The sequence below is a fragment of the Oryctolagus cuniculus genome, chromosome 13, assembly GCF_964237555.1.
Source record: "Oryctolagus cuniculus chromosome 13, mOryCun1.1, whole genome shotgun sequence".
Classification (NCBI taxonomy): domain Eukaryota; kingdom Metazoa; phylum Chordata; class Mammalia; order Lagomorpha; family Leporidae; genus Oryctolagus; species Oryctolagus cuniculus.
In genome coordinates, this window is record NC_091444.1 from 55,382,641 (window position 1) to 55,526,819 (window position 144,179).

At 45.1% G+C, this 144,179-nt stretch overlaps 2 protein-coding genes, 1 long non-coding RNA gene and 2 pseudogenes across 3 annotated transcripts; all 5 read left to right on the forward strand.

Annotated features, from left to right (window-relative positions):
- The first annotated feature begins 7,891 nt into the window (after positions 1-7,891).
- LOC103351035 (nidogen-1) lies at positions 7,892-58,260 on the forward strand. The gene is made up of 15 exons (XM_070054982.1): positions 7,892-8,709; positions 14,037-14,336; positions 14,982-15,120; positions 18,738-18,989; positions 20,677-20,877; positions 26,958-27,083; positions 29,662-29,811; positions 30,742-30,864; positions 41,049-41,279; positions 43,401-43,577; positions 49,124-49,295; positions 49,666-49,823; positions 51,251-51,374; positions 52,024-52,136; positions 53,031-58,260. The coding sequence occupies exons 1-15, from the start codon at positions 8,506-8,508 to the stop codon at positions 53,150-53,152; spliced, it is 2,592 nt and encodes an 863-aa protein (XP_069911083.1). The 5' UTR covers positions 7,892-8,505; the 3' UTR covers positions 53,153-58,260.
- A 933-nt stretch (positions 58,261-59,193) lies between these two features.
- Positions 59,194-83,976, forward strand: LOC103351034 (lysosomal-trafficking regulator-like). Its single transcript, XM_070054984.1, is given in 12 exon segments — positions 59,194-59,282; positions 60,003-60,084; positions 70,127-70,142; positions 72,692-73,763; positions 74,128-74,390; positions 74,393-74,953; positions 74,956-74,988; positions 74,991-75,120; positions 76,726-76,756; positions 76,758-77,738; positions 80,817-80,978; positions 83,841-83,976. Coding segments are annotated over 12 exon segments (3,447 nt in total). The 3' UTR covers positions 83,868-83,976.
- A 407-nt stretch (positions 83,977-84,383) lies between these two features.
- LOC138844896 (ubiquitin-conjugating enzyme E2 variant 1 pseudogene) lies at positions 84,384-87,057 on the forward strand (annotated as a pseudogene).
- Positions 87,058-87,072: 15 nt separating this feature from the next.
- LOC100350513 (tyrosine-protein kinase Yes pseudogene) lies at positions 87,073-89,017 on the forward strand (annotated as a pseudogene).
- A 40,155-nt stretch (positions 89,018-129,172) lies between these two features.
- On the forward strand, positions 129,173-135,894 carry LOC138844980 (uncharacterized). Its single transcript, XR_011381519.1, has 2 exons — positions 129,173-129,615; positions 133,402-135,894. It is a non-coding gene; the product is annotated as an uncharacterized lncRNA (long non-coding RNA).
- Positions 135,895-144,179: the final 8,285 nt, after the last annotated feature.

Consider the following 144,179-nt stretch of genomic DNA (forward strand, 5'->3'; position numbering starts at 1 on the left):
ATGGGAGCCATCTCCTTCTTGGCTGTCTTCTACTCGGTGTGTACTATCTTCAGGGCTTTCCATTACCTGAGGCAGCAATGTAACCGAGTCATGAAACCACTCGTAGTTATCTTGGCAGTTTGGTTGATTCCTTCTGCTTTTGATTTTGCCCACTGAACTAGTTCCAAGTGTTTGTTGGCCGCCCAAATCCTCATTGTGGCCACAAGGTCACACCTTTCCTCACCCACCTAGCCCCTTGGCCATCCCTGAACATTGGGATGCTTGAACATTTGTGCTCAGGAATTTTACACCTGCAGTCTCCACACCTGAACACATCCCTGCCTAGATCTCTGCTTGGGCTGCTCCTTGGCCAGGACTGGTACCTGGCTCACTCCCTCACTTCCCATGATTCTGCTCCAACAGATTTCCTTGGAGAGAACTTCCCTGACATTCTTAAATAAAACTGCACCTCTCATGCCCATCCACATTACTTTGTCAACTCACACCCCAATTAATTTGTATTCATAGCACTTTTCTTCAGTACCACCTGACATATTGTATAATTGCATGTTCATTCTTTTTTTTCCCCACCTTCCCTTCCCTGCTTCCCTAGCATGTAAACTCCAAGGGAACAGTGACTGAGTTTTGTTCTCAAGTGTGTCTCCAGTGCCTAGCACAGTGCCAGGTACATAGCACATGTTCATGAAATGTTAATTGATGACAGCATGATCAGTATTGTATAGGTTAGTAAGGTTGATTAAAGTAGCATACAGAGTCTATTGTTGAAATAAGATAATCAGCCAGCTCTGGCTCAATAGGCATATCCTCTGCCTTACGGCACCGGCACACCGGGTTCTAGTCCCGGTCGGGGCACCAGATTCTGTCCCAGTTGCCCCTCTTCCAGGCCAGCTCTCTGCTGTGGCCAGGGAGTGCAGTGGAGGATGGCCCAAGTCCTTGGGCCCTGCACCCGCATGGGAGACCAAAAGTACCTGGCTCCTGCCATCGGATCAGCGCGGTGCACTGGCTGCAGCACGCCAGCTGCAGCGGCCATTGGAGGGTGAACCAACGGCAAAGGAAGACCTTTCTCTCTGTCTCTCTCTCACTGTCCACGCTGCCTGTCAAAAAAAAAAAAAAAAAAAAAAAAAAAAAGGAAAAAAAAGAAAGAAAATCAAAAACAGGAGCAGAGAAGCCATCAGTGTAAATTCTTAAGATTAACCCCCAGAGGCTGGCATGGAGATGTAGTAGGCTAACCCTTGCCTGTGGCACCAGCATCCCATATGGGCATTGGTTCATGTTCCCGTTGCTCCTCTTCTGATCCAGCTCTCTGCTGTGGGCTGGAAAAGCAGTGGAAGATGGTTCAAGTACTTGGGCCCCTGTACCAGCATGGAGAAGAAGCTCCTAGCTCCTGGCTTTGGATAGCCCAGCTCTGGCTGTTGCGGCCATCTGGGGAGTGAACCAGCAGATGGAAAACCTTTCTCTCTGTCTCTGTAGCTCTACCTCTCAAATAAATAAATAAAATCCTTTAAAAAAGGTTAATCCCCTAGTAATTTCTTGTAATGTTGCCTTATCAAATAACAATTATAAAAATACTTTCACAAATGCTTTTGGAGTCAAAGAATAGAAGAAAATCAATGTTAAATTAAAAAATGAGAAAAAAACAGTGATTGGAAGTAAAATTAGGTAATGTGCAGATGCTTTAAAATCCTAACAACATGAAAGATAGTGTCTTTGTTGTTAGTAATAGTAGTAATAATTCTGGAGTTGAGGGAAACATTACCAAGTAAGTTTGCCCCCTAAAAAATACAAGCAGGAAATTCTGGCAAATATCATCTTAATTGAGTGATCCAAGTTAACTTCCCCAATATTGTGACACAGTGAAATCACGGGCTTCCTGATTGGGTGCACTGAGGAGGACTTCCTGCCAGACTGCATCATCTTCAACTAATCCCGAGAAGACAGTCAGCCAAACACACACTGAGAGACACTCTACAAAATAATCGGCCCATTCTTGCAACAAGTGTCCATGACGTGAAAGAGAAAGAAAGCCTGAGGAGTGAGTCTGGGTTACAGAAGATTGAAGAGACACACAACCATATGGAGCGCATGATCTGGGGTTGGATCCAGGCTCACGTACAGAAACTGTTATTACAAAGGAATTATTGGGATAACTGGTAAAATTTGAATATGGATTGTATACCTAGAGAAGCAAAATGAGGCAATCCATACAATGGGATATTTTTCAGCCTTATAAAAGGGGAATTCTGACACAAGCTACAACATGGATGAACCTCAAGAACATTCCATCAATGAAACAAGCTGGGTGCTAAAAGAGCAGGTGACTGAGGGAAGGATGAACGGGGAGTTGTTAGTGAATGGGGACTGAATTCTTGTTTTGGCAGAAGTGTGTTAGAGATGGATGGTGCTGATGGGTGGCCCACAAGATGAATGTACTTAATGCCACTGTATGTACCCTAAGAAATGGTAAATATTATGCATGCGCATTTTACTACAATAAAAAATATTTAATGACCAAAAAAAGAAAAAAAATTGGCAGTCATCACAATAATAACTGATTTTTGGCAAGATCATTAAAGGGGTTTAAAATTAGGGCGCCAATGTTTAACAAAGAACAGGCTATTTACATAGTCTCAAGTTATCTCCCCCCAATTAAGTTATTAATTATGAAAGAAAACACAGCAAGTTTAAAGTGGAGAAATCTAGGAGATGTGGCTGTACTGAGGAATTAAAATTAATGCCAGCAGTAGGATTTGCTGACATCATGTGCTTCCTGACATGTGCCACCAAAAAGGACACAGCATCACTTCCGTGGGACTGCTGCCAAACTGTGTGCCAAACTCTGACCTAATTGTAAAGGAAACATTGGACAAACCCAAATGGAGTGACAGCCTACAAAATAACCGGTCTGTCCTCTTAAAACACACTGCTGTCATGGAAGATAAAGAATGACTGAGGAACTCTTCTAAATCAAAGAAGACTAAAACCACATGAAAACTGAATGCATGTTTATTTTGCTGTTGAAGGATATTTGGTGAGTTCTGGGTAAGATCTGTAAATTAGATCATTGTATTCTATCAGTATTAATTTTCCTTGTTGTATTTCTGCTGTGTAAGAGTTTTTAAGATGCATACACTAAAGTATTCAGAGGGGAAGGAATTTTATGTTTGCAACTCACCCTCAAATGGCCTAGACAACATATGTATATTGGTATGCATTTATCTATGTTTGTGTGTGTGCATGTGTGGAGAAAGAGATATTAAGCAAATATGGTAATATTGTTAACATTTGGGAAAAACTGGATGAAGCATGTATGGAAACTTTCTGTGTTATTCTTGAAACTTTTGTGTAAGTCTCAAAATTACTGAATCAAGATTAAAAAATAAGACAGCAAAAAAGGCAAGTGGAACTTGGAAGTTTATGGTGAAGGTCTGCTGATAATGAACTGGGAAAATTCCAGAGGAAACAGGATGTAGAAACAGAAAGATTAAACTTCATCCTGAAACCTGGGCATCTTCCAAAGCAAACACACGAACAAAGTTAACTGTGCTTCCCCAAAGTATCTTTCATTCACATCTCCTTTGAAAAATGCAATAAATTGAGCACCAAATCCTGCTTGATGATCACTGTTTGTCAGGGTATGGCTATTCAATTTATGTCTCCTATATTTGAGGTCACAACTGAGCTTAGGTTTGAGTCATGAGTTAGGTGAATTCTCCTAGAATTGAAACACTGACACCTTTACCTCCACATAGCATCTGGAAAACACAAGAAGCTTCCAGGACCACATGTGGTCAGCTGCTAACCCTCACGTGACACTGAATTCTTCAAAGACATAACTGACGAGCTGTTTTCCTACTCAGTTGCCTGAGTTTTAGTCTGAATAACCAGGTAATCCTGTAGACATAGCCTGTGGCTTGAAAGTTACAATCTTGCCTCTTCAGGATGACAGCAAAGAATACAAATCTCAAAAGAGCAGCGTTTTACTTAAAAAAAAAAAAAAAAAAAACCATGGAAATAAGTTTCAGTTGCTACCGCAGATACCGAAGGATTATTAAAGTATTGTTGAGTTATTAGGTGGGTGACCCTTATAAAAAGGCATGCAGCATTGGGCTAAACCGAATTTAGAAAAACAAACAGAATACATCTTTATCCCAAAGAGCTTATATTTGGAAAACAATGCAGGAAAAAACTGGAGAAAAAGATCAAGTTATTAAACATGCTTAGAAAATGTCTAGAGCACAGTATGAAGTATTCTGTGAGGAAGACGATGAATACACACTATTTGGAACTATGAATTCTAAAGGAGTGACAGGGACACAACCCACACTGCCCTTGCAGTAGACAATAGCCTCACTGTCATGCCCCTTTAGGACCGGGTGGCGTGCAGTGAGGACAGGGCTATAAGTAGTAACTGACAGAGAATTTGCAGTATACACAAGGCTTATGCAGACCAGATGGTACTGACGGAAAAGGGAACATACACAGACAAAAATAGAGCATGGACGTTCTACGTAAACAATGGAGCAAATATCTCTTACAGGTGGGGACAGATGGGGAAACTGGTCCTTTCATAGAAAGGCAGGATGGGGTGGCAGAAAGAACTTAAGCTTTGGTGTCAGCTAAATTGGGATTCAAATCCTAGCTCCTTTTTTTTTTTTTTTGGACAGGTAGAGTTATAGACAGTGAGAGAGAGAGAGACAGAGAGAAAGGTCTTCCTTCCATTGGTTCACTCCCCAAATGGCCACTGCAGCCAGAGCTATGCTGATCTGAAGGAAGGAGCCAGGTGCTTCCTCCTGGTATCCCATGCGGGTGCAGGAGCCCAAGAACTTGGGCCATCCTCCACTGCACTCCTGGGCCACAGCAGAGAGCTGGACTGGAAGAAGAGCAACCGGGACTAGAACCCAGAACCCATATGGATGCTGGTGCCACAAGCCAAGGATTAACCAAGTGAGCCACAGCTCTGGCAAATCCTAGCTCTTCTACTACCTGTGTGAACCTGGTCAAGTTACCTAAACTCTGCAGCCCTCATTTCCCCCATCTACTAGGTGGCCACTAGCCTGTGCTCCTGTTGTTCGTATAAAGTTCAGTGCTCCTGCAAGCATCTAGCAGAAGCAAACACACAGCAAGTGGACTCTTGCTGCCCTTCATCAATCTACCAAAGCACGGCATTGTGTTGCTGTCTTGTTGTCTTCCCTAGGAGACTGCAAGCTTCTCACAAAAGCAATTGTCCTAATGGTCTCAATCTTTCAAAGATCTAAGCAGTGTCTGACTCTGGTAGATTGTCAGGAAGTAGGAACATACTACTGTACATTCAGATCATGATGGCTTAATAGTCACTTCGTGCCAGCTCTATGCTAGGAGCAGGTCATGAATCACCTTATCTAATCCTCCCAACAATCCTTTGCTTGTCTGCATGAACAATCTGTACACATGATGAGATTATTGAGGCTTAGAAACTGGCCCCCATGTAGACAACCAGCAAACGGGGAGTCTGCCCTCAGCCAGGCCAGACTCCAGGGCTTTGCTGAGCTGGCAAAGCAGAGAACTGCTCTCTTGCATTTGCCAGGAAAATTCCATGGACCAATAGGAGTTTCAGCAGCTGTCTGAGTACCAAAAAGGGAGAGAATGTGTGAGAGGGGCGAGAGCATGCAGGCACAGACAACACAGCTTCAGAGACAGCTCTGATGTGGCACAGAGGGTGGGGTGCAGGTTTTGAACAAGGGGAGTCAGACCGGTGGGCATGAAAGGGCCAGCTCAGCTCAGGTCTCCCACGTCCACAAGGCACAGGGGAGCTGTGGGGCCGCATTGAGTGCAGGTGAACCCAGAGAAGACACTCCATATGGAGCTGTCAGGATGGGCTGCAGCCAGGCGCAGACAGGGATGGGGTAGCAGCCAGGGCTGCCCCAGATGGCATGGGTTACAGTGAGGATTTGCTTCTGGGCAGGGGAGGGGACTCTGGAGTGTTGCAGTGCCTGGAGGGGGCAGCAAGAAAAGCCATCCCCTCTGACAACAGACTGCAGGCAGCAGTAGTCACTTTTTTTTTCTTTTGGCCAGGCAGAGTTAGACAGTGAGAGAGAGAGAGTTACAGACAGTGAGAGAGAGAGATGGAGAGAAAGGTCTTCCTGTGGGGAGCAACCCGGACTAGACTAAGTTACTCGAATTAAGACTTATTCTATGCATCTGCTCTCCCACAATATGGCGCTGGGAGGGGAGAAAACAGCTTCTACCCAGCTGCCTCCAGTTCAACCAATAAACAGCAGGACCTGCTCCTGATTGGAGGAGAGCAGCGTACTCGGCATGTGGGCAGCCGAGTTAGGATTGGCGGAGGAGGACTATAAAGGAGGAGAGAGACGGCATGCACGAGGAACATCTAAGGGGAACACCTGTGCAGTCCCCGAGAGAGCCGGCCGGCGGTGTGCCGCTCCCCTGCGGAAGTGGGGAAAGTGGCCAGGGGGAACCGCCCTTCCACGGAGGTGGAAGGGACAGTAGCCAACCCGGGAAGAACCAGCAGCCAACCCGGGGAGGGCCGAGCAGACGAAAGAACAGCGCAGGGTCCTGTGTCGTTCCTCCATGAAGAGGGGGAGCGACACTTCCTTCCATTGGGTCACTCCTCCAATGGCCGCCATGGCCGGTGCTGTGCCCATCCGTAGCCAGGAGCCAGGTACTTCCTCCCTGTCTGCCATGTGGGTGCAGGGACCCAAGCACTTGGGCCATCTTCCACTGCCCTCCAGGGCCACAGCTGAGAGCTGGACTGGAAGAGGAGCAACCGACACAGAATCCGGCGCCCCAAACGGGACTAGAACCCGGGGTGCTGGCGCAGCAGGGGAGGATTAGCCAAGTGAGCCACGGCTCCACTAGCATTAGTCACTTTTTAACAAGAAGGGGGAAAACTTAATGTAGTGGTTGAAAGTGGTGTCCCTGTGACACGTGGGTTACTTCAGGCTGCCAGCTGTGCAACTTAGCAAAATGATTAAACCTTTCTGGGTCTCTGTGCCTCTGTACCCAGGGGTGGTGCCTGCAGCCTGGCCTTATTGAAATGTTCTCTCTGATGGCTAAGGCATCTATAAGAAAGAGGAAAGATATTAGGAGTAGATCAAAAACCGCATGCTCAAGTAGTTCATTGGCTTTTTCTCATGTTTTCAGCTGGTGCCAGACTCAGGTCCACAGAGTGCTCTGCAGAATTTGCTGTTTACTGGGAGAATGATTACAAAGTAGGTTCCAGGTCTTTAATTGCAGCTGCTGACAGCAACAGGGTTGTCCTGTTAACAGGTCTAACATCAGACACGTGTCCCATGCCAGCTGTCCCAATGGATCTCCCTGGCCATCCAAGGCAGCTTTGCCTTTTCGTCCTCCAGGCACAAAACCTGGAGCCCAATTTTAACCTCAGTTGTTCTCCTAGCACAGGTCTGGCTCCTTCTTCCATCCCAATGCCTCTCTGACTCCTTTTCCACTTCCACCTCCTTCTTTCTCGTCCGTGCCCCTCCCACCCCTCACGGGTCTCTACAGACCTACACCTGTTTCTGCTTTCAACTTTGTGCCAAATGAATGATCAACCGATATTTAGGATACCACTTAAACCGCTTATCTCCCTTCCTGGAGACTTTTCAATAGCTCTTTTTCTGAGTGCTAGGGCGAGGTTGGATTCCTCCATTTGTCATTCCAGGCTTTCCTTGCACAATCCTTCCCCGGATTCTTTGCTGGGGGCGGTGCCTTGAACCCACCGCGTTTTCGCGATCCTTCTCCCCCTCCTGCTGGAAGGCCTGCTGTGCGTCCCACCACCAGTTTCCCTGACCTGCTGATTTTTCCCACTTGGGATCCCCACCCAGGCCAGCACGGAACTATCTAATGCACCCGTGACTTTGTCTCAAAGGGTGGGACCCTGCTTTATGTTTTGTTTTGGTTTTGTTTACTTGAACCTCCCCAACAGAGAGCGGAGGATCAGACACCCAAAAACTGTTGAACGGATGGATGGATGTGGGAAGGAACACGCTCCTGGCTGAGCCTCTTCTTCCCTCATTCGCAGCGCCCTAACCGGGTTTTGAATGTAGGCTAGCGAGCCCGACCCCCAGCGCCGCCGACGGACCTGCGGGGGCTCGGTTCCCGAATCCAGAGCACGTCCTCGTCGCCCGCTCTGGCCCGAGGACAGCGCTGCAGTCCCGCGCTTCGCTCCCTCTCCGGGAGGCGCCGCTCTGTGGGAACCGGGTGGGCTGCGGCGTCGCGCGCTCCGACGCCCACTCCCCCATCCCCGCCCTGGCCGGGGCTGGGGAGACTTGGGGGTCGCCCCTCGCCCTCCCCCTTGTGGCCATTGGGCCGCTCCGCGTTGCGCGGGTGCACGGGGCGGGGCGGGGCCCTCCCCATCTCCCCTCGGCTCCCCTCCCCTATTTCCCGGGGTGGGGACGTCGGGAGGCGGAGGCGTGGAGGGGCTGCGGCGGGGCGTCCGGTTACATCTGGGTCTTCCGCACCCGGCGGCCGCAGAGCGCTGAGTTTGCGGGCTCGCAGTTGGGCAGCATGCGGGCTGCGTGGATGCGGGCGCTGCTGCTGCAGCTGCTGCTGGCGGGGCCTGGGGGCTGCCTGAGCCGCCAGGAGCTCTTCCCGTTCGGGCCGGGGCAGGGGGACCTGGAGCTGGAGGACGGGGACGACCTCGTCTCCCCGGCCCTGGAGCTGAGCGGGGCGCTCCACTTCTACGACAGATCCGATATCGACTCGGTCTACGTGAGTGCGACCCGGGGCGGGCGGTGTAGGGTAGCTGGAGGGAGGCCGCGGGGGGCAGGTCGGCGTCGGAAGGAAGGCGGGGCTCGCCGGGGGCGCCCGCGGAGCTGGACGGACGTGGGCGTAGCGGGCGCGACCGCGGACCGCTGGCAGCCCGCGCACAGGACGCGGCGCTGGGTTTCCGCGCCCGCAAGGCTCCTGCCGAGGTCTCCGCAGCGCGCGGCCGTGTCATCGAGGGGCTCGCTCTCCGGGTCTGCTGGGCCCCGCGTGCGCCCTGCCGTGACTCTGGTTCCCGGGCGCCCAGGACCCCGGGCGGAGTTTCCTCCCCTGCAACTGTGGGCTGCATCGCCACCGGGAAGTCAGTCCCCGCCTCGCCTTTGTCCCGCGCATTTGGGGCCAGGACCCGGCCCAGCTCGAGTGGGACCGGTGCAGGCGGTCCGTAGAAGGGCCGGAGTTGGGGACTCCTGCGGTTCCAGGCCAGAACGGGCCGCGTGTGTGCTTGTGTATGGACTCGCGGATATGTCTTGGCAGTGATTCTGTTCTCCAGTTGGTCTGGACCCGGAGTCCAGAGTTCAGGGCGCCCTAGGATTCCCAGTTCCTGTGGCTGAGCCTGTCACTGTGGCGGGGGCGTGGCCAGATGTGTGAGGAGGGGGGTCAGGTTACCTTTAGCTCTCTGGAGCCTTGGTAGACCTGGTCGACCTGGAGGCGCTGTCACTTTGGTGGAATCTTTCACTACTGCTGGTCCCCCTGCAGCCACCATTTTGCTTTCTTATAAGGTCTACGTGCATTCCAGCAGTGGGAGGGGGGTGGGGCGTCCACACTGCCAGAGAGAAGGCTGTGCTCTCGGCCGGCCTGGCAGGCAACTCTTGAACAGGATTCACTGGAGCCCTCCACTTAGCACCCACAAAGAAAAGCCCTGGCCCCCCTTTGGACAGCCTGATGAAGCCTGAAGACCCTCTTTCACCTTAATGCTTTTGAATGTACAAAATAAAATCCACAAGATTGCCAAGGAAACCCAATCAAAATATTAAATGGTTCAGGCTTTGGCTTAGAAGTTAAAAGGTATTAGTTAGGACACCCATGTCCCATATGGGAGTGCCTGGAGTCAGTCCAGCTGGGTTCCTGACTCAGTCCTTCTGCTATGGCAGACCCTGGGTGGCAGCTGTGGTGGCTCAAGGAATTGTGTTCCTGCATTGAGTTCCTAGCTCCTGGCAGTGGTTGCTAACATTTGGAGAGTGAACCAGCTGATCGGAGTCTCTCTGTGTCTTAAAAAAAAAAAAACAAACAAACAACCAACAACACATATTTATAGAGTGCTAGGTATGCTTCCTGTCCACCACATTGAGTAACAGGGTGTAGCAGTGGGTCCAGCAGTGGATCCTGTAACTGTTGACCTTTGAAGATCATGAGGACTGAGCAATTCAGAAACCACTGCAGCAAGTGTAGTGTGATACTGAAATACCTGTGAGTTGTGTTAGCAACAAAACCAAGACTTGCTGCTAGATTGGTTTGTTGCCTACATCCATAACCAAAGGAAATGCTAAATGGTGAGTATTAAAACATTAAATTCCTGGGGCTGCTACTGCCACATAGCTGGTAAAGCCAATGCCAGTATTCCCTTTGGTCCTGGTTTGAGTCCTGGCTGCTCCAATTCAGATCCACTCCCTGCTAATGGACTGGGAAAAGCAGTGGAAGATGGCCCAAGTACTTGGGCCCCTACTGTTACTGGTGAATGGCAGGGTTCTTGTCTTCAGGCAAGAAAAAATTTAGGTGTGAGACAGAGTAGTGGAAAGTAAAGTAAAGTTTATTAGGGAAAAGGACATCTGTAAGAAGAACATCTGTTCTTGTCTTCAGGCAAGAAAAAATTTAGGTGTGAGACAGAGTAGTGGAAAGTAAAGTAAAGTTTATTAGGGAAAAGGACATCTGTAAGAAGGGATGGCCACCTCTCCAGACAGGACCTGGGAGAGAGTGCCCAGTTGCTTGGACTGGGGGGAGGAGCAGGTTACATGGTTGAGTGGAGAGATTACACCTGGGCAGTTAGGTGGGCGACTCAGCAAAGAGGCAGAAGGCTGAAAGAGCAGTCCAGTTGAGACTGGGGGTTTTTAAGGAGATGGGTCTTGCTTCCCCACCTCTGCTCCCCTTTGAACAAAGGGCTTTTTGTATGTAAATAGAAAAACTTCTGAGTTTCTTGCTGAAGTTATCAGACAGGGGGAAGTCTGGCTGGTGCTGGGCCCCTGTAGAGGAAGGGCAGGGAGGGCTTTTGAAGTGCAGATACTGGGCTGCACCTGGAAGGTTATCAGGCAGAAGGGGTGGGGACCCCCGCCTGGCACGTTATCAGGTAGGAGGGGGCAGGGGAGGATGCCAACACTGGGCTGCCCCTGAAGCTTTGAGATGCATGCATATGCTGGACATAGACGTCTTCTCTTTAGGCCTTTATGTCACACAGACACATAAGCTGATATCTGACTTCCTATCTAACATCTGCCACTTACTTGGGAGACCCAAATGAAGCTTCTTGTTTCCTTCTGGCTCAGCCCTGGCCCTTGTGGCCACTTGGGGAGTCGACCAGCAGATGGAAGATCTCTCCCTTTGTTGCTGAAAATCTAACTCTGATTTTCAAATAAAATAAATCTTTAACAAAAAATCCTTTCAGCATCTGGTTAACAGATCCATGAAATTCTTTTCTTGAACCACTATGGAGATCTTTGGACCCTTTGTTAAGATTAGTGAGTCACTGGATAAGGACTCCCCTGGGTGGAGATGTGCCCTGAGGTGGGGTAGTTTTCTGTTTGTTTTTGTTTGTGCTGGAAGCCATCTTCAAAGAAGGCTAACAATTGAGGGCTGCACTCCCAAGGGGGTGAAGAGCCATCTGCTGACAGCTCAGTGTCCACCCCTACCTGTAGCTGTGTAGATGCTGTTTTGAGCTGATGGAAACCCTCACATGACTCTGAGAGAGAAGGCGCATTGCTAGGGAGTATGGGTAAGCACTGGGTGGTCTGTGCAGTCCAGCTGTTGGGAGAATGAAAGGCACACCCAGCAAGAAAGAAAAGTTACTCGTGGAGTAGACCTGCCTGTGTCTGGTGTTTAATCCTCAAAACACCCCCTCCCATCTCTTTTCAGATAAATTCTCTCCATCGCACTATGGGATGCACAGGTGTGTACCACCAGTTAAATGCCAAAGCTTGGAGTTCAACCCCAGTCTGTGTCTGACTCCTAGCTCTTTCCAGCACTCAGGCTAACATGTGGTAATAGACATGCGAGTTGTTGGGAGGCAGAGTAGTGAGAGAAGACTTCACAGAGATAACATGTAAGACTTCACAGGCAGGTCCCTTTGAGTAGGCACAGAGGGAAAGAACCTCAGGAACAAATGCCTGAGGGTGGGAATAGGCATGGCATGTGCTGGGAAAGTGAGGAATCTGATCTGACAAGTGGAGAGTCACTGTTTTAGATCCTTGTGTTTCCAGGCTGCAGCCTTTTAAAGGACAGTATCGGGCACCATTTGCCAAATTGCTCCCATTTCATTGGGACATAGTTTTTCTCGTACTTCACAGATTCTCTAAGTATAAGGATCATTGGGTTGAAATTTTGTGTTGTCAATGGATTGCACAGTAACAAGAAAGGGGATGCATGTCAAGCGTCACTCATTAGCACAAACTCGAAGCAGGCCCAGGGTCCCCTCTGCTGTGGGGCTGTTTGCCACCATTCCTCAGTGGCTCATTTTCCCAAAGAAGTGTGGGTTTTCGCTGAGTAAGAGTAATAGCACCTTTTAGTAGGCAGTTATTACTGATTTCCAGAAGACTGTCCAAGTATGAAGAGAGCCAACTTTGGGGTCAAGCTCCCTGGGTTCAAAGCCCAGTGTCACTGCATTTACTAAGTGAGTTTGGGCAGATCGGCTGATTAACCTAATTCACCCTATCAGAAAAATAGGTATCTTGGCAGTCCCTAGTCCCCTAGGGTAATTCTGAGGATTAAATCTATTTTTAAAAAATATTTATTCATTTATGTGAAGGGCAGAATTAGAGGGGCAGAGGCAAGGGGAGAGAGAGAGAGAGAGGTCTTCCCTCTGTCTATTATTCAAATGGCTGCAATGGCCAGAGCTTGGCCAATCCAAAACCAGGAGCCAGGAGCCTCTTCTGGGCCTGCCATGAGGGTGCAGGGGTCCAAACACTTGGGACATCCTCCACTGCTTTGCCAGGCCATAGCAGAGAGCTGGATCGGAAGTGGAGCAGCCTGGACTCTAAAAAAACCCATATGGGATGCTGCCACTGCAGGCACCGGCCTCACCCACAACACCAAAGCACCAGCCCTGAGGATTAAATCTTAGTAAGACATCTGGAACATGGTAAATAGTTAATGAACATTAACTATTATTCTAACATATTAAACTATCCAAAATAATTAGTAAGACTATAGTGCCCCATTCATATTTATTTATTTTTAGATTTATCTTTTTATTTGAAGGGCAGGGACAGAGAGAGCGAGAACGGGAGAGAGACAGAGACAGACAGAGACAGTGACAGTGACAGCCAGAGAGGTCTTCCATCCTCTGGTTCATTCCCCAAATTTGCAATGGCCAGCCTGAAGCTAGGAGCCTGGACGCCATCCAGGTCTCCCATGTGGGTGCAGGGGCCCAAGTACCTGGGCCATCCTCTGCTGCTTTTCTTGGCTCATTATCAAAGAGTTGGATTGGAAGTGGAGTAGCAGGGAATTTAAGGGGCACCCATATGAGATCCCAGCATCACAGATGGCTGCTTCACCAGCTGAGCCACAGCGCCAGCCCAGATTTATTTCTTGATGCTTTGTTTTATCATCATCCTTGTTAGCCCTTTTCCTCATCTGGATTGTGGGTTCCTTGAAGGCAAGAACTGGATCCTACCTGTTTTTGTGCCCTAAGCACTTAACACAGTCCTGGTATGGAGTTACAATTTATTCCACTTAGAGAGTAAATGAATTCAGGCTGTTAGACTGACTTATGTTTCAATAATGCATGCAGTAAATGAAGCACTCTTGTTCCCATCTTCTTACTTGAGGTTAGGAGGGCGCACGCGAGGAAACCTGAGAGGTGAATCCCAAGACACTCACTTGAGGTCCAGCGACTGGCATGTGGCAGAGTCAGGCTCCCCTGCAGGTCTTGCCCGTGCTCCTTCAACCAGCCCCCCTTGCATAGAAAACAAAAGCTGGATTTGCAACGTAGGCTCTTGCTGTTCTCTGATTCTACTGTATTTCCCATATTGCGGGCATCTGTGGCAGCACCCTGCAAGTGGGTGCTCGGTCCGTCCGGGGAAGAAGTCCTTTCTGCCTTGCTTCTAACCATACTTGGTTTTGTACAGGTCACCACAAATGGCATCATTGCCATGAGCGAACCCCTGGCCAAGGAATCCCATCCCGGGCTCTTCCCACCGAGCTTTGGTGTGGTCACACCTTTCCTGGCGGACTTGGACACGACTGATGGCCTCAGGAAGGTTTATTATCGAGAAGACTTATCTCCCTCCATCATGCAGCTGGCAGCAGAATGTGTCCAGAGAGGGTTCCCAGAGGTCTCGTTCCAACCCAGCAGCGTGGTGGTTGTCACTTGGGAATCTGTGGCTGCTTACCAAGGGCCTAACCAGGACCCTATCCAAGAAGGCAAGGTAAGCACCTGCCCAGGTACGAGCTCCAGTCGTCTGACACATTGTGCTCTTTGTTCTTTTGGTTTGAAGTATCCTTATGCACCTTATGCCTGTGTTATTGATAAACATGAGACCCAAAGCAGAATCTAGCAGGCTGGCTATCACAGGTCTAAAACTTCTAAAAGCTTTTTAGCAAGGCTGTAGAAATCTGCTTCAGTGATGATCAGACAGAGTGCAGGGACTATGCTACCAGCTTCTGCTGCAGCTGTGTTGCTGGCTACACGGGGAATGGCAAGCAGTGTGTTGCAGAAGGTAATTTTCTTGTGTATGTTTGATCTGTAGAGGTGGAGCCATTAATGTAGAGAGAGACAGAGATGTTCCATCCTCTGGTTCCCATCCCAGAAGGCTGTGGGTCAGGTGTATACCAGTCTCCCCTTGTGTTTCTTTCCTTGGGCCCCTGAAATTGGAGGATGGATGTGGTAGACCATACCAGACCTGTTGTGAGGCTAACTCTAAGATGGATTCGGCTGGACGCTGACATTAGTTTTAAACTCTGCCCTCAAAAGGACCACATCCTAGGTGGGCTTTGGCCTAGTGGTTAAGATGTTCCTGGGTATACCTGCCTCCCATCTCGGGTTCAAGTCCTGCCTCTACTTCTGATTCCAGCTTCCTGCTAATATAAACCCCAGGGAGACAGCAGGTGATGTCTCAAGTACTTGGGTTCCTGCCACCCACATGGGAGACCCAGATGGTGTTCCCAACTCCATCCTCAGCCTGCAGCATTTGAAGCAGCAAGGCACTAGATAGAAGGTAACTCTGTCTCTCACTCTCTCCCCTTCACCATCTCTCTCCCCATCTCCCTATCTCCTCTCTCCCTCTCTCTCCTCCTTTCTCTCTTTTCCTCTCTCCCTTCTCTCCCTCCTCTCCCTACTCTCCCCTCTCCTCCTCTCTCCCTCTTCCTCTCTCCCTCTTCCTCTCTGTCTCCCTCCCCCTCTCCCTCCCTCCACTTCCCTCCCCCATCCACTCTTCGCCCTTTCCTCCTCCCCCCTCTCCTCCCTCTCCCTCCTTTTCCTCCCTCTCCCCCTCTTCCTCACTTCCCCCTCTCCTCGCTTTCCCCCCTTCCCCTTCTCCCCCTCCCTCTCCCTCCTCCTCCCCCCTCCTCCTCTCCCCCTCCTCCCACTTCCCCCCTCCCCCTCTCCCTCTGTCCCTCCCCTCCCCTCTGCTTCTGCCTTTCAAATAAAAAAAGATAATTGTGAAACACCAGATTTCATGTTCTCAGCAGGTCAGAAGAATCCTTTCTGTACAAGTATACAGGGCCTTGGTTATAGTTTCCTGTGGGAGGTCAGAACCACATACCAGAAGAAAAAACAAATGAAAAACCCCAAACCCCACTATATTGGACATTTGCCCCTTCATATGCAGAAAAGATGTCTGATGCATCACAAGTCACTTTTCCTGTGTGTTTAATGGGGGAACTTCCATTGCTTTGCAAAATGTAACTGAATAAAACTCCATTGGAGGAATGTTTCCTGATTTTGAGATTTCCCCTACCAGAGCTATAGTTAAGTTGTTATCATTTTAATTTGCTAAAAACAAAAACTTGTTTCCTTCTAGGTTACAATCAGATAAAGTGAGTATTTTTTAATACTTCCTTTTGTATTGAAAAAAAAATTTAGCATGCTTCTCATATCTGGGGGGATGTTTTCAACATGTTTAAAGTGTTTTCTGTTCCAAACCACATCACCCATGGGAACAGTGTGCCTTTGCATCTTTGTTTGAGGCTTGGCTTTCTCTACTTCTCCCACCCTGTGCAAACCTTCCAGAATCCACAGCGAAATCTTCTTCTCAAGGAGCAACCTATTACCTCTTTGCACGCCAAATAAAAGAGCTCAAAAGCTGAATAGTTTGTGTTTGGTGGTTACCTCAGATGCAATAAACTGTTCAACCACATATTTGGCATTGTATCTATACCCTTTAATTGTTCTGTGGTTTAAATATTTGTTGGATTCTTGATATTTAAAATTTTTTTTCCTAGTTCAAGGTTTGGTGGAAAATTTTTGTTTGGTTTCCCGAACTTGGTGTTCCTTCTTGTTTCTGCAGTGGTTCCCAGGATGCATTTTTGTGCTATTAACTTGCTAACTTCACAGCATTCCCAAGTGTAATGACACAATGTGCACACAAGGTCTCTGGGTTGAATGTATCCTGGCCTGTCAGCAGCTCCATAAACAGGGCTAAGTTTCTAGAAGATGGCAAAAGGTCAGCAAGACCTGAGTGACCCTCAGGTACAAGCGATCTGTCTAGGGTTATTCAATAAAATTTTCCAAGAACTTACTAAGTGAGGGAGACTTCCAAGAATAAGTGAGGTAGCTGGGTATGAAAATTATGCTGCTAGCATATTTGTAATCTAGGAAGATAAATAAGATACATGATCATCAACAGAATTAAATTCTACAGCAAACCTAAACAATCCAAGGTGACCTTTGTTTTACTGCTTTCTTTGCCTTTCGCTTTTTTGAGATGTAATTCACTTACCTTAATTTTTAAAAAAAAATTTATTTGAGAGACAAACAGAGAGAAAGAACCGTACATTTACACAAAATGCCCACAATGCCCACAATGGTTAGGGCTGAGCCAGACTGAAGCCAAGAGCTGGGAACTTAATCCAAGTCTCCCCCGTGGGTGGCAGGAACCCAATTGTTTGAACCATCACAGCTTTATCAGGAAGCAGTAGTCAAGAGCCAGAGTCAGACTCCGATATGGGAGGTGGCATCTTAACCAGTGTCGTGACTTTTTGAAGTATACAGTTAGGTGGGTTTTGATATATTCATCAGGTTATGTAACTACCACCTCCGAATCTCGATCATTTCATTTCATCACCCCAAAGGAAGCATTGTGCTCATTCGCAGTCACTCTTCATTCTCTCAAATTCCCCAGCCCCTGCCAACTTCTCATCTACTCTCTGGCACTACCTCTTTTCCTGTTCTAGACATTTCATGTAAATGGAATCCTGCCACATGTAATTTTGTGCATCTGGTTTCTTTCACTTGGCATATTGTTTTCAGAATTCATCTATGTTTTAGCATGTGTCAGTATTTCATTCTTTCTTCTAATGGAATAATTTCCCTATGGGTGGATATTCCATATTTTTTTATCCATTCATCAGTTGATGAGTACTTGGGTTAATTCCCTTTTGAGATATTATGAATAATGCTGCTAAGAGCATACGTGTACAAGTTTTTGTGTGGCTTTATGTGTTCCATTCTCTTGGGTGTATTCCTTGGAATTAGAATGGCTGGGTCATACAACAAGAGCAACTTAATTTCTCTAGGTCTTATTTTCTCCTGATTAGACAATAATCAGTATATTAAATTATAAGTAAACATTATAGAGATGCATGTGACAGAAAAGGACCATTCACCGTATTGCCTTGTGTTATTGCAGTAAGCAGTTTTCCCCAGGTACCTGCCAACATTATGAGTGTAATTTTTAAGCATGAATCCTATATAGATATGCTATGTGTCAGTTTATTGAGAAAGCTTTTTAAAAGTTTTTATTTATTTATTTTCAGTTTATTTGAAAGGAAGAGAGAAACAGATCTTTGATCTGCAGTTTTACTCCCTGCAAGACAACAGCAGCTGGGTGGGGACCACATGAGAGCCAGAAACCCAGAACTGCCTCCAGGTCTCCCACGGGCACAGACCCAAGCTCTCAAGCTATCATCACCACCTGCAGGGGTGTACATTAGCAGGAAGCTGGATCAGAAGCAGGGTAGCTGGGACCCGAACAGGCACTCCAGTATGGGATGCAGGTCTCAAACGGCGGCTTAGCCTGCTGCACCACAACATGCCTGGTCCTTAAGAAAGCTTTTAGAGTTGCCATACTAGGTCCGGTTACATCGTTCCCAGCTGTCTAAGCAGAACAGTCAGTGACAGAGGCCTGCCTGTGGCCTGTGATGTCCTCCCAGTCTGTCCTGGCTTGCACAAGACATGGTTTTGGGACTCAGCCCATCAATCCCAGCCCCGGAGGGAGAGCTTTGTAGAGCACGAGGTGTGTCTGTCACCATCAGGGCCATCCAGTCAGCCCTGCTGTTGAACAAGATGCGTGCTTCTGTCCCCTTTACCCTTAGCAGTGACCGATTCCACAGTCACTGGCATTCTAGATCCCTGGTGACGTGCTCTACTCCTCACTTCTCGCATGGCCCTGAAGTTCCAGTGGAGCCAGCTTTCGTGCCGTCTGTTACCAGGCACGTGGAAGAGTAGGAGTGCTGGGCTTTCCAAGGCTCGTGGCACACGGATCACGAGAACTCTCAGGAAGCACAGCTACTCCGGCTTGGCTCTCTCTCTCCATGTGTGGGTCCAGGTCCTACCAGACGTGTCACACTTCTTTGAAAGTGATCCCTGCCTGCTTTCATTTGTGCCTCAGGCTCCCCTCAGCGAGTCAATGGGAAGGTGAAAGGGAGGATCTTCGTGGGGACCAGCCAGGTGCCCGTGGTCTTTGAGAACACCGACCTGCACTCTTACGTGGTGATGAACCACGGGCGCTCCTACACAGCCATCAGCACCATTCCCGAGACCGTGGGGTACTCTCTGCTCCCTCTGGCCCCGATCGGAGGCATCATTGGATGGATGTTTGCCGTGGAGCAGGACGGATTCAAGAATGGGTTCAGCATCACTGGTAATTTATATCCAACATTAAAATCACACTGGGGGAGGGGAGGGGCCTGAGAATAAAAGGAAGCAATCGCTTGTCTGCAAAAGAATTACCGGTGCATCCTTATTGTCTAGAGAGACAGAATGGAAATATGAGCAGGTACAATTCACACCGATGTGTCATTGACATACACAAACTGAGGCTGCCTGAAATCGTGTTTTGGATCACGAAGTGATTTCACAGTTGAGATTTAGAAGAATCCAGCAAATCAAATCACTTCAGCTCATTCTCCCTCACAGCCCAGAGCGTAGGGCTTACAGCTCCCTCATTCCCTTTCTGCAGCCTGCCTCCTGTTCTAAACACCTCTGAGATGGACACATGGCATCCTCAGCATCTCTCAGGGAAGGGAACTAGAGTCTTAGGGACTCAGCATTGCCCGGGAGTTTCTTAGGGATGGTGCCCTGTCAAGGGAAACTCAGTCTTCCAGAGACATGTGGGCAGGTCCCATGGGGGGCATTCCCTTGGCTGTGCCTGGGCCAGGCCCCTTGTACTTGCTAGGAGCCATTCCTGGGAACAGCTGGAGTGGAGGAGCCTGCATCTTGCATCTGTGAATACGTATTTGAAAGAGGCCGAATCTGCCTGTAGGAATCACTCATTTAGGGCCCCGTGTTTTCTCTCCCTATTCCTCAGGCGTGTGTGTTCTGAGTGTTATAGCCCTATCTGCACTCTCAGGTGAGCAGGATGCTCTTTCCTTTGCTACAGGCCCACTCACAGCCCAGCTTCTTCCCTGCAGGGCTTTGCACACTGCTGTTGCCTTGACTGTGGCCTAACTTCTCTTGGTGACGCTTGGTAACGTGCATCGGCTTCAGCAGGTCCCAGGGAGAGGAAGCCTTCACACAGGCCCTGCAACAGCAAATCTTGGTGAATGACGCTGATCCTTCTAAATTCCCCCAGGACCTGCGGTCCCAGCTGGCTGTCTGCATGGGACTTGGGTGACTCTAAGCAGGGCCAGACAGTAAATATTTTAAGCTTTGTCTAAATATTTTAGGCCACATGGTGTCTGTTGCAACCACTCAACCCTGTCCTAGTACAGAGAAAGTCACCATAGATCCTATGTAAATGAAGAAATGTGGTTGTGTTCTGATAAAACTTTATTAATGAACCCTGACATTTAAATTTTGTAGGATTTTTACATGTCACAAAACAAAATAATTCTTTGAATTTTTTTTTAAACTGAAAAATAAAGGACTCTTTAAATTGAGAGGGTATACTGAAACAGGCAGTTGGCCAGGATTAGCACATTTCAGCATACTTTGTCTCTAATTTCCACAAGATAGATTGTGTCCCTTTTTAATCACCAGCAAACAGAGGCTCAGAGGGGTTCAGCAATTTATTCAAGATCACTCAGCCAGGATCTAGGAAAGCTCCAGTCCAACCCGGGTCCCCTGCTCTTTCCCACATGACCCCTGAGCCCCCATCTCAGATGCTGGTTTGTGGCTGGGAAGCAGTTCCTCTCCTCTGTGCCTGGCTCAGTTGGGCCGTGTGGATGTCCTCAGTGTCAGCAATCCCATGATCCATTGGCCAAACTGAAGCCTCCTCCAAGGAGGTCCCTGCATATTCCTGTCTTGGCAGCACCACCCTGTGAGCTGAGGGTGGGAAGGAGGGCGTGCTCACGCCACAGCCGAGTGACAGGGCCGATCTTGTTTTCCAGGGTGCGAGTTCACGCGCCAGGCGGAGGTGACCTTCTTGGGGTACCCAGGCAAGCTGGTCATTAAGCAGCAGTTCAGCGGCATTGATGAGCATGGACACCTGACCATCGACACAGAGCTGGAGGGCCGCGTGCCACAGATCCCATTCGGCTCCTCCGTGCACATTGAGCCCTACACTGAGCTCTACCACTACTCCAGCTCAGGTGAGCCCCAGGGCCACCCTCAGGGAGCAGCACTGCAGCCTCATAGGGCTGGAGCACTCTCCAGGGTTTTAGAGGGAAATGCACTGGACCTCACCGAGTTGCAATCATTTGCCCCTTAATTATAGACATAGCAGACGCTTGTTGTAGAGAACTTAGTGTGAAAAAGAAAGTAAGTGTAATTCAGAGCTGTAAAACCTGGGTGGAAATAATAGTTAATTGCATTTAAGTGTCTTTCCTTTCAGCCTTTTATGAGCAAAAACACACCTCAGTCTGCATCAAGCATCCCAACACATTCTATCAATTAAAGATAAAATAATATTACTACAATACGTACCTATATGTAGTTTCTACAAACTGTATTTATTCTCAATTTGGTATTGGTTTCAAATAATTTCAAGCTTCCAGAACAGTTGAAAACAGCCTAGCTGTCTACTAAGCTCCACTAATTCACATTTTGTCACATTTACTTTGTCAATTCTCACCCTATATATATATTCTCCTCCAGACGGTGATTTGAAAATCCTTGCTACATTGGCACTCATGGCTGTGACACCAACGCTGCCTGTCACCCTGGCCCTGGGACGCAATTCACCTGCAAGTGCTCCATTGGCTTCCGAGGAGACGGGCTAACTTGTTATGGCAGCGTTTGGTTCTGGCTCATGGGGGAGCTGGGAAGGTGGGCAGGGAGGAACCATCCAGATTCTATAAACCAGAGTGCTGGGGCGAGGAAGTGTGGTTGGGGTAAGTACAGCTAGGAGTGCCATGCCTGGATTGTTTGTGACCGGCACTCACTGTTTCCTCTGTAAAATTAGGGCATTGTCCCTGTCTTTCCTCTGATTTAATGCATCAGTGCTAAGCAGCAGAATAGAATTTCCACATACTTCACTCCATTGGAGCTGTGATTTACCCAAGCTCTGTTTGTGTTAAGTTCTTCACAAATACCATCTCGTCTAATTTTGCAATGAATCTATTGCTATAGATTCATTTGTTCCTTTTTTTTTCAAAAATATGTTTAATTTTGGTCAAATGCACATAACAGAATTTACCATCTCACCCACTTTAAAGTGTGCAGTTCAATGGTGCTACGTACTTTCACTTTATAGTGCAACCATCATCATCTTCCATCTCTAGCACTCTTTTCATCTGGGAAAATAGACTCTACCCATCCAACCATAACTCATGCTTCCCTCCCCCAACCCCTGGAATCCATCGTTCTACTACCTATAGCTATGAATTTGGCCACCCTACATTACATAACCTTCAGCATTTGTCTCTTTGTGTCTGGCTTGTTTCATGTAACATAATGTCATCAAGCCCTCCCCCCCGCCCATATTTTTGTGTGTCTTGGAATTTTCTTTGCTTTGTGAGGTTGAATGATATTCCATTATATGTATTTGCTTCATTTTGTTCATTCATCCATCCATCAATGGCCATGTGGGTGGTTTCCATCTTTTGATTGTTGCAAATATTACTGTTAGGAACATGGGCATGCAAATAATCTGTTAAAGTGTCTGCTTTCAGTTCTTTTAAATATTTACCCAGAAGTGGGGTTCCTGGATCAAAGGGTTTAATTTTTTTTTTGTGGAACCACCTTATTGTTTTCCAGACTACACCATATTATATTCCCACCACAGTGCACAAGGGTTCTAATTTCTCCATAACCTTGACATCTCTTGTTATTTTCTTTTTTTTTAAAGGAAGATTTATTTATTTATCTGAAAGTCAGAGTAAAAGAGAGAGAGGAAAAGACACAGATCGAGATCTTCCATGCACTGGTTTACTCCCCAGCTAGCCACAACAGCCAGGTCTGGGCTAGGCCAAAGCCAAGAGCCAGGAACTCCATCCTGGTCTCCCACATGGGTGGAGGGTCCAAGCACTTGGGCCATCTTCTGCTTCCTTCCCACGCGCATTATCAGAGAGCTGGATAGGAAGCAGAACAGCCAGGACCCCAGCCGGCTCTCTGATATGGGCTGCCGGCATCCATCAGAAGCAGCAGCTTCATCCGCTGCACCACAACCCCAGCCCCGCTTGCTAGTTTCTGGTTTTTGTTTTTGTTTTCATCTTACGGTGGCCACCCTAAGAGATGTAAGGTTGACTGCTCTTTTTACATATGGGAAAACTGAGGCTCATTAAAGTGAACCACTGAGTTATGTTTAAACTGAAGGCTCTGTTTGAAGCCCTGATATTACTCTGCTTTCTTCCTGCATTTATTTTTTATAATTTAATTTCAGATACTTCCATGGAGATGGGTTTCTCTTATGCTCATTATTACATTTTAATCCACTACCAAAGGGCAGTTAGTCCATTGCCAAGGGTGAGGATGTGAAGGCCTTCCTTCAACCAGCACTACCTTATCTGCAACAAAGGACTTGCTAATGAGCATTAGGAATGCTAGAAGTGGGTGTCCCTGCTGTAATGAGGAGTAAACCCATATGTTGTTTGTCGGAACGATGGATGGTGCTCTATACCCTTGCTTGAGTAAAGTGAAAGAACCGGGCAGACCCAGTAGCCTCAGAATTGGGGGATAATGTCCTGGTCTGCAATCCATCACCCCCAACTAATGGTGCATTTGAAGCGCTGATTGAACGTGAAAGGTCCTGACAGATCCTGCTGTCAGGGAATCATGCTGTCCCATAAGATGCTTACTGGGTTGCCTGAAATGTTGGAGGGTGGGGACTTGTGCTTACAGACAAAGGTTGTGTGCTTATTGACCAGGTTGCTGATAACTTTGTGCATGTGGTAGGAATTAGCCTGAGGCTCAGGGAAGAGACATTGTCCCTACTCACCTGTATCATCAGCTTCCCAGTATTTCTCCAGAGAGCCAGACAGTCTTCAATGGCTGAAGTGACTCAGACCAGTTTGGAGCAGCTTGACACAGTGTGTGTGTGTGTGTGTGTGTTTGTGTGTGTACACAAGTGGAACCTGCCCAGGCTGTGAAGATGGTGACAGACATCATTCTGGAGAGGGGCTGCTTCACTTAGACTTATCACCCCTGCTTCAACTTGATGGGTCACCTGAATACTGATAAAGTATGGAGATGCCCCAACCTGCCCCTGTTGAAACATGCCCTTTGGACTGATTCTGCTTTGGTCTCTGAGCATGCCAGTGTGAGAGTACTTCATAGAGGGAGTGCTTCATTTCAGAAAGCACAACTGGCCAGGCTTTTAGGTAATCTGTTGTTGTCATGGAAAATCCCTGGATGTCCTTTCCCAGGCACACAGGTGGTCGCATGTGGACTTGCTTTTGTCCTGGGGTTAGTGAATGTTCTGGTGTGTTAGCTCTGTGGAATGTGTGGATGTCCCAGTCAGCCTACTCATTGTTCTTGGCCACTGGTACGTGCCTCAAAGTGTTAATGCATTGAGACATGAGGCTTTTAATAGGAAGTTGCATTAAGCAGACCACTTCATGTGTTCTTTTGACTGGGAAAGTATCTTATAGGAGAATGAGGATGAGTCTTTTTTAATCATTGTGTGTAGCACTGCTATAAGAACACATGGCATCCAAGACAGGGATAGCTTTGGATAGACATCTTCTGGAGAATCCCCAGGGTAGTTTGGAGCTGATGCTGAGTCGAGTCCCAGAGCTCTCTGACTCTGTGGTACATGGTGGAATGGTTCCCATAGAACTGTCAGCTTGGAGTCTCTAGAGATGGTTTTGGTTAATTGAATCATTTCATTGAATAATTTTCCAGTTTGTAGAAGGCATTTAATGAGTCAATGATGAGAAGATCTTGGCCTTTGCATAAGGAGACAAATTGCAGGACTTAACAGTCATTGAAAATATGTGCAAAGTAGCCACTCTAGAAATAATAAAAAGGGAAGCAGTACTTACTTACAAGAATACTCGAGGGTTTTCCAGCTGAATTAGGGAGTGATTATGTGAAAGGAAAACTCTTTCTAGAAAAGCTGACCAGATGCTGGACAATAGGAATACTCATCCTCAAGCAGATACTATAGTATGTTGTAAGAAAGTTATCACTGGTCCACTAAAGAAAGGGTTAAGGTCTTGGCCCCCGTTTCTAGGAGAGAAGAGTTAAATCACACATGAGGAAGAATTTCCAAACTGCAAATACTGTGTGATATGAGTGGGGAGTTTCTAGGGTCTTGTTCCTAAAGAATGGTGTCAACCATGAGGTGGGTGTTTGGCCTGGCAGGTAAGTTACTGGTTGAGTGCCCACATCCCATATCAGGGTGTCTGGGTTCTGATTCCGGCTCTGGCTCCTGACTCCAGCTTCCCGCTAATGCAGACCCTGGGGTGTGGTGGTGATGGTCTGGTGCTCCGAGTAATTGAATTCCTGTCACCCACATTGGACATCTGGATTGAGTTTCTGTATCTTGGCTTCAACCTCATGCAGCCCTATGTGGGCATTTGGGAAGTTAGCCAGTGTATGGGTGCTCTGTCTGTCTTCCCATTGAATAAATAACAATTTTTAAAAAGGGTATCTGCCAGGATAACTTCTGTGCATTGGCCTTCATGGAGGTGGAGGTGGTGCTCAGGAGCCATCCACTCCCTCATCCCGTTGACCTTGAGCTCTGACTCACCCATGGTTGTTGATGTCAGACATACGAGTGCTATCACCTTAGAAGCTTTCTTGTAACCCTTGACTTGTCTTTCTGTCCAAGTTCCCAGGGCAGAGTGGAGCTTAGACATGTTTCCCTGGTGATGGTACTCTGTTCCTGATGGAAGCCTGCTGCTCAGAGCTTTTGGTTCTGGCAGTTGTGTCTAGGCCACCAAGCCCTGCAGTCTGTGCAACGTGTGTAGCCATCCGTGCGGGGACATCCTCTGAAGAGTTGCAGTGCAGACAGCGGGCACAGGAATGATCTTTCTTCTCCTGTGTTGTTGCTGTTCGTAGCTGGCAGATGGAGCTGGAAAGTCCACACTTGGTGGATGATCCCCTCATTCCCACCCTCATCTCTAGCTTGTGCCTGAGGCTGCTCTGTAAGGGCCAATAACTCAGATAACATTCAGAAATCCCATTGGTCTTTAAGTGGGGCAACTTATGTTGGTGACTGTAGTTAGAGAAAGGTAATATTTTCAAACAATCGCATATTTAAATATGCTCTCAAGTTTAGAAACCTTATTCGCTGTCTAGATACCATCTCCGTGTCCTTCCCACATTGTTTACCACACTGATGAGTGACTCATTTTCATGGACCCCAGCCTCAGCAGCGACCTCCAGGAGAGGAAGGGGAAAAAGCAACCTTTACTCAGAAAAAGGGCCTGGGGTTTACTCCCTAATGTGGGGCCTGTGCACACACGTGCATGCATGTGCACACACAAACACACACACACACATCTTTCTTTCCACTTCCTTTTGGACTGCAAAAATTTGTCTGAATATTGATCTATTGGAGCCATGGTGTAGTGGGTAAAACTGCTGCCTGTAGCACCAGCATCCCAGTTGGGCCTCAGTTCGAGTCCTGGCTGCTCCACTTCCAATCCAGCACCCTGCTAACATGCTTGGGAAAGCATTGGAGATGGCCCAAGTGCTTGGGCCGCAGCACCCACATGGGAGACCTGGAAGAAGCTCTGGACTCCTGGCTTCAGCCTGGCCAAGCCCTGGCCTTTGCAGTCATTTGGGGAATGAACCAGCAGATGGAAGACCTCTCTCTCTGCCTCTACCTTCCTCTGTAACTCTGCTTGTCAAATAAAAATAAAAATAAAAATAAATCTTTAAAAAATTAATCTATCTCAGGGTTTTTTTTTTTATTATTATTATTTGAGAGGTAGAGTTATAGACAGTATGAGAGATAGACACAGAGAAAAAGATCTTCCTTTCATTGGTTCACCCCCAAATGGCCGCTATGGCCAGTGCTGCACTGATCTGAAGCCAGGAGCCAGGAGCTTCCTCCTGGTCTCCCATGCGGGTGCAGGGCCCAAGCACTTGGGCCATCCTCCACTGCACTCCCGGGCCACAGCAGAATGCTGGACTGGAAGAGGAGCAGCCGGGACTAGAACCCAGAGTTCATATGGGATGCCGTTGCCCCAGGCGGAGGATTAACCAAGTGAGCCACGGCACCAGCCCCTGAAGAAGATTTTTTAACAAGCTTGCATTTGAAGAATTTTTTTCTTTTCTGCAGATGTTGATGAATGCGTAGAGCAGCCGTCAGTGTGTGGCAGCCACGCTCTCTGCAACAACCACCCAGGCACCTTCCGCTGCGAGTGTGTGGAGGGCTACCAGTTTTCCGACCAGGGAACGTGTGTGGGTAAGTTCCCCAAGTAACTGTCAAAACATCTGTTCCTGTGCAGGAGGTCACCCCCTAGGAAATAAAAGTTGTCCCAGGTGATGATCCTGCCTGAGACACAAGGGTCCCAATGTGCCATCAAGAAGGGCAGCTCACAAAGGCGAATCAGACTGAGCCCCACCCTCAGCAACCTGGGGAGCCACAGCTACCAGCAGTAGGCGGGGTCGTCTAGACCAGGAGCCCCATCAGCCCACCTGCTACAAGCTTTTGTCTTATCCTTGTTTCTTTTTTAAAAAACATTTATTTACTTGCAAGTCAGAGTTGCAGAGAGAGACAGAGAGAGAGATCGAGAGAGATCTTCTATGCACTGTTTCACTCCCCACATGATCACAACACCCGGGACTGGGCCATACCAAAGCCAGACCTACGTACCTAGGCCATCTTCCAGGGCCTTCCCGGGTGCATTACAGGGCAGCTAGATGAGAAGAGGAGCAGCCAGGGCTGGAACTGAGCTCTGATATGGGATGCTGGGCATTGCAGGTGGTGGCTTAACCTGCTGAGCCACAGCACCAGCCCTAACCTTCTTTCTTACAAACTTCTTGTGACTATTTCAGTATCCTTTCAGTCACTATCGCCGTTAGAGGTTTCTTCTTGTTATTCACAGCCTTGGGATTCATGTCGAGGGACCATCTTCTAGGCACTTTTGTGTTACCACCTGTCATAGAGTGAATTGTACCTGAGTTACATGCAGAATTCCATTTGAGACCATTGTATGTATGGATTTTGATTTACAACCATAACTCCTTAGCCTTCTTGAAGTAATTGGATGCTATTCATTGGGCTGATGTTGCTTTTGGCCAGTGATGATTTGGGAGATGGTGCTGCTCATAGGCCAACCGCAGGAACCAGGTTGTTTGTATTTTTCCTCTTTCTCTCTCTTTTTTTTTTTTTTCCAGCTTTGCTTTGCCTTGTTGGTTCTAAGAATTTTCAGTTCCAAGATTCTCAGAGATTTCCAGGTCTGGAGGGCCATGTGCTGAGTGGGCGTCTGCACTCCACATGCCTTCCCGATTGAAACCAGATTCCTCCTGTGCTGTGTCAGCAGGCATCTCCTGCCCCTTCTTGCTGCTTGCTGCACTCGGGAAACTTGCTCTTTGCTCTGTCTTAAAACCCAGGGGCCGAGGGGGCCGAGGGGGCCGAGGGGGCCGAGGTCGCCGAGGGGGCCGAGGTCCCAGGATGCGGCAGTGTCTCCCGGGCGGGAGGGAACAGGCCGTTCTCATACTTGGACTGTGACCCAAACATCTGTGCTCTCAGGGGGCCAGCTCCCTGTGCACAGAGTTGAGATTCCAGCTCTGTTGAAGTGACTTTCCTGTTTTGGGCTCCTTTTCTGTGCGTTTGGCCTCACTTCCTTCCCTGCTTCTTGAGGTGGAGGAGATTCCAGAGCTTACTTTTAACGGCAGCACTTACGTCCCATCTGGCTCAGCCTCGGTCAGCAGGCTCTTTGCTGCTGGAGCGGTGACGTGCACAGTCACAGAGATCCTGGGACAGGTGGGTGGGAGGCAGGTGACCTGGGTTTTTGAGGTTGTGTCTCCGTCACGGGGGAGCTGCTTTGCGGACTGCCATACTTGGGCATTTTCCATAAACCTGGGACTTCCTCTTTTCCTGCAAAGCATGTTTTTGTGGAGGGAAGACAGGCTTCAGCTTGCCCATAAGTCCCTGTAACGTGAAGGCACAGATGCCTCCGAGTGGGCCCAGCCCTGATCCTGGCCTGATGTATGGGGCATGGTCCAACTTCGAATTTCACTTACCCGTCACTTGGGTGTCTTTGTGCAGTGTGCAACACTGTGCCCCAGCCCTTATGTCATGGCGAGAAGAGGGCCGGGCTTAAGCAAAAGGCTGTGGTACACACAGCGCCCGGGCTTTGCCTCCCCAGTGCTCTGCTCTCCCTCCTCTGTGGGTCAGGAAAAGCCATGGAAAGCATTTAGTGCGGGCCTAGTTTTAGAATTTCGGGTAACTAGAGGCTGTGTGAAAGCGCCCGAGCTCCTGTGCCCTGCCCTTTTCTCCTCCTCGTGAGTAACTTCCTTGCCCGGAGTTGTCTTTCTTCCTTGTGAAGCCTCCTTCCTTGTCTTCTGCTGCCTCATTTCCCAGCCCCCACCTGCCCGCATGGGTCTCCCAGGGACCGTGTCAGGGGGACAGTAGCATCTCCAGGCTGGCCACCCCTTGTCTGATCATTCCAGGTCAGAGCACGGTTCTTTTCCAGGGTTCAAAAATGAAGGAACCAGGAAAGCAAAACCCCAACTGACCATTTTTGATTCCTGGCTTTGTCTCTTCTCTAAGACTTCCCCTTCCTTCATCCTGCAGTGCCCGTTAGTTGAATGGGGAGGGTCAGATTTGCAGGGAGCCTGCATGTTAGGAGCCTCGAGGGAAGTGGAGCTGCACATGTTGGAGAAGCCTGAAGAAGTACCTGGAGGTCTGGGATCTGAGCAGGTCCCTCTTTACAAAGCCCCACTGGACAAAACCATTGGTGTGGAGGCAGTTTGGAAGAGCAGTGGGCCCGCTCAGGGACCTGTTCTAACACTGTGCATCAACTTTTGTTCCGAAGCTATCATGGACCAGCGTCCCATCAATTACTGTGTGACTGGCCTCCATGACTGTGACATACCCCAGCGGGCGCAGTGTGTCTACACAGGAGGCTCCTCTTACACCTGTTCCTGCCTGCCGGGTTTCTCTGGGGATGGCCGAGCCTGCCAAGGTGCGTGGTTGCTGTGTAGCTGTTCCCTGGGTGGTACTTACTGTGTGCAAGTTACCAACTCACCCTCGAATGCAAGAGAGACTTATTCAGTCGACTGCATTGGGCAGATGGGCTGCTTGAATGATGCCTTTTCTTCTGGGGGGCTGTACTGGTTGGTGTAGACATTAAGCCTTCCCCCGACTACTGTTTTATTCTGTGTGACTTGCTCACCCAGCACAGTTAGACAGCTGTTCTCTGCTAGGAATGGAGGATGTTGTTTGAGTTTCACAAAAAGACAAACAGTGTTCACATGCACGGGGCTTAAAGTCCATCCTTTTATTTAATAAGATCTATATTTTATTCACTTGGCCTCCTCTAAGAGCAAAGTTCTCTTATTGAATAAATAAATGACTGCCAATTATTGGTTGTCAGGGTGCTCTTAAATGTAACTTCAGGTAAGACAACAAATGAACATAGTACATGGGTGTCTGGGTTTGTAGAATTACTTAGCAGTATACCATAAAAGTTTTCTGAAAGTTCCAGACTTCATTAGTAGACAATTTCTAATATACTTTCTCTTCATTATTGAACATGTGGATTCTCTCATCACTGAAATTTTGCTGTCAAGCACTAAATAATATGTCTCTAAACACTAAGCCATTTTTTAAGCTCATTAATGATGGCAAGGATCATTTTATAATGGAAAGGAATCCTTTCTTCCTTTTTGCAAGCTTGATTCTTCATGAAATTGTAAATGTCAATGTGTTTGTAAATGCACTGGATAGAATTGGGGATTTATTGTTTTGAAAATTCTTGTTCAGTAAGCTGTAAGTCACTGCTCCCCCGTCAAAAGCAAGTTCACATAGATTTGAGCAAGTGACTTAAATTCTTGTGCAAACTACTAATTCTGAAAGAGTCTCATCATCCCTGGGCCCGGTGGCTGTTTTACAGATGTGGATGAATGCCAGCCGAGCCGATGCCACCCTGATGCCTTCTGCTACAACACCCCAGGATCCTTCACGTGCCAGTGCAAACCTGGCTACCAGGGAGACGGCTTCCGTTGTATACCTGGAGGTACGGCGATGGGGTGTGTGGCATTGCTGGCTCATTGCTGTCTCCATGAGTACCAAGTACAAGGCTCTGGTAGAGAAGCGGAGGTACAGAGTAGGTGTGTTTGCACACAGCATCTAAGGTTCAAGAGGTGAATCCTCTGGTTTCTCTTCAGGTCGTATAAATCTTTTGCCTTTTACTAAAGGATGTAGAGGTGAACGATCAGAGAATGGGCTGGTGCTGCCCACATGGGCCCTACATGTGCTGGCAACCTGGGGGCTGATCATCCATATAACTTGAGCCAGCAGTGCAGGGTAAGACCTGGGCTGTGTGTCAGGTTCCCCAGAGAACCTCATGGTTCTGTCACACATGAAGACACATATGATTGCATATACATGCATGTGTGTGCATATGCATATATATGTGTGTATATATGTGAGCATAAAGAGATTCATGGTAAGATTAGCTCATATCGTTATGGAGGCTTACAGTTCCCAGTGTCTGCATTTAGCAAGCAGAAGACCCAAAAAAACTGATGGTTTCAAGAGGGCTCAGAACCAGGAGAGCTCACGGTGTAGTCCAGTCTGAAGCTGGCAGGCTTGAGAACCGGGAAAAGCTGATGTTTAAGAAAAAGGGAAAAGAAAGGATGGTCTAGAGGTGTCAAGAGGAATCCTGCCTTTCACTCAGGGCAAGGTCAGTGTTTTTGTTCTGCTCGGGCCTTCCACTGGTTGGATGAGGCCCACCGCACAAGGGAGGCCCATGGTACAAGGGAGGCCCATCTGCTCAACTGAGTCTGTCAAGTAAAATGTTCATCTCATCCCAGACACCCTCGGAGAAGCACCTAGAAGAATAGTTGACCAAACAGCTGGGCCCTCTGTAGCCATCTCAAGTTGACACATAGCCAGCACAGGTTCCTTTGTGTCCGGGGCGTGTGGGGTGTGGGGTGTGGGGTGTGGGGTGTGGGGATGTAGGCTGAGGCCTCCATAGGATGGTCTGCATTGATCTGTGTGGCTTCTCGGGTTGCTGCTGCTCTGAGACCCGAGCAGCATCTTGTTAGAGCGTGAGGATCATGACAGCTCCAGTCCACTACCTGGCCTGAGTCGGGGAACTCGGGAAGCACCCAGCCAGTGCTGTGGGATCAATGCACACCCCCAGCTGCCCTTTGTGAGGCTCCTGCTGTGTGCTCCTGACAGATGCTGTTTCACATAAGGCTCATAGCTGTCTTTTGAAGTAAGTACAATTACTCTCTCAAATCACAGAGGATGCTGAAATGGAAAAAGAGAAAGGTGTAACCAAGGTCACCCAGGGAGTCGCTGCCAGAACTGAGATTGAAATCCAGCCTGCTGGATTGAGTCCAAATCCACATTCAGACTTCTCAACCACACACAGTGTTCTGACATGAGATTGCAGATGTACTTGACACATCAGACTGGAGTTTGCCTGTTGTATTTATTTTTAATGACTGCTACTGTGCTGGTCAGATACATTCATGCCACTAAAAATGTTTTCAGTAAGAGATAAGTGGGATTTTCATCTCCCCACATTCTAAAGCGGTTAATTATTGCTTAGATGTCCATCCATATCACTGGTCAGTGATGGAGTCTGTGGCTGTGGTGGGGCTCACAGCTGTTAATAGTTGTTGAAGAAATAAGTGAGCACACCTGTTTCCATTCCACCAACAGTTCATGGAAGTATTTATCCACATTCTCCCTAGGTCTAGTTTTTAGGAGAAAATATCAGATTCAAGTCTGAACTTTGATATATCACACTGCATGTTGCTGATCTGCTTTGAACAAGAGTCAGCAAACTGCAGACCCTGAGCCAAATCTGGCCCATGGTTTGTTTTTGTAAATAAAGTTTTATTGGAACACAGCCATCTGTATAATGTATGGCTGCTTTCTTGTTACAGAGGCAGGGTTCGGCACTTGTCCCAGAGACTATGAAGCCTGCAAAGCTTACAAAGTCTGCATAGCCTCCTGGCTGGTTCCTGACAGAAGTGTGCTGACTCCTTGGCTTAGAGGGGCCAGATGGGGCCAGCCTTTTTGATCCTGAAACTATGGGTCATGACCACGGTATTGCTCATAGATTTTGATAGGCAGATTCCATAAAGACCAGTTCGTGATCATTTGAGTCAAGGCATTCCAGCAGCTATTAAAAATGACTAGCATTCATTATTTCCTTAGGCTTGCTTCACATCTCCAGTTCAAAGGGAAGCAGATGTTTCATTTTCTGAGTTTTGTTTTTTTTACCCTGACTCCTTGTCCCCTTGTTAAGGCTCTGTTGACTAAACAGAAACAAATCCAGACCTGTAGACTGGGTTATAAAGATGGGCCAAGGATAAATCCAACAAGAGCTGTTTGCCAGAATTGTTTATGTATTTGGTCGTGTCCCTTAAGAAATTCCTTATCTAGTTATAAACTCAAGAAATGGCTAAGAACGCTCATTGAGTGCAGTTTGCAATAGCAGAAAGTCTCAATGGCTGTCAGCAGGAGGAGTGCACAGAGGACTTAGGGCAGAATCCATGCCATGAAACAGCATCCAGCAGCTAGAACAAATGAACTCAAGTTAATGGATAAACCTCAAAACCATATGTTGTTGGGGGGCAGGGGCTACAAAAAGATCTGTACAGTATGATTCCATGTGTAGAAAGTACAAACCAGAATGAAAATAAACCTGTGCATAAACATGCAAAAGAAAACAAAAAATGCATGTATGAGAATGAGAACGAACTTCAGGATAGAGGTTATGTCTGTTAAAAGGGACAGTTGGGAGTGGGGTGGGCTATGTCTTAGTGTGTTTGGGCTGCTGTAACACCTTAGCCTGAGTAATTTATAAACCACAGGAATCTGTTCTCACAGTTCCAAGGCTGAGAAGTCCAAGATCAAGGTGCTGGCAAATTCAGTGCATGGTGAGGGCCCACTTCCAGGTCCACAGGTGGCCAGAGGGGCTCACGTGGCAGAACGGGTGAGAGTCTCTCTGAGGCCTCTTTCATAAGGGCACGAATTCCATTCATGAGGACTCTGCCTCCATGACCTAATCACCTCCCAAAGGCTCCAGCAGAAATGCATGGGGGACACAGATATTCAAACCGTAGCCCTGGGGCTACATTGGCATTATTTTTCAGCTGAATATAATGTACAGATTTTAATTATATTCTAAATGTTGTATGACTAAAATATTGTGTGAAATATTCCAGAGAGAAAAATAATGTGTAGTGTCATGTGGGCTCCTGGTGCTATACATAATGAAAGCCAGGGGTCCAACAGCACCTGTTGGTACCTACCCTGTAGAGAAGGCCCAGTTTCCAAAAAAACTGAATGGAAACTTAAAGGTCCCACCAAGATCCTGGCTGCTGCAGTGTTGACTGATGACAGAACAGAAGAAATAACACTTGGTTCCCCTCTCTCCTTCTGCACTCTTCCCCACAGCCCAGGTAGGGGTTGTGAAACCAGCTTAGTGGATCACACTCATCACTTCCTTCTGAATCGAGTGAATGAAAACAATAACCTAGAAAATACCAGCACATAGAGTATGTGCAGTAGGGTCGAGCGTTGTTTCATTAAACAATACTCATATGTATGCTGGTGCATGTGCATGGGTGACTACGTGTGTGTGTGTACTGAGATGCCAAGTAAAATGTGTTTCTTTTCCTGAGTCATGGTTAGTAAGCTTGAGAGCCACCATATTGGTTACCTATTGTTGTATAGCAAGTATAGGTTGAATATACCTAGTCCAGAAATATGAAATTATCCAAAACCCCAAATTTTTTGAGTGCCACTTTGTTAGCAAAATTTTAGACTTTTGGAGCATTTCAGATTTTCAAGTTAAGAATGCTTGACCAGTAGTTTAGACAAATATCCACAAGTTCAAAATCTGAAACAGTTCTGGTTCCAAACATTTCAGATAAGGAACACTCAGTCCATATCCCTAAACTAGCCACTTAAGACCATAAGCATTTATTATCTCACTGTTTCTGGAGGTCAGGAATTTAGGAGCTGCTCCCCCGGGCTGTCCTGGCTCAGAGCCTCCTATGAGGTCACTGTCAAGATGTTATACAGGCTGTGGCCTTCTCTGGTGGCAGAGAAACGTCCCCGCTGCAGGCCCCACGTGGTTGCTGGCTGTCCTCAGTGTGTCACAACATGGATCTCTTCAAGGCCTGAGAGCTGGCTTCTTCCCCAACAAGTGATGGCAGGGAGGGGGCTGGAGAGCTGAGCCCAAGAAGGAAGCCACAGTCTTTTATATCCTGCTCTGAGTAGGGACATCTGTCACTTCCGCTGATCCTCTTAGTGTCAAGCCAGACCTCTTAACAGTGTAGACGGAGCTACCCAAGGGTGTGAATTCCAGGAGGTGGGGAGAAAGGGGCCCACCTTGGAGGGTGACCAGCCCAGCTGCTGACCTGCCTGGACAACACCAGGAATGACTACTGCCTAGAGTTTTGTAACAAAGGGCGTTTGCTAGTGGTCTTCAAAAGTCCTGGCTGGAGGTGTAAGCCCTGTCATTAAGGGCAGGCTCCAAGCCTGTGGCTGCTCCCTCGCGTCTCTCAACCCCTGGCACCAGTGTGTTTCCCAGCATACTCCCAACAGTGCACACCACACATTGTAGAGAGAAGGCAAATGGAAGAGCTCAGAGAGCAGCACTGCAAGGCGAGAGGGAAGCGTGCAGGATAACACAACCTGGAGAGGCAACAGGGGATGATTCAGTACACAGGCTTTTGTTTCATAGCCTTCTGCGGCTTGTTTTATGGTTCATGTTTCAAGCAAACCCCAAGTGAAGAAGCCAGGATTTCCTAGTCCAAGCTGAAAGGGGCTCTGGAAATGCCGTAATTCATCTTTTCATTGTATAAACCAGGATTGGGAGGCCTGAATAATTTCTTAGCTTACCAAAAAGCTTGCTTGAATTCTTTATATAAAAAGGCTTTTTCATAGCAGTTTTTCTCAAAATATAGTCATATCCAGACCTTGAAGAAACAGTTAAGATCCCTGGAGTTTATGCAAGTTATTTTGATTATAGATAAAAAGCCCAGTATCAACTCTCTTTTCTTTTTCAAAAAGATTTATCTATTTATTTGAAAGGCAGAGTTACAGAGAAAGAGATCTTCATCTGTTGGTTCACTCCCCAGATAACCCACAATAGCTGGGGCTGAGCCAGGTTGAAGCTGAGGGCCAGGAGCTTTGTCAGGATCTCCCATGTGGGTGGCAGAGGCCTAAACACCTGGGCCATCTTTCATGGCTTCCCAGGCACATTATCAGGGAGCCGGATCAAAAGTGGAGCAGCCAGGACTTGAATACGATAATGGCATCATGGGCTGTGGTTTAACCGCTGACCCCTCAACTACTTTTCTAAGAGCAAAAGAGGTGTACACATTAAATGCAATTACAGATGATAAATTTCCAATCAGCAGTAATTTACTGGGTGGATTGCTGTTTGAGATGAAATTGTCACTCCTGCTCTTGGCTCCTGTCCTGGGCGGGCACCTTTCTGTCTTTGCTGGTGATTCCAATTAACCTGCGTAAGAAGCTGTGATACTGCTCACCCAAAAGATAAATCAAAGTGAATCTTCAGGCAGAGGTTTGACACAGCCATTAAAACAACAGTTTGTGGTGTGGGCAGGAGGGCAGCTCCATGGCACAGTAGGTTAATCCGCCTGCAGTGTCGGCATCCCATATGGGTGCCGGTTCTAGTCCTGGCTGTCCCTCTTCCAATCCAGCTTTCTGCTGTGCCCTGGTAAATCAATGGAGGATGGCCCAAGTGCTTGGGCCCCTTCACCCGCGTGGGAGAACTGGAAGAAGTTCCTGGCTCCTGGCTTCGGATCAGCACAGCTCTGGCCATTGCGGTCATCTGGGGAGTGAACCAACACAAGGAAGACCTCTCTGTCTCTCCCTCTCAGTGGCAGTAACTCTACCTCTCAAATAAATGAAATCTTAAACACTTTCGGTGCCTTTATCCTATACTGGAGTGCTTGAGTTTGAGTCTTGGCTCCACTTCGGATTCCAGCTTCCTGTTGCTGTACACCCTGGAAGGCAGCAGGTTGTGGTGCAAGTAATTGGATCCCTGCTACCCATCTGGGGGCCCCAGTGTGAGTTCCGGGCTCCTGGCTTCAGCCTGGCCCAGCTCCAGCTATGGCAGGCATTTGGGGAATGAGTGAGTGAATGGCAGATCTCTTTCTGTTTCTCTCCCTTTCAAGTAAAAATAATGAACGTTCTCCTCAGTTGTGCACCCCTGTGTTGCTGGCCTCTCATCTCACTCCTTGACTTTATAGTTTAATTCTTCATCAGAGGTATCTGAAATCGCTGCCTTCCATTTCTTTTCTCCCATTACTTTTTTTCCCTACAGTTTTCTTATAAAATAACACATAGGTACAGAAAACCATGCAGAACATGTGGGTAGTTCAGGGAGTTATTCTGAAGTGACCCCCTTGTCCCCAGCACCCAGATCAAGAGTTAGAACTCTGCCACCTGCCCCAGAACCCCTCCATGTGCTCAGTCCCCCCCCCACCTCCTCCCTCTCCTCGGGGCAGCACAAACCTGACTTCTGTACTAATCAGTGCCCTGCACTTCTTAGGATTTTTCTCACACTCTCGAACATTCCTTGACACTGCAGGCTGAGTGCTGCCCACGTGTCTATCACTGGCCCCCTCCATCCATCCTTTTCCTTGCATTGGGTCTACTCAAGGACACACACCTTTTGAGTCTTGTTTCCCAATTCTGGATTTGGCTGATCATGTACTCCTGGTATAGTTGAGCGTGCTCCTCTGTCCTCTACATGGCCTGCCCGTGCCCTCTCTGACCACGGCCTCCCCCTTCCCTCCCTTGCATCTCTTGAACTGCCCCATTTCCAGGTGAGCAGGCTCCTCATTGGTCCTTGTGGTTCTGCCACGCCTTCCCTTACTAGAATTCCTCTCTTACTTAAACCCCAGGGACCACCTGTCACACAGCCACACAGCTGATCTTACCATGCCCTGAGTGTCTCGGCTTCATTTCTCTGCTCCCCTAGCCTCCTGTTCAGACCACTGCCAGCCACTTCCCCTACTGTGCTCTCCTGCCCAGGGTCCTCATCTTTCCCATTAGCCTGTGACCTCGGGGACTCACCTGTGAGCGGGGCACCTGGCTGTCAACAGTAAATACTTTTATTTATTTATTTGACCGGTTAGGGTTATAGACAGTGAGAGAGAGAAAGAGACAAAGGTCCTTCCTTCTGCTGGCCAACTCTCCACATGGCCACTAGGGCCAGTGCACTGTGCCAATCTGAAGCCAGGAGCCAGGTGCTTCCTCCTGGTCTCCCATGTGGGTGTAGGGCCCCAGCACTTGGGGCATCTTCCACTGCCCTCCTGGGTCACAGTAGAGAGCTGGAATGGAAGAGGAGCAGCTGGGAATAGACCCCGGCACCCACATGGGATGCCAGTGCTGCAGGTGGAGGATCAACCAAGTGAGGCTTGGCGCCAGGCCCAACAGTAAATTCTTAACACAACAGAGAGGTGATTCAAGCTTCTTGGTGTGAAAAGTTTGCTGAACACAGTGATTCTTTAAAAAGGTTTATTTATTTGAAGAGAAGAGTTAGAGGGAGAGAGAGAAATGTTCTACCCACTTGTTCATTCCCTAAATGGCTGCTACAGCCGGGGATGGGCCAGGCTGAAGCCAGGAGTCAAATTCCGTCTCTGTCTCCCACTTGGGTGGCAGTGGTCCAAGCTCTCGGGCCTTCTGCCTCCTACCCAGGTGCAATAGCAGGGTGCTGGATTGGAAGTGGAGCAGTCAGGACTCATTGGGGATGCTGGTGTTTCAGTTAGAGGCTTAATGTCAGGGGCACCACCATGTCAGCCCCTACATACAGTGATTTCAAAGCCTACAGCAGCAGGGTTTTGGAAGGGGGCTGGGGGGGAGCACTCTGGGACACAGGGATGAAGAAAGCTCAACAGTGCACTTTCAAATGGTGACAAGAGAGATGGCACTCACAAGCTACAGGGCTAACTGCTTTTCCTGGTGTTGCATGCTTTTTTTTTTTTTTTTTAATACTTTTATTGGAGCTGGTGCTGTTGTGTAATAGATTAATCCTCTGCCTGCAATGCTGGCATCCCATATGGGCACTGTTTCTAGTCCTGGCTGCTCCTCTTCCAGTCTAGCTCTCTGCTATGGCCTGGGAAAGCAGTAGAAGATGGCCCAGGTGCTTAAGCCCCTGCACTGCATGGGAGTCCTGGAAGAAGCTCCTGGCTTCGGATCGGCGCAGCTCTAGCCATTGTGGCAGTTTGCAGAGTGAAGAAACAGAAGGAAGACCTTTCTCTCTGTGTCTTTCCTCTCACTGTCTATGACTCTACCTCTCAAATTAATAGATAAAATCTTTTAAAAAATACTTTTATTTATTTGAGAGAGTTATATAGGGAGAGGTATCTTCCATCCATTGGTTCACTCCCCAAATGGCCTCAATAACCAGAGCTGAAGTGATCAGAAGCCAGGTGCCAGAAGCTTCTTCTGGCTCTCCCACTTGGGTACAGGGGCCCAGGGTCTTGAGCCATCCTTCACTGCTTTCCCAGGCACATTAGCAGAGAGCTGGATTGGAAGTGGAACACCCGAGACTTGAACTGGCACCCATATGGGATGGTGGTACTGCAGGCTGGGGCTTTAACCTGCTGTGCCACAGTGCCAGCCCTTCCACGCCCTTTCTGCTTTCCACTCTTTGTGCTTTGCTCATTGCCAGCTCCCCTCCCCTCCCTGGATGTGCTGCTTCCTCCCCAATCCTGGAAGGCTGGGAGAAGCCTTGAAGAGCATTCTGCTACTAGAAGGATCTACTGTGTTTTCTACAAGTAGTAGTGTTTGTAACAAATCCCTGGGGACAGCAGGATCAAGACCATGTCAGGCTGCCAGTGTCTTCTTTATTTGTGAACCTCCACTCTTGGAAATGTGCTGTCCGGGAACATTTGGCAGCTCATGAGATGAGGCTGTGAGCTGCGGGTCTCAGTGCCAGCAGAGGCCAGGCGTCATCCGCCACACTGGCATTACTGCATGCAAGGATGTATGCTGTGGAGGTGCTTAGAGCAGGTGTAGCCCCTGGGAGCAGCACAGCTCTGATCGTGCAGGAAGATATTGGATAAACAGTGTCTCCCCATGAAAATTCCATTTTTTAAAAAAGACTTTATTTATTTGAAGAGGTAGAGTTGCAGAGTAGAAGAGAGAGGTCTTCCATCTGTTGGTTCACTCCAAAATTGGCTGGAGCCAGGACAGTGCGAAACCAGAACTTAGGAGCTTCTTCTGGGTCTCCCACAAGGGTACAGAGGCCCAAATACTTGTGCCATTTTCCACTGCCTTCCCAGGCCACAGGCAGAGAGCTGAATTGGAAGAGGAGCAGCCAGGACATGAACTGGCGCCTTGGGATGCTGGCACCACAGGCAGAGGCTTAGCCTTCCATGCTAAGCTTTCTGTGACACTTCCACTCTTAGGTAGCCCACAGGTCCTGCTGTTGCTTCAAGTCTTTTCTTCCCAGAGAGGCTCCACATTTCCTGACCACTCCTCCCCTCCCCCACTCCAGAGTGAATCCGAGACTGTAATAGCCATTATTTCACAGAACACAGAGACACAGCTTTAACCTGACGAGGGAGTGGGATGCAAATCTGAAGATCAAGAATGCGCTTTCTTCATAACTTCCCTCCCTCTCATTCTCTGGCCTTCACCTTGAGAAAAGTCATCCCAACTTCCTGCCACTGGTCAGATAAGTATCAGGTCTTCCTCCTGCAGCAGATCAGAGGCGATGAGTAAGAGGCAGCTTGCCAGAGTTATTTTATCAGCCAGAAGCAAGCCTAGGAAGTATGTCCATGTGAGTGTTACTCCAGCTCTCTGCCCCTCCATCCTCTGGGCCCTTGATGGAAAATCCTCCGTGGAGGCCTGGGGCCCTCAGCAGGAGGCTCCCCTGGGAGCCCCTGGGCTGCTCCCACTGCCTGCTGGCCAGGCTGAGGAACCATCCCAGGAATCCCACTGAGCTCATCACATCATCAGCTTTCCGTAAGCGTGCTTGAAATTCCATTTCCTGACTCAGAATTGAGGCTTCCTCCTCCTTTTTGTAAGTTCAAGATTACAGCACTTTACAAGTCCCACTGAAGAAATTCTAGATCCCTCAAGATTGTGTGTGTTGGCCAAATACCACATGAACACAAAACAGTCAGCCACATAAAATGGAAGAATCTGTACTCTCTTAAAAGTGTGGCTTGGTGACAGCACACACAGAGCTGGAGAAGACCCGGTGCCAGCTGGAGCGAGAACACATTCTTGGAGCGGGGGGGGGGGCAGCAGATGCACAGCGGCCCCGCCCACCATGGCTGTTTGTCCCCAAGTGTGATGAGCACGGACACTACTCGCCTACCCAGTGCCACGGCAGCACGGGCTACCGCTGGTGCGTGGATTGCGATGGCCATGAGGTGGAGGGCACGAGGACCAGACCCGGGATGAGGCCCCCATGTAAGTGGAGGGCGGGCTGTGCTTGGATTCATGCCCCAGCAGGGCCTCCGGGGCCGAATAAGCAGTGCCTGTCCCCTTCCCTGACCCCCTTCTACCCTCTGCCCCTCTCCATCTTCTCACCTTCCCCTCCCTCTCCACACACTGGCAATTTCTGTCAGTCCTCAGTGGGACCTGCTGCACCACCACTGTGATGTGGCAGGGAGCGGATGGTGCTCTGGTGAACATTGGTGGTCCCCCAGGTGAATGCTGGGATGCGCCACAGCAGGACAGGGTGGGGGTGGGGAGGCGAGCCCTTCCTTGGGTCTCTGCTTCCTCGGGGTAGGGGTAGCTGATTCTCACCCTTGCAGCACTCACCTCCTTCACAGTCAGGGCCCAGGGCCTTGAGGGGCTCTGGTGGATTTTCAAATCCGAGGCACAGACTGCCGCAAAGGTTGCTGTGCCTGCCTATAGCACTGGGAAGGCGCCATGCTGAGGGCTGGGGGCCCTGTCTGAGACCCCGCTGGGCTACGTGGCTGTGAATGAGGCTCCTCCAGCCTCAGCCTCAACAGCAGATAGGAACAAAATCATCCTAAGGTGCGCCTTCAGCTCTGAAATGCTGGTTCTGGCCCAGAAACTGGTCACTGTCACAGATGCCACAAGCAGACCTAACCAATCCTTGAGTCTCTGTTCTCAAATTACCTAATAATAATCATAGATGGACAACCTCCCCCACCCCCACATCAGCTGCTAAGAGACCGAGAAGTGGTTACTCACAGCCTTCACACAGCCAGTGTTAGCCGAGCGTCAGCGCTGTGGATACCCAGCGGACAGTCATAGTGCCAGCCCCTGAGGACGCTGAGGGACAGGCCTGCAGCCGGGGGCAGTGCAGGGCTTGTGCAGGGTGTTGGCTGGGGGGGGGGCGAGGGTACTTTCCAGAGCATGGAGCAGGGAGTGAGCCGCAGGCAGGGTGGAGGGAGTGAGGCTGTTGCTCCGGGCAGCAGAGCAGTGTCCGTGCTAAGCTGTGGACCTGGGTGTTGGTCCCGAAGACAGCAGGGAGCCCAGAAGGCTTTGGGAGGCTTTCGAGTGGTCATCAATGATGCAAAGCAGATTTTGGTTTTAGCGATATCACTGCTGGACAGCAGGAACCGGGATGCGGGCATAAGAGCCTCAGCCTCTCTTGCCAGCTTAGGATTAAGCCAGGTGAGGAATGGGAGGGGCCGACCCAGGGTGCTGGCAGTGAGACTGGAGCGGACTGATGGAACTCGAAGATTCTAGAGGTGCACTGGACTGGTTTATGTCACTAGTTAGGTGTAACAGGCAAGACAGACAAGGGAGAGAACTGGAAATGACCTTGGCGATGACCTGGTCCAGGTCTCACTTTTGAGAGACGAGGACACAGCCTAGAAAGGTGCACACACAATGAGAGAGTGACAGGGCCCAGTCCTAGGTTCCCCCAGGTCCCCCAGCACATGGTCAGTGCTCCTCCCCTGCAGCACCAGCTACCTGTGCACTCCTGGGACAGTGTCATCAGGTGAGTCAGGAAGTGGTGCCAGGGGCCAAGGTCAGCAGTTGGGAGGGCAAGGCTGAAGCTGAGGGAGAAGGAGTTCCCCACCATCCCTTAGTTCTTCAAAGCCCAGAAGGAACATGTTCCTGTTTGTCCCATGCACAGCAGTCCCAGCCCATGGCCGTGGGACAGGGCCCATAGTGCAGGCTCATTCTGCTGGGTTCCTGCAGCGACGCTTCCATTAGAAGGCGACTCCCCATGGCAGGAGATTCAGGCTGCTGCTGTTAGTGCTTGGTTCACCAGTGGCCAGCCCCAGTGTGCAAAGCAGAGCGTGAATAGCCAAGTGATCTCTGTTAAGAGGGAAGCTAAGCACTTTTTCCCCCACCTGACGCTGAATGTGAAGCCCCTGCCTACATTATCTCATCCACAAATGTCATTTGGCTGAGCATATCCTACTTCTGCTGCTTCCAGGTGGGAAATGAGTGTTGTGTGGCTATGGAGTTTGTTGGGCCATGAAGGTTATGTTACTGGATGTGTGGATGTGTGGGTGTTCACACACGGTGTGCATGTGTGTATGTGTGCATCTGTGTGTTCCTTGTGTGCACCGGCCTTGCTCATCCACCTCTACTGCAACCTAGGTCTGAGTACTGTGGCTCCACCGATTCATCAGAGACCCTTAGTACCTACTGCTGTGATCCCTCTGCCCCCTGGAACCCACCTACTCTTTGCCCAGACTGGGAAGATAGAAAACGTCCCACTGGATGGAAACACCATGAAGAAGATGGAAGCCAAGGCTTTACTGCATATGCCGGTGAGTGCTGGCTGATTGTACCTGGTGACAGCTCCTGCTCTGTGACCTGCAGAAATAAACAGGGGCCTGGGCTCAAACCCTGGAACGAGGCTTGCTCATCTTCATGGTCCTGGGTTCACTGTATTCCTGAGCTGCCTGGGAGGCTCAGAATGAATGGGAGCAGACTTAGGAAGGCCATGCAGTGATGCCTTGGTGGGGCCTCTGCAGAATTTGGTATCTCACCTGCATGCACCTGTTGTGTTTGACCTTCTGTTCCTGCTAAGTTGATCATGAGTCCATCTTTTCAAAGACATCTCGAGATCTCCTGTCTGCACTGTGGCAAGTAGCAAGCTTTGGCTTCGAGGCCTTTGAAAGCTGCAGAGATGCGTTTTGTGAATAGGACATTTGTGTGCATTATAGGTCAGTCACTTGTGAAGAGCACTCTGTTTATTAGGGACCCCTGACCTCTGCCAAGAAACCACACAGACCTGGGGGCTTTCACAGTGGACTTGGGGCCGAGTTGCCAAGAGTGGGAGGGGTGTAAGAGCCTCATGAGGAATGAAGCAGAGCCAGGGGCCCAAGTCATCAGCCCTTGTAAATGAAATTCCAGCAGATGGGTCCATTGTTCCTGAGTTGTCACACCAGGGCCTGCTGGAATCTTGGAACGATTCCATGTGTGCATCTTGCCTGTCTCAGGCCTTGCTTCCAGCTTCTCTTTTCTTCCTTGCTGCATGGATTTCCACATCACAGACGCCACACGCTACCATATCCCTTCTTTTGGGCCAGAGAAGAAACATCAGCACAAATGTATCCAAAATAAAAGAGGCTTCTCAAATGCCTCTTCCGAAGCACCCTTCATCAGATTCATGTCCTTGCCCTGCACAGAACCCTCAATGGGTCCCCAGTTGACTTTAGGAGAAAATCCAGTCCTTCCTGGATCTTGAAGACTGTAGGCAAGGTGGCTGTTGTGTTGTAGCAGTTAAGACACCATTTGGGAAACCTGCATCCCAGATCAGAGTGCCTGGTTTGAGTCTTGGCTACTCCACTTCCTATCCAGCTTCCTGCTAAGGTGCACCCTGAGAGGAAGCAGATGATAGCTCACATACTTTGGTCCCTATCTCCGATGTGGGAGACCCAGTTAAGATCTGGGCTGATGGCTTTGTGGGCATTGGAATGATGGATGGAAGACCTCTGTCTCTTTGAATTTCCAATAATATGAAAGTAAATAAATTTTTTTTTGACAGGCAGAGAGACATGGAGAGAGAAAGAGAAAGGTCCTCCTTTACCATTGGTTCACCCTCCAATGGCTGCCCTGGCCGGTGCACTGCCCTGATTGGAATCCAGGAGCCAGGTGCTTCTCCTGGTCTCCCATGTGGGTGCAGGGCCCAAGGACTTGGGCCATCCTCAACTGCACTCCTGGGTCACAGCAGAGAGCTGGCCTGGAAGAGGGGCAGTCGGGACAGAATCCGGCGGCCCGACCAGGACTAGAACCTGGGGTGCCAGCACTTAAGGCAGAGGGTTAGCCTATTGAGGTGCGGCGCCAGCCAATAAATATTTTTTTTAAAAAAACCCCTATAGGTGGCAGGCGCCGCGGCTCAGTAAGCTAATCCTCTGCCTTGCGGTGCCGGCAACCCAGGTTCTAGTCCCAGCCAGGGCACCAGATTCTGTCCCAGTTGCCCCTCTTCCAGGCCAGCTCTCTGCTGTGGCCCGGGAAGGCAGTGGAGGATGGCCCAAGTGCTTGGGCCCTGCACCCCATGGGAGACCAGGAGAAGCACCTGGCTCCTGCCATCGGATCAGCGCGGTGCGCCGGCTGCATCATGCTGGCCGCGGTGGCCATTGGAGGGTGAACCAATGGCGAAGGAAGACCTTTCTCTCTGTCTCTCTCACTGTCCACTCAGCCTGCCAAAAAAAAGAGACATAAAAAAAAAAAAACCTCTATAGGTAACATCTGTAGCATAGTAAGGTGCCAGCAAGTAGTTGACGATAATTGAGGATTTCAGAATAGCTAACAGAAAAAACACTAGTGCCTAGGCCTTTTCTGAAAGCTTTATGTTGTGAAGATTTCATGAACAATAAAAGTCAGACTTGCCAGCAGGGTTGAGCATGCATTCTCCCTCGAGCTTCTAAGCCTGGAATTGATTGTCTGAGTGTCTGTCCCATGAGGCGTTCCACTGGGATTTTCCCAAAAGCAGCAAGAAGATGAACCAAACCGTACAGAGAATCACAAGCATGTAGCAAATAGTAACTCTGATGGTTGCACCTGTTCCCAACACAATTGTCCAGTTAAGGGGTTGTCACTTCAGCTGTCACATCACAAGCTGGGATAGGTTCCCTTCTTCACCTTGTCCCCACTGCACTTGCTCTGATTGCCTGCACCGGAGGAGTACAACAGATCAGGCTGAATGCTGCAGACATTTCTCGTTTTTTTTGTTGCATCACTGATGATAAAGTGTGTGATGCTTTGGCACAGCCTGCACTTCACCACCTAACCCCAATCCCTTAAGGATACCAATTGAAATCAAGAACTCTACATTGTTTTATTGCCTACATTCAACAAGTCAGGACTGTTTTACAACAGGTGTCCTTTATCTGGCTTAAAGACCATTACAACAAAAATCCAGGCAAAAATGACCCTGTTCTGAAAAGGTCAAGAATTACATGTTGCTTAATAGGTCAGTGACTCATCAGCTTAGCTGGGAATGTTTTTCTCAAAAGACATGATCAAGCTGTTGGTACTTGTTGTGAAGTTACTTTTGTTCCTCTGTCAAATGTACACATCAAAGGGCCATCTTTGAAGTCTTTGAGCCTTATTTCATGTTTCTTTTTATTTACTTATAAGGTTCATTTTCTTTATTTTAAAGACAGAGTGAGAAGGGAGAGAGAGAGAAAGAGATCTTCCATATGCTGGTTCACTCCCCAAATGGCCATGATGGTTGGGTTTGGGCTAGGCAAAACCAGGAGCCAGAAACTCCGTCCAGGTCTCCCACGTGGGTGCAGAGGCCCAAGTACTTGAGCCATCATCTGCTACCTTCCCAGGTGCATTAGCAGAGAGCTGGATCACAAGTGGAGCAGCCGGGACTTGAATTGATGCCCATATGGGATGCTGGCACCTCAGGCAGCAGCTTTACCCCCTATGCCACAGCCCTGGTGCCCTGACCATTAATTTTCAAAACACTCAAAACACTAACTCCCCAGTTTCTATCTAGGGCATTTACAGCCAGGACTAGAACTAGCACTCATAGAGGATGCCAGAGTCGTCAGGCTGAGGCTTAACCCACTGCACATAGCACCACCCCGTCATATTTTCTTTTTATTTAGGAACGAATGTAGCTTTTTCAGTTTCCAGCTTACACGTCTCCCTAACAATTGATGTTCTGGAAGCGTCCCTATCCTGGTGAACAACCCCTGGGGCGTGTTTTCCCTTCCTTGGCTCCTTCACAGGAGACAAGAAGCTGAGGCTGAATTCACTATGTCTGGCTTTGGATACAGACCCCAAATCCTTCTCTGGGAGCCAACAGACTATATACAGTCTGCTCGTTTTCATGCTTTGGTTTAATGAATTGAAATTCAAAAATGCCTTTTTTTGCATCTTCTTTCTCTCTCTTCTCTTTCTCTCTTAAAAATGTTGCTACTATTATCTACTATTTGATTTAAAAGCCCAGTGGAAGTGGGGAGTATGTCATCAGTTGCTATTTCCTGTTGTTTTTGGACCTGATAGTCATCCAAGAAAACTTGAAGCACAGCAAGAAACATTCCAAGCAGAAAGCCTACTCACTGGGGAAACAGAATACAACCAAAACAGGATCTGTGCGAAGAAAGAACTCTATGTATTTATATATTAATATGAGGGACAGGAACTTGCGTGGTACAGGTTGGACTTCCCTAGTGCGTGAGAGTGGCGGTGGTTACCTTTTCTTCCTTATTTCGTTCAGTCCGAATCCTGGACTTCTCTTCCCTTGAGGTGAAGTCCCAGCCAAATATTCTAGGAACGATGCTAATCTGTCTCCTCTGACAGGAGCAGTGCAGCTCTGTCACCTCTGTCACCTTCCTCTCTAGGCTTCTTCCTCCCACTGAACAGTAAAGGGCAAGGCTTCCCAGCACAGCCCCCGAGGGAGTTCTTTCTGGTTGGGGGTGGAGAAGGGCTTTGGTTGTCAGGACCAGATGTTATAGAGAGACGGCGGGACATGGAGCTTCCTCCAGGGTTTCCCTGCTGGTATCCTATTGATTTTCTTGTTGACCAGCTTTGGTCCTCCTCTCTCTCTCCCTCTCTCTCTCCCTCCCTCCCTCCCTCCCTGAGTCTGAGCGGCTCCTGTTTCTCATATAGAATGTGCTCGTTCCAAATACACCCCACAGTGATCTGCTCTGTCTGAAAGCCACAAAGGGACTGACAGGGGATCAGTTTCCCTGTCTCTGTGCCTTCAGGGAGGTGGGAAGTATCTGAATACTGTATACTTCCCCACTTTATTTTGGGTAGTAAAGACCTCATTCAAGTGTGGTTTCTGATTCTTCATAAATGTCCCTTGGGAATGTCCTTTCCTGGACTTCAGTGTTTCTGTTATAGGGGCCCAGTGAAGGCCTGAACCCAGGGAGCCGAGGGTCTGCAGTGCTTTTAACTTGATGGAGGAACCCAGTCTTCACAGCCCAGATTCCTCAAATGGGGCATCCTCTTCCCCTTCCTGTGTACACTGTACTCAGTGGCCTTCAGTGGTACCAGTAAGACCCAAGTTCCCCCCCCCCCTTTTTTTTTTGTATTGTTTTAAAGTTTAAGAAAAGCATTGCTATCTTCAACTAATACAACTTAAAAGGGAGCACAAGACTCACATTGCAAGTTCCCAGTGGCAACCCTTGGTTTGAAACCAGTTGTTGTGGCCCAGTGGAGACCTCCAGGAGGTTTATTTGTAATTACTGTCACTCCATCTATGTACCCCTTATACTTCTATGAAGTAACAGCTACAATTTCTTGGAGGTATTGTTTCTCTGAAATGACCTTTCTGACACGTAATTATCAAATACCATAGCTCCATGTGTTCCATTCCCCACCTTAAGATCTTTCTGGGCCTCCCCTTGGCCCATGAGATAAGCTCGAAGCTTGTTATCTCAGCACCCTAACTGCATCTCTGGCCACTGTCCCGCCTCTTGTCTCCAGCCGTGTAAGATTACATACAGTTCACATCAAGCCAGGTCTGAGCTTTCCTTAAATTCTGATCCTGCTACCTGAAACCCTCATATAGCATCTTTGCCTGACACACTCTTATCCATCCTTAGGAGCCAGCTTCAAGAAGCTACTTCCCTGGGAATCCCTCCCTGGCTTCCCCAGGCTGGGCCCTGGGTCTCTCCTGGGCTGTGGGCAACAGCATAGTTGTCATTACAGTCCTGGTCCCCAGCGCAGTGAGCAAATGAATGATGTCGGATTTGTCACTCTGAGGGTTGCTTGTCTATAAACAGCAGGCATTTCACATTCAAAGCCACAGGGAGTGGACGTCATGGGAAAGAGCACTGAGAATCAGAAACAAACCAAGTCGGCACCTGCTTGGACAAAAAAAGTCAGCGGCGCTCTCTGTGTGGTTCTAGATCTCGGGAGCCCGGAAGGCATCGCCGTTGACCATCTGGGCCGCAACATCTTCTGGACAGATTCTCAGCTGGACCGGATAGAAGTCGCCAAGCTGGATGGCACCCAGCGCTGGGTGCTGTTCGAGACCGATTTGGTGAACCCCCGAGGCATCGTGATGGATTCCGTGAGAGGGTATCATTGCGTGAATATGTGTGTGCCTCTGTTCCACCCACATCTGCCCTTCTGGATATTCCTAGATGTGAGGCTCTGACTCCAGTGGTGAAGTAGTACAGGATGGAGGGCGCTATACGTGACTATAGTCAGTAGAACGCTGGGCACGTGTTCCAATGTGGACTTGCAACCATGCCCCGCTTGCACACCTTTTGCCAAAGCTTTGTAAGTTGACAGCTCAGAAGTTGGGTATTTTCCCTATGGATTGAGTACAGATCAACACTCCAGCTGTATAAACCTCCAAAGAACACCTAGGTGCACCGAGGTGTAAACTTTTTCTCATAGGTCTTTCTTATTTCTCTTCCTCTTTCCCCTTCTTTTCCTCCTCCAGGAACCTTTATTGGACAGACTGGAACAGAGACAACCCCAAAATTGAGACTTCCTACATGGACGGCACCAGCCGCAGGATTCTTGTGCAGGATGACCTGGGCTTGCCCAACGGGCTGACCTTCGACTCGTTCTCATCTCAGCTCTGCTGGGTGGATGCAGGTGACGGTAGGCTTTCCCCTGTTCAGGGAGAGTTCTCCATCTTTGGCAGACTACAGCCTTGGGCCAAATCTAACCTGCCACTTACTTTCATGTAACCCAGAAGTTATATGGGTTTTGCATTTTAAAATGTTACATTTTATTTTATGTTTTTTTTTTTTTTTAATTTATTTATTTTTTTGAAAGTCAGAGTTCCACAGAGGGAGAAGGAGAGAGGTCTTCCATCCACTGGTTCACTCCCCAATGGGTCACAACGGCTGGAGCTGTGCAGATCCGAACCCAGGAGCCTCCTCTGGGTCTTCCCATGTGGATGCAGGGGCCCAAGGACTTGGGCCATTTTCTGCTTTCTCAGGCCATAGCAGGGAGCTGGATTGGAAGTGGAGCAGCCGGGTCTCAAACTGGTGCCCATATAGGGTGCCAGCACTGCAGGCAGCAGCTTCACCTGCTACACCACAGTGCCAGCCCCAAAATGTTACATTTTAAGTTCTTGTATAAATACCTGCCTACTGTTCCTGGTTTTGCCTCACAGCCAAAGCTGTCTGACTCCTGTTCTAAGTGGTACCACACGGACCTGTAGACATCCTGATATCTGTTAAGCAATTCACAGCTTACATTATTCGTAGCTCTCTCTGTCCCCCAGAAGCTTAGGCAGGACTTGGAGCCAAGAAAGATAAAGTAAGAGCACCCACAAGTAGTCCCTGCTGTATGCCCCTTCACTGGCAACTGTGGGGTGTCCCTCAGGCCAGGGATGTGGGAAGAATGCTCAGTCAGGGAGGAACATCTATCGTCTCTCTCCGTAGGAGTCTCTATTGAGTAATATCTGTTCCAGACACTCTGTCAGGTGCCACATGGGATGCAGAGGCTGTGAGGCACAGTGCCCATCCCGTTAGGACAGAGTGAGGCATGAGCACTTCAGTGAAATCCCAGGCCTTAAGATGCAGTCATCATGCAGGCCTTTGATGGAAGCTGGGTGCAGCTGTTCACCAGTGCTGTAGGTTAGCAATCCTTAAAGGCTCTGAATTCATAGAGCAGGAGGGGCTGGAGAAGCTTCAGGAAGGAGGAACTTGGACAAGAGCTGGAAGATGATGTATTTCCTCCCGAGAGAAAGGAGCCTGGGGGTAGGAGCAGACCTAGGCACCAGCTGCTTCCAGACCAGCTGAGCCGAGCTGCATTTTCTCTGCCCCAGCCCCCGACTCCCCAGCAGAAGCAGGTGTGGGAGCCAGAGTGGCAGTGGGTATCGATCGTTGAAAGGGTCAGGGCACAGGAGCGAGAGACAGCTCTCCAGTTTTAAGACCAGGCTGCATGTATTCTCTAGGATTTGTTGCTGTAATGCCAAATTTCTCCCGCCTCTGCCCCTGGCACCCTCCAGTTGTGACACAAAGGGCCCACTTCTGTGCGAACAATGAGGGACTTGTCTTTGCTGCACACAGGCACCAACCGGGCAGAGTGCCTGCACCCCAGTCAGCCAGGCAGACGCAAGGTCCTCGAAGGGCTCCAGTATCCTTTTGCTGTGACGAGCTACGGGAAGAATCTGTACTACACAGACTGGAAGACGTAAGTTGGCTGCTGCTGAGGCTGGGCGGGCCTGTGCTCCACTCTGTCTCTGGGAGGCCAGGCCCTTTCCTCTGGCCCCTTGTCTTGACCTTGACATGCAGAGATGTCCTTTCTTCCTCACCCTTGGGCTGTCAGGATGCAGGTGGGGGTGGAGGAGAAGGGGAGCAGGAGGTGCCCCTTGTCATCTGGATGCTCCTGGCAGGGCAGTTTCAAGTCTGTGAACTTGGACTTCCTCAGCACGTCTGTCCCTTCCCCCCAGGAGCTGGTCCCGGGGCCAGCTGCATGCCCACTTCATGCCCTGCTTATGGTTCTTAAACCGCAATGTTCCCACAGCCCCTTGTTGACCACCCTTTCTGCAAAAGGAGGGGTTAAACTGAGGAGGCAGCTGGCCAGGGCTCTGAAGAGAAAGCCCATTTCCTGCCTGGAATTTAGAGAGGGAGGAGACAGCTGGCTGACCATCACCTTTCTTTTGGAAGCCAGAGAAATGCAGGCCTGATGCACCCCAGGAGGGAGGGATGTCTCAGGAGCAAGGCCACCATATCTGCTTATGGCCTCCAGTTTATACCCAAAACTGCAAAAAAGTCACTCCCTGGAGAAAGGTTCAAACCATCAGATGTACTTCTGAGCTCCTGACTTTTGTGCTCTATAGGAATTCTGTGGTGGCTGTCGATCTGGCTGTTTCCAAAGAGACGGATTCCTTCCACCCCCACAAGCAGACCCGGCTGTATGGCATCACCACGGCCCTGTCTCAGTGTCCCCAAGGTAACTCGCCTGTACTGTTACTCCCCATACTCCTGCGGGCAACCTGATGATATAGAGTCCACGCTGTGGCTGCTGCTGGGCTGCTGGTACAACTGCTAGCCATCCTGTCTCTCAAGGATCTTCATTACTGAGCACATGAGCCAGGTGAATATATAGAACACACCCAGGCCTGAGGTAGACAGAGATAAAGTACTGAGTCTTGGACTGGGTCTAGAAGTATACAGTCTTCAGGTTCCAAATGGAACATTAATGTTCGGATCTCTGCTGATTTAAAGTCCATATATTTGGCCTAACAGTGATAATAATCACTAATAAAATTAATTTCAAGTATATGTACGGCATTTACTGAGAGCTAGTAAGTTGGCATAGATCAACTCGCTTTGTATTCGTAGTTCATTTCATCCTCACAGCAGCCCTATGAGGTGGGCACTGCTGTGCTCATTTTATAAATGAGGAAATGGAAACAAGTTCAAAGTCGCACCTCTCATGGTGCCAGCCTGGCTCCAGAGTCCATGCCATGCTGCCTCTCAAAGGTCTCTCCCCTTCTCTACTTTTCTCCTTCTACCCCAGTTAGAGTGAAACCAGGAATGTAAGTAGATAGGAAGTACTCCATGTTCTAATGAGAGCTGGAGAACCCTCCCTGAGATCTGTTTTATATCTTTAGTGGTAAGTTTGCATAGCCCCCAAATGGAGAATCAGTGTTTTTGCCTGTCTGGTTTAACAAACAACAGATTAGCTTTGCTGAGTACCTAGTACAGTGTTCTCTGTTCCCCTGGAACGGGCCACAATTTTGGCCTCTCAGAAAATGAAATAAGGTTAATACGGTGTCCTGTCTCTCAGTGGCTGTTGAGTCAGGTCAGAGAAGGCTGTTGAACTGATTTCTGCCTTTTGCAGGCCACAACTACTGCTCTGTGAACAATGGCGGCTGCACTCACCTCTGCTTGGCCACTCCAGGTAGCAGGAACTGCCGTTGCCCTGACAACACCATGGGAGTGGACTGTATTGAGCGGAAATGAAGACAAGACTGCCGTGTTTCCTCTCCAAGTATTTCACAGGAGCATCCTACTTGAATCTACTTGGTCCAGACTGAAAAACTGTCCTCTGCCTGAGTGACCACTGGGCTCAGGCCCATCCCAGCCTGAGCCTCAACAACTTCCCCCCCACTATTCCCCACAACATACACTTCTTTAATGGGAAGGTTTCTCCCCCTGTATGAGGTCAGAATTCCCACCCTGTCCCAACTCCAGATAAGCTTATACAAGCCTGGGTGATGATTACCTACCCCATCCCAGTTCCCTGGACCTTTCCCAAATCCTAATCTCCCAGTGGTGAGTAGAACCATCCAAAGCCCAGCCCCCTCTCTGTGGCCTTAAAAGCTCAGCCTCATTCAGAGGCACCCACCATCCTATCAGCTGTTCAACACACCAGCCTGGGTCTGCCTAGGTGAGGTTGTGAGTGAAGGAGGGAGTTAGCCCTCCCTTACTTTTTCTCTTGGTGCTCTGATTTCCCTCTTTATATTCACATTTTATTATTCCCTAGTTCCTCATCACCTTCATCCCAAGGCCCTCATTGTAAGAACCATGATCTGCCTTTTGATGAGAAATTACCCATCATAGAGAATATATGGGTACTTTATGGATGTTAATGAGCATCCTTTTCCAGATGAGGTATTGGCATTTCAGTTACTAGCCTTTGAGTATCAAAGGCTAAAGTCAAAGGAGTATCCTATGATAGGAATTTCAAAGTGTAGAGTCAGATGTTTGAGGATGAGGAATTATTTTGATGTGCCTTAAATTATACCAGAGATTACCAAAGTCATCCTGTTTTCCCAAAGCTCCTGTATTCCAGCATGTGGTCTCTGGTGCTGTGTTGGTCTTCACCTTCACTGCTAGCACTGATGTCCAGTCTCCTCACGGAGATTTGTCTGAGGTCTGAGACAGACACAGTTTAGAGCTGGTACAAGGTGATGACTTAACCAGTCTGTCAGTTTTGGTCTTTGTTCCAGAGAACCAATTTATAAATAACCATGAATCTGCTTATCCTTTTGTTCTCCATCTTTGAACTTTAGTGGCTAAATGTGCATCTAAAGACACAATATAGGAAGAGCAAATTGAATAATTATCTTAATGGTCCAGACTCTTTATTGCTCGTTTGTCTAATTAAAGGGACCACTGCTACATTTCATATTTATGTTTTTACAATTTGTTTAGAGAACCTCTTCCATTAGTAGTTAGTGTTGTCTTTTGTCAACTGCTTCCCAGAGTCATAAAGCAATAGAAATTTTGGACTGAAAGTTGAGCATAAGGTGTTTGAGTCAATAAAGGATGGGATAAGGGAGTACAGAAGACTCAAAGTATCATGAAGAGATTATCCAAGAGCAGAAATGGAAAGCCCAAGAGAAATGGGTGAGGGGAGGGGATTTATGAATGGCAATTAAAAAAAAAAAACCCTTAAATAACTACACAGAGAAAATAACACATTTTTGCCAAAGAACACTTATACTTGAGAACATGGAAGAATTTTCCTGAAATTCTCCTTGGAGCAGAGATCCCTCCCCATTTCTTCAAATCCCAGTGTGCTCAATGCCTTCACCTACATACCCTCCTACCATGGTCTGCACTTGCTTGTGAAGCACACTGGAAACTAAGTTGGGAAAGTGTTTCCTTAAATGATTGGAGTTTGTTTTCAGAGACAATTTTGTTTCCAATAATCATAAGCTTTGGGGAACATCTGAGTCTTTTATATAGTACAACCTCATAAATTACTCTTTCTTCTTGTATTTATCATTCCACACCAAGCCTTCTGTATCAGATGTTCATCATGATTTTGTAAATTTCTTTTTTATTTTTATATCTTTTATTTAATGAATATAAATTTCCAAAGTATGACTCATGGGTTACAATGGCTTCCCCCCCCATACCGTCCCTCCCACCCACAACCCTCCCCTTTCCCACTCCCTCTCCCCTTCCATTCACATCAAGGTTCATTTTCGATTATCTTAATATACAGAAGATCAGCTTAGTATACCTTAAGTAAGGATTTCAACAGTTTGCTCCCACACAGAAACATAAAGTGAAAAATAATAAATGATTTTTTTTAAATGATGATGAAATCAGATCAGACCTATTGTCATGTTTAATCCCAGTGAGAGTCAAGTTGGGAATTGATAATTTCTTTTTTTTTTTTTTTTACAGAAGATCAGTTTAGTGTACATTAAGTAAAGATTTCAATCGTTTGCACCCCCATAGAAACACAAAATGAAATATGCTGTCTGAGTACTTATTATAGCATTAAGCCTCAGTGTACAGCACATTAAGGACAGAGATCCTACATGAGGAGTAAGTGCACAGTGACTCCTGTTGTTGACTTTACAAATTGACACTCCTGTCTATGGCATCAGTAATCTCCCTATGCTCCAGTCATGAGTTTCCAAGGCTATGGAAGCCCCTTGAGTTCTCCGACTCTTATCTTGTTTAGACACGGTCATGGTCAAAGTGGAGGTTCTCTCCTCCCTTCAGAGAAAGGCACCTCCCTCTTTGAAGACCTGTTCTTTCCACTGGGATCTCACTCACAGAGATCTTTTTGCCAGAGTGTCTTGGCTTTCCATGCCTGAAATACTCTCATGGGCTTTTCAGCCAGATCCGAGTGCCTTTAGGGCTGATTCTGAGGCCAGAGTGCTATTTAGGACATCCGCCATTCTATGAGTCTGCTGAGTATCTCACTTCCCATGTTGGATCACTCTCCCCTTTATTTATTCTATCGGTTAGTGTTAGCAGATACTAGACTTGTTTATGTGCTCCCTTTGACTCTTAGTCCTTTCATTATGATCAATTGTGAACTGAAATTGATCACTTGGAATAGTGAGATGGCATTGGCACATGCCACCTTGATGGGATTGAACTGGAATCCCCTGGTATGTTTCCAACTCTACCAATTGGGGCAAGTCAGCCCGAGCATACCCCAAATTATACATCTCTTCCCTCTCTTATTCCCACTCTTATGTTTAACAGGGATCACATTTCAGTTAATTTTCAACACTTAAGAATAACTGTGTGATAATTACAGAATTAAACCAGTCATATTAAGTAGAACAGACAAAAAAACTACTAAGAGGGATAATGTATTAAGTTGTCCATTAGCAGTCAGGGCTATGCTGATCAAGTCACCATTTCTCATAGTGTCCATTTCACTTCAGGAGGTTTCCTTTTTGGTGTTCAGTCAGTTGTCACCGATCAGGGAGAACATATGGTAAATTTTATAACTATTTTATTCACTGTATTACTAGATTCATTCTAAAAGTTTTTAAATGGTAAATTCCTAAACTGTGGAAACCCCAGGAGGTGCTTAATAACTGTTGCCCCAGATTTATACAAATATTTAATGACTCCTTGATTTTATCACATACAAATACTTGTAGATGAACACACCTCCTCTTCAACCCTGTTACTCCTCCAAGTTTAGATCTGGGCGGGTGTTCTCAAAGGTAGTTCCAGAACAGACCACACGAGGGCAATAAGAGCCTCTCAATGCCTTTGTCTGGGAGTGAGGAGGTGGGAGGGGCCAGGCAGCCCAGGCAACTCCCTGAAAAAAAAGCTGTGCCCAGGCTTTCCCAGTGCCCTGCTCGAGAACTTTAATACTGGCCAGCTGCCCAGCCTGCTGCCAAAGGAAAACCCAAATGTGGAGGCTCAAGCCTCTGCATTTTAAATCAGATTTTCTCCCAAGTAGCCCAACACCTTTCCTCCCAAAGCCATTTCTTCATTCTGAACATTTGTAGACATCCATCACACTAAGGCCAGAGCCATGTGCTTAGCACCAGGAGGAATACACAGAAGTATTCCTGGGACAGGCATTTTGTACTGCGATTAAGAGACAGCTTGGGACACCTGTATCCCATACTGGAGCATTTGGGTTCAAGTCCCAGCTCCAGCTCCTGATTCCAATTACCTGCTAATGTGTACCCCACTTAGATTCCTGCCACCCACATGGGAAACCTAGATTTGAATTCTAGGCTCCTGGCTTGAGCCTGGTCCCAGCCCCAGCTGTTGTGGGCAATTGGGGAGTGAACCAGCAGATAAAAGCTGTCTCCCTGCCTTTCCTCCCTTCCAAATAAAATGAAAATAAATAATTGTTTAAAATTGAAACATTCCTAAATACATCCTATGGACATGTAAGTATACGTATACATTTCTTCATGGACAAGGTTATGAGTGAATCTAAATGGAGAATTACACAGGAGACCAAATCCAGAAAATGCAAGACCTTTGCAAATAAAACAGTGCATGTCTGATTCCTAACTAGGAATTACTAACAGCTGGTGTTAAATGATTAGTTCAAAATAAGTTCTAGTTAAGGAGGTGACAGAATCAGGGAAAGGAGAGGTCTTGGTAGAATGGCATTCATCTGTTGAACGATAGCAAGGAGACACCTCCCTCACAATGACGTCGTGAGGAAGGCTCAGTTATGCCCAGTGTGTGAGCAGGAAGCTGAGCCTCCAGGAAGCGGAGTGACTTGGCAGAGGGCATGCCATCTGCAGGTGCAGAGCAGGGTCCAACTCCAGCTCTGGGTCGCTCCAAACAATCCCTTGCCACCTTCCTTCTTACAAGACTTTAAATAAGATTTAGTTTTACTTTATCTCATTTTGTTATTTGTGTTTAACACATTTGCATTTAGAAAATAAAGATAATGTGCCAAAAAATACATCACAGGAATCTCATTATTCAACAATAGTCTCATCAATGCTTGGATATTTTATCCCAGAAGTGTAAATACACACACACCACCCTGTTATATATTTTGTAAAATTTACATGGCAAACATTTTAATGTTTATAATATAATTACATTTAATATATAATATATATAGCATATTTACATTTAATATAATTATATTGTATATAATTTTAAATGTATATAACAAAAACTGGGTCTCACTACTTTTAGTACTTTAGTTTGCCTTCTAAATAAATGTATATATGAATATCAGATAATGATTGCATAATAGTATTATAATCCATTATTTGAATGGACAAAAAATGCTCACGAACATTGTTACTGTTGGACATTTAGAGTGTTTCTGCTTTTTTTTTTTTTACTGTGGTAAATAACAATAAATACCATGATACTTATATCAGTGTCCCTGTTTTTATCTCTGGGATAAATTCCAACTTATTGTTGTTCAAAAATTTTAAACTGTCAATAGATAACTACATGCAGAAAGTTTGTACCAATTTACATGCTCATAAGGGTTGTTTAGGACTGCCAGTTTCCTACATTTTTGACTTTTGATAGTTTCTTTCATCACTGCCCATCTGATAATTGAGTGTGGAGATAGGGTGATGTCTTGTTATAATAAAATGTACATTCTTTTAGTTGAGGTAAACTTTTAAGATATATATAACTGTGACAGTTTCTGTTGTGGATTGCCTTCAAGTCCTTAATTCTTTCCTCTTCCTCTTCCTCCTCCTTCTTCTAAGAAAATGTGTTGATTTGAAAGGCAAGTGACAGAGAGAGAGGCAGAGAAAGAGAGAGAGAAAGATCTTAATCTATAGGTTCACTCCCCAAATTCCCACAACCAGAGCTGGACCAAGCTGAAGCCAGGAGCCAGGAATTCTGAGTCTCCCACATGGGTGGCAGGGGCCAAGTACTTTAGTTTTCATCTGCTGGATCCCAGGTGCACTGACAGGAAGTCGCAATCAGAAGTGGAATTGGGACTGGAGCTCAGGAACTCCAATACAGAAAGCACGGGTACCATATGACAGCTCTTGAGCAACAGCTGTAGATCCAGTGAAGTCTAATGGGATAAGAAGACAAGCCTTACACTGAGAGAAAATGTTTGCAAGATGAATGTGCTAATGGACTGGTATCCAAAGTATACAAAGAATTCTTGTACTCAAAAATAAGAAACAACCCAATTAAAAAGTAGACCAAAGCTCTGAGTAGACATTTCATTAAAAAAGATATACAGATGGCAAATAAGCAAAGGAAAAGAGGATCGATATGAGGTGATTAGGGGATTACGAGTCAAAATAACAATGAGATACCACTACACACCCATTAGGATGGCTAAAATCCAAACCACTGACGATGCTGAGAGCATGCTGGTGGGTGTAGAGCAGCAGGAATTCTCACTCATTGCTGGCAGAATGCAGTAAGCTACAGCTACTTTGGAAGACAGTTTGACAGTTTCTTACAAAATGAATCATATTATTACCATAAGCTTCAACAATCATACTCCTTAGTATTTACCCAGATGTGCTAAAAGCATGCACAAAAGCCTGGATGGAGTTGTTTGTAGCACTTTGCTCTGTAATTGCCAAAGTGTGGAAGTAATCAAGACATCCTTCAGCAGGTGACTGGATAAAGAAACAATGGCACACCCAGACGATGGACTGTGATTCAGTGCTAAGAAGAAATGAGCTGTCGAGCCACCAAATGACGCAGAGGACAAGTCAGTGCTTATTACAAAGTCAAAGAAGCTATTCTGAAAATGCTTCGTACTGTAGGATTCCAAATATATGACACTTGGAAAAAGGCAAAACCATGGGGACAGTCAGAAGCTCAGTGACCTGGGGTGAGAGGACAGGGATGAATTGGTGGGACATGGATGTTTAGGGCAGTGAAACCGTTCTGCATACCACAGTGGTGGATGCGCGTCATTATACTTTCGTCCAAACCCATAGGCTGTGCAACCCCAAGAGTGACCATAATGTAAACTCTGGTCTCCAGGTAAGAATAATGAATATGGGCTCATCAATTAGAGCAAATATGCCATCCTAACACGAGATAATAATAGGGAAAATGAGGCGGGGCAGTGGGCAAAGGAGTATCTGGGAGTTATCTGTACTTTTTCCTTTTTCTTTTTCAATAGTTTGGAACAGTTTGAAAAATACCGATTTTCTTGGAGCAAGCAGTCCCAGCAAGCCAGTTACTTGGCCTGTGGAAGCATGAGGGTAGTCACAGTAACATTCTGCTGCTACGACCACTGGCATCTAACATTTACAAACCAAGGTCTTCCCTGGGCCCGAGCAGAGGTGCTGTGGGCAAGTCTGGTGGGGGCTCCATGTCTGGCTGGTACTCTCCAGGCCGCCAGCTCGGAGTCTGCTCTCAGTCTTGTCGTGGCTCCTTCATCAGGAGGCCGCAGGGAGGCCCCGGTCTCATCAGTGCCCTTCTAAGGACACGAATTCCTTTGGCAACCCGGGAGACACGGCAGTTCCGGCTTCCCCATGGGCGTATCCCTTCGCCTTCTCTGCAGTCTTCCAGTTGCTCTTGTGAAGGAGCTCCTGGGACGGAGAACCAGCACGGGGTTTGGGCTCTGCTGCCCTCTGAGACCTTGGCCTGTGCTCGGGGTGCTAGCTCCTGAGAGCTCAAAGCAGGACCAAGAAACGCCTCTGGGTGGCAGGATGGGACTAGAGGCAGGAGCTGCCTTTTTCATATAAAGCTTTCTGGAAGAATTGGATTTAAAACTATGCACGTTTTAAATGCAGAGTTTAAAATAAGATGAAAGATCAATGCACAGGTCTTGTTTTGCGGGCTAAAGGTAAACGCGTTGGAATTGTCATGGATGATGCAGGGTTGTGCAGGTCTGGTGGCCTTCTGGGCCACGCTGCATACACAGGGCCTTTGGAAAGTCTGTGCATTGTTTTCATAATACGTTTGCATGGACTTGCTGGAGCCCTCCCCATGAGGGTCTCCACAGCTGAAACCTCAGAAAGAGATTCTCAAACAGCATGGAAATTAGTATGCAGTGGGGGGGCGGGAGGGGCGGGGAGGGCGGAGCTGGTTCCTTTGAGGGTATGAGAAGAATGTTCCAGATCCATCTCCTTGGCTTGCACAGGGCCATCTTTACCTCCACATGACATTCTCACTGTGGGCTTTCGGTTTCCAAATTTCTCATTTTTGAAAAAAAAAAATTGTGTTTTATTGATTTGAAAGGCAGAGAAGCAGAGAGGGATCTTCCATCCACTGGTTCATTCCCCCAAATGCCCACAGTGGCTGGGCCCAGGCCAGGCCAAAGCCAGGAGGCAGGGATTCAATCCGGGCTCCCACAGAGGTGGGAGAGACCCAAGCACTAGAGCCATCACCTGCTGCTTCCCAGGATGCATTAGCAGGAAGCTGGAATCGGGCGTGGAGCTGGAACGAGAACCCGAGCACTCCAGTGCAGAATGTGGACATCTCAAGTGGTGTCTTAACCAACCGCTGTGCTAAATACTCCTCTCCTTTTCTACAAAAAATAAGGAGCTCAGTTGGATCAGATTAGGGTCACCATAATGACCTCATTTTAACTAAATTATACTACAGAGATCCTTGTTGCTAAACATAGAGATATTCTGAGCTCCTAAGAGTTAGGACTTCAACACAGGAATCTGGAGGTTCACGATTCAACCCATAGTCCCAGAGCATCCGGCTCTGGTTCCACTGGAAGGATGTTCCAAGTTGCCACCATCCTGGGAGTGGCAAGGAACACAGAGACCCTCCAGTTATCTCAGGAGAAAGGTTTCTGCGCACAGGAGCTTGGGACAAAGGCCTCATAAGCTCCTGGCTCCAGCCAAGGCTTACTCTGTCCCCTGTTCCTCAGCTCTCCCCTTTCTTCTCTTTAGGCCACTACTGTGACTTCCACTTGGTTTCTGCCCCAGGACTCTGTCTTGCTCCCTTGGGTCATGCCTTGCATACCTACTCTGGATAGTAGTGGCTGGGGTTGAGGGCAAGGCAGGAGGAAGGGCCTGTAACAAGAAGGGGCTGCTCCAGGCAGTGGGGGTCACGGTGGCTACAGAGGCACGGAACTGTCAGCCAGTGGGGCCAGTGGGAACTGTACAGCTTCTCCCACTGGGGGCTCTGGGGAGGCTGGTAATTGGTTTGTCCATTGTAACTAGGTTGTTTTGGAGAGAGTAATGGAATTGCATACTGGTGGGAATTGCTAATTTAATTGGTTCTACTATGGAATGGGTGCAAGCATTGTTCTCTGGACCAACAGCCACCACTCAAGGGCCATTGTTGAAGAGGCTGCTATGCCCTTGTAAGGGTGCTATGGGGTGCTGAAAGAACCCTGTGTCTGTATTAGAGCCAGTGCAAAGGGGGCAAGCCTGTTGCAGCCCAGGCCCTGTCCAGGCACAGCCTTTGCAGTCCTGTCAGAGGCAGGTTTGGGGATCCCAGGGTGGTGGCAGTGCTGCTGTTTGAGAATAATTGGGTGTCCCTAAATGGAAAAGAGATGGGCTGCAAGTCTAGGGAGCCCCAACTTGCAGTGTGGGATCTGCTGCATGCAGACAGGACTCTGAATCCCATCTGCCCATTTTCTCTGTGGAGCCAGACAGATGACATAACAGAGGACCTGGAAGAAAGCTGATACTTGGTGACTGAGTCCAGAGGAAAGAGTGGGGCTCCTGCCTGGTCACCCCAGGGTTTATTTGGTGTGGCAGGCACACTGGCCCTGAGTATCAACAGGTGGGCTTCTCATCTGCTTTGAGACTTTCTGCCCAGAGGTATATCAGCTGCTGCTGTCTTAGGACAAATAATTGGATCTAATGGTGGTATATTTGTTTTATTTTTATTTTTTATTTGTATGAAAGGCAGAGTTACAGAGAGGCAGAGGCAGAGGCAGAGAAAGAGAGAGATCCGTCTGCTGGTTCACTCCCCAAATGGCTACAATGGCAGGAGATGCACTGATCTGAAGCCAGGAGCCAGTAGCTTCTTCCAGGTCTCTCATGTGGGTGCAGGTGTCCAAGGACTTGGGCCATCTTCCCCTGCTTTCCAGGCCACAGCAGAGAGCTGGATCAGAAGTGGAGCAGCCGGGACTCAAACTGGCACTCTTATGGGATTCTAGCACTGCAGATGGAGGACACACCTGCTGTGCCACAGCACCAGCCCCATATATATTTTACAGGCAGAGTGGACAGTGTGAGAGTGAGAGACAGAGAGAAAAGTCTTCCTTTTTGCTGTTGGTTCACCCTCCAAAGGCCGCCGGCGTGCTGTGGCTGGTGTACCGCGCTGATCTGAAGCCAGGAACCAGGTGCTTTTCCTGGTCTCCCATGGGGTGCAGGGCCCAAGCACTTGGGCCATCCTCCACTGCCTTCCTGGGCCACAGCAGAGAGCTGGCCTGGAAGAGGGGCAACTGGGACAGAATCCGGCGCCCCGACCAGGACTAGAACCCAGTGTGCCGGCACCGCAAGGTGGAGGATTAGCCTAGTGAGCCACGGCGCCGGCCAATGTTTTAAAGTTTTATTTGTTGGGGCTGATGCTGTGGCACAGTGGGTTAACCTGCAACCTCTTGGGAGACCTGGAAGAAGCTCCTGGCTCCTGGCTTTGGATCGGCTCAGCTCCAGCCGTTGCAGCCATCTAAGGAGTGAACCAGCAGATGGAAGACCTCTCTCTCTGTCTCTACCTCTCCGTAACGCTGCCTTTCAAATAAACAAATATTTTTTAAAAAAATATTTATTTGTTTATTTGAAAGGCAGCATTACGGAGGGGCAGAGGCAGAAAGGGGAGAGAGAGAGAGAGAGAGAGAGAGGTCTTCTAATCCACTGGTTCACTCCCCAAATGGCCGCAACAGACAAGGCTGGCCCAATCCTAAGCCAGGAGCCAGGAGCCTACTCCATGTCTCCCATGCAGGTACAGGGGCCCATCTTCTACTTTCCCAAGCCATACAGAGAGCTGCATGAGAAGTGGAGCCGTCGGAACTTGAACCAGTGCCCATATGGGATGCTGGCACTGCAGGTGGTGGCTTGACCTGCTATACCACAATGCTAGCCCCTGGTATATGTTTATACCTCACCTCTTTCCAAAAGAGCCGCCCATATTGTAGGTTAAGTTGGTGTTCTGTGTGCTAAGTAGTTGTGTGTACTGGAAGGCTTCGTTTGTAGCCATTTTCACATTAGCTTCCCTTTACCCTGGCTTCAAGGGAAAGTGGAAAGTGAAACAGAGCAGCTGGAAGCAGAGCAAACTGCCTCAGAGAGCTCTCGGGGTACCCAAAGTGTCTGGGACAAAAGGGCCACAGTGAGGAGCTCGCCCACGTGGCCTGGCCCCTGGCACAGTGCAGTCCACCGAACTCCCCCTTTCACAGAGGAGGAGCATCCCAGTGCCATGCTTAGTCCTTGAATGTTTGGATTTCCTGAGCTCTGCTGAGGTTACACCCCAGTGATACAACCATGGACTAACTGCTCTACTTTGAGAAGAAGTTGGTCATACCTTTCATTTTTTTAATTTAATTAATTTATTTTTTTTACAGGCAGAGACAATGAGAGAGACAGAGAGAGAGTGTTATAGATAGTGTGTGTGAGAGACAGAAAGGTCTTCCTTCTCTTGGTTCACTCCCCTAATGGCCAGTATGGCTGGCACTATGCCAATCTGAAGTCAAGAGCTGGGTGCTTCTTCCCAGTCTCCCATGCAGGTGCAGGGATCGAAGCACTTGGGCCATCCTCCACTGCCCTCCTGGGCCACAGCAGAGCGCTGGACTGGAAGACAAGCAACAGGGACTAGTACCCAGTGCCCCAACTGAGACTAGAACCCAAGGTGCCAGCGTCGCTTGCAGAGGATTAGCCAAGTGAGCCACAGCACCGGCCCATACCTTTCATTTTTAGACTTACGTGTGTGTGTGTGTTATGTATGTATGTCAAAGGCAGAGCAACAGAGGGAGAGGGAGAGAGAGAGAGAGATCTTTCACCTGCTGGTTCACTCCCCAAATGGCTACAATGGCTGGGGCTAGGCCAGGCCAGAGCCAGCAACTAAGACCTCCATCAGGGTCTCCCAAGGGAATGGCAGGGGCCCAAACACTTGGGCTATTTCCTTCTGCCTTCCCAGGTACATTGGTAGGAAGCTGGTTGGGAAGCAGAGAAACCAGGACTGGAACTGGCACTCCAATACGGGATGTGGGTATTGCAAACAGCAAGCTAAGCCCACTGTACCTCAATACCAGCCCCTGCATTTATTTCTTATAGAATTTTAGTTTACACTTGGAGTTTAAGCAAAAAAGAAACTGACCTCCCCTCATGCTGATGCATCATCAGCTCACTGTTAACAAGGCCTGTGCAGTGGGCATTTGGCACAGTGGTTCAGACTTGGGACAGCTGCACTCTGTATCAGAGTGCCCACCATCATGTCCCATCGCTGAGCCACCTTCACTCCTCCATGGTTGAGTTCCAGTGAGGCCATTTGCCCAGAACGACAGGTTGCCATCTGGAATGCACCGGAGTCTGCACCCTGGTGTTCAGTCCTATGGGCTCTGTCGTCCATCATCTCTCTGAGTGTCAGTCTCTTCTCCACATGTGTGGACCCACAGCTCTGATGGAACTTCTCGTGGGAGAGCAGCTGGCAGAGTGTGGGGTCTGTGGTGCCTCTCATTGATGTCCACTTCTCACTGTCACACGAGAGGCGATTATTACAAAGGAGCTCACAGACGGGTAGCCTAGATGGAGGGTCTTATCCTCAGTGCTCCTGTCTGGAAGTCACCTCGGGGACCGTGAGTGGTTGACACACCCACTCAACACTGCACACAGTTCAAAATGCCCCGACCCGTGCTCCAGCCCTTGAGAACACTGGCACGGGCAGCACAGAGAGGGAAGATGAGTGGAGCCGCTCTGCCCCGTGCTGGTCACAGAATGATCAATGGAGCGTTCAAACAGAGGGCCAAGCCCAGATGAGTTGCAGGAGCTCGGGGTAGGGAGAAGCAGTGTTCACCTGGTCACCGGAGGTGTAGAGTCCCCAGCCTGCTCGTGGTGCAATGAAGCCTTGTGTAAGGCACACTGGAACATTGTGCAAAACTCTTGCCCAAAATGAAAAGGTACAAAGGGCTTCTCTCCACACAGAAAATGGAAGTGAACCTAGCATTGCTTCTGGTTCAAGTTTGGCCCTCAAAGAGCTTTTTGGCACCCTTCTGGGAGCTACCAAAATAGCCTTCCCCACAAGGCAACCCTACAACTGGGTCTGAGTCCAGAATCCCAGGCAGGTTCCTCTGCTTGGGGCCATTGTTACCCACACCAGCGCCCTCTGCATGCAACACAAATAATGATTTTTTGAAAGTAGACCTCATCCACAGTTTGAAAACTACCCACTATCAGATCTCAGGCCAGATGTCCAATTTATGATACTTTTCCTGTAACCTCAGATTGGTTTCTTTTTATTATTATATTTATTTTATTTATTTGAAAGGCAGAGAGACAGAGTGAGAAACAGACAAAAATTTCCTGTCTCTTGGTTCACTTCCCAGATGCCAGCAACAGCTGGGGCTTGGCCAGACCAAAGCCAGGAGCCCAGCATCAGTCCCGGTCTGCCATATGGTGGCAGGGACCCAGGTCCTTGAGCCATCACCTGCTGCCTCCCAGGGTGTGCATTAGCAGGCAGCTAGAATCAGGAGTGGAGCCTGTACCCAAACCCTGGCACTGCAATGTGGAATGTGGGGGTCCCAAATGGCATTTGAACAGCATGCTACTCCAAATGCCTGCACCGTTTCTTTTTCTCAGGCCTCCCTCGATGGAGAGATCTGTTTTCCTTGCCCTCCTCTCTCTGTGCTATGCTGTTGCCCCATGACCACGCTCCCTCTGCCCAGAACTCTGCCCTTGGCCTTTCTTCTGCCAGCCCTGGAGTATGGTTGAGCATGCACGTGCGTGTGTGTGTGTGTGTGTGTGTGTGTGGCTGTCCCTGGGGTAGAATCTGGCAGATGGGATAATCACTCATTCATTTATTTAATCAACAAATGCTGACTAGGCACTTACTGTGAGGGAGACTAGGGGCACAGCAGTGGAAACGTAACAGAGTCCCTGCCTCATATCCCATATGGGTGCCAGTTTGAGTCCTGGCTGCCACTTCCTATCCAGCTACATGCTACTGAGCCCGAGAAAGCAGCAAAAGATGGCCTGAGTGCTTGGGCCCCTGCACTCACATAGGAGACCTGGAAGAAACTCCTGGCTCCTGGCTTCAGCCTGGCCCAGCCCTGGTCATTGCAGCCATTTGAAGAGTGAACCAGTATTGAACCAACCCTCTATCTGTGTCTGTCTCTCTGTCTGTCTCTAATTCTGCCTTTCAAATATATTTTAAAACAAAAACTAAAGTAGACCCATGCCTCCTAAGGTGCAGGAGCCTAGCAGTGTACTGCCAAGAATGCCAAGGGGATGGCTCCAGGGGAGCCACCAGGGCCACCTCTGTAAAACCAGAGAGAGGCAAGCGTGCCCTTGGGTGGCCCAGCTTCCCCACTTACATCCATCCAGTGGCTGTGGGGGGCTCCTTCCCCTGCAAGGCCTTCCGGGGAAGCACTGTAGAAGCTTGCTTTCTCCCTCTGTGATTCTCTGAGGCCGTCTCAGCATCTTCTGCAGGAGGCTTTCCTTTTAGGGGGCAGTGGTGGGAGGAGAGGGTCCAGTTTTCTAGGCCATCCCAGGCCCTGAACTTGGGACTGGCTTCTTTCCTTTAACAGCCAGTACTGCCCAGTTCTCCAACCCACACCTTCCAGCCTCATCTTGCATTCTCCCAATTGCTGTGCTCCAGCCAAGCTGGTCTTCCTGCTAGTCCATAGAAAAGCCAAACTCATTCCCAGCCCTCCATAACTTGCTAACAATCTCCATTTTGTTGCATGATGCCTTCTCATCATTTAAATATTCATTCTAATTGTCTATCCTGCATAGTCTTTCTAAAATGTTCCCCTGGTTAATTTCCTTTATGGCATTCATATCTGAATTTTTAATTTATTCTCATTATTTTCTGTCTCCCTTTTAAGAATGTTAGCTTCATGAGGACATGCATATGTCGTTCTCATTCACCACTGTATACAAAGTCTTTTACACGGAGCTTGGCCCTTAAGCAGTGTACTGAATATTTGTTGAATGAATAAAGGAGGAAAATGTAAATTTGGACATTAACAATTCAGCATGGTGGTTGCTGTTAATAATGTTAACAGTATAATTATGTTATTATGCTAATTATGTTAAATTAATTATGAAGATGAAACATGAGTTTACCAAAGGAGGTAGGGAGAGTATTAGAGAAGTATCCCCGTGGAGGAACCAAGGCCTGAAGAGTGAATTGGAGTTTGTCAGGTGACAGCACTGGGATAGGAGAATTATGGGAACAGTGTGTGTGAGCGAGGTGTATTTAGGAGTGTAAAGACCAGTGGTATTCATGGGAAACACACACTAGTTGAACGTGTGGGGAGAGCTTAGGTGTTGCTATGGGAACTGAAGCGGGGCAGGTCAACAGGCATCATGACACCAGGAAGAATAGTCTGAATACTTAAGCTCTGTTTTCTCACTTCTTTTGACTCTTCAGCATATCATTTTTGGACTTGTACCCCATCACTCTGTTCAAACTGCATTTAAGGTCACCAAGGATCCTCTTTTTTCAGTCATCATCTTAACACAGTTAAAAAACAACATTTGACTGTGTTGACTCTCTTTTCTTTCCTGAACTGCTCTCTTCTTTGCTTTCTCTGATGGTTCTAACATCTCTTTATGTGGCTACTTCTCAGTCTTGTTGGCAGGCTTCTCTTCAGCACTGCCATCTTTAATTTTTTAACGTTGTGCAGAGCTCTACTCCTGTCAGTCTGCTCTTGTCTTTCTGCACACTCCTCGTGGGGAATGTCTTTGATGTCCACCTGTGACATCTTTTATTTGCTTCATATCCTCTTCTTAAGTTCCAGATCTATATATCCACTGCCTACTAAAAAGCTCTCACCATTTGGATATCCTGCATGTATCTCAGACTCAAGACATCTAAAAAGTGAACCTATCATCTTTATCCCAACTTAAAAACACTACTAAATTCCTGTCATGGTGCATTCATTATCAGCCACCTCCTTGCCTAAACTAGAAGCCTGTGAGTCCTTTTAGATGGTTTTTCCTCCTTTATGGCCCATAAATAATCACTTGCATGTCATTTCAGTTCCTACAGTTTCTCAGCCATCTCTTTCTTTTCATTTCTATTGTCAGAGTACTTCAGATAGTCCTCTGTTTTAATCTGGATTATCATTTCCCTGGCTCTAACAGTGACTGCTCCCCCTCCTCACCTCTGCCTAGCAAATCTGATTATATCACCCAGGCTCCCCACTATTTGGTGTAAGGAATTAATTTTAACTTGATTTGTCATTAAATCCTTGACTACCTAAGTCCCTGTTCTAGCTTTGTAGATCTAGTACTACTTCCACACTTCTGATAATAATTACGCCTGGTAACTTACTCATACTACATGCCTTCTACTGTTCATTACTTGTTTGTGTGTATGTATTTTATGGGCCAAATAATGGGACCTTCCCATGGGCTTTGACCATTTACTGCAGAAAGGGTAAGACACTGAGTCTTGTATACATAGTGTGCACTCAATAAATATTTATTGCATTACTTTGATTTATCTTTCACTTTTATATATATTACTTACTAACAATATCAATGTATCTTTTAAAAATTATTTTCTCTGAGTTTTATATTTAACTGCATGAGCATTTTACATTTTTCTAGTAACTTGTGTTATTTGCTAATTTGTGGGGAGCAGGGCCCATCTCCCGCAACATGGCAAAATAAGTACTGAGACTATCGAGACTAGACTAGATTACTGAGACTATTGAGACTAATTCTATGTGCCTGATCTCCCACCATAGGGCGCTGAGAGGTAGTAAACAAATCTTACACAGCTGCTTCGTTAATTAGCTGATTCCTGATCCAACCTCTGATTGGAGAACAGCGTGCTCAGCACGTGGGCAGCAGAGCACGGATTGGTAGGAGAGAACTATAAAGGCGAGATAGAAGGGTCCCGGGGGGGGGGGGGGGGGGGAGGATTCGCTTATGCGCCAGGAGGCGCAGCAGATATCTCACAACGCACACTGAAAGAATAACAAGAATCAAGAATGCGGACACACACCAAGTGGAATGCGGTTAGAATGCAGTTAGCACAGGAGCGAACTTGAGCGCACAACGCAGAGTCATTCGCTTAAACAACAGCTTCAGGTCCAGTGTCTTTCTCCAGTGAGCCGACGGAGGAGCAACACTAATTAAGGGGGCTTAACTTTTTGTTTTCACCTGACAGATCTGTTTTTTCATAGGTGAGGAATTCTTGTAATGTGCATAGTGGTAATAGCTGTTTTAGGAAATATCAGCAAGAATGTGCTAAATACCACCAAATACTCTTAACATTTTTCTGTCATTGGAAAGGCTTATAAATTGAAAAGTATCACAGTTCTAATTGGATTTAAAGTGGTGAATTTGATTCTTAGTTTGTGAAATGCAACTTTTTAAGAAAAAGTGCTTTTTGGTTCAGTTTAAAACAATATTTTAGGAAATTAGTTTTTTCCTTGCATTATCAAAATTCCTTTAGGAAGAAAATTTCCATTGAAAAGTTACTTCTGCCTGAATAGTTGATACAGCTTCAGATTCAGAGCAGTATATGTTATTGTGATTTGTTATATACTTAATGTAAAAATTATTTGGGAAACATGTTATTTTTTCCAATAATTCAAAATCATGTTTCTTGGGGGATTCTTCAAATATAATGATGATTAGAAAATATATACAGAAGCAGCACACTTAGCAGAAAAGTATACCACATAGCATCAGAAAATAGTGCAAAGTTTGATGTAAGAAATTAAAGTATTTTTATTTATTTATTTAATGACTGCTTTCTATTACTAGTACTCTATAAATGACTTCTGCAGTATTTGTTTTAGTATAGTTTTTCTAATGTTACTTTGAAAGAATAAATTTGAAGTAATAATTTGTTTCAAAACTGGGTGGAATTGTTATAGTTAAGGCTAATAATATTTTTAATTTCTGATTTTGAAAAATTCACACATATATATGAATATATATAGTTACATACTTATATCAATATATGAGAGTAGGTATATTTGTGTTATACATAATGAACTCCTGAATGTTTTACTGCAGAGATTAACAGTTTTATCACTTGCCCCATTTCTAGGAAATGTAAATTATGAGATATTTGAGGATTTCTTAGATTAAAAAGAAATCATTTTGTATTGTATTTAATGCTTTGTATGTATTTTTGGTAAATTTCTGATATAGGATTCTTTTTAGGGGGTTATCTAAGGTCTTATAATAACATTTTACTGCTTATTTGTTGATTCACTAACTCTCTGCTCTTATTTTCTTCTGAATTTGTAGAATTTGTATATGTCTTATTACATATTATTGCACAGGAACACACCAACTTAATTATCTTTTTAGTTAGTAAAGAGGATTCATTCATTTCCCAATTAAATAGTTATTAAGTATTGACCATGTGACAAGCCTTAAGCTCTGGACACCAAAGATAAAACAGTGATGTCTAGCCCCAAAACCTAATTAACTGCATGAGACACATTATAAATATTTGAGTGAAGTACTCTTAACCTCAGTCTTGGATAACATTTGGTACAAAGTGTATGATTTTGAATTAATTTTAGGAAATTTTAAAGTTCTTAACTTATGTCAGGTTATTAGTGAAATGCTGTTTTTAAGGATATAATGCACTCCTGTTTATTAATTAGTGACACTTTTGCAGATTTGTAAAGCGGTATATTGAATAGCAGCACTGAATGCCAGATAATCTAAAGAGTCTCTTATGTTGAGGTTAGAATGCAATATATGGGTTTTAAAAAATTCTATATCTCTGTGTGTCTTTATTTGAGAGGCAGAGAGACAGAAATAGAGTTGTCCCATTTGCTGGTTCACTCCCCAAATGCTTACAACAGCTGGGGCTGGACCAAGCCAAAGCTGGCAGAGTAGAACACCTTCCAGGTCTCTCATCTGGGACACAGGAACCCAATTACTTTAGCCATCACCTCTGCCTCTCTGGGTCTGTCTGCATTGGCAGGAAGTTAGAGTCAAGAACCAGAGGTGAATATTGAACCCAGAGGTGAATATTGAACCCACGTGCCCTATCAATTATGAAATATGGGTGTCTAAACCACTAAGCCAAATGCTCACCTCAGTGGAAAGTTTCAAATCTCATTTACTTTACTGCTTCTGTTCTCTTTTGTTATTTTAAAAATCAATTTATATCCCTTGAACTAATGCTAGCTGGCTTTTAGAGTGAAAAGGATAAATATAGGAGGAAATGACCCAGAGACATATATAACTAAAGCCTCACAGCAAAATTATACTGAGGGTAAACTCTTAAAGTGAGTAGTAGGGGCTGGTGCTGTGGCGCAGCAGGTTAACGCCCTGGCCTGAAGCCCTAGCATCCCATATGGGTGCCAGTTCGAGACCTGGCTGCTTCACTTCCCATCCACCTCTCTGCTATGGCCTGGGAAAGCAGTAGAAGATGGCCCAAGCCCTTGGGCTCCTGCACCCATGTAGGAGACCCAGATTCGGAAGTTCCTGGGTCCTGGCTTCGGATCGGTGCAACTCTGTCCGTTGCAATCAGTTGGGGAGTGAACCATCGGATGGAAGACACCCCCCCACCCCCGCCTCTCCTCTCTCTGTGTAACTCTGAGTTTCAAATAAAATAAATAAATCTTTAAAAAAATGAGTATTAAATGGGAGGCTTGTCACTCAAACAAATTGAATTGAAAAAAACAGGTTGAATTTTTCTAAACCTTCTTTCTTTATTTCATTATTTTTTTAAAAAATTATTTTTATTTTATTTCATTAGATTTTAATCTGCCATGATCAGCTAATATAATCCTGACCAAAGAAAAGAATTCAAGTTCACATAAATCTACTCAGGAAAAATTATATCTAGAAGGAAGTGCTCCATCTGGTCAGGTTTCTGCAAAAGTAAACATCATCCGAAAGAGCAGACGGCAGAGTAAAATTACCCATCGCTATTCTGTAAGAGATGCAAGAAAGACACAACTGTCCACCTCAGACTCAGAAGCCAATTCAGATGAAAAAAGTATAGCAATGAATAAGCATAGAAGGCCCCATCTGCTACAACATTTTGTAGTACAGCCTCCTAAAGATGACCACCTTGCAAGTAAATTTGACCACTTAGCAACCAAAGAAGAACAGACTGCAGATTCTATGGCTTTGGAAAACTCTACAGAGATTATTACAAGACAAGAGTCAAATACTGACATTTTAAGTGACCCAGCTGCCTTGTCTATTATCAATAACATGAACAACTCTCCGTTTGACTTATGTCATGTTTTGTTATCTTTATTGGAAAAAGTGTGTGAGTTTGACATGACTTTGAATCGTGATTCTGCTCTAGCAGCCAATGTAGTGCCCACACTGACTGAATTCCTAACAGGCTTTGGGGACTGCTGTAATCTAAATGACAATTTGGAAAGTCAAGTGGTTTCTACAGGTTGGACTGAAGAACCGGTAGCTTTGATTCAGCGGATGCTCTTTAGAACGGTGCTGCATCTTATGTCAGTAGATATTAGTACTGCAGAGATGATGCCAGAAAGTCTTAGAAAAAATTTAACTGAGTTGCTCAGGGCAGCTTTAAAGATTAAAACTTGCCTAGAAAAGCAACCTGACCCTTTTCTGCCAAGACAGAAGAAAACACTACAGGAGATTCAAGAAGACTTTGTATTTTCAAAGTATCGTCATAGAGCCCTTCTTTTACCTGAGCTTCTAGAAGGAGTTCTTCAGATCCTGATCTGTTGTCTTCAAAGTGCAGCTTCAAATCCCTTCTACTTCAGTCAAGCCATGGATTTGGTTCAAGAATTCATTCAGCATCATGGGCTTAATTTATTTGAAACCACAGTTCTTCAAATGGAATGGCTGCTTTTTTTTTTTTTTTTTTTTTTTTTTTTGACAGGCAGAGTGGACAGTGAGAGAGAGAGACAGAGAGAAAGGTCTTCCTTTGCCGTTGGTTCACCCTCCAATGGCCGCCGCTGCAGCCGGCGCACCGCGCTGATCCGATGGCAGGAGCCAGGATCCAGGTGCTTTTCCTGGTCTCCCATGGGGTGCAGAGCCCAAGCACCTGGGCCATCCTCCACTGCACTCCCTGGCCATAGCAGAGAGCTGGCCTGGAAGAGGGGCAACCGGGACAGAATCCGGCGCCCCGACCGGGACTAGAACCCGGTGTGCCGGCGCCGCAAGGTGGAGGATTAGCCTATTGAGCCACGGCGCCGGCCAGGAATGGCTGCTTTTAAGAGATGGAGTGCCTCCTGAAGCCTCAGAACATTTGAAAGCCCTAATAAATAGTGTGATGAAAATAATGAGCACTGTCAAAAAAGTGAAATCGGAGCAACTTCATCATTCAATGTGTACAAGAAAAAGGCACAGACGCTGCGAATATTCTCACTTCATGCATCACCACCGAGATCTCTCAGGTCTTCTGGTTTCAGCTTTTAAAAATCAGGTTTCCAAAAACCCGTTTGAAGAGACTGCAGATGGAGACAGCGGTGCTCTTGTATTGCAGTGTGTGCTCACCAGTGCTTACGCTTACTGCAACAGGCTTCCTTGAGCAGTACTTGTGTCCAGATTCTATCAGGCATTCATAGTGTTGGAATATGCTGTTGTATGGATCCCAAATCTGTAATCATTCCTTTGCTCCATGCTTTTAAATTGCCAGCACTGAAAAACTTTCAGCAGCATATATTGAATATCCTTAACAAACTTATTTTGGATCAATTAGGAGGAGCAGAAATAGCACAAAAAATTAAAAAGGCAACTTGCAATATTTGTACTGTTGACTCTGATCAACTAGCCAAATTAGAAGAGGCATTGCAGGGAAACTCTTGTGATGCTATGCCTTCCTCAAGTTTATGCAGTCCTTCTTACAGGTTTCAAGGGATTCTGCCCAGCAATGGATCTGAAGACTTACTGTGGAAATGGGATGCTTTAGAAGCTTATCAGAACTTTGTTTTTGAGGAAGACAGATTACATAGTATACAGATCGCGAATCACATTTGCAATTTAATCCAAAAAGGCAATATAGTTGTTCAGTGGAAATTGTATAATTCATATTTAATCCTGTACTCCAAAGAGGAGTTGAATAGCACATCATTGTCAACGTCTAAGCGTTACTTCAGCTCGAACTCACACGTGTAGCCATCATAACCAGTGTTTGCCTCAGGAAGTACTTCAGATTTATTTGAAAACTTTGCCTATCCTGCTGAAATCCAGGTTTGTTTGTATACTTGTGTGTATATGTAGATATTTTTGAACTTGTGGATTTGTGAATACTTTTGAATTTGTGATAAAACACATACATTTGAACCTCTAACCCTGATATTCCCAGGGCTTCCTAAGTAGTATTCAGCTCATTTCCTGTGATTTAATTCTAGATACCAACAAAAAAGCTCCCACCCCATGTCTGGAATATCCATTTATGAAGGAGAGAAGAAAGCCATTGATTTTAATTTCTCAGTTGGGGAGGGAGTAGTTTAAGATACATTTCTGAGAAAAAAAATGGATACAACATAGATATCTAAGAGCAAGATCAAGGTTAAATGAATTATTTGCTATTTACTTGAAAGTCTTATTAGCAGTTAAAAATGTTTACAAGAATCATGTAGGAACATGACAAAATGCTTATAATATTTTATATATAAAATTTACTAAAGTTAAAATGGAATTTATTTGTCACTGTGTAAAAGATGTGCATACAATGATACTTATTGAGGCAGTAACATTAAGGCAATTTTTAAATGTCATGTTTGTTATCTAAACAACATAAATAGAAAGATTAGAAAATACTCATAAGCAAAGAAAAGAAAAATAAAATTACTTGCAATTCCATTAATGAGTTTTTCACATTTTATGATGATCAAGTCTGGTACATTTAAAATATATTTTAAAATAAAACTTCTGATAGGTAGATTGTCCTTTCAAATCAACACATATTATTTAAAAACTTAACATATAACTTACCTTCATCATCTTCATATATGACATTTTTATTCATGTTAAGATAGCAACTTTAAAATAAATACTGATATTTAAACCATAGCCTTCCAATTATTGTAAAAAATTTTGACATTCTGTTGGAGTTTAAATAAAACTGACTTGATTTAAAAGTTTTATAACTCATTGACACATATGTGGACAACTTCAATCTTTGCAACATAAACAAAGAGAAACATTGAGCTGATTTATATTAAAGTTGCTATTGGGATTCCAATGAACTTAAACATGTGAGACACCTGACACAGAGCATAAACCTTTTAAAAATATTGTATCCTTGATTATCAACTAGCCAAATTAGAATAGATGTTGCAGGAAAACTCATGTGATTTTGGGCCTTCATGTGACTGAAAAGTTTCTGAAGATTTTCTGCTCTGAAGTTTGGTTCTTTCCCATTATGAGGTACAGATTTAAAACAAACAAAAGTCCTGAATTAGCCAACAGGCAGATGAATAAATATCTGTCTGCTCCCAGGGTATTGACCTTGAGTGTGGTGGGTTGTGGCATTTAGAATTTATAATTTGCCATTTGAAGAAAAATATTCTTCCCAAATTGCTTCATTTGATTTGGCATGCCTGTAATTCTTTCTTTTTAAATACTGCTGGAATCATGCGTGCAGGGTTTGAAGAAGGATGTAGGAGTAATTAGTAAGAAACTTGGCATCCTGGTCATTGTCTAAGAACTTTAGCTGGATGATTGATGAAGCAAATTGGATAGTAGTTAGTAAATACCACATGTAGCAGTGACATATTTGAACAGTATAGGTACCTATTCAGAAATGATATTTCTGTTTGTAAAATATTTGTTTTTTTTTTTCTCTCATAGGGTTACACGAGATTTGTTTTTAAGTTACAATGGGAGTAAATCAAGTACTTGAATTAAATTACTTAGATGGTACTCGAAGTCATTCGCTGAAAGCATTTGAAACTTTGATAATCAGCTTAGGGGAGCAACAGAAAGATGCTTCAGTTCCGAGTACTGAACAGAAGGAGTTGTCATCCTTACATGTAGGTACTTCTTTTCATAACCAGCAAGCTTATTCAGACTCTCCTCAGAGTCTCAGCAAATTTTATGCCAACCTCAAAGAAGCCTATCCAAAGAAACGGAAGACTGTTAACCAAGATATTCATATAAACACTATAAACCTGTTCCTCTGTGTGGCATTTTTATGTGTGAGTAAAGAAGCAGAGTCTGATAGGGAGTCAGCCAATGATTCAGAAGATACTTCTGGCTATGACAGCACAGCCAGTGAGCCTTTAAGTCATATACTGCCATGTTTATCTCTTGAGAGCCTTGTCTTGCCCTCTCCTGAACATATGCACCAAGCAGCAGACATTTGGTCAATGTGCCGTTGGATCTACATGTTGAGTCCTGTCTTCCAGAAACAATTTTATAGACTTGGTGGTTCCCAAGTATGCCACAAATTAATATTTATGATAATACAGAAACTATTTGGAAGTGCTGAAGAGGAACAAGAAAGAAGACAAGGCGATATAACTGTAAATAAAAGGCAAGATTTAAATAGAGCTTATCAGCCTGAGATAACATCGAAGGAAGATTTATTATCTTTGACTGTAAAAAGTGACCTTACACCATCAGAACTGGGTACTTCAAAAGAGAGTTCTGACAGTTTAGATAAATTAGAGTCACAGCATATTTCTTTCAAAAATTTGGAACAAATTTCAGCTGCTGAAGGTACTGAAGAAGTAAAGGTATTTATAAGTCAAGAAAGAGAGACCTTACTTCAGAGCATAAGACTTTTGGAAGCCCTTTTAGCCATTTGTCTTCATGGTGCCAGAACTAGTCAACAGAAGATGGAATTGGAGTTTCCTAATCAGGTAATATTTTGTCCTTATCTGGATCTTGCATAAATTACATATTTTTAAAATTCTAACAATACTATTGTCATTTTATCTTTTCAATGATTTTACATTTTGAGAAGCTCTGTATGCTTAGGATAGTACTAAGTACTGTGGAGGACGCAAAGAGAGCACATGATCCCATTGTTACTCTAAAGAAGGTTACTGTTCAGTTTGGAATGTAGAAGCCCCGTGTGGAAAAGTTTATGCATTAAGTGTCAGATCAGTAAAATGGATGTTGTGTTTCAAAGTTCACAGTCTTGGAATGGTGCCTATTTGGGTGCCCTGATCCCATTACCTTGGTTTGTAGCTCAAGTGTGTATAGTTCTCATCATATCTTATCTGTATGTATGTTCCTCACATTGCACTGAGAATTTAACCAGGCTGATGTCCTCATATGGCATCATCTACTGCATCTGCACCTATCTTCTGAGGATTGCCCATGGCTAATGGGATGTCTCACCTAGAGTTACCTAGAGGAAGTGTGCTCATAGCCAGTGGTTGGTAGATGTGGATCTGGGGAATGAGGACAGTCCCTCTGTACAGTTCAGGCTCCAGCGCTCCCCGTGTAATGAGTCTGGGACTGGGCCTTACCTGAAAACTATTTCTGGATTTCTGGATTCTTTCCATGATTTGTGTTTCCCTTGCACCCATCCAGATTTCTCCTGAGACGACTTCTCACCAAGAAAGAAATCCTGAGTATTGGGCCCTGCTTCTAAGGAACCTTGGAATGTGGACTCCTTTTTTTCCTTATTAACTCAACCTTAACTCTTCTGTCAGATAACAGGCTCTCCCTCCTGCAGTACCAGCCTCTGTGTAGCCTCCTAACCAGTCTTGATGTTTGAGGCAGCATTATGGTGCAACGAGTTAAGCAGGCGCCTGCAACACTGGCATCCTTTGTGGGTGTCAGTTTGAGTCCTGGCTGCTCCACTTCCAATCCAGCTCTTTGATAACATGCCTGGGAAAGCAGCAGAAGATGACCCAAGTGCTTGGGCTCCTGCATCCATATGGGAGACCTGGATGAAGCTCTTAGCTCCTGGCTTTGGCCTGGCCCAGCCCTGGCTGTTAGTGGAGAATAAAGCAGTGGATAGAAGATATCTCTCTGTCTCTCCTCCTCCTCTCTCTGTAATGCTGTTTTTCAAATAAATGAATAAATCTTTCTTCTAATCTTGATACTTTCATATTGCTCACAATTAAAATTCACAATATTTAGCATAGCATACAAATTTATTCACACTCTTGCTTTACTGCCTTTTTTAATGAAATATTTATTTTATTTATTTGAAAAACAAGGTTTCAGAGAGAGGCAGAGACTGAGAGAGAGAGAGAGAGAGAGAGAGAGCTTCCATCTGCTAATTCACTCCCCAAATGGCCACAATGGCTGGGCCTGGACTGATCCAAAGGCAGGAGCCAGGAGCTTCTTCTAGGTCTCCCACATGGGTGCAGGAGCCTAAGGACTTGGACCATCTTTTGCTGCTTTCCCAGACCATAGCAAGGAGCTGGATCAGAAGTGGAGCAGGGGCCGGCACTGTGACATAGCAGGTAAAGCCTCCACGTGATGCCAGTTCGAGTTCTGGCTGCTCCACATCCAGTCCAACTCTCTGCTATAGCCTGGGTAAGAAGTGGAAGATGGCCCAAGTCTTTGGGCCCCTTCACCCATGTGGGAGGCCCAGAAGAAACTCCTGGCTCCTGGCTTCAGATCGGCACAGCTCCAGCTGTTGCAGCCAATTGGGGAGTGGACCAGTGGATGGAAGACTATCTCTCTCTCTCTCTCTCTCTCTCTCTCTGTGTGTGTGTGTAACTCCGCCTTTCAAATAAATAAATGAATCTAAAAAAAAGTGGAGCAGCTGGAATTCGAACTGATGCCCGTATGGGATGCCAGCACTACAGGTGGTGGCTTTACCTGCTATGCCACAGCATCGGCCCCTTTACTTCTTTCTTCAACCTCATTATGCTGCCATTCCTTACTTTGCTACAATCAACTATACTGAGTGCCATTCTTTGCTATTATTTCTGTGCTTTGGTACATGTTCTAGCTGGTATGGTCTTTCCCTTGTTTCTGCATCTGCTCTCTCCTTCTTGTTCTTTGCTGTCCATCAAATGCAGCTCCTCCCCTAGGACACTTTTGACAGATCTCTTTTTCTTTCTTTTCTTTCCTCAAAGTACTTTGTTTATAGCTATGGTATATGGTTGTCATCATATCTGGTTTGTACATATCTGTTTCTTGTTGTCTTCCAAAGAGAGAAGCCAGTTTTTTAGCCATCTTTATGATATCATCACCTGGTTTAGGAAAGTAGCAAGAACTTCCTTAAACACAGAAGGGAAGGAGTGAAAAACAGAGAGAGAGAGAGAAAAATTAGAAAAGAACCATTTGTTAGTGTCTTGGAAATCTCTAGGGGCCTGTGCTGTGGCTAGTGGGTTAAGCTGCTCTCTGCAGCACTGGCTTCCCATATGGGCAGCAGTTCGAGGCTCAGGTGCTCCACTTCCCATCCAGCTCCCTGCTTTTGTGCCTGGGGAAGCTGCAGAGGATGACCCAAGGCCTTGGGCCCCTGAACCCCTATGGGGGACCAGGAAGAAGCTCCTGGCTCCTGGCTTACTTCTGGACCTATCTTGGCCATTGTGGCCATTTGGGGAGTAAATCAGTGGATGGAAGACCTCACTCTCTGTCTCTCCTTCTCTCTCTCTAATTCTACCTTTCAAATAAATAAATCTTTTTTTTTTTAAAGAAAAGAAATATATAACCATAAGGAATTTGTAAACTTCAGAGATGGTTAATCAAAATGCTGATGTTTCCAGGAATTTTTTCATAATTAAATTAGGATGCACAGAAATTTAAAACCAAATGAATAATGTATTTGATAAACAAAAATGTTATTAATTTAACAGTAGGATGTTTGTATAAAAGCCAAGTATTTATGCAGTCATTTAAATTTCATATTAACTGCAAATAAATGGGCTAGTTTTCTACTTGCTGAATAACTGTCAATTTATCACTTATTTGTTACTTTTTTAAAAGCTTATTATTAATATTCTTAAGTGTCTTTTATTTTACCTTAGAACTTGTCTGTGGAAAATACATTATTGGAAATGAGGGACCATCTTTCCCAGTCAAAGGTGATTGAAACAGAATTAGCAAAGCCTTTATTTGATGCTCTGCTTCGAGTTGCCCTGGGGAATCATTCAGCAGATTTTGAAAATAGTGATACTGTCACTGAGAAGGTATGAAGAACATACAATTGTGTTATTTAGTATGACTAACATGGGAAAAAATGTGTGGGATGGAACTAGGACACTGATGGTTAGAAAATATGGACCAGGATTTCATTAGGTGAATTCCGTGAGTCATATCTCCATCTTATGGGACTGATGTTTCATCAGTGCCCTAATCTCATAAAAAACATGAGAACAATATGCCTTTCTTCATCTGATCTGGAAATTTACTGATAATTACTCCCAGTGAGATGAAATTTATTTTTTAATTTGATAAGTGTTAGACACAGGGTATCTTCAAAAAGTTCATGGAAAGTGTATGTTATGGGAAAACTGCATGATTTCAAAATGTTTTTGCACCAAAGTAAACTCATACTAACTTGTTAATGTATCTGAACAGGATCTAGTTTGAGGCACTAGGAATGATAAGACATCAGTTTGGAAAACAGCCACCATCAGAGCAGCATGAATTCTGCTAAAATTGAAACAAGAATAAATATCAAATTTATGGTGATGCTTGGATAAAAGCATGGTGACATTTTTGATGTATTACAAAAAGTTAGCAGAGACAAGGCCTCAAAGAAATGTGTAGTTTACAAATTGATAACCAATTTTAAAAAGGGTGTGACTATGTTGAAGATGAAGCCCAGTAAGTTTGCAAATTAAAAAAAAGATGAACTGTCATGCCTTAATGGAAGATGATGAGCAATTAACAGTAAAACAAGAGCTAAGAGTGCATATATATTCCTATTGGTTCAGCTTACATAATTAAATTAAAGTTGAGCAAACTTTCTGCTCACTGGGTGCTCACTGTACTCAAACCAGCTAAAGAGAAGAGCAGAGTCTTCATTGGGAATTTTAAACAAATGAGATCAAGATTCTGAAGCATATCTTGGAAGAACTGTAACAGGAGATGAAGCATGGTTTCACCAATTCAGTCTTGAAGCCAAAGCAATGGCTGCCAAGAGGTGAAAGTAATCTTGTCAAATCAGCAATGCATCAGTCAAGAGCAAAATCATGTACTAGTGTTTTTGGATGCTCAGGACATTTTTGCTTGTTGACTTTCTGCATGACCAAAGAATCATCATATCTGCATATTAGGATGTGTTTTGAGAAAGCCTAAACTTTAGCAGTAAACTTCACTAGAGAGTACTTTCTCCACCGTGGCAATGCCTCTGCTCATTCCTCTCATCAAATGAGGGCATTTTTATGACAGTTTTGATGCAAAATCATAAGGTATCCTCATTTGGCTCCTTTGGACTTCTTTTTGTTTCCTAATCCTGAAAAAAATAATAAATTAAAGGTGCTCATTTTTCTTCAATTAATAATAGAAAAAGGACCACATTGACAAAGTTCAGTTCCTAGGAATTTCAACATTTTAGGAATGGACTAAGTAGTTTCTTGAATTTGATGGGGCTCATATTGAGAAATAAGTTGACACTTTTTATCTTTTAATTCCATTTTCCATGAATGTTTTGAGGTCTCCTCATGTAACTGATAAATTTGAGCTGATAATGATTTGGTTTATGTTCTTTCTTGAACTCTGAAATCAATTTTAAATTACACATCATAAAAAGGACTAGTATTTGCGTAGAAAAGTAGCAGTCAATGTTTTTTTGGTGCTTAACATTTTTTCTAAAGAATTTAATTTTTTCCCTGAAACTTTGTGATGTATACTCAGTTCATTTCCCTTTCCTTTCATATTTCTTTTACATTTAATTAACAATCACCTGGCCTTTTTATAAATTACCACTTAACTCCTTGGCCTAGCAATATATATATGAAGTTATTTATGTTTTGCCATAATAGTTTATGTTACTCTATCTCATAATTTTAAAACTTATTTAATAGCTATTAATGCCTTCATCTTATTACTGAATCAATCAGTTATCCTATAAAATGTTTAATGGCCTTCTTTACCTCTTATTGCTATTGCAATGATAAAGTACTCTGAGTTTAAGGGAAAATATTTTCTGAAGTGAGGGTATTAGTAGCATTTTTGTAAGAAAAATGTTTTTTTTTGTCACAGACATTACAAAGGAAGTTAATCCTGGAACTGTTGATCTCTGAGATATTATATGTAAATAATTGCATTCTGAAATCTTTAATACCTTTGAAAAATTGTCATATCTCCTTGCGTATCCAATTCATGAAACATTTCATTTATAAAAATCTATGACTGGCCGGCGCCGTGGCTCAACAGGCTAATCCTCTGCCTTGCGGCGCCCACACACCGGGTTCTAGTCCTGGTCGGGGCGCCGGATTCTGTCCCGGTTGCCCCTCTTCCAGGCCAGCTCCCTGCTATGGCCAGGGAGTGCAGTGGAGGATGGCCCAAGTACTTGGGCCCTGCACCCACATGGGAGACCAGGAAAAGCACCTGGCTCCTGCCTTCGGATCAGCGCAGTGCGCCGGCCACAGCGCGTTGGCCATGGTGGCCATTGGAGGGTGAACCAACGGCAAAAGGAAGACCTTTCTCTCTGTCTCTCTCTCTCACTGTCCACTCTGCCTGTCAAAAAAAAAAAAAAAAAAGTGCATCTCCAAGTGCCTGTAACAGGTACTCATGCAAGGCTGGTGTCTATTCTCTTCTGCCAACTGTCTTCTCCTTTACAACTAAAATCAACAGTATACTGGGAAAAATTTTATCTGCATTCTTAAGGCTTTAAAAAAATCAAAAGAAATGGGAGGCAAGGAACTATATAAATGAAGAGATAAGAGAGAAGTGGAGGAGGGGAGAAAGGCATGTGGGAAAGAATGGAAGGGGAGGTGGCAGGGAGACGCATGGTGAACTTGATGGGTTTGTTATTTCCAAAAGCATGTTCATTCCAGTAAAATAACGGATGAGGAAAACATTTTCATTTTCTTTTCTGACAGCTGGAGCATAAACAGTCACTGCAATAATATCAGAAATTATTGGACATTTTGAGCATTCTTGCTAGTGAGAAATCAGCATTCCAGCCAGTTTGAAATGGCAGCCCCAAGGTGCCCTAGAAATTTTGTTTTTCAAATAAAGGCATGTCAGCTGCTGGACAAAAAGTGATGTATACTGTCTACTGGGCAGCATTCTGGCCAGACACCAAATTTGGAGAGTGTCTCCCTGTACTCTGGGTTCTAGCGCGGTCATCCTTTACAGCCGGTCCAGCACCATGAATGAGACTCTATTCCAAAGAAGACCAAAAATGAAAGCAGCGTTTAAGACCCATCAGCCCAAAACAAAACAATTCTAACTTGTCACCTCTAAAATACTTCAAGAGGCTGGAATAAAAGTACTTTTGAATCAGCTGCAATCAAATACATAAATGTAACTACTCTAATCACCTGCTCCTGAAAAAAGCAGCAATCGGTCTGTGCGCGCAAGTGCGCCTGTGCACCAGGGCCCGGGATGGGCGCAGAGTGAAGGGGCTGGCCTTCGAGCTCCAGCGATGCAAGATGGCAGCCACCACGGGCTTGAGAGTAAAAGTCCCTCGCAATTTCCAACTGTTGGAAGAACTCGAAGAAGGCCAGAAGGGAGTAGGAGATGGCATAGTTAGCTGGGGTCTAGAAGATGACGAAGACATGATGCTTACGAGATGGACAGGGATATTAATTGGGCCTTCAAGAATAATTTACGAAAATAGAATATACAGCCTTAAATAGAATGTGGACCCAAATTCCCAGAAGTGAAGTAGGCAAGCATACAGGCTAAAATTGATTAGATTTGTGAACTTGAAGACCACACCTTTGCCATGCCCCTGTCCTCATGCCCCTGCCTGATGCCTTTGCCATGTCCCTGCCTGATGCCTTTGCCATGCCCCTGTGTGGCCACATCCCCCTATATGACCACACCTGGGTGCCCACTAGCCAATTATATTAATTAACCACTCCCCTTTGGAAGTGGGTTAAAAGCTGGGACACGGTGTGGCCCGGCCCGCTCTTCTTCCCTGGCCTCTTGCCAGGAGGGGACTTGCTGTAGCCCCACGCCTCCAGGGCACATGGCTTTCAGGCCACCTGGCCAATACAGATCTAGATGTTCTTCCACGTGGCTGGTTCCTGGTGCTCAGTATGAACCCCTATTTACCTCTCTCTCTTAAATAAAGCTCTCACTCTTCTATGCATCTTTCTCACCAAATAAAAGCTTAAAACATACCATGCTGCCTCATTTATCTGTGCCAGTATTTAGAATTCTTCTCTAAATATTAGGCAAGAACCCTCTTGGGCTTATTAATATCGGGGATTTAGCAATAAGCCCGTGGTGAAATCATAAGGTACCCCAAATTCCGGTAGCACATGTGGCACCCCAGGTAGCATTTCTAGGGAACTTTAAAGGGCCACATTTTAGTGTAAATTTTAGGGGGTCTTTTCTGATTTCAGAAGCACCCCCCTTTGTATGATTTGTAACAAAAATTAATGTGAATGGAGTTAACAGTTCCAACGGAGTGGTGGACCCAAGAGCCATCTCTGTGCCAGCAAAATGGCAGAACTCGTACAGCATCTGAGTGGTGCCATAGGAGCTGCGGCGCCTGATGATGGCCAAGGACAACATGAAGCTGCCTCAGCCGCCCGAGGGGCAGTGCCACAGCACTGCCCTCTGCAGTAGGAATCTGCTAGGTCATCCTGTAGGCCTCAAAGTACTGGAAAGGAAGCTCCCATGCAAAGGAGATTTATCTAAAGATACTGTAAATGATACTAATTTGTTGTCCATTTGAAATATGTAAGTTGTGCTAAAAAAAAAAAAAGGCAGCAATCTAAATCAAAAAGTGGGAAAGGTAGGGGCCAGCCTTGTGGCACAGTGGGTTAAGCCACACCTATGACACCAGCATCGCATATGAGAGTGCAGCTCCCTGGGAATGCAGCAGGAGATGGCCCAAGTTCTTGGGTCCCTGCCACCCAAATGGGAGATCTGGATGGAGTTCCTGGCTCTGGCCTGGCCCAGCCCCTAGTGCTGCAAGCACTTCAGAGTGAACCAGTAGATGGAAGATTTCTTCTTCTCTCTCTCTCTCTGTTGCTCTGCAATTCAAAGAAATAAATCTTTTTTTAAAAAAACTGGTATGGCAAATATTTGGCCCAAATTGATTTTTTAAATGTACTGCTGACAGTGGACTCCAGCAAATATTTGAGACTGACCTGCATGCACTAACACTAATCAGGAGGAAGCATTACTGCCCCCTGAAGCCTTTCCTGTGTGATACTCACTCTGCCTGAGTCAAAATTTACCCACTCTACATTTTTAAAAAAGATTTATTTATTCATTTGGAATGCAGAGTTACAGAGAGATTGAGAGGGAGAGAGACAGACAGAGAGAATCTTCCATCTACTAGCTCATTCCCATATGGTCACAATGGCTGTAGTTATGTTGGGCCAAAACCAGGAGCCTAGAACTCCAGTCTCCCATGAGGGTTGTACGGGCTAATTTCTTGGGCCATCTTCTGTTGCCTTCCCAGGCACATTAGCAGGGAGCTGGCTCAGAAGTAGAGCAGTAGGAATTCAAACTGGCACCCATATAGATGCCAGCATCACAGGCAGTGGTTTAACCCACAGCTTCACAACACTGGCAGCAATTCTATACTTTTTTCCATGAAATACCTATGAACTTCTCCATAGAAAAAAGATCCATGAAATTTTTCCATTATTATAATCCTTAACCCCATCTGAGAATGATGACTGTTAAAGAGAGACATTCTACAAACACAAAAAAAATTCACATCACCCAGAGTTTTTGTGTATTGCACCTTTGTAGCCATTGACTATTTCCTATTCCTCACAGGAATGTCCATGTGTAGCTTTAATAGTCTGTGAAGATGTAACAGAAACAACATATCCCTATCTTGAATATGTGTAAATCATCAGAATCCTTAGCAGTAAACAAGAAGTAGCATGGACGGGGCTGGGAGACGTGGTGAAAATCCCATGGATGTCGCTGTACCAGAGCACACTTTGCGGAACTGGGTTTCAACAGTGAAGCAGAAGGGGAAAATTGGCAAGAATTAAAAAACCAGCGATTTCTCTATCCATTTTCTTGGCTGTTACTGAGCGGTGTACTGTTGGGAATGAAGTTTATTTTCTTCAACTGACTTTCTTATTAATAATATTCTAGTACTCCCTCCCCCCCCCCCCCCCCCCGTGCGCCAAGAGTGGAGTGGGTGGAGCCAGGCGGGGAGGCGGCGGGGAGTGAGGCAGACGGGTTGGGGAGCCCAGGAATTCCCTCCTCCTCAAGTAACAAGTCCTGGACCAGGATGCCCCAGGACTTGGAGGATGAGGAGGGAGTGGGTCCCATGGGCCTCGCCTCCATCCACCGCCCTTTCCCCACTACTCAGAGTTGCGGCTGCAGCGCCTCATGAGAGCATGGCTGGAGGGCAGCTTCTGTAGATTTTATAATGGTCTGCATTAAAAGTAAAGAAAACAAAACTGCAGCCAATAAATACAGAACTGAAAACACTCCAGAGCCTGTCAGTACAAGTGCCAGCAATTATGGAGCAGATCACACTGCAGGGACACCATCGTGTTCGGCAAAGGGAGCATTGGTTAATTCAGCAGTCTTTCCATAACACCATTTGGAGGATCCTCAGGGGTGACTCCTTTTGGATGAGCTTCTTCCTCACTGTCAGTGGTGCCAAGTTCATATCCTACTGGTTTAACAGCTGGTGTTACTATATTTGTGGCCTTATATGATTATGAAGCTAGAACTACAGAAGACCTCTCATTTAAGAAGGGTGAACGATTTCAAGTAATTAACAATATGGAAGGAGACTGGTGCAAAACATGATCCATTGCTACAGGAAAGTGGCTATATCCCTAGCAATTATGTAGCGCCTGTGGATTCCATTCAGGCAGAAAAATGGTAGTTTGGAAAAATGAGGAGAAAAGATGTGAAAGATAGTACTTCTGAATCCTGGGAATCAGCGAGGTATATTTTTAGTAAGAGAGAGTGAAACTACTAAAGGTGCTTATTCCCTCTCTATTCGTGATTGGGATGAAGTAAGGGGTGATAATGTGAAACACTACAAAGTTATGAAACTTGACAATAGTGGACATTACCTTACAACCAGAGCACAATTTGATACTCTTCAAAAATTGGTGAAACACTACACAGAACATGCTGATGGTTTATGTCACAAGTTAACAACTGTGTGTTCAACTGTGAAACCACAGACTCAAGGTCTAGCAAAAGATGCTTGGGAAATTCCTTGAGAATCTTTGAGACTAGAAGTTAAACTAGGACAAGGATGGTTTAGTGAAGTATGGATGGGAACATGGAATGGAACCACAAAGGTAGCAATCAAAACACTAAAGCCAGGTACAATGATGCCAGAAGCTTTCTTCCAAGAAGCTCAGATAATGAAAAAATTAAGACACGATAAACTTGTTCCACTATATGCTGTTGTTTCTGAAGAACCAATTTATATAGTCACTGAATTTACATCAAAAGGGAGCTTATTAGATTTCCTTAAGGAAAGGGATGGAAAATGTTTGAAGCTTCCACAACTGGTTGATATGGCTGCTCAGATTGCTGATGGCATGGCATATATTGAAAGAATGAACTATATTCACCAAGATCTTCGAGCTGCTAATATTCTTGTAGGAGAAAATCTTGTATGCAAAATCGCAGATTTTGGTTTAGCAAGATTAATCGAAGACAATGAATACACAGCAAGACAAGGTGCAAAATTTCCAATCAAATGGACAACTCCTGAGGCAGCACTGTATGGTTGATTTACAATAAAGTCTGATGTATGGTCATTTGGAATTCTACAGACAGAACTGGCTACAAAGGGCAGAGTACCATATCCAGGTATGGTGAACTGGGAAGTGCTGGAGCAGGTGGAATGAGGATACAGGATGCCCTGCCCTCAAGGCTGCCCAGAATCCCTCCAGGAATTGATGAATCTGTGTTGGAAGAAGGACCCTGATGAATGACCAACATCTGAGTATATTCAGTCTTTCCTGGAAGACTACTTCACTGCTACAGAGCCACAGTACCAGCCAGGAGAAAATCTATAATCTAAATAGCCTGTTTTATGGGCACAGACCTGCCAAAATATAAAGAATTTATATGGAGATCCTCACTTACATTAAGGAATCAAAAGAAGAAAATCTTCACTCTGCCTGTTCTTAACGGTAAACTGGAATTCCAGGTTCGATTGCACAAAACCACTTTTTTTTTTTTCCCAAGCATTAAGTACCAATGATGAATTTTCCAACTTATTTCAGGGTCCAAAGAAAGTAGAGCTAAGAATACTGTTGACAGCTTAGTTGGTAGCATGGTAGTGAAGAGCAACAAAGCTACTGTCTATAAATCACTTCTGTTCTTTACTTCCCCAAACAGAATTGTTGAGATTATTTATTGTCACAGACAAAACTTGGGAGATAAAAGTTATACATAAAATCTAAAATTAAGGAACTTTGTGGGACCAAATGATTCCATTCCACTTTTGAAAAATATCCTGCATTTATTCTCAAAAGTTTGTTTCAAAATCAGTCAATATGCAATCTTAACATATGCTTCATTTTGCATGGAAATGGGCCAGGTTTTTTAGAAGCAAAAAAGGAATATAAGCAGTATCAAATTAAATTCAGACCACACCAGTAGATTTCAGAAGTATGATATACTGTCTTCATATTCATGTTTATGGAACTAGAAAATAGAATAAAACATTTTTCATTTTGCTCAGTTTCTGAATAGTTCTACTTATAATCATGAAGGTAAGTAGAAAGTAAATCTTTTTAAAGTTTGCATTGATTTTTTTTTTTAAAGGCAGTTGAAGTTGTACTATCCAGTCCAAGAGGAAATCTTTTAATCCTTAAATGGCGTGAAAGTAAGACCCAGCATTTAAATAGTCCTTTCGAAGAAAAAAAAATAGTCTTGGTACTGTGAGTATTGTTGCTAATATGTTGTTGTTATGGTAATGGGTGCCACAAATGGAAAGTACCACTAGATCAGGGACTTGAATGTACTTTTGCTTGTATTGAATAGAGACTAACAGAGAGGGAAATGTATTTAAAAGAAATATGAGAAAAGATAATGAGAAAGTTTTACAGGTGGAGAATGGAAAGGAATGTTTAATGTTGATGTTATGGAGTAACAACATGGCTTTGCTGGTACTCAAAGCACCTCCTTAGCTATTTTCTGAGACTTGAAGAGTTATATGAATATGAAGCTAATTTTTCTTAACATATACACTAAATGAGTGTTATATCCTGAAAATAGTGAAGTCAGGGCTTCACACTAATTCCAATGACAAAGCTCTTATGTAAAACATTTTTAGAACTCTAGTGTTCCAATCCATGTTTGAATATGCATTCACTTTTGAAATATACTTAATGGTTATCATTTTTTCCCTCTTAAAGTATAGCTGATTTGAGGAGGAAAACTTATGCTGTGTAGTAACAGTAGTAAGCAGAAAGCAGTTTTTGCCTACTTAAAGTGCAGAGTGAAACACGCAAAATAAGCTGATTTTTATTTTTATTATAAACTGAAAGAAATTCCAAAATACAGATTTGAATATCAGCATTACTGCTTTAAGTGTCTAGAAGAGGGAAAACTGAACATGATAATTAAAATAAAAGTGACATTTATCTTTTAAAATACTCTTTTACAGCCATACTTTAAATAAAGCATTATCAGGTTCCCAGATTTTAGGATATAATTTTTAACTTCTATCACTTACCTAATTTCATCATTAAATTTCATATTCTGTGCCATGGCATCCATGTTCAAATTCAGGCCATTTTAAAATGTGACAGGTGAACTTTATGCAAGATTTGGCAACAGTTCTGGTACTAAAAATTATGGTTGTTTCTTCTGTTTACGTAACCTGGTTAGTATTGAAGCTCTCTGCCAAGAGGGTCTTCCTAAGAATAGTGCTGTCACTATTTATCCTTAACGTCTACAACCTGTGACATGAGATATTTAAAGGGCTTTATGTGAACTATGATACTGTAACTTTTCTAAGCATTTTTAAAAGGGTAACAAAATTATGTTCATATACTAATTCTGATTAGAAAAATAAGCCAGGAAAAGTTGATGGTATTCTTTAGGTTTTAACTGAATGGAGCAGTGCTTTATAATAACAGATGTACAGTAAAGATAAAACACTAACTTAATGTTGTGTATTCAGTTTAAATTGTTATTTATTTTTAAATTGCTGAGAAAAATAAAGTTTTATACATTTGGAGATTTTTTCCCAAAAAATAATATTGTAGTGCAGTGATTATTCTTTTACAAAGAATTGAAGTTGAAATATCCTAATACATACATCTGAACTACACTCATCTCCAATTTGGTGATTTTCACACTAAGATTTGCCACCACTGAGATGATACTAAACAGAAAGCCCTTAAAGATACAAGAAATGGAGGTACAAAAATCACATGGGGGCTGGCGCTGTGGTACTGCCAGTTAAAGCCAAGGTCTGCAACACTGGTATCCCACATAGGAGCCAGTTCGAGACCCAGCTGCTCCACTTCTGATCCAGCTCCCTGCGAATGCACCTGGGAAAGCAGTGGATGATGGCCCAAGTCCTTTGGCCCCTGCACCCATGTGGGAGACCTGAAAGAAGTCCTGGCTCCTGGCTTCAGCCTGGCTTAGCCCAGTCATTGCAGACATTTGGGGAGTGAACCAACAGATGGAAGTGCCCTCTCTTTTTCTCTCTGTCTCTAATTCTGCCTTTCAAATAAATATATATTTTTTTAAAAAGTCACGTCACATGAAATCTATGATGTAATAAATTTATGTCGATGCAAAGCCCATGGACCAGAGCCAGCACTGTGGAATGGTGCTTTAAGCAGCCCCCTGCTATACCAACATCTTATATAGAGTGCTGGTTCAAATCCCAGCTGTTCTACTTCTGATCCAGCTCCCTGCTAATGCACCTAGGAAAACAGTATATGGTGGTCTAACTGCCTGGGTACCTGCCACCCATGTGGGAGACCTAGATGAAGTTCTGGGCTCCTGGCTTCCACCTGGCCCAGCCTAGGTCATTGTGGCCATTCAAGGAGTGAACCAGGTAGCATAAGAAGACTTCTTCTTCTCTCTCTGTTACTCTGCCTTTCACATAAATAAAATAAATGTCAAATATATGGACCATTTGACTTAATAACTGGAAAATTATAACCAAGGATACTGTGTCTCTTTATAATTACCTGGAAGTTTTTGTATATTATTTGTATCTCAAACAAAAATTTAAAAATGTGTTCAGAGACTAAAAGCATTGATAGCCAATCCACAGTTGATCATTATAAGTAAAATTCACTGAATTAAGCTATTTTTCCCATTATGAATTACGATGGAATCTTTACCTGAAAAATAACTTATGTGTTTCATTAACCCCAAAGAAAGAGGTAATAAAAGAAGGGCAAAACGAATAGCAGCCCCAAGCTTAACTAACAGAATAGTAATGCGTAAAAGAGGTATCACATTCACAGTCTGTTAACTTAAAAGTAGAACTAAGAGCAATTTGATGACAAAGACAATTTCTAGAGTAAATTCAAAATTGGCCATGTGAGAATCAAGTACACTAAATATCAAAAAAGTACTTCTGAATCCACTATCCTCTCATTTCATTTGTTCTCAGGATGACTGAATAAACGAGACACATTGGTGATATACCATGTTTATTTTTAATCAAAACAACAGTTGGGGCATCTGATCAATTCAATTCTTGATCTTTTATAGGTAAATAGAGGATACACGGCCTGACCAAACAAAAATCACTTGTTACTATCATCTTGCTTCCAAAATCCAACTCTTCACATGGAACACATCCACACCATGCATATTAAAACATTCACAGTCATATAAAGCATTAGAAATTACTGTAACTTATTTAAAAGCACCTTACTACACCCAAACTATTTCCTTCTCAAAATATTTATATGTAGAATAATCACATATCCAGTTATTTCAATCAACATAGGATTGCAGTAATAATAATTCAGCCTCAAGTGAATATTTCAGATCTATTCAGTTGGAATGATTAAGACTAAAATAGACAACTAAATCTAAATTTTTCTTTCTCATCATACTGTATTGTCACAGACATGCAAAACTGGTACACAATATAGTGCTATTCACAAGGCTAGAAAAGAAAACAGCTAGAACTGTGCTCAAATACCAATACATCTTCTCATTAAAGCAAAGACAATATTGCCTCCCGTGCACATTCATTACTGCCTTTTAATGATTCCAAGCTACCTAGATGAAAAGTTTTATTGAGGGCAGGTCAAGGTAGCACATAGGCTTTCGTATTTATTCACTCTAAGCTCTGATCCTCTCAGTGATAAAACAAATGCAAACTCATCCTGGACTCTGTAGTGGACCCACTCTAATCAAAACCTTTATCAATTTTCTTGGTTTCAAGGAAGCTTTCCTTTTCATCATTGTCAGTGTTAACTAAAGAAATCTTGCTCAATAAGCACCCCAGATAATATGCTAGAGAAAAATAATCCTAGCATAAAACGCAATAAAAAAAACCTAGTGGCTCAGAAGTTAAAGGACCCTTAATGTTAACAATATTGTTGATTATACCCAATGTAAAGTTAGTTACCTAAGCAAGCACTCTGAGGCACACAGCTGTCATATGTATCTTTAATATGGGGACTAAATGTCTAGAAGTTTGTTGCTGATAGCAATGCTATTAAGTGCATAAAACTGACAGATCTGATGGTGGCCCCCCCAAAAAAAATCCTGAAATGGAATGATATATTTAATGGACATAGGACACCAGAATACAAATACCCATAAGCAATGTCATAGAAGTAACACAAAGTAAAAAAAAAAAAAAACACTGTAGGCTAAGATTTAAAAAAAAAAAAAAAAACTAGAATTGTTTAGTTAGGGGAAAAAATCATTAAAGCACATACAGTCACACAAGCATGTTCAGTCTTGTCACAGAACTGCAAAGTGGACTGTTTCCAATATCTAGAATGGGATATCCTTAGGTGATTATTATAACCAAACGTTTAGGGAGTCTATAAGGAAAAGGTCCTAAAAATTTCACATGTAACAAACAAAATCTATAGAATGCCCAAACTCGGTGTTATTATTGATGACAGATCAACCTATGTAAAATCAGCAGCAAAAGGTGAGTCTTCATTTACTTAAGTGGGTCTCTACCTATGGGTCACTTGAAACTGTCAGGTCATCATTATGTATGGAATGGAATCCTTGATGATCTGAGGAATCCATGAGGCCACAAAGTTGATATATACTCTGATATAGGGAGAAAAATAAAGCAAGCCAGAAGTTTCCCTTTTTTCAAGAAAGAAGACTCCTCATATATTTTTATATAATTTTACTTGACATAGTATGCACTTATTACCACCCTATTTTTCTTTTTGCTTTTCCACTAAAAGTTCCTTTTTCCGTTCTGTCTTAAATCAATTCCATTCTGGTAGTAACTTCCGTTTTGCTAAATTACTGGTCAATTCTCAATCGCCATATTTGCAGGACATGAGTGCAGCCATGGCGTGGCCAGGCCAGGCCAGGCCAGGCGGCTCCGCACGTGCAGTTGCCGCCGGACGCCCCCGCCTGAGCCGTGCGGAGCCGAGCCCGGGAACTAACCCGAGCCAGGGCCAGCGGAGCCAGTCGCCGGGTGTCCCGGGGATGGCGGCGCAGGGAGGGGCCCGGTGCACGTGCACGTGGGCCACCGCCATGGCGCACAGCGGCCCCGCAGGGGGCGCAGCGGTAGCGGCTCAGCCCCCAGACCGAGTGGCACCAAGGAGGGGTCAACATGAAGCGCGCCTGGCTCCACGAGGTGCAGGGCCAGCTGCAGTGCCTGCAGGAGGACTTCATCTACAGCGTGCAGGCACTGGAGGAGTGGGACTGTGAGCTGGAGCGTGTGCACATCTGCCGCCATGATGCCACTGTGCCCAGGGCCGGCCATGAGCAAACTGCTGTTGTGCAAAGAGGGCGAGTGGATCCTGGAGCAGCTTGTGCAGCCGCCACAGCCCCCCAGCAAGAGGACCATTGGGAACCAGATTGAGAGGGACCAGGCTGCCGAGGATGATGCCAGCGGCCTCCTCTCCAGCGGGCCCTGTGAAAGGGGCAAAGAAGATGGCGCCCAGAGGAAGTAAGATGGGCGGAACTCAAAGTTGTTTACCACCAAAGCTGATCAGCTGCACAACATCAGGGGAAGTGACGACAACTAATGGTGAGTGTATAGACATATGGCTTGTCCTATGAAAATGGCCCCCTAAAATGACCGTTTAAGTGATTGGTTGGTCCTTATGCCCTGCCCCAGGGACTCTGCAGTTTCGGGCCCAGTCCATCCTCGTACAGGTGGACTAAGACCCTGCAATATTAACTGACTTTGAATAAAAGCTAAAGTAGAAAAGTAGATACCGCTTGCTTTGGAATTTGGTATATATTAAAATAGGTTCTCATAAACTTTCTATGTTAGACGCTCTGGACATCATGCCCTTATCCCTAGCTACATCACAGACAATCCTAACTTACAACCAACCATACAGAGATGGTTATCTCTTTTACATCAACACACAAACAGGGAGAGAGACGATCAGAAAGGTTGAATAAACTGCCCAGTACAACTGACATAACCAACAGCAGCTGTGGTGGTTTTCACCATGTTAACTTATTAGATGAAACTCAGTTTCCCAGGATCCTCTTGTCTATATGCATGTGGCTGCAGGTGGCCAAAGGAGGAATTTGTTTGTTTTGGGAAACAAGGAAAAACAGCATATATTTCTCTCTGAAGGTCTTTGTGATTTGATGTATTGACACATGCAGAGTCCCAAAGTGGCTCTCCTTGCCAAAACCATCTTCCAGATTTCCAGTCTAATTGGCCAAAGTAGCCATACACCCATAATGAGAGACTTAATGTGGACCTGAAGAGGCAAGAGCCATGCAAGGACAGGAGCTTTCCGTTGGATTTTCTACCAACTTCCCTGAATAATCCTCCTTCCACAACTGGATGTGTCTTTCTTCCTAAATTCCCCAGGAAGTTCTAACTTGCTTACCCACCAAGGGCCTCGAGATGTCTGATATTGATGTTCCTTAGACTCATCAAATGCCCCTTCTGGAAAATAACTTTTCCTGCTTTCTCCCTGATTGTCTAAGTGCTTTTAGTTTTAATATATTTCAAATTCCATTGTATTCACAGTGTTTCTGTTTCCATGACCAAGTTGCTAGCAAAACTCAAATTCAAGTCTTCCAGGACCTTCTCACTATTCCACAAGAAATCCAACTTAGGAAGGTAAGACCTTTAACTATGTAGCTATGGGTTAGTAAAGAACTGAATGAGAAACAGAATGAGCTGTAGACAAGAAATGCTGGAACCCAATGGGAAAACTGCTAGTATAAAACTACTGTTTTTTAATTGAATTTATGCTACCTCTAAACTAATAACAAATAGTCTCACCATTTCTGACAGAATTCACCCTATAAGTTATATGAAGAAACCAATGCCCCAGTTAGGACACCTGACCATGATCATATACCTTCCAAATGTCAGAAGCTAGACTCAACCATTCCTCTGTGACTCTAAAGCCCTATGAAGAAATTATGCAGAAATGCCTCCTAGCGGCAGGATGAGTTTGAAAACATTCAGGTGCCCGTCATTCTAGTCTCTGTATACTACGATACCCGCCATTCTAGTCTGTCCCATTGCCCTGCTACCTTTCAGCCCTCCATGGACCTAATGCACACCTATTGTCTGGCCAGTTATGACTGAGGATTATTTATGTCTAGTTACTGTTGCCAGGCAAATATCAAGGAGGAAGATTCAAGCAATAGCATATATTTCACCACTTTTTCTACTGTTATTGTTAAGGCTCATTAGACAACTCATAACTTGGTTACTGTGTATTGGAAACAAAATTACTTTCATCACCTTAATGTCTCCAGGACTCAACATTTTTCAAATACACGCAGGAAATTAGACTAGATCACCTCCCAAAACACATCTGGGTCTTAGAACATAGATTTTAACATTCTATTTTGTACTTTCTGCTGTGTAGTAGGACCTGCATACAGTAAACAGGCAAAAAAGAGGTGGGAGAGGAGACATGGATATTGTATTTTTTTCTATCACATGCTTTCAAAACCATGTAAGTACATATTCCCAACTGTCGCTCCCCTCTTCATGGAGGAACGACACAAGACCCTGCGCTGTTCTTTTGTCTGCTCGGCCCTTCCCGGGTTTGCTGCTGGTTCTTCCCGGGTTGGCTAGGTGGGCGGTTCCCCCTGCCACTTTCCCCACTTCCGCGGGGGAGCTACACACCGCCGGCCGGCTCTCTCGGGGGCTGCTCAGGTGTTCCCTTTAGATGTTCCTGGTGCATGTTGTCTCTCTCCTCCTTTATAGTCCTCTTCCACCAATCCCAACTCTGCTACCCACACGCCGAGTATGCTGCTCTCCTCCAATCAGGAGCAGGTCCTGCTGTTTATTGGTTGAACTGGAGGCAGCTGTGTAGAAGCTGTTTCCTCCTCTCCCAGCGCCATATTGTGGGAGAGCAGATGCATAGAATAAGTCTTAATTCCAGTAACTTAGTCTAGTCCCAGTTGCTCCCCACACCCAACCATCATTACTCTTTTCCTAGCAAAACCTATATTTCTGTGAAATTTTTGTCAAATTAAATTATAAATTCTAATAACATATCCATTTTTCAAGCTATATAGAACTTAGAACAGCAATTAGAACACCTGTAAGCTCACCAAAGTAATGCAATTCAGCTCAAACAAAGACATTTAAAAGTTTTTCTTTTTAGCTTCAACAGTCTTACCTTGGAAAAGAATTGAAATTTTTTTTGACAGGCAGAATGGACAGTGAGAGAGAGAGACAGAGAGAAAGGTTTTCCTTTTGCCGTTGGTTCACCCTCCAATGGCCCCCACGGCTGGCGCGCTGCGGCTGGCGCATTGTGCTGATCTGAAGCCAGGAGCCAGGTGCTTTTCCTGGTCTCCCATGAGGTGCAGGGCCCAAGCACTTGGGCCATCCTCCACTGCCTTCCCGGGCCACAGCAGAGAGCTGGCCTGGAAGAGGGGCAACCGGGAAAGAATCTGGCGCCCCGACCAGGACTAGAACCCGGTGTGCCGGCGCCGCAAGGTGGAGGATTAGCCTACTGAGCCACAGCGCCCGCCTAAGAACTGAATTTTATTTATAATTTTGGAACACAGGAAATGTCTATTTTTACAAATCACCAAGGATACAGAAAACTTGTTGTAGACCTACATTTTCCCTTCTTTCATTCAATAAATACTTATTCAAATATGTATTGTATATGAAGCATTATATTTCTTTTTTTTAAACAGGGTAATATATTTTACTTTTTAATGTTTATTTTCAACATACACGGTCTGGTGATTTTTTTTAATAAATATAAATTTCCAAAGTACAACTTTTGGATTATAGCGGCTTTTTCCCTCCATAACCACCCTCCCACCCATGACCATCCCATCTCCCACTCCCTCTCCCATCCCAGTCTTCATCAAGATTCATTTTCTTTTTTTAAAAGAAATTTGACAGGTAGAGTTATAGACAGTGAGAGACAGACAGAGAGAAAGGTCTTCCTTCCATTGGTTCACCCCACAAATGGCTGCTACGGCCAGTGCTGTGCTGATCCGAAGCCAGGAACCAGGTGCTTCTTCCTGGTCTCCCACGTGGGTGCAGGGGCCCAAGCACTTGGGCCATCCTCCACTGCCCTCCTGGGCCACAGCAGAGCGCTGGATTGGAACCCGGCACCCATATGGGATGCTTGCGCCACAGGCAGAGGATTAACCAAATGAGCCACAACGCCGGCCCCAAGATTCATTTTCAATTATCTTTATATACAGAAGATCAATTTAGTATATACTTAGTAAAGATTTCAACAGTTTGCACCCACACAGAAACACACAGTATAAAGTACTGTTTGAGAACTAGTTATACTGTTAATTCACATAGTACAACACATTAAGGACAGAGATCCTACATGGGGAATAAGTGCATAGTGACTCCTGTTGTTGATTTAACAATTGACACTCTTATTTGTGATGTCAGTAATCACCCGAGGCTCTTGTCTTGAGCTGCCAAGGTTATGGAAACCTCTTTGTGTTCGCCAACTTAAACCTTATTTTAATAAGGCCATAATCAAAGTGGAAGTTCTCTCCTCCCTTCAGAGAAAGGTATCTCCTTCTTTGATGGCCTGTTCTCCGCTGGGATCTCAGTTTTTTTTTTTTTTTTTTTTTTTTTTGCCAGAGTGTCTTGGCTTTCCATGCCTGAAATACTTTCACGGGCTTTTTAGCCAGATCCGAATGCCTTAAGGGCTGATTCTGAGGCCAGAGGAAGCATTATATTTCTATAAAGAAGATAAAGAAATATAGTAGATAATTTCATCCTCAAGGACTTTCTAGTCTTGTTTACAAGCTTAAAACTTTCTTCTTTTTTCTCACAGTTAGCAACTGGTTCAAAACTCCTAAAACTCATTTCTACAATTTCTCAGCAACTCTTCTGCTCTTCCTGTGTGAGCTGTGACTGAATCTATCCTGGATGAAGGCATTGACTTAACTGGCTTCTCTGCTTGCCTCTCTTCCCATATGTGGCTATTCTCAGCACAGCCCCAGAGTGCAAGTAAGTTATGCTGATTTTCTACTTAAAATCCCTAAAACACTCCATGCAACTCAAAGTGAGAGAAGCCTATATAATGCTATCAAGGCTGGTTGGTGCTACTCTCCTTCTAACTCGCTCTGATCCAGCTACAGTGCCCTCCTGGATTCTTGGAACACTCTAGGTGTGCTACCACCTCAGGGCATTGCACTGGAAGCAGCCTTACCACTGCTTTTTTCCTCAGTTATTGCTCCCTTCCTGTCTTCAAAGTCTTGACTCAACTGGTTCCCTCTTGGTGAGGCTTACTCTTATCTTGTGCAAAATGATATATTCTATATTCCTCTTCCTCCTTATACTGAGTCATTTGCACTGAGAGTTTTTTTTCTCTTTCTAACATACTGGTCAGTTTGCCTATTGACTATGTCTATTGTCTGTCTCCCTGTAGAATAATTCAAGTTCTATTATGTCAGGGATTTTTACTCTGCAGTTCACTGCAATAACCCCAATGCACAGAGCAGGATCTGACATATAGAAGGCCTCCAGTAATTATCTGGAGGATTTATGGAATGAATGAGTCCATGAGCATGATTCTATGTCAAACATTGAGTAGACTGGAAAACGCAGTCAACAACCCTGAACTGAACTGAATTAGTTTCCACAGTGGATGGAAATGATCTACCCTTCAAACCTGTTTTCTATGTGTCATAAAGAGAAAGAATAATTTTTTTCCCACAACACGGAGGGATGCTTTGAGAACTAATTAAATGGTAACATGGAGAAAGTATTTTGATTTTTTGACAGGCAGAATTAGACAGTGAGAGAGAGAGAAACAGAGAGAAAGGTCTTCCTTCCGTTGGTTCACCCCCCACAAATGGCTGCTATGGCCGGCGTGCTGCACCGATCTGAACCCAGGAGCCAGGTGCTTCCTCCTGGTATCCCATGTGGGTGCAGAGCCGAAGCACTTCCTCCACAAGCATTTTGATTTTCTAAGAGAAAGCACTTTGTTAATTTGAGGTTTCTATTGTATGAAGGAATTCTAAGTGACACAGGGGCAAGTACAAAGACAAGAACAATGTTAAAGAGATTATGCTGTTGTTCACAATGCTACACTGACATTTTACAGGATAACTGATTTAAGCATAAGCAGGATGGAAAAAGAAAGTGGTTTGAGAAATCCTACCCCAAATGACAGGTTTTCAAGAAATACCTTCTTCTTTGTAATGACTCTCAATTATTTAGAATACAATACATTCTTTAATGAATCGTTCTCCTCTTTTACCATCCTTGTCCATTTTGTGGCTGTTTTCTTGCTAATTAGAACTTCCAAGCCAATGTGAGAGGAGCAGCAAAGATAAAGAAGTAGAAACTAAGAATTGTACTTATCATGAACTTATTTTGTTCTCCTTCCTGGAAATGTTTAAACTTTGATCTAGAATACTTTTACAGTTATCCAATTTTTAGAGGTTACACAGTTTTCAGTTAATTGAGCAGCATTGTGAGTGAGCCAGTGTGCAAGGTCTGGGTCCAAGGAGCACAGAAAGTGATGAGATTTTGTTCCTGCCCCCTCTACAGATTGGCACGCTAGACAAGGTGTCAAAACATCTGAGTTTTCACCCTGACTCCCCTGCTTAAAATCAAGGCTACATTAGGCAAGCAGCTTGATCACTCTAAAGCCTCACTACTGTGGACAAAATTTCTACCATGATTTGTTTAGCTCTGCTGCAAAAATCTTGCTACTCCAGAATGTGGTCACAGCCCAGGGGGCTGAGTTGGAATGACATCATCAGATTAGAGATAGTGTCCCAGCAGAAGGACTAAATGTTTAGAATAAGCCATCCCTGGGGCTCTCACCAGCAGACTCTTTTTAAAGATTTAGTTATTCATTTGAAAGAGCTAGAGAGAGAGGGAGAGAATCTTCCCTGTGTTGATTCACTCCTCTGATGGCTGCAATGGCCAGGGCTGAGGCAGCAGGAAGCCAAGAGCCAGGAGCTTCATCTGGGTCTCCCATGTGGGTGGCATGGGCCCCAAGCACTTGGGCCATCCTCCACTGCTTTTCCTAGTCCATTAGCATGGAGATGGGTCAGAAATGGAGCAAGCTGGCACGTGGCTCAATAGGCTAATCCTCCACCTGCGGTGCCGGCACACCGGGTTCTAGTCCCGGTCGGGGCGCCAGATTCTGTCCCGGTTGCCCCTCTTCCAGGCCAGCTCTCTGCTGTGGCCAGGGAGTGCAGTGGAGGATGGCCCAAGTCCTTGGGCCCTGCACCCCACGGGAGACCAGGATAAGTACCTGGGCTCCTGCCTTCGGATCAGCGCGGTGCGCCAGCCGCAGCGCGCCAGCCGTGGGGGCCATTGGAGGGTGAACCAACAACAAAGGAAGACCTTTCTCTCTGTCTCTCTCTCTCACTGTCCACTCTGCCTGTCAAAAAAAAAAAAAAAAAAAAAAAAAAAAAAAAAAAAAAGAAAAGAAAAAAAAAGAAAAAAAGAAATGGAGCAGCCATGACAGGAACTTCATCCATGTGGGATGCAGGCATCACAGGCAGAGGCTTGATGCCATACAGAGTTTTAAATTAGATCAGGAATATCTTCCAGATGGACAAAAACAAGGAAAACACAGCATTATTTCAGATGGGTTGGACAACATGTGCCTAGTTACAGAAGCATGAATAAAGCTGGAGGTTTGGTGGACACTGATGTCACTGGTTTCAAAAAGAGGGAGTGACTATCATTGGAAAGGAAGCTGGTCTATAAATTGGTGCCATATCGCAAAGAACCTACAGTCCAGACTTGGAAGCTTAGATTTTAGCCAATTAAGAAGTGGATGTGTTCTGGACACTTTAAAAGGAAAATGATGGATACTAGCCCAATAAGGGTCCACCAAGCATGTGTCATGCCAGACCATGAGAATTTTTCTCATTCAGTGTGATCTCTAGACTGGCAAGAGAGTAGCATACTAAAGCAATAGATATTATTTATCAAGGCATTTCACAGGTTATTTTGTGTTCATTTTGTAATCATGTTAGTAATACAGGAGCTAAAAAAACAGTTCTCTGGACTTTTTAAAAATAATTTATTTATTTATTTGAAATTCAGGTTTAGAGAGAGAGAGAGAGAGAGAAATAGAATGAACACTGATTAAAAGACCAGAACAACCAAGAAAGGAAGACTTCATGGGGAATATTAACTGTCAGAATTTCTCAGTTATAATTGGTCTGGGCAAAGAGACTCAAGCAAAAGAACAAATTGCCCACTTGTGAGTATCAAATTTATGAATGGAACAAAGCTATGAGGAATAGACAATGCACTGTATAATGGCACAGGGACCCAAGGGGTCTTGGCAGGCTGAGTGGATGGGCTGAACCAAAGGAATGAAATATAATAAAGATAAATGTTAAATCAAGCCTTATACTTAGATCTGTGCAATCATGTGAATGTCTGTGTCTTCCTAGAATTCATATACTGAAACCCTAACACCCTTAAAGTGATAATATTAAAACACGAGGCCTGGGGCCGGCACGGTGGCACACTAGGTTAAACCTCTGCCTGCGGCACCGGCATCCCATATGGGCGCTGGTTCTAGTCCTGGCGCTCTTCCAGTCCAACTCTAAGCTGTGGCCTGGGAGGGCAGTGGAGGATGGCCCAGGTGCTTGGGCCCCAGCACCCACATGGGAGACCAGGAAGAAGCACCTGGCTCCTGGCTTCGGATTGACGTAGCATCGGCCATAGTGGCAAATTTGGGGGGTGAACCAATGGAAGGAAGACCTTTCTCTCTGTCTCTCTATCTGTCAAATAAAAAAAAATGAGGCCTTTGGAACATGAATGGGATTGGTGCCCTTATAAAAGAAGCCTAATAGAGCTTGTTTGTCCTTTCTGCCATGTGAGGTCACAGTGAGAACACAGTAGACTATGAGGAAGCAGACCCTTATGGGACACCAACGTACCAAGTCTATTGGTACATTGATTCTGAACTTCTTAGTTTCTACAACTGGGAGAAATAACTTGTGTTATTTATAAGCCACCTAGTTTGTGATATTTTTATTATAACTATGAGAATAAAGACAGTGGGAGAGGGCTGGATTAGCACTAAGCACAGTATGGACAAGGTAGATTATATCATCTCAAATGAAGACATTTGATTTTTGCTGTTTTATTCTCAGAGTTGAAAGCAAACTCAATATTGTTCAAAAAGAGGGTATGTCTGCCTACCCTCAAAAGATAGTGTACTTCCAAATTGCATTATTAGAAATTTAATAAGGGGGCACCAGCGCTGTGGCATTGTGGCTTAAGCCACCATATGCTGGCATCCCATATGGGCTCCTGTTCAAGTCCTGGCTGCTGCTGTTCCACCTTTTTTTTTTTTTTTTAAGGGAAAGAATTTATTGAGGGGAAACCTGACAGACTGGAGGGAAGGGGCAAAAAAGGAAAAAGAGGGTGGAGGAAGAACATAAGAGAAAGAGAGTGAGAGAGAGAGAGAGAGAGAGAGAGGGAGAGAGAGCCAAGTGTTCAGAAACAGGTCCTTTTAAAACTTTTCCCAGGGGGTGGGCAGGGAAGTAGGAGCAGTGAATCCCATTAGGATGGGGGTGGAGCTGACACCTGTGGTTGGGCCATGGGTTCACCTGGCTTCCAGCTAGCCATGAGGGTGGGAGCTAGAGCCTAGGATGGTGTCCAGGGTGTCGATAGCACCATGGATTAGACTAGCTGCTCCACTTCTGATTCAGCTCTCTGCTATGGCCTGGCAAAGCAGTGAGGATGGCCTGAGTGCTTGGGCCGCTGTACCCACGTGGGAGACCTGGAAAAAGCTCCAGGCTCCTTGCTTTGAATTGAATTAAATAAATTATTTTTATTTATTTATTTGAGAGGTAGAGTTACAGACAGAGAGAAGGAGAGACAGAGAAAGATAAGTCTTCCTTCCGCTGGTTCACACCCCAATGACCACAATCGCTGTAACTGAGCTGATCCAAAGTGAAGAGCCAGGAGGTTTTTCCGGTTCTCCCACTTGGGTATGGGGCCCAAGGACTTGGGCCATCTTCCACTGTTTTCCCAGGTCATACGCAGAGAGCTGGATCAGAAGAAGAGCAGCCAAGATATGAACCGGCATCCAATGCTGGTGCTGCAGGTGGAGGTTTAGCCTACTATGCCACAGAGCTGGCTCCAGTAAATAAATCTCTTTTTTTTTATCTTTTATTTAATGAATATAAATTTCCAAAGTACGACTCATGGGTTACAAAGGCTTCCCCCCCCCATACCGTCCCTCCCACCCACAACCCTCCCCTTTCCCACTCCCTCTCCCCTTCCATTCACATCAAGATTCATTTTCGATTATCTTAATATACAGAAGATCAGCTTAGTATACCTTAAGTAAGGATTTCAACAGTTTGCTCCCACACAGAAACATAAAGTGAAAAATAATAGATGATTTTTTTTAAATGATGATGAAATCAGATCAGACCTATTGTCATGTTTAATCCCAGTGAGAGTCAAGTTGGGAATTGATAATTTCTTTTTTTTTTTTTTTACAGAAGATCAGTTTAGTGTACATTAAGTAAAGATTTCAATCGTTTGCACCCCCATAGAAACACAAAGTGAAATATACTGTTTGAGTACTCGTTATAGCATTAAGCCTCAGTGTACAGCACATTAAGGACAGAGATCCTACATGAGGAGTAAGTGCACAGTGACTCCTGTTGTTGACTTTACAAATTGACACTCCTGTTTATGGCATCAGTAATCTCCCTATGCACTAGTCATGAGTTTCCAAGGCTATGGAAGCCCCTTGAGTTCTCCGACTCTTATCTTGTTTAGACAAGGTCATAGTCAAAGTGGAGGTTCTCTCCTCCCTTCAGAGAAAGGCACCTCCCTCTTTGAAGACCTGTTCTTTCCACTGGGATCTCACTCACAGAGATCTTTTTGCCAGAGTGTCTTGGCTTTCCATGCCTGAAATACTCTCATGGGCTTTTCAGCCAGATCCGAGTGCCTTTAGGGCTGATTCTGAGGCCAGAGTGCTATTTAGGACATCCGCCATTCTATGAGTCTGCTGAGTATCTCACTTCCCATGTTGGATCACTCTCCCCTTTATTTATTCTATCGGTTAGTGTTAGCAGATACTAGACTTGTTTATGTGCTCCCTTTGACTCTTAGTCCTTTCATTATGATCAATTGTGAACTGAAATTGATCACTTGGAATAGTGAGATGGCATTGGCACATGCCACCTTGATGGGATTGAATTGGAATCCCCTGGTATGTTTCCAACTCTACCAATTGGGGCAAGTCAGCCCGAGCATGCCCCAAATTATACATCTCTTCCCTCTCTTATTCCCACTCTTATGTTTAACAGGGATCACATTTCAGTTAATTTTCAACACTTAAGAATAACTGTGTGATAATTACAGAATTAAACCAGTCATATTAAGTAGAACAGACAAAAAAAAAAATACTATGAGGGATAATGTATTAAGTTGTCCATTAGCAGTCAGGGCTATGCTGATCAAGTCACCATTTCTCATAGTGTCCATTTCACTTCAGGAGGTTTCCTTTTTGGTGTTCAGTCAGTTGTCACCGATCAGGGAGAACATATGGTATTTGTCCCTTTGGGGCTGGCTTACTTCACTCAGCATGATGTGTTCCAGATTCCTCCATTTTGTTGCAAATGACTGGATTTCATTGTTTCTTACTGCGGTATAGTATTCTAAAGAATACATATCCCATAATTTCTTTATCCAGTCTACCATTGATGGGCATTTAGGTTGGTTCCAGGTCTTGGCTATTGTGAATTGTGCTGCAATGAACATTAGGGTGCAGAACGCTTTTTTGTTTATCAATTTAAACTCCTTTGGGTAAATTCCAAGGAGTGGGATGGCTGGGTCGAACGGTAGGGTTATATTCAGGTTTCTGAGGAATCTCCAGACTGATTTCCATAGTGGCTTGACCAGTTTGCATTCCCACCAACAGTGGGTTAGTGTCCCTTTTTCCCCACATCCTCGCCAGCATCTGTTGTTGGTAGATTTCTGTATGTGAGCCATTCTAACCGGGGTGAGGTGAAACCTCATTGTGCTTTTGATTTGCATTTCCCTGATGGCTAGTGACCTTGAACATTTTTTCATGTGCCTGTTGGCCATTTGGATTTCCTCTTTTGAAAAATGTCTATTGAAGTCCTTGGCCCATCTCTTAAGTGGGTTGTTGGTTTTGTTTTTGTGGAGTTTCTTGATCTCTTTGTAGATTCTGGTTATTAACCCTTTATCTGTTGCATAGCTTGCAAATATTTTTTCCCATTCTGTCGGTTGTCTCTTCACTCTCCTGACTGTTTCTTTTGCAGTACAGAAACTTCTCAATTTGATGCAATCCCAATAGTTGATTTTGGCTTTGACTGCCTGTGCCTCCCGGGTCTTTTCCAGAAATTCTTTGCCTGTGCCAATATCTTGCAGGGTTTCTCCAATGTTCTCTAATAACTTGATGGTGTCAGGTCGTAGATTTAGGTCTTTAATCCACGTTGAGTGGATTTTTGTGTAAGGTGTAAGGTAGGGGTCTTGCTTCATGCTTCTGCACGTGGAAATCCAATTTTCCCAGCACCATTTATTGAATAGACTGTCCTTGCTCCAGGAATTAGTTTTAGATCCTTGATCAAATATAAGTTGGCTGTAGATGTTTGGATTGATTTCTGGTGTTTCAATTCTGTTCCATTGGTCTATCCATCTGTTTCTGTACCAGTACCATGCTGTTTTGATTACAACTGCCCTGTAGTATGTCCTGAAGTCTGGTATTGTGATGCCTCCAGCTTTGTTTTTGTTGTACAAGATTGCTTTAGCTATTCGAGGTCTCTTGTGCCTCCATATGAATTTCAGCATCATTTTTTCTAGATCTGCGAAGAATGTCTTTGGTATCTTGATTGGGATTGCATTGAATCTGTAAATTGCTTTTGGGAGAATGGACATTTTGATGATGTTGATTCTTCCAATCCATGAGCATGGAAGATTTTTCCATTTTTTGGTATCCTCTTCTATTTCTTTCTTTAAGGTTTTGTAATTTTCATCATAGAGATCTTTAACGTCCTTGGTTAAGTTTATTCCAAGGTATTTGATTGTTTTTGTAGCTATTGTGAATGGGATTGATCTTAGCAGTTCTTTCTCAGTCATGGCATTGCTTGTGTATACAAAGGCTGTTGATTTTTGTGCATTGATTTTATATCCTGCCACTTTGCCAAACTCCTCTATGAGTTCCAATAGTCTCTTAGTAGAGTTCTTTGGATCCTCTAAGTACAGAATCATATCGTCTGCAAAGAGGGATAGTTTGACTTCTTCCTTCTTGATTTGTATTCCTTTGATTTCTTTTTCTTGTCTGATGGCTCTGGCTAAAACTTCCAGAACTATGTTAAATAGCAGTGGTGAGAGTGGGCATCCCTGCCTGGTGCCAGATTTCAGTGGAAATGCTTCCAACTTTTCCCCATTCAATAGGATGCTGGCTGTGGGTTTTTTATAAATTGCTTTGATTATATTGAGGAATGTTCCTTCTATACCCAATTTGCTTAGAGTTTTCATCATGAAAGGGTGTTGAATTTTATCAAATGCTTTCTCTGCATCAATTGAGATAATCATATGGTTTTTCTTCTGCAGTCTGTTAATGTGGTGAATCACATTGATTGATTTGCGAATGTTGAACCATCCCTGCCTACCAGGGATGAATCCCACTTGGTCTGGGTGGATGATTTTTCTGATGTGTTGTTGTACTCTATTGGCCAGAATTTTATTGAGGATTTTTGCATCTATGTTCATCAGGGATATTGGTCTGTAATTTTCTTTCAGTGCTGCATCTTTCTCTGGCTTAGGGATTAAGGCGATGCTGGCTTCATAGAAAGAATTTGGGAGGATTCCCTCTTTTTTGATTGTTCTGAATAGTTTGAGAAGAAATGGGATTTGTTCTTCTTTAAATGTCTGGTAGAATTCAGCAGTGAATCCATCTGGTCCTGGGCTTTTCTTTGTTGGGAGGGCCTTTATTACTGTTTCAATTTCTGTTTCAGTTATGGGTCTATTTAGGTTTTCTATGTCTTCATGGTTCAATTTAGGCAGGTTGCATGTGTCCAGGAATCCAATGCTGGTGCTGCAGGTGGAGGTTTAGCCTACTATGCCACAGAGCTGGCTCCAGTAAATAAATCTTAAAAAAAAAAAAAAGATATATAGTAGGGAAGAAGTATAGGTTAACAGAATGGAAGTGTTAGAAACTGGGTCTGTCACCACACTGCTTTGTGTAGACATATCTAGAATATTCTGGATGCCACATGCCACAGTCATAACCTTCCAGAGTCAGCCCTTCATTTATCCTCCACCTCCACCTCGGTGATAGAGTGTGGGGAGCCATTGCACGGCGCCCTAAAGATGGCGCCGGCTCCTTTCCCCCGGAAGGACTGGCGAGAAACAAACATCTCCTAATAAGGAGATGTTTGAGCTCCCTTCCGGCTTCCGCATTGCTGTACCAATCAATGCTTGCCACTTGGCCGCTTTTGATTGGTGCGCGGATGGCTATAAGAGGGAGGGGAGAAAAAAGGGCGCGGGATTCAAAGTTTGAAAGAGGTTCCTGAATAAACTGCTGGAAGAAGAGTTCGGGTCGTGTCTTCCTTGCTGGTCGAGGAACGCGACAACTGGTGGCCCGTACGGGGAACATCTCGAACGCGAACTCAGAACTTCCTGCAGTCAGGGCAGCGCTGGTAAGTCCCCCGGGAAAATAAGGTGGGGATCCGCGATAAGAGCGGGCAGTCCTGCGATAATAGCGGGAGGGTAGTTCTGCGATTAAAGCAGAGGAAGTTCTGCGACAAAAGCAGAAGGAGCTCTGACCCGTGGCCAGGGAAGGAGCGCAATTTTTGACGATGGGTAATTCACAGTCCCATGAAATTTTTCTGGCGCTGAATGCGCTGCTTCGGGAAAACGGTTTGAAACTTAAGCCTAGTACGTTGCATAGGTTTTTACGTAACTGCGATACCATTGCACCCTGGTATGGGGTTTCGGGAAGCCTTACTATCCCTTCATGGGACAAACTAGGCAGGGATTTGGATTTTGCATTTGAACAGGGTAATCTTGAAGGGGGAGTGAGACCAATATGGAAGTTAGTGCGAGCATGCCTCGAGGATGAGCAGTGTAGTGAAGCTATTCTGAGCGGTCAAGCTGCCTTGGAGGAGCTTCAGGAAGAGCGCTCTGAGAGAGCTGCCAGTGAAAAAGGGAAAACTTTGAAGGAGAGTCGGAAAAGAACTAGGAAAAAACTGTACCCCGATCTTTCCGAGTTGCGCAGCCCCTCCTTAGTAAGTAGTTCTAGTGCAGAAAGTAGCTCAGAAAGCAGCAGTGAGTCTGAAGAGTGTGGCGATAACAAAGAGTCTGATATAAAGCAAGTACGGGAATTAAATCGGCAAATGAGGAAATTGCAATTAAAAGGAAAAAAGGAACTTAAGCATGGTACTTTCAAGGGGAACTTAGGGGAGGAGCCTGAAGCCTCTCCTCCTCAGTACGAGCCTGTATCCGCGCAAGAAAGAGGGCGGACTTTCTGTCCGGGAGTCTGGAAACAGGTTGGTGCGGAGTTGTTAAGTGCCTATCCTGTCTTTCAAGATCCGCAAGGGCAGAGGTACGAGGAACCCCTCGACATAAAGATAATCAAATCACTAGCAGAGTCAGTAAGAGCCTATGGCATCAGCGGCTCATTCACGCTGGCTCAAGTAGAAAATCTTCAAAGATACTGCATGACTCCAAATGACTGGAGCGGGTTGGCTCGTGCCGCATTGTCACCAGGACAATACTTAGACTTCAGAGCTTTCCTGATTGACTTTGCCAATGAACAAGCGGCAGAAAATGCAGCGGCAGGGAATCAGCATTGGGACAGAGATATGCTGCTAGGCATAGGGAGATTCGCTAACCAGCAGACAGGTTACCCACATGCAGTGTATGAACAAGTTAACAAGATAGCCATCAAGGCTTGGAAGTCTATACCCAACAGAGGAGAGGTAAGTGGGAATTTGACAAAGATTACACAGGGACCCACCGAGCCGTTTTCAGACTTTGCAGCGCGCATGGTGGAAGCTGCGGGTAGGATTTTTGGAGATCCAGATCGCGCCATGCCGCTGATAGAACAGTTGGTTTTTGAGCAGTGCACTAAGGAATGCAGAGCCGCTATAACACCATGTAAGAGCAAAGGGCTTCAGGTATGGATAAAACAATGCAGGGAAATAGGAGGGCCGCTATCCAACACTGGCCTTGCTGCAGCAGTCCTTCAAATCACGAAGGGCAATAGGGGATCAGGGAACGCTGGAGCATGTTTCAGCTGTGGAAAAATGGGACATATGAAGCGGCAATGTCCGCAAAGGGGAAGAGGCAAAGAACAAAGACAGGAAGGACCAGGAATTTGTCCAAAATGCAGGAAGGGAAAGCACTGGGCCAATGAATGCCGCTCGGTAAAGGACATTGACGGCAACGTCCTTGTTTCTGGCAATGGTGGGGCGCGTCCAAAAAACGGGCAGCGGGGCCCTCGTCCCCAGGGCCCGCAAATATATGGGGCATTCGAGAGTCAGCATCAGGGCGCCCATCAGGACCAACAGCAGGGGAGGCAAAGTCAGTGGCCCAGCTTCAGACATCCCAGAGACCACGGAGAGCCACTGCAGGCTCCGCAGGCCTGGACCTCTGTGCCACCACCAGACTCATACTGACACCAAAAATGGGAGTGCAAGCCATTGAGTCAGACTTTCAGGGACCCCTAGAGGAAGGGACAGTGGGATTGTTGTTGGGACGTTCATCCTCTACCTTGAAAGGTCTCATAATTCATCCAGGAGTCATAGATTCGGATTATACTGGCATGGTGAAAATCATGGTTGAGTCCCCTAGAGGTATAACAGCTATTAATCCAGGAGACAGGATTGCACAACTTGTAATCCTTCCTAGCAAGCATTTGCAGTTCAGTGCATCAAAGAAACAACGAGGAAGTGAAGGCTTTGGGTCCACAGGCATAGATTGTACCTTCTTGTCTTTAGAACTAGACCAGAGACCAACCTTAAAGATAAAAATAAATGGAAAGGACATTCTCGGCCTACTAGACACAGGTGCAGACCGTAGTATCATCGCCTCCAAGGATTGGCCTCCAAAGTGGCCTAAGCAGGCATCCTCATAATCCCTTCGGGGACTGGGATATTCAGAAACTCCTGAGATGAGTGCAGTAATGCTGCGCTGGGAGGATGCAGAGGGACATTCAGGCACGGTGCAACCTTATGTTTTGGATTTACCTATCTCTTTATGGGGCCGAGACCTTTTGAAAGACATGAACTATAAATTAAGTAATGAATACTCCCGTGTTTCTCAAAAATTGATGAAGGATATGGGACACCATCCGAATTATGGAATAGGAAAATTCTTACAAGGAAGAAATGAGCCCACTGAAGTAGTGCAGAGGCCTTCTCGCCAAGGGCTGGGTTTTTCATAGGGGCCGCTGAGGAAGGTATTCCCATTACTTGGAAGCACGAGGACCCAGTGTGGGTTCCTCAGTGGCCTCTGTCCTCAGACAAATTGGTCGCAGCGCAGCAATTGATTCAAGAACAATTGAATTTAGGACACATTAGACCCTCTGTATCGCCTTGGAATACTCCTATTTTTGTAATAAAAAAGAAATCCGGGAAGTGGCGGTTGCTACATGACTTGAGAGTTATTAATATGCAGATGCAGGTCATGGGGCCGGTGCAACGTGGGCTGCCTCTTCTATCTGCACTTCCACAGGGATGGCCCATAATAATAATAGATATTAAAGACTGTTTCTTCTCCATACCCCTACATACAAAGGATTGTGAAAGGTTTGCCTTTACCTTGCCGGCGTGCAATCATGAGCAGCCTGACCAGAGGTATGAATGGGTTGTGCTTCCACAGGGCATGGCTAACAGCCCCAAATGTGTCAGCTATTCGTGGGTCAAGCGATTGGGCCTTTACGTAAGAGATTTTCTTCCCTAAAATGCATCCATTACATGGATGACATCCTCTTAGCAGCAAAAGACGAATTCGTATTAGATGATGGCTTTGCATATTTGATTCAGTTGTTAGAAAGTAAGAAGTTATTTATTGCCCCTGAAAAGGTTCAAAAAGGAAGCATTGCAACTTATCTGGGATCCTGCATAACTAGTACTCAAATTGTTCCTCAAAAGGTGGAATTGCGCAAAGATAGTTTAAAGACTTTAAATGATTTTCAGAGATTATTAGGAGATATAAATTGGGTTAGGGGTTATTTGAATCTTCCCAATTATGAACTTAAGCCACTTTATGTCATTTTGCGTGGTGATTCGGCATTGGACTCACCGCGGTGCTTAACTCCGGAGGCCAGGGAGGCCCTAGAGAAGGTAGAAAAGAAATTACAGGAGGCATTCTTATGCAGAATGAATGAAAATCTGCCATTGTCATTATGCATTCTCCCAACGCTTAGCCAACCTACAGGGCTAGTATGGCAGGAAGGTCCGCTTTTATGGATACATCCAAGGAGCTCTCCAGCCAAGTCTATTGAGTATTATCCGGCAGCGGTGGCAAAGCTAGCACTGGAAGGTTTGCAACAATGTTTACAATATTTTGGAAAATTGCCGTGTGAAGTGATTGTTCCTTATGATGCCAAACAAGTCAACGTCCTATGTGCTCTTTTAGATGATTGGGCAGTGTTTCGCTGTGGGTTCCCAGGCTTTATAGACAATCATTTACCAAAAAGTCCATTGTTACAATTCTTTAAAGAACATCCGGTAGTATTTCCAAAAATTACAGCCGCTGAGCCATTACTAGGTGCTCCAAATATATTTACGGATGGGTCAAAAACAGGCTGTGGGGTTTATATGGTAGAGGGTAATGACCCGGTATTTCATCAGTTTCAGCCAGGCTCACCTCAAGTTGTGGAGTTAAAAATAGTTATTGAGGTCCTTAAGCAGTGCTCTTTTGCCTTTAATTTGTTGTCAGATTCCTTATATGTGGTGAACGCATTAAAGATATTGGAAACCGCAGGGCCGATTAAACCTTCTAGCCCAATTGCATCCCTATTACATATAGCCCAGCAGTTGCTTTGGTCACGGAAAAATCCCTTTTTTGCTCAGCATATTAGAGCCCACACAGGCATGCCTGGTCCTTTATGTGAAGGCAATGCGCGAGTAGATCTGTGTACTAGACAGGAATTCATCTTTTTTACTACTTCCGCAGAGGCTGCTAAAGCTTTCCATCAATCTTTTCATGTCAACGCGCGTGCTTTGCAGCAGAAATTTCATCTTTCCCGCGCAGATGCCAGACAGATTGTACTTGATTGCGCTGACTGTGCTGTTACTCGTGCACAACCCAGTGTTGGCGTAAACCCTAGAGGGTTACTGCCTGGGAGAGTATGGCAGATGGATGTGACCCATGTATCGGAATTTGGGAAATTGAAATATGTTCATGTCTCAGTGGACACGTGCTCAGGCATTATGTATGCCTCTCCCCTCAGTGGTGAATCTACACGTCAGGTGATTGCTCATTGTCTGGATGCATGGGCCGCCTGGGGGAAACCCCAGGTGCTAAAAACTGATAATGGCCCGGCCTATACATCTCAAACCTTTACCACCTATTGCCAAAAAATGGAGGTTCAACTTGTCCATGGATTGCCATACAATCCTCAGGGCCAGGGCATAATTGAGCGAGCACACCGCACACTGAAAGAATATCTTTTAAAACAAAAAGGGGGAGTTGGCTATAGCCGCACCCCGAGAGAGAGAATTGCCTTAGTCTTATTTACAATTAATTTTTTAAATTTGGATGTGCATGGGCACTCAGCCGTGGACAGGCATCAGCAACAAGGAAACCCAAGTAGAGGGTTGGTAAAATGGAAAGATCTCTTGACGGGCCAGTGGCGTGGCCCTGATCCCGTGCTGGCATGGGCACGAGGTGCTGTTTGTGTTTTTCCACAGGATCAACATGACCCGGTGTGGGTTCCGGAGCGAGCGGTCAGGCAGGTCTGCCACGAGGAGAATCCTGCTGTTGCTTTTGATACTTCTGCCTCAAATGCAGCGGACACTGGCGGAGCAGAGATGGGAGATTCTATCAGTATTCCCAAAGCCGATGCCGAATTGGTCCGTGGAATTTGACTACACCTTGGAGCAACTGCGCCTTGCCGTGGTCACCATCAACTCCACGCGTGTGGATGTCTCCTTCGCATCTGGACTGTCATCCCAGATCCAGCTGTCTCCAGCCTGAAGGAGTGGGTGGGACTTGGAGCTTTGACAGGGTTGCTGTTACTTGTTGTGTTATTTTGCCTGTGGTGTTTGTGCAGGATGAGGACAGCTCATTGGCGGGAATTGGCCATGATAGCTCAAGCCTTTTATGCCCTTGAGGCTGGACAACTGCCGCAAGCATGGCTGGCCTTCCTTGAATGCTAGGCATGGGTGCAGGGTGCGAGGCAAAGCACTGCAGAGAGAACGAGCCATTACGTTCTCTGGAAGGCAAGTCTGTCTGCATGTGGGTTGGCATCCCAGATCCCACCCCCGCGAAAAGGATGCTGTTCCAGGTGGATGCCTGGCAGTGGGGGACAGACCCCTACCTTCTCCTATAATCCTTAGATGCCTAGTTCTAAAACAAAAAGGGGGAACTGTGGGGAGCCATTGCACGGCGCCCTAAAGATGGCGCCGGCTCCTTTCCCCCGGAAGGACTGGCGAGAAACAAACATCTCCTAATAAGGAGATGTTTGAGCTCCCTTCCGGCTTCCGCGTTGCTGTACCAATCAATGCTTGCCACTTGGCCGCTTTTGATTGGTGCGCGGATGGCTATAAGAGGGAGGGGAGAAAAAAGGGCGCGGGATTCAAAGTTTGAAAGAGGTTCCTGAATAAACTGCTGGAAGAAGAGTTCGGGTCGTGTCTTCCTTGCTGGTCGAGGGACGCGACAATAGAGGATCCTTCAGCACAAGCATTTTGTCCTATCTTCACTAATTAGTGTACCCTTATCTTACACTCAGTGCCTTTAACTGTGCCAGGTTACAGTAGGAGCACAATAGGTATTTACTGAAGGAGTAACTCAAAGATTTGGACCGAAACAAGGATGGTGAAGTTGCTCAAAGCCATGCAAAACTGGAAGAAATAGAGACACTTGTCTGTGAAAGTAAAGGTTTGGGTGATTTGCAATAATTACTTTAAAACATTAAAGGACACTTAGGTGGAAAAAAATCAAACATTATGTTTCAAGCCCCAGAGGACGAATTTAAATTTGATGGGTAGAAGTTCTAGGCAGAATTTTAGTTCAATAAAAGGTTGTACTATCTAACAATTAGAAGTATCCAATTTGGCGTTAATGAGTAGATGAGCCGCACATCCCTAAAGAAGTCTGAGGACTCAATGACCCTGGTCTCTAAGATGGTGCTGGGCTGCTGCTATACACAGGTGACCACAAAAGTTACTTCCAACTCTCAGATTACAACTGATTACAAAAAGAGAAAAATGTAAGAGGAAGTGATTCAAAATCTGTGTTGTACTATTTTCCTAAAAGGACTTAAAATGATTGATGTTGCGGTTGATTTGTTCTGAGAGGAGGAGCGTGGTGGGGGCAAGAGGCGCGGAGTCACCACACAGACCCTGGGAGTTGGGTGAAAGCGGGCCAGAGGCAAGCAGCCTGCAGACTCGTTTATTTCAGTTGGTACAGCAGCTTAAATAGCCAAGGCAGCCAATCTGGTCAAGGGGTGGTTTACACCCTAACCAATCACAGCCTGTTGCCAGGCAGGCTCCATTGCCATGTGGTTTCCAAAGCCATCCAATCACAGCCTGTTGCCAGGCAGGCTCTGTTGCCAGGTGGTTCTGAAGCCATTCCTGAATAACTGATGGTCAGTTGCCAATGGCCATCTTGGGATGGCCTTCTCATTCCACCACATTTCCCCCTTTTCATTTATTTTTGAGCAATGGGAGGCATGATTCTTGGCCATACCATTGTTGACCCCGTTTCCATGTGGTCTCCGTACACGGCTGTGCCTGTCTTAGGCTGTCCCCCAGGGGATCTTACCCATCATTGACTAACCAGCGCTCAAAACGGGAGACCACAGGAGTGCTTGCTCAGATAGGGGTAGGAATGAGTCACAATGGTAATCAGGATGGCACACAGGCTGTGGGCCGTTCAAGTGGCTGACCAGAGCTAAGTAGGGATTAAACAGTAACGGATGTGGCTATGGGCAGTTTCTCAGGGAAGGATGATAGGGCAGGTGCATCCGCTAACAAGGCAAACTCTCAGTCTTGTTCAGCTGGTTCTGGTTGACTGTCAGTTACAGGCTTGATGTTTCTGGCTGGTACCCAAATGGGCTGTCCTGCATTCTCTGGAAAGACACAAACATATCCTCGACTCTTGGTTAGCAGAAGCCTTTTTACAGGCATTGGAATCCAGGGCCTAAATTCTGTGTCTGCTGCTACATTAATGGCAAACATGCGAGTGGGATGGGGTCTAGTGGCTGCCCTGAGAGCCTGGGGTTCCTGAAGACTGCCACAAATGTGGGGATCCTCACTGGGTGCGGATGGGATGACCTCGTGTGGGTTATTGCCTCGAGGCAGTCTGTGTTTATCCCACGAGTATTTGGGGGTGGCTGACGAGGCATTGCTACAGATTTGCATAGTTTCTCTCTGTGCTAAGTTTTTCTCATGGCACTTCAAATCAACTACTCTGCAGCTTTTAATCTACTTAACATATGGCAGTGTTTCCCAATTCTCCCTAAGACTAGACTCATAGAGCTTTCCAGGAATAATTTTTCAGTGTTGTTTACCTTGGACTAATAGGGTTTTTTAGATATTTGAAAAACAGGATTTTTTTTTTCAGGGCTCTCAGAGTAGCCAGGTACCATCTGGGACCCAGCCCCAGCTCTATTAAACAAGCTACACCCACTTCTTTTCTTTTTCCCTTTTTTTTTTTTTTTTTTGACAGGCAGAGTTAGTGAGAGAGAGAGACAGAGAGAAAGGTCTTCCTTCCATTGGTTCACCCCCCAAATGGCCACTATGGCTGGTGCGCTGCACCAATACGAACCCAGGAGCCAGCTGCTTCCTCCTGGTCTCCCATGAGGGTGCAGGGCCCAAGCACTTGGGCCATCCTCCACTGCCTTCCCGGGCCACAGCAGAGAGCTAGACTGCAAGAGGAGCAACTGGGACAGAATCTGGCACCCCAACCGGGATTAGAACCCGGGGTGCCAGTGCCGCAGGCAGAGGATTAGCCTAATGAGCCACGGCGCCGGCCATGCTACACCTAATTCTTAATCACACAATTGAAGATGCCATCCAATGTGGAAGATGAAGGCCAGAACACATCCCAAGCCCTGAATAATCCCCTCATCTGTTCCATTAGCCAATAGTATTTTTCAGCTTACAATTTGTAGATCACTTTCTGTACTATTTAATAGGGAAATGATCATAAAATACCATGCAAACAGGACTCCAAATTGGGTAACATACCTTTTATATGACCATCAGAATTGGGCTAAAACCACAGACTTGAAAATATCAGAGGCAATCAGCCCTTAAGGCATTCGAATCTGGCTAAAAAGCCCATGAGAGTATCTTAAGCATGGAAAGCCAAGACACTCTGGCAAAATATGACCTAAATGAAAGATCTCTGTGAGATCCCAGCGGAAAGAACGGGCCATCAAAGAAGGAGGTACCTTTCTCTGAAGGGAGGAGAGAACTTCCACTTTGATTATGGTCTTGTCTAAATAAGGTTGGAGTTTGTGAATTCAAGACACTTCCATAGCTTTGGCAGCTCATGACAAGAGCCTCAGGTGATTACTGATGTCAGAAATAAGAGTGTTAATTGTTAAATCAACAACAGGAGTCACGGTGCACTTACTCCCCATGTAGGACCTCTGTCCTTCATGTCTTGTACAATGAGAATTAATGGTAATACCATTTTTCAAACTGTAATTTATACTTTGTGTGTCTGTGTGGGTGCAAACTGTTCAAATCTTTACTTAGTATATAGTAAGTTGATCTTCTGTGTATAAAGCTAATTAAAAATGAATCTTAATGAAGAAAAGACCAGAGTGTCATGTTCACTTGGGAGCGTCATGATGTCTTCTTTGTTCTGTTTCCTCAGTTTCTGTGTTTGTTCTTTGGCATTGTGTAGATATTGTTTGGTTTCTTCTTCTTTTTTTTTTTTTCTCACTGTGGTGGCTTCTCTCGTTTTACTATGACTCTAGATTAAGTGGACTGTCTGATTTTGGTGAATCTCTAGAGGTTTGTGGTAGGTGTGGCCAGAGAGCTCTGTTCAGTTCTTCAGGGTTAAGGGTGTTTCAAAGTAACACACCCAGGTTTAGCATGGTAAATCTTCTCTGCCTCTTTTTTTTTTTTTTATTCAGAAGGGAAGTAATTCCGTTCAGCTGAGCTCTTCTCCTTGATGGCAATTAGTGCCTGAGCACTAGCCCCAGTGAGTATAATATTTGTCTGCTCTGTCCCAAGGACCACACAAAGGATCTGTGCAGTCCTCAGTGTAAGCTCAGATTCCCCTGCAATGTTTCTCACTGCGTAGCCAAAGCCAAGTATGCACATATCCCAATGAGACTACTCACGTCTCAGCCACCTATGAGTTCTCCCACATACCCTGTTTTTTTTTTTTTTTTCACAGTCCCTGTTCATAAGCTCCACACAATCACTAGATCTTAGTCTCCTGTTATTACTCCCAACCAGAGTCAAGTTTTTTTGTTTGGCTGAGAGCAAGGGCAGCCCCAAGCTGGCGCAGCTGTTACGTATGTCCAAAATGGTGCCTGCTCTATTATCTCACATGCCTTTGTAAGGTGAGTGGAGAGAGAGAATTGTGTCTGTACTAGTCCCTTTTATTTTTTTCTTTCCTCTAGTTAGGCTGGTGTACTTCCCCCATGGAGCTTCAAGCCTCGTTCCCTCTAGGCTCTCTGCTGCTTTTCTGCCAGTGTCTTGGGCTACTGTGGTTTCGTCTCACCTCCCTTTCCAGCACTGGTGCATAGACTCGGCAGCTGGGCTCCTGAGCCGTGGGTGCCCGTGCTCTCCAGGTAGGTCCACCATATCCCACTAATTCCAGAAGAGTTTCCTCTGCAGTTTTTTCCCTAACTCTTCCCTGAGACTACAGTATCTCCACTTTTATTAAACTATCTTTTCCCGGACTATCAGTGAGCTCTCTCCCTATTCTGCCATCTTGGAGTCCCCATCACCCACTGACTTTTTAAAAAAAAATTTATTTATTTGAAAGAGAGAGTTAGAGAGGCAGAGGAAGAGGGAGAGAGGTAGAGAAGGAGAGAGACAGTGAGACAGTCTTCCACCCACTGGTTCACTCCTCAAAAGGCTGCAACAGCTAGAGATAGGCCAATTCAAAGCCAGAAGACTTGAGCTTCCTCTGAGTTTCCCACCTGGATGTAAGGGCCCAAGAACTCAGGCCATCTTCTACTGTTTTCCCAGGCCACAACATAGAGTTGGATCAGAACTGGAGTAGCAGCGACTTGAACCGGCACCCACAGGGGATGATGACACTGCAGCCAATGGCATTATCCACTATGCAACAGGGCCGTCCCCTAACTTTAAAAAAGATTTATTTAAAAGGCAGAATTAAAGCAAGAGGCATGGAAGACCCACTCACTTTTACTTCAGCCTGGAGAGCTGACTGGGAATCTGAGCAACGGCCAGGCATACAACAGGGGAACTGCCTCACTTCCTTTTCCTACCCCAATCCCAGAGAGTGCAAATTCCACAGTGAAAAATCAAGCAGCATGCCTCTGTTCTTCTACCCAGCATCACAGTCAGAGTCAGGGCAATGTGTGGGGCAAACGGCAGATTCCACTGCATCCTGCAACCATGGGAGCTTTTGGGCATTAGGCCCAGAGTTTGCTCAAACACTCCATGTATGCAAGGGAGCGTCACCTTAGCTTCTGGGCATTAACACCTGAAGCAGCCCACAGGAAATTCACTCCCACCCTGGATGATCTGGGTAATGACCCCAATATACCCTGCAATATGAAGACTGTAACAATTCATTCTAATTTTCTTAACGCAACTGTAATCTCCTCAATGGACATAGGGAAGAACCTACCTGTGTTCCAAACCTCTGGATTCATACCCTCCAGAGGAAAATCTTCTGCAAACCTTCTAATCACCCTGTAGGACTCGAGCACATCCAGTTCACATTTCCTATCCTAGGACCTCAGCTGTTGGTATCAGAAGCCACAGCAAGAGTTGGAATCTTCTAGCAGGCTCAGAGGAAGGGTCCATCTGCATCACACCATCTTAGAGGCACAACAATCAGTGCCCAAGCCCAGGCATCACTCTGGCTTGCCAGCAGGACAAGGAGGTGCCCACACCTATCTATCTCAGCACCAAGAATAAGGCCCTGACTATCACATTTGGCAGAAAGACTGACACTGAACTCCCAGTGGACTAAAAATACACACCCAACGAAACCCTTATTCATCTCAAAGCCACACTTCTATTACTACAAACTGCAGAGGACTAATCCACTGTGTTACTCACAGACATGGCTGATAATAAGACAAAAAGAAATCACTCAGAGACTACACACCTGGCCTCATCTTGATCCAAACCCAGAGCGAAAAGCCAAGTGATACCCTGTATTCCAGATAAATCATTCCTTTACAATGGAAATCATAAAGGAATTACACTTCCATAAAGATGAAGAGACAAATCCACAAGATGGGCAGACGTAAACACAGAGACACAGGAGATAAGAAGAAGCAAAGTAGCATGACAACTCCAAGAGAACGTAATAATCCTCCAGGCTCAGATCCTGAACTGAGGGAAATCTATGACAGACATAGGATTAAAAATAATAAGTATAAGGAAGCTCAATGGGATGCAAGAGAATACAGACAGCTTGAAGAAATGAGGAATTCAACAAGTTAAATGAATGAAAATATTTCTAAGGACATAGACTTCACTGAGAAGAACCAAACAAATTTTGGACATTATATCTTCAGTCAGTGAAATCAAAAATATAATCAATAGCTTTAACATCAGAATAAACCAAGTGGAGGAAATAAAAATGTATCACTGCCAGGACTAGAACTTTGAAATAACCCGATTCAGTAAACTTGCATGTACAAAAGAAACAAACAAAAACAGTAGCTTTTTTGAAAGAGTTCCAAAAATTTATTTGAAAGCAAGATCTACTCAGAGGAAGGAAAGAGGAAGAGAGAGAGGGAGAGAGATAGAGAGATCCATCTTCCATCTGCTGGTTCACTCTCAAAATGGCTGCAATGGATGGGGCTGGGGCTGCGGCTGGGGTTGGGGCTGGGACTGGGCAAGGCCAACATCAGGAGCCAGGAGCTTCATCTGGGTCTCCCACACGGGTTCAAGGGCCCAAGGAGTTGGGCCATCTTCCCCTGCTTTCCCAAATGCCTTATTATAGAGCTCGATCAGAAGTGGAGCAGCCAGGACATGAACCAGCACCCATAATGGGATGCAGGAGCTGCTGGCAGAGGCTCCACAGTGGAGGTCCCTAGTGAACTCACAGAGAATTCAAGAAAGAAATTCTATTCATAATAGCAACCAAAGAATCAAATATTTAGGGATAAATTCAACCAAAGCAGTGAAAGATCCTTACAATCAAAACTATCAAACATTGATGAAAGAAACCATACATAAAAGGAAAGATATTCCTTACTCATGCATAGGAAAACTCAGTACCATTAAAATGTATATACTACCTGAATAATTTACAGACTCAATGGAATCCCTATCAAAATAACACTGGCATTCTTTACAGAGTTAGAAAGGACAATCCTAAAATTCATATGGAATCGCAAAAGACCATGAAGAGCTGAAGTGATCTTGAACATGAGAACCTGAGCTGGAGGCATCATAATCCTTGATTTCAAAGCATACTACAAAGCTACAGTAATTAAAACAGCTTGGTATTGGCATAAAAATCAATGAATAGCTTAGTTTAAGAGAAGAGAGAGTCCCAAAATCCTTCCATATACATATAGCCAACTAACTTATGACAAAAGTGCTCAGAAAACACAGTGGGAGTTCATGATAATATCTTCAAAAATGGTGCTGTAAAAACTGGGTGAATTTACACACAAGAATGAAATTAGATCCATATTTCTCACCACATACAAAAATCAATTGTACATAGATCAAAGACCTAATTTAAGACCTGATATTTTGAAGTTGCTAAAAGAAAATGCAAGGGAAAAAAGACATCAGTATAAGGAACACCTTCTTGGACAGGATCCCCAAAGCTCAGGCAACAAAAGCAAAATTAAGTAAATGGGACTGTATTAAACGTAGAAGCAAAGGAAATGACAGAAGGGGACAGACATCCAACAGAATGCAAAAATATTTTCAAACCATTTATCTGACAACGGATTAATATCTTGAATACATCAGCAATTTAAAAAGTCAAAAACAACATCAATTCAATTCAGAAATGGATAATGGCTTACAGGCAGTTCTTGAAAAGGAGATTGAAAATGCAAATGGCCAAGAAATATATGAAATAAAATGCTCACCTCTAGGCTTCAGGGAAATGCAAATCAAAGCCAGACATCTCCTCACCCAGGATAGAATGGATAAAATCCAAAACACAGAGTAACAAATGCTGACAAAGATGCAGTGAAAAAAGGAACACTTAGACACTGCTGGGAAGAATCTTAATTAGTGCTGCCATTGTGAAAAACAGTGTGGAGATGTGTTTTAAAACCAGAAATAGATTTGCCACATCACAGTACTGTGTATATATCAAAATACTTGAACACAAGCTATCCAAGAGATACCTGCATCATGTTTTTAGCAGCACTGTTCACAACAGCCAAAATTTGGAATCCACCAAGGTGTCCGCCATTAGATGAATGGGTAAAGAAAATGTGGTATACATACACAATAGAGTTTTACCCATCCATAAAAAGGAATGAAATTCTACTATTTGCAGCAAAATGGACACAACTGGAGCACATCATGTTGAGTGAAATATGCTGGACCCAGAAAGACAAATAGCATATATTCCCCCTTATTTGAATTTAGGGGAAAAAAGAGAAATGTTTGTGCATCAGTATTACCGCAAATACAGTTTGTAAAACTTTGTTTTATAACTTTGTGAAATCAATAGTTAACAATCTTATAGTACCATAGTTTTAATGACCTGTAATTACTTTAAAATTTACTGCATAAGGGTGAAATGATCATTTTCCTATTCAATTATTGTTTACAGTCATTGTCAATATTCTAACTAAACTAACATCATTTTGCCTTTTTTTTTTTTTTTGACAGGCAGAGTGGACAGTGAGAGAGAGAGACAGAGAGAAAGGTCTTCCTTTGCTGTTGGTTCACCCTCCAATGGCCGCCACGGCCGGCGCACTGTGGCTGGTGCACCACGCTGATCCGATGGCAGGAGCCAGGTACTTATCCTGGTCTCCCATGGGGTGCAGGGCCCAAGCACTTGGGCCATCCTCCACTGCCTTCCCGGGCCACAGCAGAGAGCTGGCCTGGAAGAGGAGCAACCGGGACAGAATCCGGTGCCCCGACCGGGACTAGAACCCGGTGTGCTGGCGCCGCAAGGTGGAGGATTAGCCTAGTGAGCCGCGGCGCTGGCCTCATTTCGCTTTTTACTTGTTAAACTTATCTGGTAATGTATTAAGCCTTTTTACTGTAATGTAATTTGAAAATTGGATCTCAAAAACTAAACCAAAGACAAAGAAAAGGGAGAAGGAAACACGGTGGAAGGCAGAAAGGTGGAGGGAGGGAGGGACTATCATTAAGTTCTTACAATTGTGTCTACAAAGCACACTGAGTCTGTGAAACTCTAATTAAAATTAAAAGAAAATCGAAGAAAAACGAAGCACATTAATTTGTTCCCTACATCACTGCTTACCTATCTGCAAAAAGAAATACAAAGACTCAAATAGAACTAAGAAAATGAGGTACATTAAGTAAATAAAAGATACAGAAACATATTAACTATAAACAATATGGTACACAAAAAACTACATATGATGTCACAAAAATTGAAACATAGGGTTAACATGCCAATTAAAGCCACTTCATTCCACACCACAAGTACCTAGGTTCAGTATTCACTTCCAGCTCCCGACTCTAGCTTCCTATTAATGTGGACCTATAAGGCAGTTGTGATGGCTCAAGAAATCAGGTACCTGTTTCTGGCTCCTGACTTTAGCTTCCTGTATTGCGGACCTGGAAGGAAATGCTTATGGCTGTAAGTATTTGGGCACCTATCACCTGTGTGGGAAACATGGCATGATTTCCCAACTCCTCAACTCAGCCAGTCTCAGGCCCAGTAAGTTGTGGGAATTAGGAAGTGAACCAGCAGATGGGAGTCCTCTTTATATCTGTTTCTTGCATTGTGTGTGTGTGTGTGCGCGCACGCATATGTTTATGTACACATGCATGTATCAGTATTTGCCTCTGAAATAAATTTTCAGGATAAAAATCACATATTTTTGAAAAAATGTTAACTTTTTGATTTGAAAGGCAAAGAGAGTTCTCCTATTCTACTCCCTCACACCTCAAATACCTGCAAACAGCTAGGACTTGGTCAGGATGAAGCTGGGAGCCAGGAACTCAGTCTCCCATGTAGGTGATAGGTACCCAGATACTTTTGCCATCACCTGATGTCTGCCAGGACACACATTACCAGGAAAGCTGGAATTGGAAATGGCCCCAGAATTCAAGTCTGAGCACTGTAACACAGGACACAAGCCATCCCAAGGACTGACTTAACTCCCACACCAAATGTGCACCCCCAAGAAAGCTTTTAGAACCGAAAAATGACACACAAAGGCTGTTAAAAAGCCTAAAGCTAGAATTAGGTGATCTTTCAAAGCCAAATGAAAACTCCCTTGGATTTTTCTGCATATCTTCCTTTTCCTTCATTTAGCATATTTTAACAATTATGACAAGTTTTCCTCTCCAATCTCTTCATTTGTAATGCCTACCTGAAGTCTGGTCCTGATTTCATAATATAAGAGTACAGACCAAAAACAGTCATTTTTCACTGGTTAATATCTGTCTGGTTAGTAACAATTCCTGTCAACAGAATTAAATAGGAAATGACAACAGCAACAACCAAAAAATAAAAAAGAACCCTTGATAATCTTAAAATTTCTCCCCACACTAGTCACATAAAAAAATTAATGAAACTCAAACTCTGTGACAATAAGAAAAATCCTCCACACTGAATCATCTAAGACAAAAATATTTCAAATGCATCTGCCTATCCCATCAATTTAAAAATATTCTAAAATGCATTGGTAATTATTCTTTTTAATTTATTAAAACTGAGGTAAGAGTTTTTATTGGAAATGACAAAAAATAAATAATTAAATAAAAAAGATACCACCAGAGAACATTTTGTCCCACCAGGAATACAGGAGTGCCCAGCCACTCTCCCAGGGTGCAGCCCATCGTCTGTCTGATGGGAGCTGCTTCCCAGACCCTCCACGAATAGTGAGGGCCCTGTCAGACACCAGGGTTGCAACTTGAAATGGAGGTTCACTCCTGCCACAACTTGTAGCCACAGTCTCATCAGCACCCAAATAACAAAAAAGCCAGCTAAACGCTGTGGACCACAACGTCTTGGCACACCTGCCATCTGACTCTCAATCTGCACTGCCAACACCTGGACACTCTCAACCTGGCACAACTAGGATCACCAACTCTGGAAGCCAGGAGTTCCTGGCTCCTGGCTTTAGTTCAACTCAGCTCTGGCTATTGCGGTCAATTGGGGAGTGAACCAGTGGATGGAAGACCTCTCTCTCGCTGGCTCTACCTCTCTCTGTAACTCTTTCAAATAAATAAAATACATCTTAAAAAAAAATGAGCTCTAATAAGTTTGTTTCTGCAATGGTCTAGATTAGCAATTCATTTTTTAAGTTAAAAACATTTTACTTGCAAAACAGAAATTGTATGTACTTAGAGTATAAAACATGTTTTCAAATACATCCACACTGTAGGATGGCTAAATTGAACTAATTAAAGGTATGTGTTACCTCACATACTTACTCATTTTTGTCATAGTAAGAACACTAAATTACTCTCATTTTCAGCAAGATGTCCCAGTGATTCTAATACAAACATGAGAATTATTAGCTGGTCAGCCTACAATAGTGATTGCCACAGGAGCTCTCAGTGGAATTTAAACACAATCAGCTACTGAAGCTTTGGAACAAATATTTTTACAAGTAGCATGGACATCCTTCAATGCATTGCTCTCTACACTAAATAAGAGTTTGGTAAAATGTTAGCTATAGGATAGAGAAAGCGATAACAAAGTCAGAGGCAGTTTCTCAGCATTTAGAAAATCTATCTTCCTTTTCAAAAAAAAAATGGGAGAATAAAAACAAATCCTTTTAGCTATGTGTCCTACTACCATGCTATATCTAAAACATTTTATGTGTACTATTAAACTGATTTCAAATATCAGTCTCATCATTAGATGGTGAATTTGTACAAATTCAGATATAATAGCAATCTCTAACAGGTCAGATATCTTGTATACTTATACCATCAATGGGGCTTTAGTTTTTTTAATGCAATATATTATTCAGAGGAAATACAAAACCCTATGTAGTGCTGAAATTAATTTTAATGTTCACTAAATGTTATCCTCAGCCCTTCTGGCAATTAAACAGGGTGGAAAAACCGCTGCTCTCTAGACCTTCTTTTGAATAATTCAACCCTAAGTAGAATAATCAATCAGAGGGCTAAGCTCTAGGCTGTCTGTGGTCACTTGACCAGTGACAAACTAGAATGTGTCTGAGCACCACTGACCGGCCTCACCATATACAGCTTTTGTAAAAGCTCTATGCTCCAGTCCCAAGGCTGCTGTGCACTGTAATTATGCATAAGAATATTTTTACTTCCTGTGTTTGAAACATAAATCAATCAAGTACTTCACTCTGTTAGCTTGAATCTTAATTCTCTTGTTTTTAGAGCCTTAGAAAATAAAGCCATCCAGTGTTTCTCGGTGGGCAAAAATAATGCAATGCTATAACCAGATTTAGTATCACTATAGTTAAGAGATCCTAACCAGACTGTTCTATCTTTGAAACAACAACAAATATTCAAACACTTTGAAGCAATTATGGAAAAACCTACTTTACTTTGGTTAAGTTTAGTAGTTTGTGTACTAACTAGTTGATATAATTATCCAGTTTAAATAAAGATTTAAATTCAACCTCTACCCTCTTTCAATACAGAATCTACACAAACTGTGGATAGTATATGCTCTCATACACTTTGGTTTTAACTCCTTAAATGTTTCTAGATGAATGGCTAATTTAATGTTAACCAAGTGTAGTGATGTTTACTTTTGGGATGACTGAACACAATTCCTGCCAACAGCATTCACTTCAGAAAACTAAATAGTTTAATACAGAATGAAAACCTGACTTTATATTCTGTTCAGATTTGCCTAGAGGTAGGTCACTAAAGTATCTCTTTTCTTCTAAGTACAATTAAAAATAGGTACCTGAGCCTGGAAAAATGAACCCTTTGGCGAAGTGTGCAAAGAAACTTGGCTGACTGGGTAAGACCCACTCCCTTTCTTCTCAGCTCTATCTGATGGAAACTATCCAGAATGCTTTCAATATATTACCTTCATATATACTACTCTGGGAAAATCTTGACCTCATTTAGCACTCTTTAGATTGTGTGCTTTAGATTTAGTGCTTTTCAGATTGAGATATTTTACACTTGTGTGTTTTTTACATTAGAACCACTCAGGGAGCCTTTCAAAAAGCACCAATGTCCATAAATATAAAACAGGCACAAGTTATCTACACTGGAGAATAATCTGAACAACAGTGATCTGGGGAGAAGGGCATGGCAGTGGGTACCATCGCAGGGACAATGGCGGTGAGTTTTCTATGGCTCCATGGGATTGGGATTACACTGGTGTATGCCTTTGCCTACTGCTCAAATGGTACACTGAACTCTTCTGCATGCCCCTGCTAAGTAGATTTTACCTTAAAGTAAAAAAGCCACCAAGGTATAGGTACCACTTCCAGAGACTCTGATAAAGTTGGTTAAGGGTTGGAGCCTACATATTCATAGTTTATGAAAATCCTTCAGTTTTTCTGATATGCAATCCTGAGAAGCACTACCTCAACGTTATAAAACACTCTGCTTAAAGAAACATGTGGAGGCATACATTGGGACAACAGTTCAGACATTAACCTTTGCTGCTGTACTCAAAGCATAAAGTTGTATATCTTGAAAAGTTTTCTTGGAAAGTGATTTTGAGGTTAATATGCATTATTTAAAAATCCTTGGCATAGGCCGGCGCCGCGGCTCAATAGACTAATCCTCCACCTTGTGGCACCAGCACACCAGGTTCTAGTCCTGGTCAGGGCACCGGATTCTGTCCCAGTTGCCCCTCTTCCAGGCCAGCTCTCTGCTGTGGCCCGGGAAGGTAGTGGAGGATGGTCCAAGTGCTTGGGCGCTGCACCCCATGGGAGACCAGGATAAGTACCTGGGCTCCTGCCATCGGATCAGCGTGGCGCGCCGGCTGCAGTGCGCCGGCTGTGGCGGCCATTGGAGGGTGAACCAACGGCAAAGGAAGACCTTTCTCTCTGTCTCTCTCTCTCACTGTCCACTCTGCCTGTCCAAAAAAAAAAAAAAATCATTGGCATATCCGGCATGGTCTGTTGGGGAATAGTCCGTGGTGGCATTGCTAGGCGGAGGTTTTTAGTTTCAGTTTTGACTGGGGGCTTTCCAACAGGTGGGGCTCTCCAGAGGCAGAAGGATCGAGGTCACAGTAAACAACAAGATGGCGCCAGGAGCCCCCGCAGTGAGTCTGCCTGCCTGCCTGCCTGCTGCGTGACACCTCACCTGATTGGCCGAAGGACGCGTGCCCTTCACGTGAACAGAGACCGGATTGGTGTGCCTGATGCATGGACTCTAGCTTGCTTCTGATTGGTCACATATTGTATATAAGCCGCGGGTGTGAGGAGGAAGCTCTCTCTCTCTCTCCTCTCCTTTCCTCCTTCCTTTCTACCTCTGTCACATCTACTTTCTCTAATAAAAAGTCTACTGAAGACCAATAAGCGTTGTTCGTTCTTTTCTCGCCTGAGAAACCATCGTCGCGGGCCCTGGGTTGAGTCTGCTGGCCAGACTCCCCGAGACGCTCGTGGCAAGTGGTGCCGTGACTCGGATTCCTTGGCGAGGGACAAGCATCGGAAGAAGGCAAGAAAACTTAAAATGTACATATACGGAAATCTAGGGGATAAAGCCTAGGACCACGGCGGTTTTGAGCAAGCAAATCAGGTTGCAACCATGGGAAATACACCTCAGTTGCCAAAATGTGGCTGCTCCTCAATGGATTGTTGAGAGCAACGGGGACGCCCGTCAAAGCTGCAACTGTCTGCTCTTTCACCAGAGCAGTGGCGAAAGTTTCGCCGTGGTACACAGAAGGAGGGGATTTATCAAGGGAGAACTGGCGCACCGTAGGAAGGGAACTGCGTGCCGCTAAAGTTGAAGAAACGGTCTTACGGATGTGGTACTTGGTTGATAACACTTTGGCTACAGACTCAGAAACCATAGGGCAATTGCTGGATGAAGGTTTAAAAATTTTAGAGAAGATAGGCAAGGATTCCAAGGATAGCAGCAGCAAAGATTCCGAGGAGGAAAGTGGCGCTGGTGGAGGGACGCCAAGTAAGAAGAGCGTCCCTCCCTCTGATACCTCCCCACAACTTTATCCTCCGCTGCCTTCCATCCTGCCTTACCCTGAGGACTCTCCCCACTGTCGCTGCCTTGCTAGCAGTGCCCCACAGTGGCGCCCCATTGTACTCGGTTCAGGGAGGATGGCAGTGAAGGAAAAGGGAAGGGCCATGACTCCCATTGACCCAGAGGAGGAGGAGCGAGACAGCCTTGTCGGCAGGGGAATCCAATCCCGCCGAGGGCCAATTCTGGATTGGTCACAATTCTATAAACTACAACAGATATTCCCGGTATTCATAGATCAACAGGGCAATAGAGGTTGGACACTGATGGACTTTAAACTTCTTAAGGAATTGCAACAAGCAGTACAACTTTACGGGCCCCATGCAAATTTTACTAAGGCAGTCCTTGAAGGCATGGGATCGGGAGGCCTTATAGTGGAAGATTGGAGAAACATAGTTAAGGCAGTTTTGTCAGGGGGTGACTATCTTCTATGGGCCGCAGCTTATGGGGAGCTAGCAAAAAAACAGGCACTGGTTAGTAGAACCAACGGACAGCCCACTTGGAATGAGGATATGTTAACTGGGAATGGAGCCTTTGACACAGAGGACGTGCAAGCGCGGTGCCCAAACGAAGTACTGATGCAAATTCAAGACATGGCTCTTCGGGCTTGGAAGGTGGCCCCAAAAAAGGGGGAAATTAAACACAGTCTTACTAAAATAATCCAAGGTCCCAATGAACCATATGCAGACTTTATTAACAGACTGTTTGAGGCTGCTGGCAATTTGTTTGAGTCGGTGGATGAAGCCGCCCCATTGTTGAGGAGATTGGCCTATGAACAAGCTAATAAAACATGCTGTACGGCGCTTAGACCCTGGCAGCATAAAGACATTCCCACTTTCATAAAAATATGTCGAAATGTGATGGACAATATTGCGTCCGGCGCTCATGCTGCTATGGCCATGGCAAAAACCATCCGAGGCAACGGCCGCAAGTGTTTTAACTGCGGCAAAGAAGGGCACCTAAAAAAGGACTGTAAGGAGACTTGGATACAAGGCCAACAGCCAGGACTGTGTCCCAGATGTGGGAAGGGTAATCACTGGGCCAATGAATGCTACTCAAAAATGGACAAGGCGGGCAATCCTTTAGAGCAAAAGGTGAATAGACATCCCCAAAAACCAAAACGGAAGCCGGGCCCCAGCGCCCCAGGGCCCCAAACAACAGTGGGTGGGAGAGACTCGGGAAAACAACAACCAACAGGTATATCCTGTTTCGAGCTCTGAGCCATAACTGCCTCAAATATTAACCCCCTCAATGGGAACACAGGCAGTCGGGGTAGAACCGACCACAGGACAAGCCCCCTTGCAAGGTGTAGCGCTTGTCATTGGCAAAGCCACCAATTCACTTAAAGGGCTCCAGATTGTCCCGGGATTACTGACTTTCCTGCAAGAGAAATTAAAAGTGTTCTTACAGACCACAAGCGAGGCTGCGCTAATCGAGCCAGGGCAGCCTCTTGCTCAAGCACTCCATTGGCCTACCATTGCAGACTATATGGGGAAGCAGGGAATTCACCTTGCGTCCTTAACTATGACATTTGATAATCGACCTATTTGGGCCTTAATAATTAAAGGAAAGACTATTAGGGGGTTATTAGATACTGGGGCCGATATGAGCATTATTGCATGAAAGGATTGGCCCTCCTCCTGGCCCCTGCAGGAGTCAGACAATACACTTGTAGGATTAGGAATGACGGAGGCACCACCCAGGAGCGCAGAAGTCCTAGAATGGCAGGATGAAGAACAACATAAGGGACAGTTTCAACCATACGTATGTAACCTCCCCATCACGCTGTGGGGGAGAGAAGTACTGGTACAATTAGGACTCACACTCACAGATGGTAACAGTAAAGCTGGCATGGGCTGGCAAATGATGGCAAAAATGGGATACAAACAAGGAGGCTTAGGTAAACATGGACAAGGCGTAGTTGAGCCCATCAAAGCGAAACAAAGGAGAGACAGGTCAGGACTGAGTTTTCAAAAGGGGCCACTGAACAGCAGCCAATTCCCTTAACATGGCTTACGGACACCCCAGTGTGGATTCCGCAGTGGCCCCTACCTTCTCCTAAGTTGGCTGCTGTTAAACAATTGGTTAAAGAACAATTAGAGGCAGGACATTTGATGAGGTCCACCTCGCCATGGAACACACCCATCTTTATAATAAAAAAGAAATCTGGTAAATACCGTCTTCTTCATGATCTCAGAGCCATTAATCGGCAAATGCAGCCTATGGGAGCCCTGCAACCAGGCCTCCCGGTGCCAATTATGATACCTCAAAACTGGAAAGTGCTAGTAACAGACGTAAAAGATTGCTTCTTTTCCATCCCACTTCACCCACAAGACACCCGACACTTTGCCTTTACACTTCCTACTGAAAATCATGCAGCCCCCGACGAACGTTATGAGTGGAGAGTCTTGCCACAAGGCATGACAAATAGTCCTACTTTATGTCAATTATATGTGGTACAGGCCATCTTGCCAGTAAGACAACAATTTCCTGAGATTAAAGTGCTACATTATATGGATGATATCCTCCTTCCCACTCAGGACAACCACACCATGCTGGCGGCATTTACTGCCTTGCAAAAACAACTCACTAATAATGGTCTACAAATAGCTCCAGAAAAAATTCAATCTCAAACTGTTGTACAGTACTTGGGCCTAAAAGTAACCCCCACTAAGGTCATGCCTCTTGATTTTAATATTTCAACACATGACATAAAAACACTCAATGATCTCCAAAGGCTCTGTGGACACATACTCAGGTGTGGTCATGGCTTTGGCCATGGCCAAAGAATCCACCACTTGTGTCGTTCAACATTGTTTACAATGTTTTGCCACCTGGGGAACCCCACAAGTCATTAAAACAGACAATGGTCTCGCTTACATCTCTGCAAAATTTCGAGATTTCTTAACACAATTCGGCATCCAACATATAACTGGAATTCCCTATAATTCACAGGGTCAAGGCATAGTAGAATGTACCAATCAGTATCTAAAACTTACCATTAATAAACAAAAAGGGGGAGTAGGAGTATTATCCTCCTCACCCAAAGATATCTTGAACACAGCCCTATACACCATAAATTTTTTAAATCAGAAATCTGATGGCACCACTCCAGCCGAACGGCATACACATTCCGCTGAGAAGCCAAGTAAAGAATGAGTGATGTGGAAGGATCCACAGGATAATCAATGGAAAGGCCCATTCCCGATATTACGACGGGTGCGAGGCGCAGTTTGTTTTCTCCCACAGGACGCGGCACAACCAGTGTGGACCCCGGAAAGAAGGACAAGGAGATTAGACAAGCCAACGAAGGACGATGCTTACCATCTGGAACAGGACGAGGAGATCGCTGACGCACCACCTCCTCCTGAAGATCCTCCTATCCACCGCAACCAGCAGCTCTGATGAGGGCAACCCCTACTGGGGGCTCCTTCGGGTGCTCCCTTTTCCTCTCCCTTTATCTAACTCTTCCAAGATCCTCCCCTTAATGTACTTAGCCAATGCTACTCTTGGTCAGCGCTACAATGTTCCGGCTGCTGACCTGGTAGCTTCGCCTAACTCTGCTTAAGCTAGCCTGAATCTCACCTTATCTCTAGCCGGATCTCTTTGCTTTCAGATAAGCAAGGACGGTATGGATGAGTGTATGGATGAGTGCGGGTTTAATCACACCCACCCTTCACCATGCATTGTTTTACTCCCTTTTGTTCTCAGCGATTTTGTGAATGTTTCCCACTCCAACTCTTCATGTCAGAATAATTCCGGCAACGTGGCCTCTTTCTCCTCTAATAGCATTCCACTGCGTTGTCTCCACTGCACTTCTAATAAGCCTTTACCTATTGTAGACCCCATCCAGCATTGTAAATCCCCAGTCAACCCTGTACGCCCCGCTTTCTCATCTTGCTTATCTAGCACAGTTCACGCGCAGTTAGGTCATGGATTCTTTCTCACTCGCCACGCATTATTCGGGGGCTGGACAGCCCTCAATAATTCAGTCATTACCTGCTTTACTACTACAAATGTGACCTGTTCCAACCCTCATTCCAATAACACCCACATACAGCCACTCAGTAACAGCATACAGGCTTGGTCCAACCAAAATATGTTTGAAACTGATGAGGATGGTAGTGTGTGGGACCCATTTGTTATGTGTAATGCTGCTGGAGCTTGTACAGATATCACACCCTTACTTTTCCTTAAAGGATTCCATTGGGCTAACGGCACCTTCTGCGGCTCATACTACCAACTTGCTAACCTAACGTTAAAGTACTATAACATGTCCCATAAAGCTGAAGGCAGGGTCAATTTCCTGTGTGCCTGAGCACGCCTTTTCTTTGGTATGTTTGTCAAGACATTAATGGTACTTGTTTTTCAGGAAATCTGACTAACTGCTGGGATGGGAACCACATGGCTGTCATGGTTCGCATTCCAACTTGGGTCCCAGTACGGGTACTGGTACACGAACAGGACTTTGCGGTCGCCCTCCACAACCGAAGAGACTTCGGTGCCACTGCCATCGTTGTAGCCGTTATTGCAGCCTTGTCAGCCGGTGCGGCGGCCATCGGTATGGCAGTCTCTCAGGCTTCCACCCTATCCACACTGGATAACATTACTAAGGACACGGCCGCGGTGCTGGAACATCAACAAGAAATGGACCTACACCTCTATACCGGCCTCCGAATGCTAAATCAGCGTGTACATGTTATGCAGGAAGAGCTGGACTTATTGGGGGCTCTTACGGGTATGCCGTGCTTACTTCAATCCGTGTCCACTTGTGTTACTCCCTTTAAAGCAGCAGAATTTTCTCACTTAGCCAATGACTCTAAAGCTTTAGGAAAAATGATAAATACTACTTGGAATAGCAATTTCACTCTGATGTTAGATAAGCTGTGATGTGATATATTACGGTTAAGGGAAACCTCTCCTTCTGGTACAACTATATGGTCGCCCTTTGTGACCCTAGGGTCCTGGTTTAGCAAATCCTGGAACACGGTTAAAGAATGGGTGGCCATCGGGGCCCTGTTTATTGTGGTACTCTTGTTTGGTTCTGGGCTACTTCGCCTCCTGATCTCCATTATACGCCGCCATAGGCAAACGCAGCTGGTGGTTAAACAAGCTATGTTAGCGATGCACAAACAATACCCCATGACTAACCCCCAAGCTGAAGTGTGGCTTAGCATGTTGGAATGGTAGTCAAAGACGGGTAAGTTCTGGGAGGCATGTTGAGCAATCCAAGACAGGGCAGAGGGGCATGCTCCCCCCCGACCCCATGACGGGTATGCTGGTATTGCGCTCCTGGTCGCCTAAGACAGACACGTTTCCACGCCACCAATTTAAAATAAAGAAGGGGGAGATGTTGGGGAATAGTCCGCGGTGGCATTGCTAGGAGGAGGTTTTTAGTTTCAGTTTTGACTGGGGGCTTTCCAACAGGCGGGGCTCTCTGGAGGCAGAGGGATCAAGGTCGCGGTAAACAACAAGATGGCGCCAGGACCCCCGCAGTGAGTCTGCCTGCCTGCCTGCTGCGTGACACCTCACCTGATTGGCTGAAGGACGCGTGCCCTTCACCTGAACAGAGACCGGATTGGTGTGCCTGATGCATGGACTCTAGCTTGCTTCTGATTGGCCACATATTGTATATAAGTCGCGGGTGTGAGGAGGAAGCTCTCTCTCTCTCCTCTCCTTTCCTCCTTCCTTTCTACCTCTGTCACGTCTACTTTCTCTAATAAAAAGTCTACTGAAGACCAATAAGCGTTGTTCGTTCTTTTCTCGCCCGAGAAACCGTCGTCGCGGGCCCTGGGTTGAGTCTGCTGGCCAGACTCCCCGAGACGCTCGCGGCAATGGTCTCAATCTGATTACTTACATGATTACTTACACAAAAAGGAATACTATAAATGCCAAAATTGTTGTGTTTTAAGTGTTTGTTGGCTCTTTTCCATTACCAAAGTGAGAAACTACAATGATTTTGGCTATAAGAAAGGATGGACCAAAAGAAAATTTATGAGCAGGTTTATTTTTGCTGAAAGCTTCCATGTGCCCTTGTGTATTTATTTTTTAGTTACTGCCCAATCTATCTTTTCAAGTGACAAATAAAAGACTCTACTCCAGACATTATGAGGCCATTCTCAAGAGCATATATGCACGTGCACACATTATTTGATAATGGCACGGTGGTCCTGGACCTCCCACCACCCAAGGCTGGGCCACGGTGGCTGACAGATTCTGCTTCCCAGATGCAAAGCTCAGAAGCTTTCCTGGAGAATTGACATAAACATGTAGAGGATCCTTAAAAGAAGCAAAATCTCTCTAATTTGTAAGAAAAAAAATATTTGCTATGACATTCTCTCACATTTGATAAACTATTGGTTTGCCTTCCTGTACTTCCATAGTTTAAATTTAGTAATTCACAAGAGAAATCAAGTGTTTCACCTTCTGTCATAGGGCTGTGATTTCTGGGGATTTCTCAGGTTACAGATTGTAGAAATGCCTCATTGGCATTCACAGAAAAAGTGTTTCCGCTCATGTCTGTCAGCCAAACTAAGATATTTAAAATATTTTGAGTAAAATCTACTGTGACTAACAGAAATTAGGAGTAGTTTCTAAAATGAACATTATTTTGTTTATAACATAACTAAGCAAACAGTTTCTGACAACCAGGTTATTGCATCATTAAAATAGCGGTCCATAATATCTGCAGATTGCTTCAGATTTAGTTCTTTCACAGGCTTACACAAATTATACCTATCCTCCACAACACAGGCCTCAGCATTCTTCTGTAATGGCCTTTGTATCAGTGCTAGGTCAGAACCCACCAAAAGAAGGCCCATTCATTAGTGTGCTACCTGTTCATATTACCTGGTAGCATATGGAATGTCTTTGGTCAACATCTACAAATGGAAAGAACTTCCCATTACACAGCAAAGTTGCTGCAGCTTTTAACTTGGCAATAAGCATATAGCTGAAGCTATATATATGAAGCATATATATCTGTGCAAGACATCTACTGAAGTAAGATGTTCTTAATGTTATGGATAACTGGGCAGTTGCCCTCCTTACTTTAAGAGAAGAAATAACAGAAAATTTTATACATGTTCTTAAGCAAAGGATTCTCAAGCCAATGACAAATAATTGTTCAGCTATATCAAATCAGATGGTTCCAGGTAGACACAACAAAGTCTGAGTCTAGTAGCTCAGTCACACTCAGTGCCATAAGTGGCCTTGGCTGGAAGTCTCAGAAATTGTTCATCCTGTCTATCCATAACAGACTATTAATGAAGCCCATGGATCATTATTTGAAGGGACATTCAGGACCACTATTTGAAAAAACACTCAGAACTAAATGCCTTTATTTATAGAGAATAGATAACACTACATAGCAATTTATAATCTTAGAACCTATATCTAATTTTTAAAAATCATCTGGCTTTGCCGGCGCCGTGGCTCACCAGGCTAATCCTCCACCTTGCGGCACCGGCACACCGGGTTCTAGTCCTGGTTGGGGCGCCGGATTCTGTCCCGGTTGCTCCTCTTCCAGTCCATCTCTCTGCTGCGGCCCGGGAGTGCAGTGGAGGATGGCCCAAGTGCTTGGGCGCTGCACCACATGGGAGACCAGGATAAGCACCTGGCTCCTGCCTTTGGATAGGCGCAGTGCGCCGGCCGCAGCGTGCCAGCCGCGGCGGCCATTGGAGGGTGAACCAATGGCAAAGGAAGACCTTTCTCTCTTTCTCTCTCACTGTCCACTCTGCCTGTCAAAAAAAAAAAAAAAAATTGCACTGAAAGGCAACACAATGCCAACCTAACAGGTGGTCCTGAGGTGTCTTATGACAGACCACTTTGCTTTCTATTTTTTTCACTAGCTATAAAACAAACAATATCACAGTGTTACTGACATGCTTTTAGATCAGCAAGTATACAGTACACATATGAGTTCATACACACAAACCGAAACATACATACCTACACACACACACAAGCACACACACATGCACAGAGCACATATGCATACACAGAGGTTTCATTCTAACCAGGATACCAAAGGACAAAATGATTGTGTAATTTGGAAACTGAAGCAAAAATAAAATTAAACAAAATTTCATCCTATCAATTTTGCAGAGAAAAAAATTTCACATGCTGGTGGCACAGATGGGTATGAGCTTTTAAAGGCCAGTTTGCAGATTTTATCAAAAATTTAAATGTGCACACTATGCTTTAATTTTAATAATTCAACTTCAAGTGAACTTATCCTACAAAAGATGACCAGATAGAATTACACAGATATACACAAATTAGCTTTCTTTTTTTTAAAAAATAATAATGCTATTTGTGTTTTGAAGATTGTTCCTTTCTATAAATAAAATTGAATAAGTGATTTTACTAAATGGTATGATTTTCTAATTTTTGCTGGGAAAATGCATGCTTAATTTAGGAAAATAAGCTGCAAATAAATTAAAAACAAAAGGTAAACTTCAGTCATGTAAATAAATAACAGTAAGACTCTTTCAGATATTGAAAATGAAGGATAATTTTTGTATTTTTTAAAGATTTTCTTTATTTATTTGGGAGGTAGAATTATAAACAGAAGAGGGAGAGACAAAGAGAAAGGTCTTCTACCCACTGGTTTGCTCTTCAAATGGCATAACGGCCAGAGAGATGGGCTATTCTGAAGGCAGGAGCCAGGAGCTTCCTCTAGCTCTCCCACGTGGATGCAGGGGTCCAAGAACCTGGGCCACCTTTGCTGCTTTTGCAGGCCATAGCAGAGAGCTGGATCAGAAGAGCAGCAGCCAGGACACGAACCGGCACCCATAATGGGATGCCAACACCACAGGTATGCCAGAGCTTTGGCCCTAAAGGTTGATTGACATATGAATATAGATGTCATTTTTGACAGATTTTCAGTGCCAAATAGTAGAAATGATACAAATGTGCATCAACGGGTATTTGTCTAAATTATGGCCTACCCTGTTAAATTTTAATACTGGAGCCATATTAACGGCTGACACTACAGGCTAAGCCCTGCCTGTGCCATTGGCATCCTATGTGGGCACCAGTTTGAGTCCTGGCTGCTCCACATCTTATCCAGCTCCCTGCTAATACACCTGGGTAAGCAGCAGAAGATGGCCCAAGTCCTTAGGCTCCTACACCCAGGTGGGCGATCTGGAAGAAGCTCCTGGCTCCTGGCTTTGGTCTGGCTAAACCGGGACTAAAACCTGATGACCATAAGGGATGCCGGCGCTGCAGGCGGAGGATTAAACAAATGAGCCATGGCGCCGGCCTCTTGATTTGCTTTTTATTTTTTATTGTGACAGGCAGAGTGGACAGTGAGAGAGAGAGACAGAGAGAAAGGTCTTCCTTTGCCGTTGGTTCACCCTCCAATGGCCGGCGCACCACACTGATCTGATGGCAGGAGCCAGGTACTTATCCTGGTCTCCCATGGGGTGCAGGGCACAAGCACTTGGGCCATCCTCCACTGCACTCCCGGGTCACAGCAGAGAGCTGGCCTGGAAGAGGGGCAACCGGGACAGAATCCGGTGCCCCGACCGGGACTAGAACCCGGTGTGCCGGTGCCGCAAGGCGGATTATTAGCCTAGTGAGCCGCGGTGCCGGCCTTGATTTGCTTTTCAAAATGAAATCACAAATACAGGAAGTTTGAAGAACAGCTAATAGTAAATCAGATTTTTTTCTTTTTCTTTTCAAACACTCTTTGTACTCTTTCTGTATTTCTCCCCTGTGTTTCACTGTCAAGAATGAAGGTCGAGAATAAGGGATTTGTAAGTTTCATACAAGCAGTGTCACTGAAAGTACATAAACACTCACAGAATTCAAAAACATAATCCCATTTCCAAGAAATTACAGAGATCAATATGGTGGAATTGAGCATGGCCACACTAACAAGTTGCTCTGAAATATGAAAACTACAAAAGAATGACTACCTTTCCAGGGGTCTGACTGACTGGGGGAGGGGGAGGAAGCAACAAACAAGGAAGCCTCCCCAGGACTAGAAAAGACACAGGCACCACTGAAGCCAGCTGAGTTGGAAGGATAGCTGAGTGGCAAAGCCAGCTGCCAGCTGCCAGCTTCCACCTGATGTAAAGGTAGGAAGAAATTGAAACAAACCATGCTGCTCCCTCTTCTAGCTTACAGGGAATTCCCTAGCAACCCACTCAATGTTTCTTTAAAGTTTTAGTTATTTATGTGAAAGTCAGAGGGAGAGGGAGTAAGGGAGGTGGAGAGAAGAAGGGGAAGAGAGAGAGGAGAGAGGAGAGGGGAAGGAGGAGGGAGGGGGGAAGTCTTCTATCCGCTGCTGCACTGCCAAAATGGCTACAACAGCCAGAGCTGGGCCAATCTGAATCGAGGAGACAGAAGCACCCTTCAGTTCTCTGACTGGGTGTAGGGGCCCAAGAACTTGGGCCATCTTCTGCTTTCCCATGCCACAACAGAGAGCTGGATCAGAACTGGAGCAGCAGCGACTTGAACCAGTGCCCACATGGGATGGGATGCTGGCACTGCGGACAGCAGATTTATCCACTATGCCACAGCCCCCCACCCCCAGTTTAAAAAGTTTATCAATTTAGAAGGCAGACTTACAAAGAGCCAGAGGCAGAGAGACACTCACTCACTTGTCCTTCAGCCTGGAGAGCCGACTGGGATGTGAGCAATGCTTGGGCATACAGCAGGGAAACTGCCTTGCTTCCTTTCCTTACCCCAATTTCACAGAGTGACAAATTCCACCGTGAAAAATCACGCAGTATGCCTCTGTTCTTCTACCAGTATCAAAGACTCAGGGCAATGTGTGGGGCAAAGCATAACACAGCTGATACTAAGACAAAAAGAAATCACTCAGACTATACCCCTGGCCTCATCTAGATCCAAACCCAAAGGAACAGCACAAGGGATACCTTGTATACCAGTTAAACCGTACATTCTTTATCAGAAAGATGAAAGGACAAATACAGGACGTGGGCAGACAGTAACAGACACACAGGAGACATGAAAAAGCTGAGTAGCATGACATCTCCAGAGAACACAGCAATCCTCCAGAATCAGATCCTAAACTGAAGGACATTTTTGAAATGACAGAAAAAGAATGCCAAATAATAGGTGTGACTCAGTGAGATGCAGGAGAATACAGATAGGTAAAGAAATGAGAAAACCAATGAGTAACATAAATGAAAATATTACGGAGATAAAATTCACCAAGAGAACCAAATAGACATTTTGGACATGAAACACCCAACCCAATCAGTGGAAAAATACAATCAATAGCTTTAACAACAGAATAAACGAAGTAGAGGAAAAAAATATGACTGCAAGGACTATAATTTTAAAATTCTTCAATTCAGTAAACTTGCATGTACAAAGTACACACACGGGAAAAGTAGCTTTTTTAAAAGACTGTTTTGATGTTTTGAATGTCGACTCTACAGAGTGAGAGATACAGATAGAAAGAAGGAGAGAATAAAAGAGGAGAGAGATTGAGCGATCTCCCACCTGCTGGTTCACGCCTTGCTTGGCTGCAAAGGCTAGGGCTGAGGCTGAGACAGGCCAAAGCCAGGAGCCCAGAGCCCGGAGCCAGAGGCTCCATCTGGGTCTCCCACATGGGTGCAGGGACCCAAGCAGTTGGGCCATCTTTGGCTGCCTCCCAAAGTAAAAACCGGGATTGTAAATGGAGATGCCAGGACATGAACCAACAGCCATATGGGATGCAGCAGCTGCAGGCAGTGGCTCCACAGTGGAGGCTCCAAAACAGTAGTTTTGGAGGTTACTGGTGAACTCACAGAAAGAATTCAAGAAAGAAATTCCATTCACAAGAAAAACTGAAAAAACAAAATATTTAGAAACATGCTTAACCAAAGCAGTGAAAGATCCCTGCAATCAAAACTATCCAACATTGATGAAAGAAACCATGAAGGATACAAACAAAAATGGAAAGATATTCCTTGCTCATTGATTAGAAAAATTAGTATCATTTACACACACACACACACACACACACACACACTCTGCCAGAGTAATTTACAGATTCGGTAGAATCCCTATCAAAACACCAATGGCATTTTCCAGAGAATTAGAAAGGACAATCCCAAGGCGCACCAACCCAAAAGTACCAGCGCACTCAGCTTGCGAACTTGCCCAAGGCTCCCCGCTTCACATCAAGCTGGGCTGGCCATGGGCATGGGCGTCGGCGGCATTTGGGGGCCAACGCGCAGCTTCTTGACCTCCCCCTCGCAGAAACTCACCATTTCCGTGCGTCGAGAGGAAGATGGTCCACGAGGCGGATGGGCCGGGGCACATCGGGCTGAGGAGATGCCTCCAGAGGTCACCTACCACTCAGCCCGGTGCTCTGAGTCGCCAACCCTCGCAGCTCCAGGACCGGCAATGCTAGCCTTCTCCACCGGATCACGTGCACGCCCTCCGCCCACGCAGGCAGACACGTCCTGATGTCACAGAGGGTGGGGCCAGGGAGACCCACCCCGGGGCTCGCCCCTCAGCCTGAAGCTCCGCCCCCTTCTTCTCACCTACCCCCAGCATCTCTTGATACCTGCGGGGCTCTTGGTGGCCTCGAGTCTCACCACCTCGACTCCTATGCTTTCACTAATTACAAGTTTTTCATTCATATATGCACATCATCAATATTTTGTTTTAGATTTGCCTTTTGTCTTTCGTGAAAACTAACAATGGAAGCCACGATCACTTTCTTAACTTTTCATTCTTTTACACTGTTGTGTTTTTTTGGCTGCTCAGTTGAATTTGTTTTGTAAAGGGAATGCGTACAGATTTAATTCTTTTGTACCTTGAGCTAAATCAGTATATAGCAATTACTACTGCTCATATACACCTATTTAAGGCAACATTTAAAAATCTATATATGTAGTAGATTATCTTTCCCTGTCCTGAAATTAATCCTATTCATGATTGACATTTTTTAGAAAGAGTGGAATAAATATCTAAAACTATAAGTTAAATGCGTACACATGAGTTACCTTTGCTCTTCAATGGAGTAGTCATATCATATCATTTTGTAAGTTAAGTAGTCAAAAGGAAGCAGAAATGCTTAACAATTAGGAACACTGTCAAAACGTTTTGTGTGCAAAGTATTTTGCATACTATGGTTTTTCTGGCACGTATAACTACTACACAAAGTGAAATAAAATCTCGGAAACACTTACAATGCCAGGTAGTTTTCAGTTTGTATTTTAAAATTACTTCCTTGTAAAACAGGTACATTTGTTAACGCTTTGATATCCGAATACAAGGAAATGATGTGATGAAATCCTCAAGTTCAGGTACGTCAGGGGAGTTTAAAACACAGCAGCAAATACTGGGCATTTTGAAAATCATTACGCCGCTATGAATAGAAGGGAATCACTTCAATGGACGTTCATGTCCAATTAGCACCATGGGTAATACTCTATCCATTGCCCACAGAACCTCACTCTGGTTTAAACAGTGCCAAGCAATGTCCGCTATTTTGCTCAGAGAAAAGCAGCTCCATTTTTAGCATTTCATCTGAAGCAGAGGTTGAGTCTGTTATTTTAACTAAAATCTGACAAATATTGTCTCAGGTGGGGAAATTACATATGTTAACAACTTCAGCATGGACTAAAATCACTCCAGAACCACTGCAATATCAGCTTTTGGCCTTCTTCATGATCTTTTCTCTATGAGGTCAATTGTACATACATTTGCATTTTAATAGAAATAACTAGAGGGAAGATTAGAATCTCATTAAAATGTTCATCCACATTGTCACATCACCATTTTCAGTATTTCTGTGGCTTCTCAATACTCAATACTCAGTTGTGATTTTCTAAATTATTCTCCTCTCAAATCGGTTTCACAATTCCATTCATCCAGTCCTAAGGCTTAATAATAACATTCATTTATTTCATGTGGAGCTAAGAGTATATAACAGATGGCTAAAAAGATAGACACCCGGGAAAACTAAAATTAAGAAATCCTAACACCAAATAGAAAGAATGCCATGAAACTGAGCTATACATAAGATGCTGAATTTCCTTTTTAAATAAAAAATA

Bases quoted from the DNA above. Each gene is read 5' to 3' on its own strand.
- LOC103351035 (XM_070054982.1), top strand. From the start codon at position 8,506: ATGCGGGCTGCGTGGATGCGGGCGCTGCTGCTGCAGCTGCTGCTGGCG. The intron at 49,296-49,665 runs GTATCATTGCGT...TTCCTCCTCCAG, and splicing joins GTGATGGATTCCGTGAGAGG to GAACCTTTATTGGACAGACT. The intron at 51,375-52,023 runs GTAAGTTGGCTG...TGTGCTCTATAG, and splicing joins TACTACACAGACTGGAAGAC to GAATTCTGTGGTGGCTGTCG.